This window comes from Panthera onca, chromosome C1 (genome assembly GCF_046562875.1).
Source record: "Panthera onca isolate mPanOnc1 chromosome C1, mPanOnc1 haplotype 2, whole genome shotgun sequence".
Lineage (NCBI taxonomy): Eukaryota > Metazoa > Chordata > Mammalia > Carnivora > Felidae > Panthera > Panthera onca.
The window spans coordinates 168717129-168839024 of record NC_138346.1 but is presented as its reverse complement, the minus strand read 5'-3'; the positions used below and the strand labels follow the sequence as shown (position 1 = coordinate 168839024).

General features: G+C 39.8%; 1 protein-coding gene across 8 annotated transcripts; it reads left to right on the top strand.

The window, feature by feature from the left end:
• Positions 1 to 642: 642 nt before the first annotated feature.
• UBE2U (ubiquitin conjugating enzyme E2 U) lies at positions 643 to 65356 on the top strand. 8 transcript variants are annotated; one of them, XM_060621173.3, is made up of 10 exons: positions 742 to 1500; positions 3228 to 3309; positions 4320 to 4412; positions 8606 to 8703; positions 14003 to 14123; positions 17811 to 17859; positions 27194 to 27282; positions 34760 to 34841; positions 45985 to 46079; positions 65025 to 65356. In XM_060621173.3, the coding sequence occupies exons 1-10, from the start codon at positions 1435 to 1437 to the stop codon at positions 65210 to 65212; spliced, it is 963 nt and encodes a 320-aa protein (XP_060477156.2). In that variant the 5' UTR covers positions 742 to 1434; the 3' UTR covers positions 65213 to 65356. The 8 variants fall into 8 exon arrangements, with proteins under 8 accessions (XP_060477159.1, XP_060477158.1, XP_060477162.1 ...); XM_060621176.3 differs by lacking the exons at positions 45985 to 46079; positions 65025 to 65356 and adding an exon at positions 31049 to 31100 and having other exon boundaries at positions 643 to 1500; positions 27194 to 27287; positions 34760 to 34844; XM_078451822.2 differs by lacking the exon at positions 65025 to 65356 and having other exon boundaries at positions 696 to 1500; positions 27194 to 27287; positions 45985 to 46074.
• The last annotated feature ends 56540 nt before the right edge of the window (positions 65357 to 121896 follow it).

Genomic DNA, 121896 nt, shown 5'->3' with positions numbered 1-121896 from the left:
CTGTCTAGCCAGCACTTACTGCGATCTGAAATTATGATTTTTGTTTTGTATACTTGTTTTGTTTTTGTGTACTTTATTGTATCCTGGAGCCATAAAGCATAAAGGAGACATAAAGGCAGTCACTTCATTTGAATTGTTTTCATGGCACATAAGAAGTCCTTAATGTTTGTGGAATGCATGAACTAATTTAACTGATAGCCAGTTTCTGTAAAATTAGCTAAATAACTAGCTAACCAGAAGGTACTCTGAACAATGATGTCAACTTCTGTAGTCGGCACTGGCAAGCAAGCACCTTTCAGTAGCTCACAGTCTGCGGTAGAAGACGACAGTTGTCGTCTGTTGAGCAGTTGTGATCCAGTGTGATAAATGCTAACGAGGAGGTAAACATAGGGTCCTCTAGGATCACAAAAGAAAGATTCCATGAGGGCGAAGTTAAATCTGAACGACGAGTTAAGGAAAAGTGGTGGGGGAAAAGGGTGAAAGGAATGTGGTAAATGTCTAGATAGAAGGCAAAGTAGTGCAAAACCCTGTGGCACAAGATGGGAACCTGATACATTTGAAATACTTCCTTGTTCCCGGAGCATCCTCCTAAGGCAACTGTCGGGTTTGACGACATAGTAATATTTGTAACGTACTATGAATGATAGCTTGCCATATACGTTATGATTAATAAGCTCAGACTTGTATGTAGTGATTACTTATTACCAGACAGTTTCTGATATTCAAAGAAGAGTGAAAGCATTTCAGAAAAGGACTGCGAGTGAAGGCTTCTGAAAGATCCTGGGACTTTACCCCACCCTCTACACTAATTGGGTACAGTCCACTTTGGTGGACTGAGTTGGCGTGGGGGGCGGGGGTTGTTGTCTTGACAACAGATCTCATTGGCCTGTCAAAGTGAAACTGTTGGACGATTGGCTGCGAAGCTTTCCAGAGGCCTGCCCCGGTCGCTGATTGGATGAGGGGCAGCCAAACTCCCCCCACTCCTTTCCCGCAGGGTTCTGTTGCTCGGCAACCGATTTGCGACCTCCAGCGAAGCGGGCACCCAGTTACACCTGTGAAACGTAAACTACCCGACTAAAGAGGGCCCCACGCTGCCCTGAGCTTACACCTCTCCCGCTCGCCGCCCGCACGGACGACACGGGTTGTGCCAGGTGCTCATCCAAGTTTGCCTTGAGACCAGGCTGTGGGCTGGCACGGCGGTCGCACACCGCAGTTGAGCACGTGCCCGGTTTCCTTCTTGAAGTCAGAGGAGAAAAAAAAGTCACTGTTCTATGTCCAATTTAGAGCCACTTCTGTTGGGAGGACACAGCGTTCTGGGGCTCTAGAAAACAAGATTTATGTCGGAGTGGGAGAGTGACCGGTAATCTCAGACATCTGTCTCAGAGTGCAGCCTAGGAGTGTGGGGACAAGTGCCAGGCCCTTTGCTGCCTTATCATGCACCGTAGGGCTTACTTCTTGCTGGAAAGAGACTTCCAAGAGTTGAAGGAGAACAATTTTAAGGTAAGTACCGGGAACCTGGAGGGATGGGTTTCGTTGGGGTACAAATTTTTAAAAATCATTTTGATCCGTGTTTATTCTAGAAGGCATAATTTAGTTAAACCTAATTTGCCACTGCAGCATTGTTATTTAATGAGTTGATTGCACTGTTACACTATAATAATAACAATTATTATTACTTCATAATAACAGTTCACAATATTGAGCATATTATGCTAAGTAATTTATGCGTATTTAAGCCCTGAATAGCAAGTAGTAATTAGTAGGTGCAGGGCTGTGGCTCATTAATTACAATATCATAAAATAAGTAGTGTTGGGGTGCCTGGGTGGCTCAGTTGGTTAAGTGTCTGAGTCTTGATTTTGGCTCAGGTCATGATCTCACTGTTCCGTGGGTTCGAGCACCATATCTAGCTCTGCTCTGGCGGTGTGGAGCCTGCTTGAGATTCTCTCTCTCTCTTTCTCTCTCTGCCCCGCCCCTTCTAAGATAAATGAGTAAACTTTTTTTTTTTTTTAAGTAGTGTTTTGTTTTACCTACATTAAATAGAAACCTAAGTCTTAGAAAGGTTCAGTAAATATTTGGCCCCAGGATTCTATCATAGGGTTTTCTGATTCCAAACGCCTTGCTCTTAAGTCTTAAGTTCTACTAATCACTGTCTAGTGCACTTTTCACCAACTGCTATCATAATGCACGAGTGCCTTTCCTTTATAATTTTAACACAGAGGAAGGCTTTGCCCTGAGTGCCACCACAGTGAGGTCCATAGGTGCCACAGGCTGATGTATCACTTATGGTATGGAGAATTAAAAATGGAAGGGGGGGGGAGGGGGTACTTAAGAGAAAGAATGGAAAGAAAGCCACCTTAGAGGGAATGCACAGAGGGCTACCAACAGTTGCTCCAGGTGTAGTTAAGTGGTTTTTTTCTGTTTCAACCCCTGCTATAGAAGTGTTGTCTTCGCTTGCAGATGTTAGAACAATTATTGAGTCCAACAACAAACATCCCGGATGCACAAACCTAACATTTGATGTTGTTTCTGCTCTACCTGAACTTTGTAGTTCTCTGGTAAAAGAGAATTTGATGAAGGGAGAAGTGATATGTAAATATAGATAATGGAGAAAATGGAAATATTATAATGTTTATCCAAACTAGCATTTAACATACTTAATAACGATGTGGTTGCTCAGAAATGTTTGTCAACTATATTTAAGTATTCCTCAGCATAAGTGATAAAGTTTTGCATGAAATACATTCTTGTACATCCATTGGGACAGTACCTCAAGTATATGAAAATTTTATTTTTATATACAAGCATAATTTTGGAATTGTGTTTTTCTTAATGAAAATTTTTTACTTCATTCCTTCAATAGAGCATCCATATAGTTTTTTAAAGCTCTGAAGAAATTCCTGCTTTCCAACTCTTTCCTTCTTTTCTATTTGAAATCTTAAATTAGCTATTGATTTATATAAGCCACACATCTCAGTCTTGACTTTGTAGTCCCGCTTGCAATTTCCATGCTTATGATTTATTTTAAATTTACTGTTGTGTGTATTTCTTAGAATCTACCTTAACTTCTGTGTAATAAGACAATATCTAGCATCTCCCCAAATCAACAAATAAATAAATTTATCAGGAAAAGAAAATGTGGAGTTTTTGGAATTCATTGTAATTTGATATCTGATCTTCAAAGCTGTGATATTTAATCTTCCACTTTTCTTTGTTTTTTAAATTAAAGGGTATTACTGCCTTTCCTGTAAGTGAAGATCTGATGGAATGGGGAGCTAGTATTCAAGGTCTACAGAATACAGTTTGGCAAGGTTTGTGTTTTCAAAACTAATTTGCTTTTTAAAAGTCTTTATGCCATTATCAGCCTATTTTCTTTCATGTATATAATAAGGTTATAATATACAAATTCTCTAAAATTTTAAAAGTATTCACGTGTTATTTTTTCATTATGTGCCTTAATTTCTTGCCATTTGTCAACATAGATGGAAATTTTAGATTTGAATTTTTCTTTATGCCAAATGTTAATGTTCTTACACTTTTAAGAAGCAGACACAGTAAAGTATATCAATTGGGAATATCATGTAAGCCTTCCATGAAATCAGAGAATAGCTATCAAAATTCCTACTTGCACAGAAATCCCACAATTATCTCTCACTTCTTTCCTCTGTGATTTTCCCCCCAAATTTTCACAAATCAAATTTTTAAGAAGACTGGGCCACTATAAACGTTAATGACCATGCACTTTTTCTTTGTGGTTTAACAAGATAGATTTGTCGAGTAAAGCAGGGGAGAGAAACATAAGTGGATAATTGTAAAAAAATATAATACCTGATAGTAATGGATTTTGAATGGAATGCTGAGGAGGCAGTGATTAGTTAATTTCACCTTGGAAAGTCAGGAGTGGCTTCCCAGGGAAGTGACACTTGAGTTGAATCCTTAAGAACGGGTAAAAGTTTATCAGGTTTAGAAGGAGAGGAAGGAAATTCAGTCTGAGTGAACAGCATGGCAAAAGCTTATCAACAAGAAATGGTTCTGGAACAGTGAGTTCAGTAAATATGAGCAATACAGTGCAGGAGGCAGGTGTTAAGGGATGGAGTCAGTGGGCAAAAAGGGTTGATGGGAAGCAGGCTGAAAACACAGTGGGATTAGATTGTGCAGAGTGTGTTATACTGTGTAGGGGAGTCTACATACCCTGTGATCCAATTTACTTATAAACAAAAATCCAGGGACCTTGAGGAGGCTAACGTGTAGAGAAACTTCAGGTTTCAGGTAATCAGTGCCACATGACACTTCTGTAAAAATGTTTGTGTCTTTATCATAGGATTATTCTTCCAACTGACAATAAATTTTACATCGGAGTACAATTTGGTCCCTCCAGTTGTGAAATTCTTAACAATTCCTTTTCATCCAAATGGTAAGGACCAAATGAGATTTCTTCATTGGGGCTCTGTCCCTATTGTCCTTGTTCCTCATAAGTGTTTAAGAATGTTTCTTTTTAACAGCTTTGCTATGGTTATATTAGTAAGCATGCTTATTGGGTAAAATATGCAAAGGCACGATAAAATTATCAACTTGAATCCTAACTCACAGAGCTATTGCTCTCAACACTTAAATTTATTTTCTTTTTACTATGTATGTATTTTTTCTACATAGTTGAAATATTACATATGAAGTTTTTAAAATGACATGTTTATTTCTGCATTATTAAACATTCTTCAAAGGTCATTTTTGATGACCAAATGATAACTATTCTCGTTTTGTTCAATATTCTCATTGCGTCTAATTTTTTTATCATAAAAAATGATGCACTGACAAATTAACATTTTAGAAAGAAATTAGTTAGAATGCTGTTCAAGTTATATACAAAGTGAATTCCTGATATATCAAAAATCTAAAAGTTTTACATACTAAAAAGAAGAAAATCTAATAGAAATTTTTATCAGCTTGATGAGGAAGGCCTTTTCAAATATGATAAAACCTAGAATCCATGAAAAAAGCATGGTACATTAAACTATATGAACTTTTTAAAACTTCTCTATGTCCAACAATATTATAAACAGAGACGAAACACATGACTTTTGCAAACCAAGGGAAAATATTTGCAATGAGAACAGAATATCTACAACATATAAAGAGCACTTAAGAATCAATAAGAAAAATTAAAGCAATAGAAAAATGGGCAAAAGTTATAAACAAACACTTTATAGAAGAAACATAACAAGAATAAACACAAAAAGATGTTCAGCCACACTAGTAAGAAAATAAATGCATATTAAAACAAAAATTATGATTCATTGCTTATGTTTACAAAATGTTAAAAATCTACACAATTTTAGTAGGGGTAGGCAAACATGGGCTCTCTGACATAATGATGACCTTAGTGTGACCTATGTGGGAAGCAGTTTGACAGTTTCTAATCAGCAATAAAGGGCAAACAGCCCTAAATCCATGTAATACCATATTTATAAATGATTCCATAGAAATAGTAGCACAAGTGTGGAAGAGTATGTTTAATATTTAAAGATGTTTGTTCCCAATAACAATGTTGGAAACAGTAAAAAGGGAGATAAACACCAGTGTCCATTGATATTGGAATTTTTAAATAAAATATCTTACAGCTATATACATAACAAGGAAGATATATAAAAGCAAGACTTTTTGGTCATTGCTATATTCCAAGAATATTCACTACTTGGCATATATCTGGTGTTCAAATATTTTTAAATAAATATGTCCAGTGACACCTGGGTGGGTCAGTCGGTTAAGCATCCGACTCTTGATTTTGGCTCAAGTTATGATCTTGCACTTGTGAGACTGAACCTCACATCAGGCTCTGTGCTGACGGTGCAGAGCCTGCTTGGAATTCTGTCTCTCTCTGCCCCTCTCCTGCTCTCACCTGCAAGAACTCTCTAAACAAACAAACATCAAAAAATAAATAAATAAATAAATATGTCCAGAAATATGTTGATGATTCACTGTTAAATGGAAAAAAAACACACACACACACACACACACACTTCAAAGAATAACATGTAAGATATAATTCCATTTAATGAAAAAACAAAAACCATACACACACACGCACACATGTGTGTGTATATTTGTATAGCCCAACTAGTAATAATTCTAAAGAGTGGCATTAGTAGGCAAGGGAGTTTTCATATTTTACTTTATATACTTTCATATAATTTTTTTCCAAGTACATTATTACTTTGTAATTTTAAAAAATCCCTATTTTTAAGGGATAAAATTAAATTTATGGTACAAAATTCATTGTGTATGTTTTATATTATTTGCTTAAAATAAACACAAATGAAGTTACTGGTTAAATATGGGGTGGGGGGGGAGGTGGTCTTCTTAACTCATAGTTACAAACCTTCCATTTCCACAAAGTACAAAGAGCTTCTGTCTCAAGGAGAGAAAGTATAGAACATCTGTGATTGCTGGTCTTTCCCTCCGTCACTACTTGAGTGACTTATCTGTTGGGGAAATAGGAGGAAAAATTGAACACGTGTGGCTCAGCACTTTCTCAACACTTTATTTCCAACCAGCCTTCCCAGAGAATGGGTGCTGTCTCACTTTCTCCAGGCAAGAAACGGGCAGGCCTTCAGTTTGGGTGTTAAGTCCAAATCAGGGGGGCTTTTTGTGGAGCTTGATTAAAGCCATTGATCATGCATTCTCCATTTCGATCTAACCTACAGTAAAGTTGATGTTTCACAGTTAGGCCTGTTTCATTATGTATGAACTCGGGAGGAGCAGAGTATTATTTATTAGCCCCCAAACTTTAAAAGATGGCTGTATATAGTTCTAAGTCTTTAGATACATAAAGCCAAGTTGCCTTTCTGGATGCTATTTACACTTCCACCAGTAACTGTATACAAAGTTCTCATTTTATCACTCTCCAATTCTGGGCATGGAAACTTCAGAGACTTTTTTTTTTTTTTTTTTTGCCAATTTTATAAAAATCTCACTTTTTTATTTTAATAAGCACTTCTTTGAATATTTGCGAGTTAAACATTTTTTCATGTCTGTTGATGGTATTTCTTATTTTGCAAATTGTCAGACTTAGCAATGTTTATTACATTGTCTTAGATGTTGCAAATATTTCCCTCTGTCACTAATTTTTAAATTTTGCTTATGCTGGCTCTTTTATATCTGGGATTTAAAAATTTTTATGTAATCATATCTATTAGTCTTGTCCTTTGAGATTTTTGTAATTATCTTTAAACTTAGCTGACCCTTTCCCCAAACACAATCAAATCATCATTTTAATATTCTTTTAGTTGTTCTGTAGTCTTATTTGTCATATTTAACTCTATTCTTTCTTTAAAATACCGATTTAGTTAACTGAGGTGACTGAGTGGCTCAGTTGGTTAAGCATCTGACTTTGGCTCAGGTCATAATCTCATGGTTCACAAGTTTGAGCCCCACATGGGGCTCTGTGCTGACAGCTAGGAGCCTGGAGCCTGCTTTGGACTGTGTCTCCCTGTCTCTCTGCTTCTCCCCCCCCCCCCCCCCCCACCTCTCTCAAAAACAAACATTACAAAAAATTTTGTAATTAAATAAAATAAAATACTGATTTAGTTAATTAACTGTGTCAGGGGATATGCTAAGCTCTACGTATCTTTCCAATCTGTATATAACAGAACAAAGCTGGCAGAGAGGTTTTGCTGTCCTCATCATGCAGTATCATTTCTGGATGTAAGGCATTTACTCTGTGACCAGTGGGAAGGGGGAGAACCACAGAGGGCAAAACAGCTTCCTTCAGGAAATATGATGTAGAAGTTGCACACTTTCCTTCTGCTGATATCCCGTGATTACATTTTAGTTACATGGTCGCATCTCACTGGAGGAAAGGCTGGGGAAAATGCGGGCAACCATGTGTTTATCTAAAATCACAGAGAGAGATGGAGATGGGGGCAGGCATAGAGCTTCTTATCACAGAAGAAATGGAAGAAAGGAAGAGTAGATACCAGAGGACAATGAGTAGCCTGCACACTTGTTGATTATCTTTTCTTTTGCCGCTGACTCATAATTGCACTTTTAACATACAACATTGTAACCCATAGTAGGATTTGTTTCTAAAGGTTATCACATTGTTTAATCTCACATCCCACTCCAGGGTTATAATTATTATAGTTTTACAACACGATGTCAAATCCAACAGCTCTCTTTTCACCTTTTCACAATTTTCTTTTCACTTCTTAGCTTTTTATGGCAAGGTTTTTCTATTAGGGTACAAATGTTTCTCTTATTATTTACAAAAGTTTTTAATATGCTAATAAAACGTACTTTATCTTTTGATTCTTTTCAGTGAAGATAGTTTCTTTCATTGTATCCCCCTTTCACACATTAGGAAAGTGAGACCTAGAGAGGTAAAGTTAAATTGCTCAAGGTCACAGAGCTGACAAAGCAGGGGAGTCAATGTTCAGATCTATGTGTATGCTTTTAACAGCTACACTATATCAACTGCCAGTCACATTCACTGAAAATACTTTTCTGCTTTCTCGTTTGCTTTCTGATTTTGCCTGTGATATTTTGATGTTCATAAACTGTAAATAATAATTTTATTATATGTGTCAATATTAATGTATTATTTCAATACAGTAGACCAAAATACTGGTCGGGCCTGTATAGATTTTTTGGACGACCCTGCTAAGTGGAATACAAGCTATACATTGAGCAGCATTCTATTTACCCTCCAGGTAAGAACAGAGTAATACAGTGTTCTCTTTAAATTTGTTTACAAGTTTATTTATTTATTTTGAGAAGTGGGGAGGGTCAGAGAGAGAGAGAATCCCAAGCAGGCTTCACACTGTCAGCTCAGAGCCCAATGTGGGGCTCGATCTCATGACCATGACCACTCCATCTCATGACCATGACCACTCTCAAAATCAAGAGTCAAGTGCTTAACCAACCGAGCCTCCCAGGCACCCCTAATGCTCTCTTTAATACTTTGAACTCTCCCAGTTATTCAAAATATAAGGAATAAGATGTACAATGCATATGTAAATGTTTGAAGGATTTGAGTAAGCTTATGTAAATCAGTAACATTTTTACACCAAGGTTATAAAGTGGGACTTACAAAGATTATTATTTTAAAGTGAAATTGATAGTTAGGTCCCTTTACAATGAGAGAATGCATATTTTATTTAAAAAAAAGAACTGGATGGTTTCAATTCTAGAAATACAGTCTTAAGTTTTCTTTTGGCTTCTAACTTCACTTCATAATATTGGATGTGATCCTTCTTCATTCATGAATCTTGCTTGCTCAGAGAGGTGGATCAAATGGCTAGAACTTAAAATGTTCAGCTTTATCAGCTTGGCTTCTGACAGTGCTAGCGACTTGCTCTTTTATAACTTTCATATCAAACCCAGGGAACAATTAAACCAGGGATTCCCTGCCCCCTCCCCCCCCAGACTGATGCCTGTTTCTGGAATGCCCCCTTGCCTCTTGGATGCATCGTCCTAAGAAGCATGCCTCAGTGTTGTGTTATTTCTGTCCCTCAATGAGCCTCCTTTCTCCTCTGGTGCTAAAATAAATTATTTCAGTGGCACTTGCTTTGACCACCTATAATCCAGCTCAGCGATGTCTTTTCCATGGACCTACTTATATCATTAATAATATCTGAAGATAAACTATTAAATGTTGATTATCTGGAATACTTAGAGAATAAAGTATTCTGGCTTAATTGAATTCTCTCCATCACACAGAATTATAAGAGAAATTCTGTTTCTTATTTTTGAAAAAAAATGTTCTGTGTAGTCATCTTAGTATATACTGAGAAAAATAATCTTTTTGAAGATTAAATGCTCAAGCTTATTCATTCATTCATTCTACAAATATGTACTGAGCATCTACCTGTGTTAGGCCATGTTTGGGAAGAGATATTTGAGCAAACACTGGAAAGAAGTAAGGGAGTGTGATATGCAGGTCTCTGGGATTGATCTTCTGGATTCCTTCAGGGTGAGTCACATTCCAATCTCTTCTACCCAAATTAGGATCTGCCTGAAGAATAGTAAAACCAAATGTTCCCAAAATGTAATGAGTGAGGGCAATCCAGAATGAAATAATAGAGAATTTGAATTGCAGACTAATTTAATAAAAGGAAGATTTAGGGCTCTGAGTTCAGGGTGCTTCGTCCTGCCACTTCGCACCTTTGTACCACTGGACAAATTTCTTCACTTCTAAATACCTGAAATTCTCCATCAGTAAAATGGGGCTGTTAGTAACTCCCTTGTATAACTTGTGAGGATTAAATAAATTAACACATGAACTTAGAATCGTGAGTGGTCCAAGAAAAGAACTCAATAAAAGCTAGTTAATATTATGATTGTTCTTACCTTTAACAAAGTGACAGCAAAGTACAGCCAAATATATCATGGAAAGCCAGTAGATGACACAGTTGTTTGTCTTTTTATTTTTCAGATAGATTTATAAAACAAACATGCTCATGTTACAGATCTGTAAGATAGTAGAAAGGAAAAGAAAATCACTGATAGTCATAAAGAAAACCCCTAATCCTGCTGTTATTAACATTTCCCTGTAATGTTTTCTCCTCTGTTTTTGTTTTTTTTTGTTTGTTTGTTTGTTTGAAATCTTTCAGTTCCACATTCACTACAGTGTCAAGCTCAGTTCTGTTGCCTGACAAACAACCCCCTTGTCCTCACACCTGGGCTTCATTCTCTCCCTGACGTACCATGCAGCCCCCTCGTATTATATCTTCATGCTTTTCTTCACTCACAGTGCGTGGTTCAGTTCAGGTTAAAAAGCATTTATAGAGCTCTCAATTCTAAAGTTACAAACTCAAGCAAGTCTTGGACCTTGAGAAGTGCCCAGTCTGGTTTCTGCCTGACAACCCAGTCTCTCCTTCCCTCTTGCTCGGTCTGTCTGGCAAGCGGCTGCTCCCATCAGCAGAGTCAGGGCAAATGAGTCCTCCTTTGGGATACCTTTCCTGACTTTCTTTCATAGGTAGAACTGATGGGTTTGATGTTTGAGGAATTTCTTTTGTCCCCCACCCAGTAAGTAGTACTCTAAACAGATTTCTATCAGGGCACTGTAATACTGTAAAGCACATACTGCTTTCTTATCTGTCTTCTCCTGTTGGACTAGAAGCTCCTCGAGGTCAGGGAACAGGTCCAATTCATCTCTGATTCCCCAGTACCTACCCAGGACAATGCTGACGGTAGGTACTAAGTAACACAAATGGAAGAACGAACCTGAATTGTTGCATTGTTTCAATTATGGTTTATATCTATAAATTACTTGACCTGTTTATTTTTCACTTAATATTTTATCTCAAGTAATTTTCATATTGCTGCAATTAATATTTTAATAGCTATTTAATGGTCCTTTTGAGGTCAGCACTGCCCAGTAGAACTTTCTGCACTGACAGAAATGTCCAGTATCTGCACTGTGTAATACGGTGGGCACTAGTCACATGGCTACTGAGAACTTGAAATGTGGCTGGTGTAACTGAGGAGGACTCAGTTTTGCACTTATTTTATTTAATTTAAATTTCAATAGCCACATATGGCTAGTGCCTACTGTAATGGACAGTACATGGATAGGCCATCATTTCTGAACACTTCCCTTTAAATAACAGATGAGACCTACGTATAATTATCACATTGTTTTTCAAGGGAGTAGCATTTGAAATGTGTTTAAAATATTTTAAAGTCTAACTATACTAATCATTTCCTCCTAAAATTTTTATAATCTCATAAAATATTTTAAGAACACTTGTACTTCAATATATAGTGCAAAGGTAAATACCAACACCTATCCATAAAAGGAATTCCAAATTCATGGGCTTTAACTAATTGAAAATTATAAATTGTACCTACAGTTACAGTTGTTTACCAATGCTTCAGGTTTGTTTTGTACTTATCCTCTGGAAATCTGCTTTATGTTCTTTCATACTATCACAGGGCTGATTTAAAAGTTGGACCTTTATTTTTTTTTTACTATTTTAACAAGGTGTCTGATTGATACATTTGAGTATATTCCCGTTCTTAAAAATCATTAAGTACATGTAGTAGCTTGTGTACACATTATACGGAAAGGTCTTGGGCACAGTGTCAACGTGAAGACTGTTGAATAAACTTTACCAGATGTGCCTCTGAGTAAGATTGCCTCTCCAGCCAAAGACCAAAAGCTTGCTCTTGAAGATAAGTTTGATCTGCTTCCTGCCCACTTTGAGAGGTATAGTGCAACCCACACTGAATCCTTATTCAAGCAACTTATAATATTCTTGGAAACATAGCTCAAATGTGTTTTCCAAACAGAAAAACTCAAATAACAGCAGTAAATTCTTAATGCTTTTGAGATATCAGATGTCAGATTATTGCTTTCATTGGTCATGACTGCCATCATTTCCATGACACATAAGCCACAATTATCCACTTGGATCTACATGTAGGTATTCTGGTAGTTATTATTTTGGCTGTATTTTATTATCTAATTTGAATGTTGTAATAGTCACAATACTGAATTATTGAATAAATACTTGCAATTTGGGAAAATAATTAAAAATTTGAGGTGATGGATAGACAAGATTATGGTTTAGCGGAACTATCAAGTTTTGGTTACTACTGGTCACCCTATTTTGTCCAGATGCACATATACTATAGCAGGCAGAATTTTCAAGATATCCTAAGACTCCCATCCTCTGGTTATTCAGTATAATATACATACTGCTGTAAAAGGACTTTGCAGATGGAATTATGGTTACGAATCAACTGACCTTAAAATACAAAGGTAATCCTGAATTATACAGGGGGACCCAAAGTAATTATATGGCCTGTTACCAACAGAAGAGGAGGACAGAATAGTCACTCAGAGAAATACAGTGGAAGAAGGAGAATGGTTGTGGCAGGAGGGGACATCAGAGCAATTCCAAGAATAAGAAGGGTTTTTTTAATACCTTAATTTCTCTGAGATGTAGGGGTCCAAATGTAACCTGCAAGAGACCTCTTGTAGCTAAGGATGGCCCCCAGCTTACAGCCAGCAAAGAAACAGGGACTTCAGTCCTACAAAGTCAAGGGTCTGAATTCAGCTAACAAACAACCGGAATGAGCTTGGAAACAGATTCTTTCAGAACCTCTCATAAGGGCCCAGCCAGCTGACACTTTGATTTTAGTCTTGTTAAATCTGGAAAAGAAAAACCAGCCTAATCACCCCAGACTTCCCACCTACAGAAGTGTGAGATAATAAGTTTGTATTGTTTAAGCTGCTAAAGTTGTGCTAATTTGTTACAGCAGCAGTAGAAAACTACAGATAAAAAAATTAATCATTCAGGGATCTGGAGGAATATTGAGGTATACACAGCCTTAATACATATGTTTGCTTATCCATATCTAAGTATGGTCTTATGTTAAAATGTAAACCTTTGGGGTGCCTGGGTGGCTCAGTCAGTTAAGCATTCAACTCTGGATTTTGGCTCAGGTCGTGATCTTGCAGTACATGAGCTGGAGCCCCACATCAGGCTCTGCACTGGCAGCGTAGAGCCTGCTTGGGATTCTCCCTCACCCTCTCTCTCTGCCCCTGCCCTGTACTCAGTAGTGTTCTCTCTCTCTCTCTCTCTCTCTCTCTCTCCCTCCCTCTCTCTCTCTCTCTCTTTCTCTCTCAAAATAAACAAATAAACATTTAAAAAATAAAATGTAAACTTTTATTTTTTAATGGGAATGTCTCAGTGTTTCCTAATGTTGAGTTTAATTTATACATAAATTGAACTTAAATTCATGTGGTAGAAAGGAATAGGTCATAGGAAGGAACTTATAACTTGCTTTGTTTGGCTCATGAATGTGCAGTATAAAACTAAGGTAGATCAAGAGTTTCTTGAGAGTAGGGACCATGTCTCATTTGTCTTCATATCTGTCTCCAGATGGAGGCATAGTAGACATTTAATAAATGCTGTTATTCTTGTATGTGTTTGCTTGTCTTTTTGCCCTAACAAAAAAGTTTACTTTAAAAACTCTAATTTTTCTGGTTTTTTCCTGTAGGTTATGCTTTCGAATCCAGTGCTAGAAAATCCAGTGAATTTGGAAGCAGCCCAAATGCTGATTAAAGATGAATCTCTGTACAAACAAATAGTTCTAAGATTTTTCAACCAACCATCACAATGTAAGAAGTGCCTACTTACTGTTTTTTGCCAATTATTAATTATACATTTATGCAAATGAATGACCTAGCAAATAACTGTTACATGAGGGAATGTTTTTTGTATCCGTTTTCAGTAATGAAATCATACTAAGATCTCTCCTACTGTACTGCTTTGTCAAGCTACTCAGTCATCAAAAAGCCAGTCAAAAGTTGTTCTTTGAAGGTTATCAGCAATCATAAGCTTAGTATTTTTAAATGTTATGGTCATAAGGATGGATGGTACTGACTGAAAATTATTTACCCATCACAAAGACATGACATCTGATTTTAACTCTTCAATCTATAATGGATATTTCCCAGACTTCATCTGCAATACCCCAGATCTTACTGATCTGGAACTCCTTTCCTCTTGATTAGCAAGCAATATGTTTAGCTTTTTGTTCTGAAGAGTTCTTCCTCAACGTATTCCTTCTAAGAGTCCATGTGGAAATGACACCTGAAGCTCTTGAATCTTTCTGCTCTATTGACCAGTGATGTGTTTTATATATATAATATATATATATTATATATATAATATTTTTATATATTTTTACATATATATACAATTTTTTTTTTTTTTTTGCTCACTCTCATCCTGCCAGTGACCTCTTCATGACTTACCCCCATCGTCTTCACTGTTTCTGTGTTAGCAGAGTAATGCTGTTGGCTTCTTATGACCAGGGAGGTTTGCCACAAATGAGGGTTAGGCCCCTAGGGACAGTTCTTTCCTCTATGTCCTGCCCCTCCCCCTTCTAGCAGCACACGGCAGCCATGTGTCATAGCTGGTATTACCTCCCCAACAGCAAGCCTTGCTGTTCAGACTTGCTCTCTCAAACTGAGCTCTCTGTACTTTTTTGTTCAGATGTCCCCTGCTTCTTTTTACCTTCCCTTTGTAGGGCTTGCCAGTCCATTAGCTAGGTCTGTACAATTGTGACCAAGTTCAAGTGCTCCTCCATACAACTTCTGGGTCTGGTGCAAATCAAGCAGTGATGACAGGCATCTTTTTCAGTATCTTCAAACACGTCATGATAGTCATGGAGTCCCTCAACCAATCCCTGACAGTTTTGAAACAGGTTTGTACACAGAGGAGTCTGATCGCTTCACTCTGGCCACATTTCTGACCCACTGGAATACTATAGCATCCACAACTGTATCCTCTACACTCAGTTACTATTTGTGGAATGAATGAATAAACAATTTATATCACTTAACCGTTCACTGAGCCCTACAGTACCATCATTATAGAGAAAGATTCTATAACAAAGCTATGTCCACAGTCTAGTAAATGGAAATTTAAAAACTGGTTTTAAAGGATTTTCTATAGCAAATGATTCTGTGCAATAGATTTTGGGTTTGCCCTGCAAAAAGGAAGGATGAGAAAAAAAAAAAAACTTTAGAGTCCTTCCTTTTGTCCTCCTGTCTAGTAGATGCCATCCTTCACTCCTTTTGGTTCTCCAGCTGTGCCATAAAGTCAGACAGAAAAGCTGCCCCAGTTGCTAAATCTCCCTGCACAGGAACAACAGAGCAAATAGAACTTTGGCAGGTTTTCACCATATTCTTTAGTTATGTTGGTGAAATATGTGGGAATCCAAGACAGTAAATAGTTATCAGCTTGCTTGCCACCTCAGCCAGACTGTGAGTGGTGGCCTAGGGTTCCATAAAGAGACTGACTTCCTGCAGCTTCCAAGGGCAAGAGTGTCCATGATGCAGGAGAGACAGCTGCTAAGGGGGTGGGAGGCAGGGGAGAAGTAGCAGAAAACTTGTTCTAAATTAGAGGGTATCAAACTATGTGGATTTCTGTGAAAAACTTCATCCAGTGAGAATAAATTACTTGTAACACTTTAGAAAAAAAATTTTTTAATGTTTATTTATTTTTGAGAGAGAGGGAGAGACAGAGCCTGATGTAGGGCTCATACTCATGAGCCATGAGACCATGACCTGAGCCGAAGTCAGACACTCAACGGACTGAGCCACCCAGGTGCCACTACTTGTAACAACTTGAAAAAAATGTCTCACTAGAATGCTTCAAGAGTCATCTTTCATATAGTTTAAAAGATTAATAAAGAGAGCTAGAAAATGCTTAAAAGGAATTACCATAGTTTTAGATAACCCAAAACTAGAACAGATAGTTAATTGTATAAAAGAGAAACTCAAGAAGCAGCAAATTGTATCCTCTCTGGAGGCATTGATTATAGGCTGGAACTACACCCTCAATACCCAGTGTACTGTCTGTTGGTAGGTATTGAATAAAAACTTGTAGAATGAATTAATGAAAAACTGCATGTAAACTTAGATCCTGATTTTACTTCATAGTTTACAAAATGCTTTCACACACATTTATTCATCTGATGCTCAGCCTCTTCCTCAGTGAGGAAGCTGAGGGTCATTGGTGAAGTGGTTGGCCCTAGGCCACAGAGAGCAAGCTGCAGAGGTCAGACCTTCAACCCAGGTGTTCCCCTTCCTTTGTGCCTCCAAATTTAATAGGATGAGCATAAAGTCATTCATTTGGGATCAGAGCATTAAAACTTCCCAGGAAAGAATAAGAGAGAGCTGACTTGGCAGCAGAACTCCCTGAAAAACTTCTTGGGGAATTTATTTGATCACAAACTTAAGGTATAGAAAGTGCTTTTCCACCAGGTACCTGTTGTATGAAAATCCTACCCTACTCTGGTGTGCAGGGCCCTCATCTGGAGTTACCAGCATGCTCAATCTGGAGCATCACATTCCCTGAGCTGAAGAAACTGTGTATGTTTAGCTAATGGAAGAAATGATAAAAGGCAGCTGTAAAAGCTGTATTCAAATATTTGAAGGGCTTTCATAGAGAAAAGGGCAATTTCCTCTCTGTTGTTCCAAAAAACTGAAGTAGCTGCAATCAGTTCTGCCTTCCACAGGCCTACTAGGTTGTAGCCACTATGGTCCAGAATCTGCAGGCTTGGCCCTGCCTCGTGCTGGTACATACCTTAAATACATGGGGACTTCTCCCTCATAATCAGTGGTCTGGAATTAATTTCATTAGCCTAAGCCTAAGCCTAAGCCTAAGCCTGGTATTTGGTATGCAGACATGCAAATGCCTCTCATTCCCCAAACTTTCCATAACGTGATGTTTGTCTAGCCTGAACAGCTAGGTCTCAGGTCTCTGCCTTGGCGTATTGACAAGAACATGCTAAGCTGTGAGCTCAAACCCAGATGATGGAGGTCCCAATGACCTTGCCAAATCCTGCCATCTTCTTTGGGACTGGACCCTGTCTCTCTTACTGGTAACGAGAGTGTTCATGTACACCGGACTGCCTGGGACAGTCCTGCTATAATTATTTCTAACACCCCCCTTTACTCTGTGCTCTGGTTTGCACAACAAATTACATAGTCAGAGGCATCTGGCATCTCCAATTCCTAAATTGTTTCCCAGGTTCTGAAGTATAAATTCACATGCTTTTTATTGGTGTCCCCTCATCATGTCATTTGATTTCAGTTTTTTGGCTAAGACAGTTACCACTTAACATCTTTCACCTTGATGATTTTCTGCCTGTTTTTCTGTTGCTCTCCTTGAGGTTTTATACTTTAGTTTTATTCTTTTATTACTATTTTATTGAGGGTTTGGAAAGAGTGTACATAAAACCATTTATTCCTTCTTCTAAGTCAACCAGATTCCTTTCATATTTTTCTTTACAGTGAGAGATGACAGGCCTGAGTCACTTAAAGATCCAGATAAATTTATCAGGTAAGTTTTTCTTTTAAAAAAAAAATGTTTATTTATTTTGAGAGAGAGAGCACACACGCACGTGTAAGTGGGGGAGGGGCAGAGAGAGAGGGAGAGAGAGAATCCCAAGCAGGCTGTCAGTGCAGAGCCTGATATGGGGCTCAAACTCATGACTCTGAGATCATGACTTGAGCCTAAATTAAGAGTTGGACGCTTAACCAACTGAACCACATATGTGCCCCAGGAAAGTTTTTCTTTATATATTCTATGTCAATTCCTTCCTTTTTTCCTTCCTTCCTTCTTTCATTCTTTCCTCTCTCTTTCTCTTTAATCTCTACACCCGACATGGTGCTCGAACTCATGACCTCAATTTATTTACTAAAAGGACTATTGATTTAAATGGTTTATATTTTTTATCATAATTGAATTTTTACCTTATTTATTTATTTATTTACTTACTTACTTACAGTTTATTTATTTTTGAGAGAGAGAGAAAGAGAGCACAAGCAGGGGAGGGGTAGACAGAGAGGGAGAGAGAATCCCAAGCAGGCTCTGTGCTGTCAGACACAGGACTCCATCTCACAAACCATGAGATCATATCCTGAGCTGAAATCGAGAGTCAGACACTTAACTGGCTGAGTCATCCCGGTGCTCCAAATTTTCGCTTTTTAACCTATAAAAGGAAGTAGATCTCTTTTCCTCTTACAATGCTTTTTTCTTAATGTTGTTTTTGGGAAGAATGTGGAAAAGTGATTGAATTCTTTGTAGACTATTAAATTAAAATTTAATGTAATTATATGAACTTGCCTCTTCCTTTAATTTTCATTTTTTATTGCGGATAAAGAAAAAACATGTTATCAATATAATGAGCACAAACCATTTACACATCATAAAAAGCCAAGCAATTAGGGAAATATAAGGTCCCAGAGGAAAATGGTGAGAGTTAGGGATGAATCCATTGTACCTTTTAGGAGATAACATGAAAATGTGGCAACAGTTTAGCCATGAACACCTGAACAAGGTACAGGACAATGTTCTCATTTATAGTTCTGCAGTATGTAGTTTCTTGAGCATTTCCATCAGCCTTAATTTTGTAGTCAGTCAGATATAGAAGACAGTTAACTAGTGTTGAAATGACTTGCTTCAGCTTATGCTTTCTTGACCGGCCCTATATAAAAGATGAGCAAGTTAGGTAACTCAGGTGGCTTCGGTTGGTGAAAGTCTTGGAAAGTTTCAGGAAGGCAAGTACAATCTAATAAATAGTGCACCCTGTTGGCATTCAGTAAAGGACATCGCTGCCCCTTAAACTTATCAAATGGAAAGAAGCAACTTACCTTCTTGGCACAAAATGGACCTGTGGTAAATAGTTGTTGAATGTGCCAACACTGTTTTATCTCCTCTAAAACATGAATGTCCCTGGAATTTTACAAAGCTCTTTCTATTTGTGGTATAATCATTTGCAGTGCATAAAAGTACGGTGCCAGCATTTACTAATAAGGCAGCGAAATGGAGGCCAGAAGAACTTCTGTGGTTTCAGCGTTGGCTGGTCCTCTGAATGAAACCCAGAATAAATGAAGCCGGAATCAGGTCTTATCTGTGGTGTTCCCATAGTGCTAGCCTGCAATCTCTAGAGAAATCTCTAGGACTCAATTGAAGCAATATAATCTATATTTCAATGATACTCTACACTCCTAGTATATAGGAGGCTGCAATTTATTATATATCTGTGGCTCCAAATGTTTACCCCTGGTACATTTGTTATGGGACAAAGCTCAGTTATGTCTAGCTTTTAATTTTTAAAGTGTTTTAAATGTTTGTTTGTTTGTTTTTGAGAGAGAGAGCATGAGCATGGGAGGGACAGAGAGAGAGGGAGACACAGAACCTGAAGCAGGCTCGAGGCTCTGAGCTATCAGTGCAGAGCTCGATGCGGGGCTCAAACTCGTGAACCACGGGATCATGACCTGAGCCGATGTCGGACGCTCAACTGACTGAGCCACCCAGGTGCCCCTTGTTTTTAGTTTTTATGTAGACTTGTACAATGAGGTCTCACAGAAGTTATTCCAAAAGAGATGCTGCTCTTAGCATTGTCTGTCTAGCACCATATGCTAGGACTTTACTCTACTTTATGAGCTAAAAGTATTAACCTGACTACAGAAATGAATTCCAGAGGCCTAGCCAGACAGTTAAGACCCTGTTTCCAAAAGATAAAGCAAAACATAGGTAAAGTCTAGTCAGTTGAGTAGAATATAGTCAGGGGAATCCAGTTGATGTTCCGTAATTAAAAATGGTTTAGGCTTGTGCTTATCACCTGGGAAGTTTGCACATGGACTGTAGGATGCCACTTAACAAGATATAGGGCGGCTTCTGGGAGAACAGCTACTTACTCATTTATTTAAAATATATTCACTGAGCATTTGCTCTGTAATAGACACTGTGCTCCCATACTGGGGACACACATCTGAATAATATATAATCTTTGGTCTCACATGATTTATAGTCTAGGATTGGAAGCTCTCCTCTGAAGAGAAGATAGTGCGGGGAGTGTGCCTGACTATCCATCCTATAGGACCATATAGGGAGCAACTTCTACCAAAAGATGTAGTTGGAAGGCCACAGGGCTAATACCAGGATTGCGGCTGGGGGGAATGCTAAAGTCAGAGGGAATCATATTTAAAATGAGTCATATTGAGTAGAAAATTCTTCTCCTGTAGCTTTTTTTTAAAGCCCTCCTTTAGAGGCTTATATTTTTTTCACCAAGTCACCTCTCACTGTTAAATGCAATCTAACATTCCATTGGGCCATACCTATTAATTGTTTTATTACATTAATACTTACAATATAGTAAGTCCTATTACAGAGATGAGATCTAGATGTTGGAGGAGCATAGAGGAAGAAATATCTTCCTAAAGCTTGGACTGCCAGAGTGGGAGGAGGGGCATATAAAGACCAGCTTCCAGGAGAAGGTGATGCCTGAGGTGATTTCTAAAGGGAGAATAGGAATTCACCTACAGACAAGAGGAGAAGGACATTCAGGCAGAGGGAATAACGCATTCAGAAGCATGGAAGTGTGAGAGAGCATAATTTCTCCACCACCCGACCCAAGGGAAAGTAATTTGACATCCAGAATAAAAAGTAAAAATGAATCCAGATGCCAGGGGCAACCAAAGTGTATCAGGACCTGAGGTACAAAACTAGAAGTTGTGAGGGAGAAGGGGATTGGTTGCTAGATATCAAGAAAATAGAAGTGTCTTTTTGGACATGATTCTACAGACTTTTACTTACTAACATTAAAAGGATGTGAAGGATGGGTTATGAAATATCACATATGTTAGTATCTGAGCTAAACCTTCTGGAGAACTTGCTGCAGTTTGTACCTCAGCACTTGCAGCTTCACCTTGCTTCTTTATGTTACAGAGACAGCTTCGTTCCTTAAACCCCTGAACCAACCTCTGCCAACTTCAGACTTGTCTTTGGCAGCTTCTTCACCTCTCTCAGCCCTCGCGGAATGAAGAGAGTTAGCGCCGTGCTCTGGACTGGTCTTTGTCTTAAGGGAATGTTGTGGTCGGTGAGATCTTCTATCCAGACCATGCAGATTTTCTCCATATCCACATTAAGGCTGTTTTGCTTTCTATCATTCCTGTGTTCAGTGGAGTAACACTTGTAATTTCCTTCAAGAGCTTTTCCTTTGCCTTTACAACTTGGCTGTTTGGTTCAAGAAGCCTAGTTTTCAGCCTATCTCAGCTTTCGATACGCCTTCTCCCTAAGCTTAGTCATGTCTAGCTTCTGCTTCTCTTCCTTACACTTGAACGCTGAGACCATCGTAGGGTTATTAGTTGGACTAATTCCAATATTGTTCTGTCACAGAATAGGGGGACTGGAGGAGAGGGAGAGAGACAGGGGAACGACCAGTGGGTGGAGCAGCCAGAACACTCACATCTACCGATTAGGTTTGCCATACTGCACACGTGTGGTTCATGGCACCCCAAAATAATTACCATGGTAACATCAAAGATCACTGGCCACAGATCATCATAACTAATATAATAATGGAAAAGTTTGAAATGTTGTGAGAATTACCAAAATGTGACAAAGAGACAGGAAGTGAAAAAAAGCTGTTGGAAAACTGGCACAGATTTGCTTGACACAACGTTAACACAAACCTTCCATTTGCAAAAACTGCAGTATCTGAAAAGCACAATATAACGAGGTATGCCTGTATTTCAAAATTAAAAAAAAAAGTTTTTGAAGAAAAGTATTCAATTTTTTTTTGCTGAATAGAGAAAATGGGTATAGCTCCAAACTTTCAAAGTCTGATTCTAAAATCTGAGATTATTACACGAAAGAAAAATTATAGGCCATAACCTCTCATAAACACAGAAGCATAAAGCCTAATCAAAATATTAGCAAATTGAATCCACTGATACATAAAAAGGGGTAGTACATCATGACTAAGAGGGCTTCATTTCAGGAAAGCCAGGTTGGGTTAAAATTTTTAAATCAGCGTAACTCACGAAGTTAACCAAATAAAGGAAAAAAAACAAAATGATCTCAACGAATCAGGAAAAATTATTTGCTAAAATTTGTCACCCATTCATGATAAAAATTCTCACCAAAGTAGGAATAGAGAAGAAATTCCTTATTCCAATAAAGAAAATCTATAAAAATCCAATGGCAAACCTCATACTCAGATGTGAAATGTTGAATGCTTTCCTCCTGAGTTTAATGAGACAAGTATGTCCATTATCACCACTTCTATTCAGCACTGTGCTAGAAGTCCTAGCCAGTGCAATGAAGCCAGGAAGAAAAGTTATAAAGTTTGGAAAGGAGGAAGTAAACCATCTTTATTCACAGATAATGGGATTATATAATAGTAAAATCCAAATGAATATACAAAGCTCGAAAATTAATAAGTGAATTTAGCTAGGCCCCTGGATAGAAAATGAACATTTAAAAAAGCAACTATATTTTTATATACTAGCAATCAATACATAGAAATGGAAGTGTTAGAAATACCATTACAATAGCATCAAAACATAACAAAAGATGAATAAGACATCTATGCCAATACCCACAAAATGTATCTGGGAGAAATTTTAAAAGACCTAAAGAAATAGATATACAAAGTTTGTGACTTGGGAGAGACTGAATATTATTGCAATGTCAGTTCTTTCCAAATTAATCTATAGATTCAATTCAATCTCAGTCAAAATCTCAGCAGTTTTTTTCCCCTGGAAATTAACAGGATGGTTTTAAAGTACATCTAAAAATGCGAAGGATTTAGGATAACAAGACAATCTTGAAGAAGAACAAAGAGGATTGACACTGCCAGTTATCAGGATTCACTGGAAAGTGAGAATAAATTTCAGTCTGACTGGGTCTTTCTAGGTCGTGTTCCTGTCCCTAAACAGTTCCCATTGTCAGAAAGCCTTAAACCCATGAGGCCCTGACTTAGAGTCAGGGTGGAGGTCAGTCCTGTCAGGCTGAATGGCATGTACGTGAGGGGGAGGAATGGAATAGTTACTGTTGGAGAGGCGGCCACAATGTCCACTGTGACAACCTTCATATACATACTATTTTTATTGGACTGGAACCTTGGTAAGTAAGAGTTGGATAGGCACAGGAGACAAACGAGTCTTTAGATAGGACTGCTTGCACACATACAGAAATGTAATATGTGGCAAACTCAGGATCAGCAGGAAGTTCCATATGATGGAGCCTCTGTACGTGCAGATGATAGTGGAAGAAACGGTTGGAAATAGCCAGATGCTAACACACCTCGAGTTCTATTTGAAAGTGTTTAGACTTTATCCTGTAGAATTAAGTCACCAAACATGGTTTGCAAGCAGATGCATGATAATCTGGAATAGGGAGAGGCTGAGAAAAACAATTCAGAAGCTGTTTAGAGTTTGCAGAAGAGAAATGATGAGGTACTTATTCAGAGCAATGGAGAGAAGCAGCTGTAGCTGACACTGAGGGTTAAGGGATGCTAAACTCCCTGCCTGGCTGTTCCCATGGAAGACTTCACTGAATGCTCACCACAACCACTGGAGAAAGTTCTAAGTTAACTTTATACATGAAGAAACAGGAGTGAAATTATTTTCTGCCTGGAGTCACACAGCTAGCAAGTAGCAGTACCTGAGTGTTTTAACACACGCCAGATGATTCCAGAGCCTGTACTCTTAATCATGATGCTACATAACTAAATATCCAGAGATTTGTAGGGGTTTAGTCAGTAGGCTTGGGTTATGGGTGGGATATTGCTTCCATGAAGTAACACTACCTTGACTCTCTTCTTCCCTTTATGATCCTTTTTGTTTCCTTCACTGGCTCCTCTTAACTCTGAATTGGCTTCTGATCTTTCTTTTCTAAACACTTACTCTTTCTATGTTTGTTTTCCCTAATGGCATCATCTATCAACCTTTATGTTGATTTGACCCTAATCTCTTATTTCCAGTCTCAATTTCTCAGTCACACTCCTAAGGGTCATCACCTAAAACCCATGTTTAAGTTTAAACTCATATTTTACTTCAGACTCTGTAGATGCTTTCTGTTAATAGCAAAACTAAATGGTCTTCCGGGCTTTAGAAGAATATTTGACCCCCAGATTCCTTCACCTTTCACACACCCTATCAGAAAACCAGTCCAGTCATTTCATTTAGTGTGTCAGAGGTTCGTCTCCTCCCTTTCGCAGTCTCTGCTCCCACCCTCTATTGGCTCTGCGTTTCTTGTCTGAATTTCTGCATCTGTTTCCTAGCTTGTCCGCCTGCATTTGGTCTCTTATATGCTCCACCCTGCATACTAAAGCCAGAAAAAACTTACACACTCGTTCCATAATTTATTTGCCTTATTCAAGAACTTCTGATTGCTGTCTATCACCCAATAAATCAGAATACTGAATCAACTCTAACCCATTCTCTGCCTACATCTGAAGACCCTGCATTGCCCACTTTCAACTATTTTGTCGAATTCCATTGCTCTGAAATTGGAACTCTCCACTACGGTCGGTTCTCTTGTCATTATTGTCTCTTCCCTCAGCATGGTCTGTACACATGTGCACGTGCACACACCGTGCTCCTTCCCATCTGAGCTCTTGCTAATACTCGTCTCCTGGCCTAAAATGCTTCTCTTCCAGGTTCATATCCCAGGTGACTCCTTCCCTAAAGCCTCCGAGACAAAGTCACACCTCCCTCTTCTGACTTTTTTAGCTTGCTGCCACTGCCAAAGAACTATCTGTCATTGTCATCTCCAAATGTCTCTGTTAAATGATGTAACACTTTATGTGTTAAACATAGAGCTATTCCATTTGCCAATTTGGGTATATATCTTATTTTCCCAATAGGCTAATAGGCTCTAATGTTCAGTTTCAAATTATATCTCCTGCTTTTTCATATTCATAATGCCAATGATAATACTCAGTAAATTCCTGTCCATGTTTCAAGTTATAAACACGTGTAGTTTGTATAATTCCCTGTAAACTTAGTAGCTTATCTGAATTACCATAAAAATAGTTACTGTTCTCTTATTTTAAGGGGCTGTTTCTTTTACAGAATTGGAAATGCAAATTTTCTCAAATGTTTAAGACATTCTGCTTTGTGTATTCAAACTATACTGAAGTTACACCTTTTTTGAGTAATATTTTAAATTATTCTGGGGAAGAAAAGAAAGCCCCTGAAGGCTAACAGTTTGAAATTGAACAGGACACCACTGGGAAGGGAGAGGGTCATGGGTCATCGTCAAACAGACAAAAAAACAATGGAGACGATTGTGTCTAAAGATGGTGTATTTTTTTTTCACGAGACAGTGTGTTGACAGTTTCCTTCCTCTTGGGTCATTGTTGTCTGCTAAATGATCTGTGACAGCAAATTGATCACCAGCTTCTTCATGCAGGAGATAGAATGCAGCCTTTCATTTTGTTACCTCTCTTGCCAAATGCTGAAACATTTCGTTGGCAAAAGTAATGTTAGTTTAATATGTCATTTACTGGTGTAAAGCTCCGCACGCAGCTCTGGGAGCCATAATAGCGGTGATTAATTTATCTTCACCCAGTTTCAGATTTCTACTTACGTGTGATTGCAAAAGCAATAACGCATTTGAAGAATGTTACTCTTAAAATGATGTGTCTGTAATTATCACTTAAATAAATGAATGCATTAAACAATTTAGCTATTGTACCATCCATTTCAAAATTGAGTCCGATATTTACTTCAAGGTAGCTACAATTCACCTAGGAAAATTAATGCTGGTGTACTTGTTCTAACTGAAAAGTCACTTCTTCCGAAGAGCTAAGAACTTCAAAGAAAACAGACATAAGGTCTTTTATATCTGATGCAGCATCTATGTAAGCCAGTTAATTGGTGATTTCACACATCTGAAAATATCCCAAAGTCATGTTTTGTTTGTAGAGTGTTGAGGATCTCTGCAGTCAAAATGTTGGTATAAAAAAAGGTTGGAAATGTAGTCATTTAAGTGACTGTTTCACAGTTCCTGTTCAGTATTTTCTAACAATCTTTGCTCTACCATTAGGATAAAGTAATGTTAGCACAAGGAAGGAAAAGTGCAGGCAAGATTACTAGAAAAGAGTTGGGTTTTTCCCCCCTCTATGAAAATGGCCAGATTTTGTGTGAAAATTAAACTGATCTCAATTCTGGTGTTTTATTTTTCCTCATTATAAAAGGGAAATAAAGGTGATTTTACTAAAATTTGGCATAGATATTTAAGAAAACCGTTTATTTTTTATTTATTTATTTTTTGTTAAGAAGGAAAGTTTTTTTTTTTTTTTAATTTTTTTGTTTCTTTTTTTTTTTTATTTTTTAATATTTGAAATTTACTGTCAAATTGGTTTCCATACAACACCCAGTGCTCATCCCAAAAGGTGCCCTCCTCAATACCCATCACCCACCCTGCCCTCCCTCCCACCCCCCATCAACCCTCAGTTTGTTCTCAGTTTTTAACAGTCTCTTATGCTTTGGCTCTCTCCCACTCTAACCTCTTTTTTTTTTTTAAGAAAACAGTTTATTGAAGAAAGAGAAAACATGCAAATCTGATGCTTTTCTTAAAATTCTTTTTTTGATGTTAGTCATGAAAGGCAGATATCTTAAACCTATATTTTCCTCTTTATAATATGCACATGGATGCGCATTTTACATTTATCTTTGAAATATGTTTGGCAAGATTTTCTTTTTGTGATTTTTATGTGTTAGTGCAGAAATTAATGTTAGATCACTTTTTAGAAACTGCAAATGAGTTTACTGTCTTACGGCAAGATATTGTTATCTGAAACTGTCCAATCTGATAAAATAATTTTAAAAAGCAAACTTGCAAATACTCATTGCCTGATTTTTATGTATATTTTCAGATCAACTAAGGCAGTCTCATTTAATGATTACTACAAGACATGGTCTGGAATAGCCACATCCAAAGCCACAGAGTATTATAGAAGTCCATGTAAGGTGATCTAGCCTTATCTTATGTCCTTTTGGTATATACTAATCTCTTAATTATTCTCAACTTGTCTTTCTTTCAAAGACTAATTGACATATATTTGTAATCTGAAGGTGATAAACTTCTCTGTTGCCTCTATCTATGAATCATTCAACATCTATTAATTTGGTTCCTCTTTTGTACAGAGCCCTGGACTGCAGTCTTCTTAAAAGCCAGAAGGAAAGATAGACATTTGGAGGAATAAAAGATGAAGTCCTCAGTCTCATGAGGCTTACTTTACTCCCTTCACCCCAAAAAGAAGCCTTCATAGCAAGAGGAGCCTTTTTGATTCTAAACACAATTATCCTCAAAGCCAGAGAGAGTATTAAGTAGAAAGACAACAAGAAAACATAGGAGCCTAGGGCTTTCAGTGATCAACCTAGGGACGAATCACCTGTTGCCATCATACATTAGGAGCCAAAAAGGCAAAAGCGGAGAGCCAGACAGCTTACTGGTCTTATTTAATTGAATCTTTTGTGTGCTGTTTAATTATTTGGATCCAAGTAGGTTATCCAGTCTGTCCTGCTGAAATGATGCATTCTGAAGTTACCCATGACATCCTAACTCCCAGGCTCAGTGATAACTTTCTTTTTTAATTTTAAGTGGGCTCCTCGCCCGGTGTGGTGCTCAAACTCACAACCCTGAGATCAAGAGTCGCACCAACCGAGCCAGCCAGGCGCCCCAACCTTTTAGTCTTTATCTTTACTTGTACTCTCGTTTGCTATGCCTTCCTTGAGTTAGATGACACCATCATCCATGGTTTGTCTCCTCCCCTCCTCAGTGCTCCCCTGCCTCTTTCTTTAGCAAAAACTTTTTTTTATTAGAGAGAGAGAGAGAGACAAAGCACATGCGAGTGGGGGAGGGGCAGAAAGGGAACAAAAGAGAAAGAGAATCCCAAGCAGGCTTTACACTCAGCTTGGTGGAGCCCGACATGGGGCCCAATGCGGGTATGATCTCACGACCATGGGATCATGACCCAATGGGAAGTTAAGAGTCAGACACTCAACTGACTGAGCCACCCAGGCACCTCTAGCAAAATCTTCTTCATTCAGTTCTCTCTGCCCACTCTCTTTTGAGAGACCTCAGCTATCACCATGGTTTTCATTAGCCTACCTGCCAATAATTCTCAAAGCCTCATTTCTAGCCAACGCCTCTTCTGAATTCTGCATGCATATTTATAACTGTGCATTGGACATCCCACCTACATGTGTTACAGGCATCTCCTACTTAAGATATCCCAAAGCGAATTCATTATCTTGCCCCAAAACTTAGCCTCCCTCCTTTATTAGCTCTCTGGGTTAGGGGTAGATCACCATTATTGCATTTACTTGCCTAAACCAGAATCAAAGACATTTCCTAGAACTCTCTGTCTCCCAGATTAAGCCTTGTTTACTTTATCTCCTACAACATTAAGAAAGTTCCTCCTTCAGGGCACCTGGGTGGCTCAGTCGGTTAAATGACCGACTGTTGATTTCCGCTTGGGTCATGATCCCAGGATTGTGGGATCAAACCCCATGTAGGGGTCCTGCTTAAGATACTCTCTCTCTCTCCCTCTACCCCCTTCCCCTGCTCTAAAGAAAAAAAAATGTTTCCCTTTCCACTCCATCCTGATGACCACTGCCTTAATAGTGGTCTCATCAACTTGCATCTCACCATTGTGATAGGCTCATATTTGGTTTCAATAGAACAAAATATCACCAAAAAAAAAAAAAAGTGTGTAGTTTTAAGACACAAATTAGAGAACAAAACAATACTAAGCTTAACAAATATTAAAAAGATAAATTAGATCAATAACTTCTAAGAAATTACATGTTCTTTCAGGATGTTAGTTATTATTTTGTGATCACATATTACCTTCCTCACTTATCATAGATTTGTGGTTAAGAAAAATGATTAAAGGTGCTTTAAGAAACACAATCTTTAGCAACTCTATCACTATAAAGAATTGTATTACTTTTGATACCAGAGTACATGAATATTTCAAAGATGAATATTTCAAAGTACACTTCATTTCAAAGATATGTGTTTGGGTCCTGCTTAGTCAACTTGGCAAACACATCTTGAGTACCTCCTATGTGGAGGCACCGAGGAACTCAGATAGGTTCCAGGAGGCAGGAACCCTTAACAAACAAGGGGTAGAGAGGCAATTGGCACATTCTAGGGAACAACTCAACATCCAACTCCTTCAACCATAAAACAAACGAACTGGTTGAGAATGGTGCTTTATGGAAGAGGCACCTGGGTGGCCCGGTTTGCTGAGCAACTGACTCTTGGTTTCAGCTCAGGTAATGATCCCAGGTTCTTCACTGAATGTGGAACCTGCTTAAGATTCTCTTTCTCTCTGCCCCTTTCCCCCACTCACATGCTCTCTTTTTCTCTAAAAAAAAAAAGGAGGAGGAGGAGAAGAAGAAGAAGAATGGTGCTTTTTGGAATAACATGTAAATATACAGAAACATTTGGAAACTCCAAACTGCTAAGAAAAAAAAAAAAATAGGGGCACCTGGGTGGCTCAGTCGGTTGAGTGTCTGACTCTTGATCTTGGCTCAGGTCATGATCTCACATGATTGTGGGTTTGAGCCCCACCTTGGGTTCTTCACTGGGCATGAAGCCTACTACTACTAATAATAATAATAGCGGCACATGCCAGAACTTAAAGAAATTTGGAAATAATTGTGTTGCGATAAACAACAACTAAAAATGAAAGAAATTAATTAAGCACCACTGACTACAGTTTCTTCTTTAAAAGACTTGCCACCAAAATGTTTAACTTGGTTCTCCTTTCTACATCTATCACTAACTTAGTATGTAATTCAACCCTTTTTGTGAGCTTTAGTGGCTACCTCTAGCTCAGAAGAATTTCAGAGACTTTGATTCTAACCTTTGGAACAAGATTTCACAATCACCCTGCCTATTCTTCCTCTAGGGATTTGTTATAAGAATGTTTCAGGAGGTTTCCTTCAGTAATAATAAGCATTTTATTTTTACAAATTAAACTTAGGGGTGACTGGGTGGCTCAGTCGGTCAAGCATCCAACTCTTGATTTTGGCTCAGGTCATGATCTCATGATTGGTAAGATCGAGCCCGGTGTAAGTATCAAGCTCTGTACTTACAGTGCAGAGCCTGCTTGGGATAGTCTCTCTCCCTCTCTGTTTTCCCCTCCCCCTGCTTGCATGCTTACACACTCTCTCTCAAAATAAATAAACATTGTTTTAAAAATTGAATTTAAATTTAAACCTTACATATGCTGCTGGCCATTTTGTCTTTGGATAATTCAGCTAGATGAGATCCAATACTCTTTTTTAACGGCCTAATTTTGTGTGTAATAAAGATTAAGCTTTCATATAGAATGCTTCTTCAAGCACTGAGAAATCAAAGGGAAACTTCTAATAACTTCAGCTTCTACAGTTACATCCTTATCACTGGAAAGATTATGAAATTCTTGTGCATATTTTTGAAAGCTTTTTTATGAATATTGATGAGTGGTTGTATTTTGATTTGGGGTATTAACTCTTTTCCATATCTTTGTGCAACAAATCTACCCATAGTTATGTGTGCCAAAATAATGGTAAGTGTATACATGCACAATACAGTTTACAAAGTATACTCTCCATTATTTTTTGATCATCCCAATCTTACTCTTTTATTCATTTGTCAACCAATATATGTCATGTATAGTAGTATGTCAACACTATGAACCAGGCATTATTACTGTTATCACTCTGTCTTACAGATGAAAAAACCAAGACCAAGAGCAGCTAAGAAATTTACCTAAGGTCACACAGGTAAGAGGGAATATTATACATTGATAAAGAGTGTAAATTCTGGAACCAAATTGCTGATATTTAATCCTGGTTCTTCCATTTAGTAGCTGTGTAACCTTGGGTAAGTTTCTTATCCTGTCAGTTCCCTCGTCTGTAAAATGAGAATAATTATAGCACATACCTCATAGCACTGAAGTACTTACAACAGTGCCTAGCACATAGTGAGTGCTCAGTAAGTGTGCTTATTATTAGTACAAGTAGGTTCTGACTCTTGACTTGAACCAATTCCTCTGACTCTACATTTATTGCTCTTTTTCACATACTAAAACTGCCTCCATAATATTATATAAAAATGCTATCTCTCTATAGCCTGAGATGTAAATTCAAACTCTGCAGTATATGCAGTACATTTTTCAATAATTATGATTATTAGTTTATAATCATAGGCAATCATATGGGGAAATGCACTGATGATCCTCTGTTCTCTATCCATCAGTATAGAATGGCAAATAAAAGTTTGGCAGAGAACAAACGAATACATATGGTTGTGGGTAACAGCACCTTTAATGACAGAATATGATTCCCATAAGGAAATGTTTATGTTAAAGGAAAAAAATCCCTTCAGACCAGTGTACCCTGTAATACTGAGTGGAGGCTTCCTGGTGTTTGTTTGCTGTCATCAGACAGACCAGACACCCTGAAGCATCATGGGGATGTTTGCTTTCACCCTAGAAGACTTCCATTCTTTGAGTCTTTGAGCCAGCAATCAGGGCAAGTGTCTCCCGAATGCATTTAGATGCAAGAGGCAGCATTATCTAATTCTAATGCAGTGCTTCTCGGTCTTGACTACTCATTAGAACCACCAGAGGAACTTGTAAAAATTCCCATGTAAAAGGCACACCCCAGACTAATTACATCAGGATCTCCGGGAGCAGGACCTGGCAGTAGTAGTTTTTAAAGCTCCCCAGGTGATTACAATGTGCAACCAAGGTTGGAAAGGCTGCAGTGGGAAGAGTATGATGTTGGAAGTTGCCCTGTACTAGTTCTGCCACTTACAGTTAAGTGAATTTAGGTTAGTCACTTAACTCTTTGTACCTCATTTTTAAATTTCTATTCATTGAAAGAAACATTCCAATCTATTTTAAGTTGTTCTATGTAGTATGAGATAATACATGTGAAAACAAAGCATGCTAAGGCAAATTGATGCTACTACATTTCTTTGGATGTGACAGTCCCAGCAGTGGAAAAAAATGTAGATCAACCTATACAGATGTTGCCTAAGAAATGTGTCATGGCAAAAACAAAGTAAAGGTGACGCCCAGTTATCCTTAGAAGGAAGGGAAGAAAGAAGTTTATCATGGAGTCAATAGATGATTTTCTACCAGAGACTACAGAACTGCCACAAAGACAAGATATGGTCATGATGGGGAATTTTAGCTTCAAGAACTGACGAAATTTCACTGGTCCTTTCCTCCTGCTCGCTCTCACAATCCCCCGCCCCTTAATTATCTCCCTCAAGATCATTCATTTATCATCTTCTATGTCTAGATACATACATATTATGATAAGCTTTTTGAGAAGTTTATGATCAGATGGTACAAGAACAGGTGAATGAGAAAATTATGGGGATAAAATAGGAAGCATTAAAATAAAAGTCTGTACAAATACTGTGGCAATTTTCAGCTCTCAGATAGTAGAGAAAGCAATGAAGAAAATGAGTCAGTGATATAAAATTAATGGAAATATTCCAGGAAGGATGACCATGCCATTTGGGGTTTCATAATATATAAGGAAGAGACTGATGTACATATTCAAATAGAAAATGTAGGAAGGGCAATTTCAAAAAAAATAAGGCAACATGAATTATCCTTGAATAGAAACCTCAAATTTAAATTTCATCTAAGTGGTAATGAATAGTCCCAATGAGAAGACATTACTCAAATTTTCTGTTTGTTCATCTGTAAAGTGTATATTGCAATGGTAACCACTACGTACCTTCTTTACAGATGCCCAATGTGCAGTAAGTACTATTAACTCTGTTAATAGTAGTTATTATAATCATCTAAAGGAAATAATGAGACCTTACTAAGAACCTTAAGGAGCTCATATTTGCTTCCTTAATATAAAGGAAGGGAGAAGTATAAATCCAAATAGTAGAAGTAGGAGTATGAAGTATAAAGCCTAGAAGAGCATGTATGTATGCGAGGTGGCTCAGTCGGTTAAGCGTCCGACTTTGGCTCAGGTCACGATCTCGTGGTCCGTGAGTTCGAGCCCCATGTCGGGCTCTGTGCTGACTGCTCAGAGCCTGGAGCCTGTTTCAGATTCTGTGTCTCCCTCTCTCTCTGACCCTCCCCCGTTCGTGCTCTGTCTCTCTCTGTCTCTCTCTGTCTCAAAAATAAATAAACGTTAAAAAAATTAAAAAAAAAAAGCATGTATGTATGTGTACTTGTGTGTGTTTGAAGGAGGAAAAGAAATCAAAGAATAGACAGGAACACTGCTGGCTAAAATAATATTAATAGAAGAAAATGAGTACTATTCAATTTAAATGTTTCTATCAATGACATAATTCACCAAACTAGCAACAGTTAATCAATCATTGTTTAGAAGGAAGCTCCAGATAAGACTGGAGGAGAGCATCTAGTTGGTTAAATAGTTCAAGACTATAAACCCAGGACAATTACAAGAAACAGGGAGATGATAGGTAGATAGATAGATAGATAGATAGATAGATAGATAGATAGATAGATATGTTTGTGTGTATGATCTGACTTTCAGTAAATTTTTTGTTAATTTTATTGAAGGCATAAGGCTTATAATTAAGCACAAACATATGAGGAAATTGTGTACTTTGATTTTCAGAAAATATTAATGCAGATCTGAGCTGAAGTGATAGAAGCATAGCACACAGATCAAGAGAGGTAGTAACCCACTTAAATCTTTGCTATTCAAAAGAAATCAAGATCCGGAGCCAGTTCTGGATGTAAACTTTAATAGGAACGTTAGCAAAGTTCACCACCAGGATGGTGAGGATGATTAGGTCCCTAGAAAACCATTATCTTAAGATAAAGTTGAGGGAACTGAGGCTCTGATAGGTATCTTCAAATTTTAGAAGGACTCTCTCACATGGGGAAGGGATGAACCTGGTCAGTATTACTGCAGAGATCTGAACTAGGACCAGTAAAGACTCAGCACTCAGGTTAAGGAAAGACAATGTGACTTTACTGTCTGACAATGGAAAAGGCAGTTTCCCAACAACAGAGAGGAGAGTTTTCTGTTGTTGGCAAGGGATTCATTCAGAGGCTGGAATGGATGATTATCCATTGTAGATTCTTGCTTTGTGAAAGATCAAGACCTATAATGTCACTTTTATATTTTTACTTCTGGTGCTGAGTTCGAATTTTGTTAAACTGTGGTGTCTGTAGTTTCTATATGAGTTATTTTAACACCTTCTTCATTACTATAAAAGATATATAAACAAATGTCACTATAATGGAAATTTTGAAGAAAAATCTACTTATTTCAAATATCCAATAATACAAAGTTCAAGTAAAAGGAAGAAATTTGGAAAGTGAGCATTGTAATTTGACTTGAACTATATAGTATACATCATTGCCACATATCAACTTAATTAAAAGTGAATTATTTTAAACTTTGAACCTTTTTCAAAACTCTAATTTCAGTGCCTGAAGATCCACATTTTATTAGAGAGTATCATAAATGGAAGAAACTTGAATTAAAACATCCTAGAGAATGGAATCTAAAGTAAGTAATTTGATTATCTTCTTAACTCAAAACATCTATCATTCTGCTTTCTACTGTCTAGCTGAACCATCAAAAGAAGTCTTTGGAAGTAACAACGGATGCCCTTTTCTAAACATAAGAACGAGAATAAGAAGCATCTTTTTCCCTTTCCTATGAACCTAGGTGGGAAATATCTTTGCTACTGTTAACCTTTAAAATTTATTTGACCAGCAAAAATGGGTTTATTCGGGAATAGCAGAGAATTGCAATTTAGGACTTGAAATCCAGGTCAAAACCACAGGGCTAGTCCAACAAACAAAGGAAGAGGAACATGATTTTATAGAGAAGGAATAAGTTGAGAGGAGTTGTTTTGAAAGCACGTGTTCAGGATGATGACAGTTTCTCATTGGCTAAGTTGCTGGTGCAGTCAGTTTCTTATAGGAGAAGCAATGTACATCTTTCCCTGATGGTATCTGTAATTGATGATTCTTTCCTGCTGATGATTCTTCTGTTGGGGTCTATAATGGACAGTTCTTCCTGTAATTGAAATTGGGTAGTAGGGCTCCACCTTCTGGCCCCCCAACTTCACTTTAATGAGGGTTCCCTTTATTAATGTTCACCTATTGGCGGCCAAAAATAAAGTTGGACATGTGCCACAGTGAAGGACTCTCACAACACCCTCCGCATTACTTCTCTTACTCCAATTCCCATTATCCTCATTATCATATGACTTAGAAATCAGAAAAAAAAAACAAAAAAACAAAAAGTACATCCTGTTTCTGTGTCACCAGTTAGCTTTTCATCCTTCTCATAGTTCCAAATATCTTTTCATCATCTATGGACTTTTCATTCAAGAACCAAATATATTTCATCTAATGGGGAAGCATCTAGTAAAATATAAAATTAGTATAGTATCTTCAGAAATCGTTGACTATTAGACCACATTAGAGAAGAGATCTTAATCTCATCTTTGGTCTCTTGACTCCTAAAGGCAGTTTTGCCTTTTCATCATGCTGGAAAAAGATTGCATCTGAGCTCTGTGGTTTGACTAGGCTATCGTAGTTATTTATTCTGGTGTGCTTATTTCAAAGGACTTGGTGAATGTGCTACACAACACTAAGGGAGTTAAACACTAGGGGAGTTTTGTTTTGTTTTGTATTTTTTGCATTTACCTCATTTAGCTCAGTTTTGGCTTGTTATCAATGTGATTGTTTATTTCTAGAAGGATATACAGGATTAATAAAAATAATGTACTGTGTTTTGAATTTCTGTAGAAATTGAAGTTCTTAGGTGCGCCTAGGTGGTTCAGTCAGTTAAGAGTCCAACTTCAGCTCAGGTCATGATCTTGTGGTTCATGATTTTGAGCCTTGCTTCAGGCTCTGTGCTGACAGCTCAGAGACTGGAGCCTGCTTCGAACTCTGTGTCTCCCTCTCTCTCTGTCCTTATTTCTCAATCTCTCTCTCTCTCTGTCTCTCTCTCTCTCTCTCAAAAATAAACATTTAAAACGTTTTTAAAAAGAAATTGAGTTTCTTAAAACATATATATTTTCCTTTTTAACATCGTAGTTCAGATTGGGTTTTTCACCTGGATATTCTTTTTTTCAGTTGACTTCTGTGACAGCTTCCCTTCAAGCCAGAGTGGAGAAAAGCTGTTGCATTTGATACTTTTCTACCTTCAGAATAAATTATAGGACATAGAAAAAGTTTTTTTACAGCAGAAATTGAAGCATACAGGCATGGTTTTTTCATGAAGGCATGTTTCAAGTTTCATTTAGAGTTAAAGAAAGCTACTTAGAACATAAGGTTAATTTTGTTTTGACATGACTTCCTTTTTTATTTCCTGTAACAGAACTGCTTTGTTTTATTTGTTTGATCATTGATTCATTATGATCACAGAACCCAAAATTTAGAAAAAGTAGGACTATGTCATTTTCAACTTATCCATCCACTTCTACATATGGCTGAAATAATTGTGAGCTGTTTGAGTGCTAGAACATTTTTCCAAATACATTATTTTGAAGTTATAGTTGAAATTATCATGTGTGTGGTTGACCCTGTCAGAATAAAACTCTCACACCTTATGCCATCTGGTGGTTGATGAGAATATATTTAGATCAAATGATAATTGCTTCTTTTAAATTTTGGAGTTGATTAGTTTAAAAACAACAAAGTTTTTAGAAGATATTACATTTAGCTGAATAATTTTATTGTGGCATAAATATGCCACAAGAGGTTACAAAAACCTAAAGTATGTTGCACCAACTTCTTTTCAAATAATTATTAGAAGTCTCATGTTTGATCAAAATACAATATAATAAAGTGGTCAATTCATAGAGTCTCAAGTAGCAAATGGTTGAGCATCTTTGCAAGCAAGTAATTGGTCTATACATGCATGTAATATAATGTCATTATGCATTTCTCTGCTTTAATATTGAAAATGCTTTCCTTGGCTTGAAATTTCCTATTTAAAAAAACCCAGAAAATGCAAATTAACAACCTTTCATCTGCATAGTATTAAGGAGAAAGACCTATCTTTCCTGCTTCATATCCCTCCTCCTACTGTCCTCCCAACTCCTCATCAATCAAGACTTGATTCTTAAGCCACACCAAGTTCTTTTTTCTCACTATTATTTCGGGACATAAGACCTCTTCACCACTTTGTGCCTTCTGCCTGGGATATGTTTCCCAGCAGGGTCTTTGCTGGTGGTCTAGAGTTAGGCTCTGGTCTGAGTGAAAAGGTGGAATGTGGAATCCTTAAGCACAGGGACCAGGGAGCCAGACTGTCTGCACTTCAATCTTGGCTCTGCCAATTACCATCTCTTTGACCAACTCAGGGCAAGTTATCTGACTTCTTTGTGCCTCAGTTTCCTTATCTGTTAAATGGCAGTAATAACTATACCTACCCCTCAAGGAGATTGTGAGGATTAATACATTAATGCATGCAAGTCTCTTCAAACAGTATCTGGTATGCAGTAAGTACTCGAAAGATTCACTATGATTCAGGCTTTGTCCACTGTGGCCCTAGTTCCAGTTTCAAATGGAACATCTTTCTTTGGAGGTTGCATGGGGGAAAGCATGGGCTTTAGGGTCACACGGATCTTAGAGAAATTCTTACCCACTCTCAGCTTGTTTCCTTAGCTGTTAAATAGAGATAGCATTAGTTACCTTGCAAAGTAGTTTTGCATTTGATCTCTTGAGTGAGATTGTTTATAAATATAATCATATAGTGTTGACACTCAATAAATATTAGTTCCTGAGGAGAGGGGGAGACAAAAACCCACGCCCCTCCCCAACTTTTCACACAATGAAAATAGTCTCTGTCATAAGCAGGTAAAAATGGTAACATTTTCCCAGGTTAGGAAACAGGCAGCGCCACCTATCGTGACCACATTTATTTTAGTTCCATTATACACATGGTTCTTTTCTCTTTTCCACGCTATAATCATCTCTCCTGCCTGACAAAGTCCATCACGAGGATGGCGTGAAGATCCAGCCCAACATCTATTTGTGAAAGGGTCCCTGACTCAGGCTTCCACATCCTCCTACTCTCTCCTTCCATAGCACTCTTCGGGCTGTTTCAGCAACCGCGGTGTAGACATTCATCTGTTTATGGAGAATGACCAGGGCAAGGCCATTATTGTAGCTTTGTTTTCCCTGACCTTAGTACGGGACCTGGCATCTTGCAGGCACTCAGTCGTGTTTGTTGAATGATGCATACTTACCCTTTTTCCCTACTTAATAGTTGAATTAAATGTGAAGGCAGTTAATTTTTAGAAAAATTAAATGTAGATGCTGACTTCTTTTAAGGCTAATTCTAATAGATAGTGGTTCTGTTTGGGGAATTCTGAGGGCGTGATGGCAGAAGAGTGATTGAAAATTGGAAATATAAATAAACTGTTATGAATATTTTTTGAAAATTCTTAAGTTTTACACATGTTTTTAGTATTACTAGGAACCCATTGTCGTTATAAGCAGCTCATGAATATTCATGAATTGATCATTTGGTTTGGTCATTCCATCATTTCTAAGGCCTTTTTCTCTCCCCCATTGCCTTGCCTGTCTCTTGACTATTCAAGCAAATGCTTTATTTCTACGAAGACATGGTAAAGAATATGAATCTAGAGGCTAATCAGTAGTTTGTGTTTATTTTCTTTGGAGAAATAGTGAAAGATACAAAATCAGAAAGCAGTGCAAGCTGTTCTTTTGAATATTCTTCCTTACAAAACTGTTTATGTCATACTCTATGGCTGGTGATCACTTATGTGGTAGTGGAAATATCTGTGCCAATAATCTAAGCTTTGTCAGACGGCAAGTTATCTAAACAAAAGTTATCCTTTCTGGAGTCTTGCATTCTTTGTAGCTTTCAAAAAGAATATTACTCCTGTCTACACATGGTGGGTACAGAGGTAATGGGAACTAAATGGCAAAGCATCTACTGTGTGCCAGGCATTCTTTCTTCTCCTAATGTGATACTGGCCATGCTGTACAGTTGACAGCTGTACCGCTAAGTGTAACTCCACAGTGGTGCCCATCAGCCTCCTTCAAAGCCATAGCAAATCGGGGGTGCCTGGGTGGCTCAGTGGGTTAAGCATCCAACTTCAGCTCAGGTCATGATCTCACGGTCCGTGGGTTCGAGCCCCGCGTCAGGCTCTGTGCTGACGGCTCAGAGCCTGGAGCCTGCTTCAGATTCTGTGTCTCCCTCTCTCTCTGGCCCTCCCCTGTTCATGCTCTGTCTCTCTGTCTCGAAAATAAATAAACATTAAAAAAAAAAAAAAAAAGCCATAGCAAATCAACTTGCACTCCAGGAGAAGCCACTTCCTTGTTATATGGACACAGCTTCAAGACAAAATTCCTAGCCTCCCTTTTCACCTGGATTGTCACCCCTAAGTTTCTCTACAGAAATTCTGGGAAAGTAGAGGTAGATATTATCTGCAGTTTACTAATCATTGAGAGAAGCATGCCCATTAACCAACTGGCCCTAAGTTACTGATAAACATGTATTGTATTTGAAAACTAAATTATTGGGGCGCCTGGGTGGCGCAGTCGGTTAAGCGTCCGACTTCAGCCAGGTCACGATCTCGCGGTCTGTGAGTTCGAGCCCCGCGTCAGGCTCTGGGCTGATGGCTCGGAGCCTGGAGCCTGTTTCTGATTCTGTGTCTCCCTCTCTCTGCCCCTCCCCCGTTCATGCTCTGTCTTTCTCTGTCCCAAAAATAAATAAAAAAACGCTGAAAAAAAAAAAAAGAAAACTAAATTATTTCTACTTGCCCATTAATATAGGCTTATTAAAAGCTTAAAATGTTCAGGTAATGTGGAAATATTGTCTACCCAATTGCAAGCACAAATCAAGTCTACGTTTTGTGGAGAAAGTTTTTTGGGGTCAATCTCAAATTCTCTTATTAAACAATATGAGCTCCTTTCTCCTTTGTAAAACTTTCTTATATTTATAAAATATACTATGGATCTAGTTGTACTGTATTTTATTTTATTTTTTATTTTTTATTTGTTTATTTTGAGAGAGTGTGTGAGCAAGGGAGGGGCAGAGAGAAAGAGAGAGAGAAAAAGAGAGAGAATCTCAAGCAGGCTCCATACCCAACGCAGAGCCTGATGCAGGGCTCGATGTCACTATTGTGAGATCATCATCTGAGCTGAAATCAAGAGTCAGATGCCCAACTGACTGAGCCACCCAGACATTTCTGTACTGTATTTGAAATTAATGAGTTAATATATATTATTTCTAAGTTCCTGTATCTGAGTCTGTGAGTGTTCTAACTCACAAAAATATGAGATTTTTCTTTAGCATATCATGATTCCCTTTTCTCTAGTTATATAGAAAATATTTATGCAGAATACATTAATTTAATGTATGTTTGTACTATCCTTTCAGGCTTATTGAAGTTAAACATTGTTTTTATAAATTTACATAATTCTATATTTAATGCATTTTTAAGGCAGAATGCTGGCTTTGACTCCTCAAAGATTGAACCTTGAATGCCATCTTGTGGTTAAAGAGAGAATTAGCATTAGAATGGACATTGGAAATGTTCCCTTTAAAATAAAGGCTTGGAAAAAAATATAGACAAAGGGAAAAAAAAAACTTTAAAACATTTTTGCCAAGCAACTACTTAGTCTCTGTTTGGATGGTTTTAGAGACAGGGAGCTCAGTACTTCAAGGAGCATTAAAATAGCTTGAATCTCCCTTATTTCTAGCTTAAATCTAACACCTTATGACATTCAACTATTACAGATTTCTTTCAGTCATTTAACAGATTTTTATTGAATACTTACTATATGTTTTTACATTTGCCTGCAAAACCATTCGGAAATGAGAAATTATCTCCATTTTAAAAGAGGGGTTAGAGAAAAAGTTTTGTTTGTTTGTTTGTTTTTTAAAGTTCCCTAAGGTTATACACTCTGTAAGTGACAGAGCTGAAATTCCAATCTAAGCCTGCCAGATGCTACAACCCGGGCTTTTATCTATGAGACCGAGCAGCAGCTCAGACCCTGAGAACCCAGGGATGGCTTTGGGTTTGGGTGGAAGGCCCGGTCAAGGGATGATGTTGTGGCAGAAATCAAAGTGTCTCCACTTGTCCTTGGAAGCAACACAAATAAGGCCCTTCTTTTTTGTGGAATTATCCTTTGAGTCTCAGAAAATAGCTCTTGTGCCTTTTTCCTACTTCCCCTTAAATATTCTCTTTTTCAGAGTAAACATACCCAGTCCTTTCAACTGTTTTTTTAATGAATTTCACATATTTTTATTGTTCATTTTTTATGCGTTTAATTCATTTAATCAACTTCTCTCTCAGAATGTACCCCAAAACTTTACCATGATTTCTAGTGGTAGCACAGAATCTAGTGGAGCATTCTATGTTATAAATACTATGACTTAAAGCTGCTTCCCCCTTCATCTCTCCAAAAAAGGGGGTTTTGGTATGAGTCAGAAACACATATTAGGCTTTAAAACAAAGAGAGAGAGGGAGAATTGTTCCTTTGGCTCTGCTCCCACGTAGAACAGAGAGGGGTCTCTCTGTGTCCCTCTCCCTCTTTGCCCTCCCCATCAGCATCCTTCCCACCCATCCCCCAACTGTGGCCACAGAAATAAGGTATGTAGATTAGGTTAGGTCTTGGTCTGAGCAGGGGTGAAATTGAGGAGGGCTGTGGTTTCCCAGAGGTATATTAGATTGTGTTCTGTCTGGAAGGAGGAAAAGGAAGGAAGCCAAGAAGTTCCCTTAGAACATGTTACAAAAAATCAGATCCCCAGATGGAAAGATTTATCACTCTTGTCATGTACATAAAGCTACTTTCCAAGAACATGTAGCTGTATTAGTTCCCCCATAAAAGCTGTTCTAGACCCATCAGAAATCTTAAACACAAGCCTTGAATATACAAATTGATTTGTAAGTTACTGAGCTGCATGCTGAAACAACCATATTTAAAGGAATATATAAAATTCATCGCCCAACAAAGTAAATTTTACAACATCCAGAATCCCATACAAAATGACCAGTCAGGAAAATAAGCAGGAAAATATAACCCATAACCAAAATAAAAATCTATCAGTATAAAAGATCCATAAACTATAGAGATGATCGAATTAGTAGGTATGGATTTTAAAGCAGCTGCTATACATCAAGGATCTAAAAAATACCATGATTATAATGAGGAGAAATGGAAGATATACAAAAAGCCAATGGAATATCTACAGATAAAGTAAATTAAAAATGTAAGTATATACTGTTGGGAAAGAACAACAAATTAGATATTGTAGAAGAAATTACCCATGGAGCAACGTAAACTCTTGAAAATAAACAAAGAGAAAAAAAGACTGGGAAAAAAAAAAGCCACCTCAGTGAGCTGTGTGGCAATATCAAGTGGTATAAGTTACACGTAATTGGTGTCCCAGACAAGAACTGACAGAAAAAAATATGTGAAGAAATAATTATGCCTGAAAATTGTCCAAATCTGATGAAAGCTGTAAGCTTAGCGACCAAGAAACTCAGTGAATCCCAAGAAACAGAAATATAAAGAAACCATACCAAGGTACAGTACATCATAATCAAATTGCTGAAGTGATAAAGAGAAAAATCTTCAAAGCAGCAAAGGATAAACACATACACACACACACACACGCACACACACACACACACACACACACACACACACACACACTGCATGCAGAGGAACCAAAGATAAGAACAACCAATAACTTTATGGCAGAAACTTTACCACTAAAAGATAATTGATGACAATTTTAGAGTTCTTGAAAGAAATTATTGACTTAGAATTTTATACACGGTGAAAATATCTCTCTAAAATGAAGGTAAAATACATTTTTAGACCAACAAATCCAACTACATAGATGAAGTGAAAGACAGACTCTCTTAAAAAGAAATGGATAACCTGAATAATTTTGTGTCTAATAAAGAAATTGAACTGATAGTTAAAAGCCTTCATACAAAGACAACTCCAAGCCCAATGGCTTCACTGAAGAATTTTCCAGACGTTAAAAGAAAACCTAGTATCAATGTATACAAAATACAAAATTTTCCTTTTTTAGAAAATATAAAAGAGAACACTTCCCAATACATGTTATAAAGTCAGCATTACCTCTTGACGCAATCCTTATCAAAATACCAGTAGCATTTTTCACAGAACCAGAACAGATAATCCTAAAATTTGTATGGGACCACAAACGACACCAAATAGCCAAAGCAATCTTGAAAAAGAACAAAACTGGAGGTATCTCAATCCCAGATTTCAAGATACACTACTACAAAGCTGTAGTAATCAAAACAGTATGGTATCTGCCCAAAAATTGACATATAGATCAATGGAACAGAATAAATAGCACAGAAATAAACCCATGATTATATGGCCAATTAATTTACAGCAAAAGAGGCAAGAATATGCAATGGGATAAAGTCTCTCCAACAAATGGTGTTGAGAAAGCTGGACAGCTATGTGCCAAAGAATGAAACTGGACCATTTTCTCACACCATACACAAAAATGAGCTCAAAATGGATTAAAGATCTACATGTGAGACCTGAAACCATAAAAATCCTAGAAGAGAGCACAGACAGTAATTTCTCTGACACTGGTCATAGCAGCATTTTTCTAAGTATGTCTTCTGAGGAAAGGTAAATTTTAAAAAATAAACTATTGGGACCACATCAGAAATAAAAACTTCTGCACAGCAAAAGAAACAATCAACAAAACTAAAAGATAACCTACTGAATAGAAGATATTTGCAAATGATAAATCCGATAAAGGGTTAGTATTCAAAATATATAAAAAACTTATACAGCTCAACACCAAAAAAAATATCAATTCAAAAATGGACAGAAAACATGAACAGACATTTCTGCAAAGAAGACATCCAAATGACCAACAGACACATGAAAAGATACTCAACATCACTCATCATCAGGGAAATGCAAATCAAAACCACAATGAGAAATCACCTCACACCTGTCAGAATGGCTAAAATAAAAAACACAAGAAACAGCAAGTGTTGGCAAGGATAGGGAGAAAAAGGAACCCTCATGCACTGTTGGTGGGAATGCAAAGTAGTGCAGCCACTGTGGAAAACAGTATAGAAGTTCTTCAAAAAATTAAAAATAGGGGCGCCTGGGTGACTCAGCCAGTTGAGCATCCAACTTTGGCTCAGGTCACCATCTCCGGTTCTGGCTGCAAGTCTTGCGTCAGGCTCTGTGCTGACAGCTCAGAGCCTGAGGCTGCTTCAGATTCTGTGTCTCCCTCTCTCTCTGCTCCTCCTCTGCTTGTGCTCTGTCTCTTTCTCTCTCAAAAATTACACATTAAAAAAATTAAAAATAGAAATGCCATATGATCCAGTAATTCCACTACTGGGTATTTTACCCAAAGAATAGGAAAATAGTAATTCAAAAAGATATATACATCCCTGTGTTTATAGCAACTTTATTTACAATAGCCAAACTATGAAAACAGCCCAACTGTCCGTCAATTGGTGAATGGACAAAGATGTGGTGTGTATGTATGTATATATGTATATGTGTGTGCATGTGTGTATGTATGTGTGTGTATATATATATATATATATATATATATATATATAGTAGAATATTACTCAGCCATAAAAAAGAGTGAAGCCTTGCCATTTCAAATAACATGGATGGATCCAGAGAGTATAGTGGTAAGCAAAAAATGTCAGAGAAAGACAAATACCATATGATTCTATATGTGGAATTTAAGAAACAAAACAAATAAAATTTTAAAAGGAGACAAACAAACAAACAAACAAACAAAACCAGACTCCTAACTATAGAGAATAACCTGGTGGTTCCCAGAGGGGATGTGGATCAGGGGATGGGTGAAATAGGTGAAGGGGATTAAGAGTACACTTATGATAAGCACTGAATAATGTATAGTATCATTGAATCACTATATTGTATGCCTGAAACTAGTATAACACTATATATTAATTATATTGGAATTTTTGAAAACTTAAGTAAAAAAAACCAAAATAGATAGTGTTTGCATTACTTCAGTAACAAAACCAAAGACACTACCAGGAAGAAAAGAAAAACCCATTACACATAAATACACCTCATGTACATAGATGCAAAAATTTTAGCTAATCAAATCCCATATATATAATTATAATAAATATAACATAAATGTAATAATATAAATAATTATGATAACTATACATTACCACGTGGGGTTTATGTCAGAAATGTAACCTTGGATTAATATTTGAAAAATTTGAACAACGTAAAAGAATAAGAAAGAATCAGATGATCATCTCAGTAGGGGAAGAATATTTCAACATTGATTCCTGATTACAAAAAAAAAAAAAAAAATCAGCCTCCAGAACTATATGAAAATAAATTAGTTATAGAGGCCCTGGGAAACAAATGCACCTTGCCTTACCAGTTGATGCTTTTATTACTTTTACAGTATTAATATTACACCATATTTGTCTGCTTTTCTGCTGTTAGGAAATATACTAGAATAATTTCCGTTCACTAATATAGTAGTGAATGCTCAGAAGGGCACCAGAATCAAACCTCATTGCTCTGCTGGTCTGTCAGATTTGATATGTTAGGCCCTATCTTTCTCAATAGTAACGTACACTACCCAGAATTCATTTGGAAACTTAGATAACTTCTTCTTTTTCTTATTCCAGGTATGCTGCTGCTATGGCTCGGCTTGCCAGAGAAAGCAGAAGGCCTCACAAAGCCAATTATCCAACGGAAAGTGTTCATCTCTGCCCAACTACAAGTAAATTGATTTCAGCCTATTTGTTTTGCTTTGTTTTTAGAGCTAAAATATTAGTCATTAACCCAATACATTTAAATTTTTGTTCAATTCAGATAAGTTTAAATCTGTGAGGCCTAATCTCGTGTTCTCCTTTTAAGGTTATTTAACTCTAAGAAAATAAATTCAGTGAATTACTTACATAAGAATTGGAGCTTTGAAAAAAGCCTGAATTACTTACACTTTTAAGTTTGCCACCCTTTAATAGGTTAATACACTCTTTGAAAATCTAAGGCTAAGTTTCAAGATGTGTAAAAGGACTCGAAACAAGAAAAACACTAAATAAATTGATCTCTGAAGATCATTGTAGATTCAGAGATACATGCAATATGGCTGAAGGGAAAGGAACAATGTTAGTTGAGTTTGGTGATCTTTTTAAAAGTAATGTTTTTTAAAGAAACATTTGGTGTAAGTTGAGGATGGGTCTTGAGCAGGAAGAGAGCTGGTAACTTATAATAGAAATCCACTAGTATGGAGGGGAAAGCAAGACATTCGGGGTCAGAGAACTTGGGTTTAGATACCAGGTCTGTGCAATTATGAGAAAGTCACTTAAACTCTGCATTTCAGTTTCTTCATCCTCAGCCAGTACTGAGTCCATAGAAGGTGTTCAGTAAATACTTGTTTCTAATATTCTGCCCTAACACAGCATTCTTGTGACTAAATGACTCCAGGTATGCCAACATTCTTTGTGAACAGGAAAGTGCTAAAAGTATTAGTTATCGCATTTCCCTGATACCTGTCCTTCAAACATAATGACACAGACATTCCAGGGACAGGCAGCACCCTTCAGCTAGTGGTTTTTCAAGAGCCTTGCTTTCCTATCTCGTGACTTTCTTTTCCCTGGGTTGGATTCTACTTCTCCTCCGTCTTGTATCTGTGCACCACTCAGATTTCCTCGTCTAACTCACCAGCCTCAGTCTTCTCTATCCCACTCTGCCTTCTTCCACATTTCAGGGTACCTGCGAGCATTGGTAAGAAACATTGCCTTTTCTATTTTTACTCTGCTTCCCTCATGAACTCCCTGCTCTCTGCAATCTCTATCCTCCCCACATCCCCACATCTGCACCAGTGGAAGAGATCTTTTGGTTCAGTTGATGATTATAGCCGTTCCTGTCCATGCTTTGTCAGACTTCTTTCCACAGCTCACATCTGCTTATGTTTTTTTGATTCTAAAATATTTTGTTCCCCACTTCATTCAGGATAAAACTTATACTCTTTGGCATGGCAAAGTCCTTACTTAATGTTCTAATATCTGTCTGCCTTTCCAGTGGCATCTCTTCCCACTCTCCCACTCTTACCCTAAACCCCACACTGACCTAGTGGCTCATGACTATTTTCTACCTCATTTCAAAAAAATTTGAGAAGTGTGCTGTGTTTTCTCATATCGCCACTCCAAATACCTTTTCTTCCTTTCTAGTACCTACCCATTCTTTAGATTCAGCTCAGGTATTACCTTCTCTACAAAACTTTCCCTGTGGGCTATCACAGCACTTCTGCCATGCCATATCATTCCCCATAACTTTTCTTTCTTTCTTTCTTTCTTTCTTTCTTTCTTTCTTTCTTTCTTAAATACAAGTTAAAATTGGATTTTAATTAAAGACAATCTAACTTATTACACTAACATATAACATAATAATGGTTCCCGAGTAGAATTTAGTGATTCATCACTTACATATAAAACACTGAGTGCTCATCCCAAGTGTCTTCCTTAATGCCTATCACCCATTTAGCCCATCCGCCCCCCCCCCAATACCCCTTCAGCAATCCTCGGTTTGTTCTCTGTGTTTAAGAGTCTCTTACAGTTGCTTCCCTCTATGTTTTTGTCTTATTTTTCCTTCCCTTCCCCTATGTTCATCAGTTTTGTTTCTTAAATTGCACATATGAGTAAAATCATATATTTGTCTTTCTCCTACTGACTTATTTCACTTAGCATAGTACATTCTAGTTCCATCCACTTTGTTGCAAATGGCAAGATTTCATTCTTTTTGATCACCAAATAGTATTCCATTGTATACATATACCACTTCTTTATCCATTCATCAGTCAATGGACATTTGGGCTCTTTCCATAATATGGCTATTTTTGATAGCACTGCTGTAAACATTAGGTGCATATGCCCCCTTAAAAATCAGCATTTTTGTATCCTTTAGATAAATACCTAGTAGTACAATTGCTAGGTCATAGGGTAGCTCTGTTTTTAATTTTTTGAGGAACCTCCATACTTTTTTCCAGAGTAGCTGCACCAGTTAGCATTTCCACCAGCAGTGCAAAAGCATTCCCCTTTCTCCACATCCTCACCAACATCTGTTGTTGCCTAGTTGTTAATTTTAACAATTCTCACAGGTGTGAAGTGGTATCTCATTGTGATTATGATTTGTATTTCCCTGATGATGAGTGATATTTTGCATCTTTTCATGTGTCTGTTAGCCATCTGAATGTCTTCCTTAGAAAAGTATCTGTTCATGTACTTTGCTCATTTCTTCACCAGATTATTTGTTTTCAGGGTGTTGAGTTTGATAAGTTCTCTATAGATTTTGGATACTAACCCTTTATCAGATATGTCATTTGCAAATATCTTCTTCCATTCCGTTTGTTGCCTCTTAGTTTTGCTGATTGTTTCCTTCACTGTGCAGAAGCTTTTTATCTTGATGAGGTCCCAATAGTTCATTTTTGTTTTTGTTTCCCTTGCCAACAGAGACATGTCTAGTAAGAAGTTTTACCTCTGTGGCTGAGGTCAAAGAGGTTGTTGCTTGTTTTATCCTCTAGGATTTTAATGGTTTTCTGTCTTACATTTAGGTCTTTCATCCATTTTGAGTTTATTTTTGTGTATGGTATAAGAAAGTGGTCCAATTTCATTCTTCTGCATGTCATGGTCTAGTTTTCTCAGCACCATTTGCTGAAAACATTATTTTTTCATTAGATATTCTCTTCTGCTTTGTCAAAGATTTGTTGGCCATGTATTTGTGGGTCCATTTCTGGGTTCTCTATTCTGTTCCATTGATCTGAGTGTCTGTTTTTGTGCCAGTACCATACAGTCTTCATGATTATAGCTTTGTAATATACCTTGAAGTCAGAATTGTGATGTCTCCAGTTTTGATTTTCTTTTTCAACATTATTTTGGCCATTCAGGGTATTTTCTGGGTCTATACAAATTTTTGGATTCTTTGTACTAGCTCTGTGAAAAATGCTGGTGCTATTTTGGTAGGGATTGCATTGAATGTGTAGATTGCTTTGGGTAGTATAGACATTTTAACAATATATGTTCTTCAAATCCATGACCATGGAAGGTTTTTCCATTTCTCTGTCTTCTTCAATTTCTTTCATAAGCTTTCTATAGTTTTAAGCACACAGATCTTTTACCTCTTAGGTTAGCTTTATTCCTAGGTATTTTATGGTTTTCAGTGCAATTGTAAATGGGATTGTTTCCTTGATTTCTCTTTCTGCTGCTTTATTATTGGTGTATAGAAATGCAGTTGATTTCTGTACATTGATTTTATATCCTGCGACTTTGCTGAATTCATGTATCAGTTCTAGCAGTTTTTCGGTGGAGTCTTTTGGATTTTCCACCTAGAGTGTCATGTTGTCCGGTAAGAGTGAAAGTTTGACTTTCTCCGTGTTGATTTGGATGCCTTTTATTTATTTTTTGTTGTCTGATTGCTGAGGCTAGGACTTCCAACAGTATGTTTGTCAAACAACAGCATTAAGAGTGGACATCCCTGTCTTTTTCCTTGCCTTAGGGGGAAAGCTCTCAGTTTTTCCCCATTGAGGATGATATTCCCTGTGAGTCTTTCATAATGGCCTTTACGATGTTGAGGTATGTTTCTTCTATCCCTACTTTCTTAAGTGTTTTTATCAAGAAAAGATGCTGTATTCAAATTCTTTTTCTGCATCTATTGAGAAGATCATGTGGTTCTTATCCTTTCTTTTATTAATGTGATGTGTCATGTTGATTGATGTGTGGAATTTGAACCAACCCTGCATCCCAAAAATAAATCCCTCTTGATTGTGGTGAATGTATTGTTTTGATCAATGTATTGATCGTGGTGAATGTATTTTTAATGTATTGTTGGATTCGATTTGGTACTATCTTGTTGAGAATTTTTGCATCCATGTTCCTCAGGGAAATTGGTCTATAATTCTCCTTTTTTTAAAAAAAAATTTTAATGTTAATTTATTTTTGAGAGAGATAGAGACAGAGTGTGAGTGGGGAAAGGGCAGAGAGAGAGGGAGACAGAAACTGAAGCAGGCTCCAGGCTCTGAGCTGTCAGCACAGAGCCCAACACAGGACTTGAACTCACAAACTGTGAGATCATGACCTGAGCTGAGTTGGACACTTAACCAACTGAGCCACCCAGGCTCCCCTGTAATTCTCCTTTTTAGTGGAGTCTTTGTCTGGTTTTGGAATCAGTGTAATGTTGGCCTCGTAGAATGAATTTGGAAGTTTTCCTTCCATTTATATTTTTTTGGAACAGCTTCAAAAGAATAAGTATTAACTCTTATTTAAATGTTTAGTAAAATTTCCCTGGGAACCCATCCAGCCCTGGACTCTTGTTTGTTGGGAGATTTTTTATTACTGATTCAATTTTTACTGGTGATGATTTGTTCAAATTTTCTACTTCTTGCTGTTTCAGTTTTGGTAGTTTATATGTTTCTAGGAATTTATCCATTTCCTCTAGATTGCCCAATTTGCTGGCAAATAATTGCTCATAGTATTCTCTTATTGTCGTTTGTATTTCTGGGGTGTTGGTTGTGATCTCTCCTCTTTCATTCATGATTTTATTTATTTGAGTCCTTTACTTTGAGTCCTTTCCTTTTTCTTTTTGATCAGTCTGGCTAGGGGATTATCAATTTTGTTAATTCTTTTAAAGAACCAGAGCTTAGTTTCATTGATGTGTTCTACTGTTTCATTTTTTTAATTTCAATATCATTGATTTCTGCTCTAATCTTTATTGTTGCCCTTCCTTGGCTGATATGGGACTTTATTTGCTGTTCTTTTCCTGGCTCCTTTAGGTGTAGGGTTAGGTTTTGTATTTGAGATATTTCTTCCTTCTTTAAGAAGGCCCGTATTGCTATATACTTCCCTCTTATGACTACCTTTGCTGCATCCCAAAAGTTTTGGATTGTTGTGTTTTTATTTTCATTGACTTCCATGTATTTTTTAATTTCCTCTTTAATTTCTTGATTAACCCATTAGTAGGTTGTTCTTTAATCTCCAAATATTTATTGTCTTTCCACATTTTTTCCTGTGGTTGATTTTGAGTTTTATAACATTATGGTCTGAAAATATGCATGGTATGATATCGATCTTTTTGAACTTGTTGAAGGCTGATTTATGTCCCAGTATGTGATCTATTCTGGAGAATGTTCTATGTATATTTGAGAAGAATGTGTATTCTCCTGTTTTAGGATGAAATGTTCTGAATATATCTGCTAAGTCCATCCGGTCCAGTGTGTCATTCAAAAACATTATTTCCTTACTGATTTTCTGCTTAGGTGATCTGTCCATTGCTGTAAGTAGGGTGTTAAAGTCCCCTACTATTATGGTATTATAATCACTGAATTTCTTTATGTTTGTGATTAATTGATTATATATTTGGGTGTTTCAAGTTGGGGGCATAAATATTTACAATTATTAGATCTTGGTAGATAGATCCCTTAATTATGATATAATGCCCTTCTTCATCTCTTGTTACAGTCTTTGTTTTAAAATCTAGTTTGTCTAATATAAGTATGGCTACTCTGTCTTTCTTGATGTCCATTAGCATGATAGATGGTTCTCCATCCCCTTACTTTCAATCTGCAGGTGTCTTTAGGTCTAAAATGGGTCTCTTGTAGACAGCACATAGATAGGTCTTTTTTTTTTTTTTCCCCATTCCAATGCCCTGTGTCTTTTGATTGGAGCATTTAGTCCATTTACGTTCAGAGTGATTAATGAAAGATACGAATTTAGTGCCATTGTGCTACCTGTAAAGTTGGTGTTTCTGGTGATGTTCTCTGATCCTTTCTAGTCTTTGTTGCTTTTGGTCTTTTTAGTTTTGTTTTGTCTTTTTTCTCCACTTAGTGGTCACAAACTCCTTTAGTTTTTGTTTGTCTGGGAAACTCTTATCTCTCCTTCTATTCTGAATGACAGCCTAGGTGGATAAAGAATTCTTGGCTGCCTATTTTTCCAATTCAGCACATTGAATATATCCTGCCACTCCTTTCTGGCCTGCCAAGTTTCTGTGGACAAATCTGCTGCAAACCTGATTTGTCATCCCATGTAGGTTAAGGACTATTTTTCCTTTCCTGCTTTCATGATTCTTTCCTTGTCTGTGTGTTTTGAGAATTTGACTATGATATGCCTCGGTGATGGTCGGTTTTTGTTGAATCTAATGGGAGTTCTCTGTGCTTCTTGGATTTTGATGTCTATGTCCTTTCCCAGATTAGGACACTTTACAGCTATTATTTGCTCACATAAACCTTCTGCCCCTTTTTCTCTCTCTTCATCTTGTGGGACAGCTATGATATGAATGCTATTCCTCTTTAATAAGTTGCTGAGTTCTCTAAGTCCTGTATTGTGATCTTTTGCCTTTGTTTCCCTCTTTTTTTTCTGCTTCATTATTTTCCATAACTTTACCTTTTATTTCATTGATTTACTGCTCTGCTTTGTCCATCCTTGCTGTCACAGCATCCATTCAAGATTGCATCTCAGTTATAGCATATTTAATTTCAGCATAACTAGATTTTAGTTCTTTATTCTCAGCAGAAAGGGATTCTCTGGTGTCTTCTATGCTTTTTTCAACTTCAGCTAGTATTCTTATAATTGTGGCTTTAAATTCTAGTTAGATATCTTATTTATATCTGTGTTGATTAAATCCCTGGATGTCATTTCTTCCTGTTCTTTATTTTGTGGTGAATTCCTCTGTCTTGTCATTTTGGAGGAAGAGAAAAAATTAATAAAATAAAAATTAAAATAAAAATTAAAAACACAACAATAAATACTGAATAAAGGAAGATAGATCCTAGGTGTGTTTCAGTCTGCTTGTTGAGAGAAGCTTGATAGAAAAGAGAAAAAGAAAAAGGAAGAAAAAAAAGTTTAAAATTTTTAAAAATTAAAAAAATTAAATAATAAAATAGAATAAAATAAAATAGAGTAATTTTTTAATTTCCTCTTTCTGTATCTGAGAAAGAGAAAGAAAAAAAGAAAACAACATAAGCAAAAGCAGAAGAAAAGAAAATGAACAAACAAGCAAACAGAATGAAACCCAAATGAAGTTACATCCAATTTCCCCTAGAACTGAAACTTTGCAATGCACTATAGTCTACAGACTAAACAGGTGGAAGAGACTGCCTTCTGGAATATGTCTCTGGAAGGCGCAGGTGGGCAGACTTGGTGTAACAGCTCTGTTCTCTTGGTGGTGGTGCTTAGCTCACTGGGGTCAATCTGTGTATGTGTCCTACAGGTGAAAATGGCTTCACCCAGCTCTCTAGTCTCTGGCTCAGGAATTTTGTGCCCTCACAGACCTATGATCAAGCATCCCTCCTTTGTCTCAGGCTTCTGTCCACTCCCCACCCTTACCCTGCCTGTGTCCAAGTTGTCTGCCTGCCAAGTGGTACCTCCCTCTAGAGTTTTATCTCAGATGGGGCTGTGTTTCAAAACCCCACACTTCAGAGAGCCCCATGGCTTGGACCCACGCTGATTCTCTAGGGGACGGTCTCTCCAAGTAATGCCCTGGATCTGGCTTGTCCTAGAAAATGTTTGCACAATCACACAGTGGCAGAGGCTTAGAGTTTATGGTAAATTATAACACACAGCTGGCACCAGGTTTTGCTGCATTCTGGTGTCTTTGTTCTAGTATCAGTAAACATGGCAGTTCTCCAGGTCCACCAGGACTTTGGGCTCTGGGGAAGCCATATGGCCTCTACCAAATGCACTCCAAGCAGAAGAACCACTTCTCCCTTTGTAGCCCTTGGACCCCTCTGACCACGCTGTCTGCTCCTGGGAATTCGTCCTGCTTCCTCATTGGAGCACCACCAAGCACTGAGCTTTAAAACTTCAGACTTTGCACTCCACTGTTTATAGAATCCTTGTGGTATTGAAACCCTTTCCTTTCTCCCCATCAATGGTTTTGGGGAACAGATTTCTCATCCAGTCCCCTGCATTTTCACTCTTTCTTTCTCTCTTTCTCTAGCTACTTGTGGGGGGAGTGCTTTTCTTGCATGATCCAAATGCACTGCACTATCCCCCTTTCTCTTTTTTTCTTTGTCCTCTCTTCATGACTCTCCCTACTCTTTGCAGTTTCGCAGCCTTTAACTTCCCCAATTCACCTCTCCATACCATGTACCTGCCACATTATCTGGCTTAAATTATGCATATTGTTGCATTCATCCTCAGATCAATTTTCTGGGTGTTCCAAATGATTTGATGCTGATGTAGCTGCATTTCAGGGATGAGACAAGCTTAGGGTCTACTCCGCATCTTAACTCCCCCTTCCTATTACTTTTTTTTTTTTTTTTTTTTTTTTATTTTTTAATATATGAAATTTACTGTCAAATTGGTTTCCATACCACACCCAGTGCTCATCCCAAAAGGTGCCCTCCTCAATACCCATCACCCACCCTGCCCTCCCTCCCACCCTGCCCTCCCTCCCACCCCCCATCAACCCTCAGTTTGTTCTCAGTTTTTAACAGTCTCTAATGCTTTGGCTCTCTCCCACTCTAACCTCTTTTTTTTTTTTTTTTTCCTTCCCCTCCCCCATGGGTTTCTGTTATGTTTCTCAGGATCCACATAAGAGTGAAACCATATGGTATCTGTCTTTCTCTGTATGGCTTATTTCACTTAGCATCACACTCTCCAGTTCCATCCATGTTGCTACAAAAGGCCATATTTCATTTTTTCTCATTGCCACGTAGTATTCCATTGTGTATATAAACCACAATTTCTTTATCCATTCATCAGTTGATGGACATTTAGGCTCTTTCCATAATTTGGCTATTGTTGAGAGTGCCGCTATAAACATTGGGGTACAGGTGCCCCTATGCATCAGTACTCCTGTATCCCTTGGATAAATTCCTAGCAGTGCTATTGCTGGGTCATAGGGTAGGTCTATTTTTAATTTTCTGAGGAACCTCCACACTGCTTTCCAGAGCGGCTGCACCAATTTGCATTCCCACCAACAGTGCAAGAGGGTTCCTGTTTCTCCACATCCTCTCCAGCATCTATAGTCTCCTGATTTCTTCATTTTGGCCACTCTGACTGGCGTGAGGTGGTATCTGAGTGTGGTTTTGATTTGTATTTCCCTGATAAGGAGCGACGTTGAACATCTTTTCATGTGCCTGTTGGCCATCCGGATGTCTTCTTTAGAGAAGTGTCTATTCATGTTTTCTGCCCATTTCTTCACTGGGTTATTTGCTTTTCGGGTGTGGAGTTTGATGAGCTCTTTATAGATTTTGGATACTAGCCCTTTGTCCGATGTGTCATTTGCAAATATCTTTTCCCATTCCGTTGGTTGCCTTTTAGTTTTGTTGGTTGTTTCCTTTGCTGTGCAGAAGCTTTTTATCTTCATAAGGTCCCAGTAATTCACTTTTGCTTTTAATTCCCTTGCCTTTGGGGATGTGCCGAGTAAGAGATTGCTACGGCTGAGGTCAGAGAGGTCTTTTCCTGCTTTCTCCTCTAAGGTTTTGATGGTTTCCTGTCTCACATTCAGGTCCTTTATCCATTTTGAGTTTATTTTTGTGAATGGTGTGAGAAAGTGGTCTAGTTTCAACCTTCTGCATGTTGCTGTCCAGTTCTCCCAGCACCATTTGTTAAAGAGACTGTCTTTTTTCCATTGGATGTTCTTTCCTGCTTTGTCAAAGATGAGTTGGCCATACGTTTGTGGGTCTAGTTCTGGGGTTTCTATTCTATTCCATTGGTCTATGTGTCTGTTTTTATGCCAATACCATGCTGTCTTGATGATGACAGCTTTGTAGTAGAGGCTAAAGTCTGGGATTGTGATGCCTCCTGCTTTGGTCTTCTTCTTCAAAATTACTTTGGCTATTCGGGGCCTTTTGTGGTTCCATATGAATTTTAGGATTGCTTGTTCTAGTTTCGAGAAGAATGCTGGTGCAATTTTGATAGGGATTGCATTGAATGTGTAGATAGCTTTGGGTAGTATTGACATTTTGACAATATTTATTCTTCCAATCCATGAGCAGGGAATGTCTTTCCATTTCTTTATATCTTCTTCAATTACCTGCATAAGCTTTCTGTAGTTTTCAGCATACAGATCTTTTACATCTTTGGTTAGATTTATTCCTAGGTATTTTATGCTTCTTGGTGCAATTGTGAATGGGATCAGTTTCTTCATTTGTCTTTCTGTTGCTTCATTGTTAGTGTATAAGAATGCAACTGATTTCTGCACATTGATTTTGTATCCTGCAACTTTGCTGAATTCATGTATCAGTTCTAGCAGACTTTTGGTGGAGTCTATCGGATTTTCCATGTATAATATCATGTCATCTGCAAAAAGCGAAAGCTTGACTTCATCTTTGCCAATTTTGATGCCTTTGGTTTCCTTTTGTTGTCTGATTGCTGATGCTAGAACTTCCAGCACTATATTAAACAGCAGCGGTGACAGTGGGCATCCCTGTCATGTTCCTGATCTCAGGGAAAAAGCTCTCAGTTTTTCCCCGTTGAGGATGATGTTAGCTGTGGGCTTTTCATAAATGGCCTTTATGATCTTTAAGTATGTTCCTTCTATCCCGACTTTCTCAAGGGTTTTTATTAAGAAAGGGTGCTGGATTTTGTCAAAGGCCTTTTCTGTATCGATTGACAGGATCATATGGTTCTTCTCTTTTTTTTTGTTAATGTGATGTATCACGTTGATCGATTTGCGAATGTTGAACCAGCCCTGCATCCCAGGAATGAATCCCACTTGATCATGGTGAATAATTCTTTTTATATGCTGTTGAATTCGATTTGCTAGTATCTTATTGAGAATTTTTGCATCCATATTCATCAGGGATATTGGCCTGTAGTTCTCTGTTTTTACTGGGTCTCTGTCTGGTTTAGGAATCAAAGTAATACTGGCTTCATAGAATGAGTCTGGAAGTTTTCCTTCCCTTTCTATTTCTTGGAATAGCTTGAGAAGGATAGGTATTATCTCTGCTTTAAACGTCTGGTAGAACTCCCCTGGGAAGCCATCTGGTCCTGGACTCTTATTTGTTGGGAGATTTTTGATAACCGATTCAATTTCTTCGCTGGTTATGGGTCTGTTCAAGCTTTCTATTTCCTCCTGATTGAGTTTTGGAAGAGTGTGGGTGTTTAGAAATTTGTCCATTTCTTCCAGGTTGTCCAATTTGCTGGCATATAATTTTTCATAGTATTCCCTGATAATTGTTTGTATCTCTGAGGGATTGGTTGTAGTCATTCCATTTTCATTCATGATTTTATCTATTTGGGTCATCTCCCTTTTCTTTTTGAGAAGCCTGGCTAGAGGTTTGTCAATTTTGTTTATTTTTTCAAAAAACCAACTCTTGGTTTCGTTGATGTGCTCTACAGTTTTTTTAGATTCTATATTGTTTATTTCTGCTCTGATCTTTATGATTTCTCTTCTTCTGCTGGGTTTAGGCTGCCTTTGCTGTTCTGCTTCTATTTCCTTTAGGTGTGCTGTTAGATTTTGTATTTGGGATTTTTCTTGTTTCTTGAGATAGGCCTGGATTGCAATGTATTTTCCTCTCAGGACTGCCTTCGCTGCATCCCAGAGCGTTTGGATTGTTGTATTTTCATTTTCGTTTGTTTCCATATATGTTTTAATTTCTTCTCTAATTGCCTGGTTGACCCACTCATTCGTTAGTAGGGTGTTCTTTAACCTCCATGCTTTTGGAGGTTTTCCAGACTTTTTCCTGTGGTTGATTTCAAGCTTCATAGCATTGTGGTCTGAAAGTATGCATGGTATAATTTCAATTCTTGTAAACTTATGAAGGGCTGTTTTGTGACCCAGTATATGATCTATCTTGGAGAATGTTCCATGTGCACTCGAGAAGAAAGTATATTCTGTTGCTTTGGGATGCAGAGTTCTAAATATATCTGTCAAGTCCATCTGATCCAATGTATCATTCAGGGCCCTTGTTTCTTTATTGACTGTGTGTCTAGATGATCTATCCATTTCTGTAAGTGGGGTGTTAAAGTCCCCTGCAATGACCACATTCTTATCAATAAGGTTGCTTATGTTTATGAGTAATTGTTTTATATATCTGGGGGCTCGGGTATTTGGCGCATAGACATTTATAATAGTTAGCTCTTCCTGGTGGATAGACCCTGTGATTATTATATAATGCCCTTCTTCATCTCTTGTTACAGCCTTTAATTTAAAGTCTAGTTTGTCTGATATAAGTATGGCTACTCCAGCTTTCTTTTGGCTTCCAGGAGCATGATAAATAGTTCTCCATCCCCTCACTCTCAATCTAAAGGTGTCCTCAGATCTAAAATGAGTCTCTTGTAGACAGCAAATAGATGGGTCTTGTTTTTTTATCCATTCTGATACCCTATGTCTTTTAGTTGGCGCATTTAATCCATTTACATTCAGTGTTATTATAGAAAGATATGGGTTTAGAGTCATTGTGATGTCTGTATGTTTTATGCTTGTAGTGATGTCTCTGGTACTTTGTCTCACAGGATCCCCCTTAGGATCTCTTGTAGGGCTGGTTTCGTGGTGACAAATTCCTTCAGTTTTTGTTTGTTTGGGAAGACCTTTATCTCTCCTTCTATTCTAAATGACAGACTTGCTGGATAAAGGATTCTCGGCTGCATATTTTTTCTGTTTAGCACACTGTAGATATCGTGCCAAGCCTTTCTGGCCTGCCAAGTTTCAAAGGAGAGATCAGTCACGAGTCTTATAGGTCTCCCTTTATATGTGAGGGCACGTTTATCCCTTGCTGCTTTCAGAATTTTCTCTTTATCCTTGTATTTTGCCAGTTTCACTATGATATGTCGTGCAGAAGATCGATTCAAGTTACGTCTGAAGGGAGTTCTCTGTGCCTCTTGGATTTCAATGCCTTTTTCCTTCCCCAGTTCAGGGAAGTTCTCAGCTATAATTTGTTCAAGTACCCCTTCAGCACCCTTCCCTCTCTCTTCCTCCTCTGGGATACCTATTATGCGTATATTATTTTTTTTTAGTGTATCACTTAGTTCTCTAATTTTCCCCTCATACTCCTGGATTTTTTTATCCCTCTTTCTTTCAGCTTCCTCTTTCTCCATAACTTTATCTTCTAGTTCACCTATTCTCTCCTCTGCCTCTTCAAGCCGAGCCATCGTGGATTCCATTTTGTTTTGCAATTCGTTTAAAGCATTTTTCAACTCCTCGTGACTGTTCCTTAGTCCCTCGATCTTTGTGGCCAGAGATTCTCTGCTGTCCTGTATACTGTTTTCAAGCCCAGCGATTAATTTTATGACTATTATTCTAAATTCACTTTCTGTTATATTATTTAAATCCTTTTTGATCAGTTCATTAGCTGTTGTTATTTCCTGGAGATTCTTCTGAGGGGAATTCTTCCGTTTGGTCATTTTGGAGAGTCCCTGGCGTGGTGAGGACCTGCAGTGCACTTCCCCTGTGCTGTGGTGTATAACTGGAGTTAGTGGGCGGGGCCGCAGTCCGACCCGATGTCTGCCCCCAGCCCACTGCTGGGGCCACAGTCAGACTGGTGTGTGCCTTCTCTTCCCCTCTCCTAGGGGCGGGATTCACTGTGGGGTGGCGTGTCCCGTCTGGGCTACTTGCACACTGCCAGGCTTGTGGTGCTGGGGATCTGGCGTATTAGCTGGGGTGGGTAGGCAAGGTGCACGGGGGCGGGAGGGGAAGGCTTAGCTCGCTTCTCCTTAGGTGATCCACTTCAGGAGGAGCCCTGTGGCAGCGGGAGGGAGTCAGACCTGCTGCCAGAGGGTTGGCTCCGCAGAAGCACAGAGTTGGGTGTTTGTGCGGAGCGAGCAAGTTCCCTGGCAGGAACTGGTTCCCTTTGGGATTTTGGCTGGGGGATGGGCGAGATGGCGCTGGCGAGTGCCTTTGTTCCCTGCCAAACAGAGCTCTGTCGTCTGGGGGCTCAGCAACTCTCCCTCCCTTTGTCCTCCAGCCTTCTTTCTTTCTCAGCAGAGCTGTTAACTTATGACCTCCCAGATGCTAAGTCCCCGCTTGCTGTCGGAACACACTCAGTCTGGCCCCTCCACTTTTGCCAGCCAGACTCGGGGGCTCTGCTTGGCCGGCGAGCCGCCCCTCCGCCCCGGCTCCCTCCCGCCAGTCCGTGGAGCGCGCACCGCCTCGCCGCCCTTCCTACCCTCTTCCGTGGGCCTCTCGTCTGCGCTTGACTCCGGAGACTCCGTTCTGCTAATCCTCTGGCGGTTTTCTGGGTTCTTTAGGCAGGTGTAGGTGGAATCTAAGTGATCGGCAGGGCGCGCTGTGAGGCCCGCGTCCTCCTACGCCGCCATCTTCCGGCACTCCTCTTCCTATTACTTTTTTATTGCTAGGCAACAAATCACCACACACTTAATGGCTTAAAATAGCACATATCTATTGTTTCACAGTTTATGTGTGTCCAGAGTCCAGGCATGGTATAGCTGGATCCTCTGCTTGGAATCTCATAGCTGTGATCAAGGTGTGAGCTGGACTGCAGAGTCATCTGGAGGCTTGCATGGGGAAGGGCTACTTGCAAGCAAACTAAGATTGTTAATAGAATGCACTTCCTTCTATCCTTATGACTAAGGCCCCAGCTTCTTTCTGGCTGTGTGCTAAAGACCACTTCCAACTCCTAGAGCCTGCCTGCAGTTTATTGCCATGTGGTCTTTTCCAACCTAGCTTACTACCTCACCTCACTAGCCAGCAAGGAGAGTCTTTAGACCAAGTCTGATAGCAAAATGGAGTCTTATGTAATGTAACATAATCAGAGGAGTGAGATTCCATCACTTTGTCATATTTTTTTGGTTAGAAGTAATACGGCCCACCCATACTTAAAATTTATGAGTTGACATAAAAATGTGAACACTGGAATGCGGGGATCATGATAAGACACCTTACAGTTTGTCCTCCACACATGCTATGTCATATAAGTCTCTTTACTCCCAGTATCCTTAGAAAATAACCCCCTTTGGAAAGGGGCTGCTTACCTGTCAATCTGCCACAGCACAGCACCTCATCTAGTAGCCATTCAGTGCTCATAAATGAATGAGTGAATGAATACTGCAATGAAGTAGAGTGGTTATGCTTGTAGCAGCTCTGATCCTGGAAGAAAGTAAATAAACCCATGATGCGTGAGAATAGTAAGAAAGGTAAGCTGGAAGAAAGAACACTTTAAGGAATATCTAGAAACTAACTAGATCTCCAGTGCTGGACCTGTCCTCTTTGGAAATGAGGTAGACTGTCTTTTGTGTCTAATCTTACTGCTAAGAGGAGACACTGTATATAAAAGGTTATGGTCAATTAGATTATTGTTCAGAAATACTCACTAACCTATTCTACCTCCATGGACAAAGTGTACTCCCTTGACCCTTGACTTTAAATTTTGCCATGTGACTTGTTTTGATCACTGGAATATTGGTGGGTGTGGTATGGCCAGTGTTTGGAAAGTGTTTGTGCTATTTGGCTCGCTCTTTTTCACTTCTGCCACCATCACAAGAACATGTCTGACTAGCCTTCTGATTACAGAGAAAGATGAAAACCATAGAGCCAAGCTTCCCCAGCCAACCTTCCCAGCTGTCCCCAGCCCAGATAAGCCAGTCTCCAGCTGACCTGCAGATGTGTGATCTAAACAAATGCTTGCTGTTATAGGTCACTGAGATTTTATGGTTGTTTACTATGTAGCAACAGTGAACTTATACAGCATATGAAAGGGAAGCATGACTTGGTTGAAAAAAATAATGAACTCTATGATCCTCTTTTGTAGAGGGGGTTAGCATATCATAGTTGGCTAATGAAAAAAATTCATCAGAGATTTAGGAGGTGGGAGGAAAGAAGAGGCCATTTTTCCTAAGAAATCGTCAGTTTCCTCAGACAGCAATTTCATGCAACTTTTTACAAACTCTCACGTTACAAATATGATGGCTTCACAAATATCTCTGTGAACTCACAATTTTTGTTCCACTTTGGGTGGCTAGATTCATGAAGTCCCTTGTACTTCCCCATGAACTCCTGGTTTTCCCACATCAGGCTAAGGTAGATAGTGACTGTTTTCCCAGTTCTCCAGCTGTTGCCTTCCAGACCTTCCTTCCCACTATGTCTCCCCACACCTGTGTAATCCCTAGTTTCTACATGAAACTCCTCATTCTTGTATTATCTATAGTGCCTCTGTGTTCCTAACTGAAGCCTAACACCGAAGTAAATGGAAATAAACCGTTTGGCAATAATCAGAGCTTTCCAATCAGAACAAATTTTAATATCTTTACCAACTAAATTATTTTCAGATGTAAAAAATTTATATAAGAAGCAGAGTTTCCAGGATCCATCCCCAGAAAGGCATACAAACTATATGGCAATTAGCATTTGTGCTTTAAAAAAATTTTTTTTAATCCTTACTTATTTTTGAGAGAGATACAGAGACAGCATGAGCAGGGGAGGGGCAGAGAGACAGGAAGACACAGAATCTGAAGCAGCTCCAGACTCTGAGCTGTCAAGTCAGAATCCGACATGGGGCTCAAACTCATGGACCGCGAACTCACAGACCACAAGACATGACCTGAGCCAAAGTTGGATGCTTAACCAACTGAGCCACCCAGGCATACCTAGTGTTTGTGCCTTCTTAAGTTATTTTGTTAACATAGTAACAGAGTTTCTACCTTTGTTATTAATTCCAACCAGTAAGTCCAAGTTTTCTTGAAGGGATTTATAATACTTAAGATTTTTGGGAGGAAGGAAGTTGAAAATAATATTTTTTTTCTGTCTCATAAGGAAATATTTTTTATATTTGTTTTACATTATGCTCTGCTATTCTAGCCAGGATTTCTTTTTATGCTTCCTAGTAGGTTTTGCTTTTGTTTGTTTGTTTGTTTGTTTGGCTGGTTTGTTTGTTTTTGTTTTTGTTTTTGGTGGAGGGTTGGTTGTTAGCTTTTGTTTTTAACATGGCAGGAACTAGGAGGCAAATGGTCAAAGTGATTGGCTCTCAACATTCATTCCTGGCCAACAACTGGTGTCAGTCAATCATGGTAATCCCATTTCCCTTACCAGGGACTAGCTTAGGAGCAGCGTGTGACACAATTCTGCCTGAGAGGATGTATACTGAGGGTTTCAAGAGATGGTTTTCCTACTCTTGAAACTGAGACTCTGGAGAGAAAGACCTCCTTTTATCTCCAAATGTTGCCATGTCTGATGTGAGTACTAGAATGGCTATAGCTCTCTTGCTGTGACTCTGAAGATGAAAACAACACCAAAGATGGGAAAGCAGAGCAGTGGAAAGAACTGGTCCTTAATGATATTGTTGAGTCCCTGGATCATTGAACCCTGCCTGACGTCTGACTTTCTTCTTCTGTGAGATAAGACATTTGCCTATCATTTAAACTGGTTTGAACGGGGCTCTGAATTTTTTGTACCCAAAAACATGCAAATTCAGAATAGCCCAAATATAGGTTAGGAAGAACTAGAGTTAGTCCATCAATAATGTGTTCTTAGAAAATAAAGTAGAAAGTTTTCTCAAGGGAAAGACAAAATTTACATTTAAGTTAATGAAAGCTAGAGATTAATATTAAAACACAAAACTAAAAACTCAATCATTGGAGACCTCAGGACTCTCCCAGAGTAATGGCAGTCGTCTAAATTCATAGCTCCCTACAAATCTTTCTATAAAGCAAAAGACCAAGAGAACAATTTGCTTATAACCTTTGTCCATAGCATAACTAGAATACAATGAATATTACGAGGTTTATTTGATATGTTATTAGGGAAATGAACAGGAGACCAACAGAATTTGTCCTAGATCCCTTACTAGGCAATGAATTTGGTGGCGGCTATGCAGATGGGAGGGAAATGCAATGAGGTTGTAGAGGTAAGCAAAACATAAATAGCACCAACTAGGATTAAACATTCCTAGAAAACAAGTTCCCCATGCTGAGTGGAAATACTGAGAAATATTGATACTATGTCTATATTCTTCCTTTAAAGTGTAATCAGTTTATTTCCCTGTTTACAAGACCTTTACAAAAAAGATGAATCTTCTTTGCTTGATGACATGGGAGGCTTTCCTGGTCTGGCCTCAGCCTAACTTGCCAGCTCCACTGAACTCTCCATGGACTGTAACACAGGAATTTGGGATCTGACAGACCTGGGATCAATTCTCATTAGCTGGGTGTCCTTGAACAAGCTTACTATAGGTCACTCAGTCTCAGTTTCTTCATCTGTGAAATAAGGATAGTAATACCTACCTGTCATGAGGGTTGTATCTAAATTAAATAATATTAGACATACAGACTTCTTAGCACAGCAGCTGGCACGGTATGAATGCTTATGTGTCGATTCTGATTACTTCCAAACCTGTCAAGTCCTCCTATACTTCTGTGCCTTAGTATGTGCTGTGTCCTCAGTCTAGAGTATTCATACCTTCCTTCTCTGACCTTCTTTGTTCAGCAAATTGCCTCTCCTCTGTCAAAATCCAAAACTGTTTTCACTTAGCCACAGATTTCACTTCAGGCTGCTGACGCAGTCATGGACACTGTTTCCCCTATATGTCTACTGGCACTTAGCAGGACTCAGTAAATACATGTTAAATGAATGAACTAACAGAACATTAAAAGACTGACAAGAATGGAAAGAATGATTTATGACAAATTAATTGAAAAATGTGAAATTTAGAGAGTTTTAAAAGGTTGCTAACATTCACTCACATGATCTTAGGCGCTATGCTACAAATGCAGGAACGCATTTCTTTTTATTGTGTTCCCTGCCATGTCTCTTAATTTTTTTATATTTCCTCTTATAGTTCAAAATTTTCCTGATGCAGAACCTGAAATTGATATCATCATGAAGACCAATAGAACAAAGGAGAGGGGGAAGAGTGTAATTTTACCAGATGATGTTAACACGAATGAGTCATGGGAAGAAGAAGTGGAAGACCTGGTCACCTGGACCAACACTCTTGATATAAATGTTTTAGATGATTCAGCCTGAAGCTCCAGGATTTAAAAAATGAACAGCCTCAACCACAGATCAACTTCATGAAGCAACTTTGGAACATGGATTCCATTTTTTTTCAAGTTGAACTCATGCTCTCACTTCAAGTACAAATTAGAAATATAACTACAAATCAGTGAATATGTTGCTTTGAATTTTTTGAGCTCTACTTCATTGTTTGAACCTATGTTAACCAAATTAGGGATGTTCATTGTGACATTTCAATCAATGGTATAATGCCCTCAATTGTTAGGCTACTGGATGCAAGTTTTTGCAGGCAAGGTATGAATCAGGAAGAGGCTGGGTTAGGAGGAGAGCACTCAGGAGCTTCAGAAGCGGGATATTAACCAAATAGAGGGATCTTTACAGTTGTCCACATCTGCCTGGTTTAGTGTCTTGTTTCCTCCATATTCAAAGTATGAGATGTCATCCATCCACCAATGTTCCTCTTATGTTTTCTCCCAGAAAACATGCTTTGTTTCCTCTTTGACCTTAATCAATCATCCCCTCATATTCTCATATCTTTTTTTTCTCCTTATCTTTTTGCTGCATTGCCTCAACTTGCAAATGTGCTCAGATCTCTCCTGTTTTTTTGTTTACCTTCGACCCTGTGTTTCTACTTCCCTCGACACTATTTTATTCAGGGATACCTGACTGGCTCAGTTGGTGGAGCATGCAACTCTTGACCCTGGAGCTGTAAGTCTGAGCCTCACACTGGGTGTAGAGATTAAAAATAAAATCTTTAAAAAGAAAACAAAAGCAAACATTGTATTATTCATATTTTCTCAGGTTTATTGATTATAGCCTATCATTTGCCATCTTTATTGCTTTGGTTCACTTCATATTTGCATCCCACTGCACAATAAAATCTACTTCTGCTACATTACTTGATGAAAATTCACTAGGATCACCAAAGACTTCCATATTTCTAAAATTCAATAGCTACTGTATCTTACTGGACCTCTAGGCTATATTCTATATTATTGATCACTTCTGTCTCTCTCTTTTTTTAATGTTTATTGCCTCACCTTTGAAGAGGCTTGTTTTGAGGCCCATCCACCTACACACACATCTCTTCCCATAAACACCATAACTCAGTATACATATAAATGTATATATCTATATCTATATATAGATATAGATAGGTAGATAGATAGATAGATGCCTGACCTTGGATCTAGTTGTTAATAGGTCTCTCCTTCATTTCTAAAGAAACTGATTTTACTTCCTGTGAAAAAATTAAAATGCTGTTATATATACTCTAGTGCCTGGGCACATCCCTGGCTAGCTAGATGTTTTCAAGTCTGCCTGTGATGGTTCAGACTATAAGATCCCAAGTGATTGTAGTGCCTAACACTTTTATTATCCTCCCCAACAGGAACCACAAAATTCTAGCAGCTATCCCAGATTTTCCCCTCCTTTTGTCAACGCCAAAGTATACCCAAGAGCCAATTTAATGATTCCCACCCAACTTGATAACAATTAGAGTTATTTTTACACCCAATGAAAAGTGCCATTGTAGATGGACCATCCTATACCTCAGTGAAATTATAGAATGTAGTTGAAAGATGCATGCTGCTGATGGTCACAATGATGGAGGCTGGGCCTCTGACTCTTCTCTGGTGGTTTTCTAGGAGGACAAACATGTAGATTGTCAACAGGTATACAGTAATCATCAAGAAATTAAACTCAAAAGAACCATGGTAGTCAACCAAAAATATTTCCTTGATATCAGCTGTCATATATTGTATTTTATATTTTCTATTTAATCTCTTTCTTTCAGGACAAAGAAGTTACACTTGCTTGTTGCTTTCTTTTCCTGCTACCAGAAAACGTGGGGGTAAAAGTGGGTGATAGGGAAAGGAAGGGTAGGGAACACATCTTTGGAACAGAGACATTCGTTAGTAGAACAGGATAGTTTTTTTTTTTTAAGTTTATTTATTTATTTTGAGAGAGAAAGTGCAAGTATGCATGAGCAGGGGAAGTGGCACAGAGAGAGAGAATCCCACACAGGCCCCACACCATCAGTGCAGAGCCTAACACAGGGCTCGATCCCATGAACTGTGAGATCATGATCTGTGCCAAAACCAAGGGTCAGATGCTCAACTGACTGAGCCACCCAGGCACCCCCAGGATAGTATATTTAATTACCTTCACTATATGTCTGGCCATTCTTTCTGACTCTTCAGTAGGAATCTCCTTTGCATCTCTGGCCGTTGGTAAAAGGTTCCTTTGGGTTCCAGCCCAATGATCTCCTCTATGCATTTTTCTTGGAAAATGTTGCCACTGTCAAGAGTTTTACCTCCCATGCACATTGTCATTCTCTGAACTTTTTTCTTCCTGCTTAAAAGACATCTTCACTTCAACATCCCCCATGCATCGGAACCTCAACATGCCCAATTTTTTTTTTTAACATTTATTTATTTTTGAGACAGAGAGAGACAGAGCATGAATGGGGGAGGGTCAGAGAGAGGGAGACACAGAATCCGAAACAGGCTGCAGGCTCTGAGCTGTCAGCCCAGAGCCCGACGCGGGGCTCGAACTCACGGACCGCGAGATCATGACCTGAGCTGAGGTCGGCCGCTTAACCGACTGAGCCACCCAGGCGCCCCTCAACATGCCCAATTTAAACTCATTTCTCCCCCTCCACCAGACCTCTTTCTGCCTCTTGTGTTTCTTTTTCTGTTAATGGAACAATCAAAAGATAAAAACTTGGGGATCACTACAGACTTCTTTCACTATGGCAGATTGATCACCAGGACTTGGAATATTATCTTTTAGATGTCTCAGATCCATTTTCTCATCCCTGTTCTTACCATCACTTTATATTATGAATCCCTTTTAAAAAAAGTTTTTTTAAGTTTATTTATTTTTGAGAGAGAGACAGAGCATGAACAGGGGAGGGGCAGAAAGAGAGGGAGATACAGAATCCAAAGCAGGCTCCAGGCTCCGAGTTGTCAGCACAGAGCCCAACGCAGGGCTCAAACTCACCAACCGTGAGATCATCACCCTAGCAGAAGTCACTCAACCAACTGAGCCACCCAGGTGCCCCGAACTCAAAATACTTCTAATTTCCTTTTAGATTCTTCTTTGACCGTATGTTATTTACTTTGTTTTTAAATTGTTATTTACTTTAAAAGAAGGTACCTTTCTACCATTGATTTCTACTGTAATTCACGTGGAAAGAATATGCTGTGTATGATTTGAATTTTTTTAAACTTATCGATACTTGTTTAACGGTTCATAGTATAATCTCTCTAAGCACATATTCCATATACATTTGAAAAACATGTATATTCTGCTACTGTTGAATGGATTGTTCTATAAATGTCCATTAGTTGGTTGATTGCGTTGTTCAAGTTTTCTCTACCTTCACTGATTTTCTGTCTGCTTGTTCTATCAGTAATTGAGACAGATGTGTTGACGTCTCTGAAACTGTGGGTTAGCCTATTTCTCCCATCAGTTCTACCACTTTTTGTTTCATGTTTTTTGAATCTTTGTTGTTAGGTTTGAAAACATATAAGATTATTTTGTCTTCTTGATGAATGGGTCCATTTATCATGAAATTACCTTCTTTGCTTTGAAATCTACTTTGTCTGATAATCATATAGCCAGTCCAGTTTTTCTTTTAATTAATATTAACATGGTATGTCTTTTTCTATTCTTTTTTTTAATCTGTTACAGTTTTACCTATCTCTAGAGTTTTCCAAAAAATTAAATAAGATGTATTATTTAGAGCATAGAACATAGTGAATATTTAGTGTCTGTTAGTTACTGTGACTATTGACTATTTCTCTTTATTCAAGGCAGTGAGAACATTTCCTAACATATCAGACTGTGCTCATTGCCCAGCTATAGTTATATTGATATCTTCTATTTTGGGATGTAAATAGAAAAAATATACTGAAAGTACATGAAAGGCAAAATAGAAGTATTTTCTTAAAAAAAAAAAAAAACACGACTGGGGCACCTGGATGGCTCAGTCGGTTAAGCGTCCGACTTCAGCTCAGGTCATGATCTCGCAGTTTGTGAGTTTGGGCCCCGCGTCAAGCTCTGTGCTGACAGCTTGCTCAGAGCCTGGAGCCTGCTTCAGATTCTGTCTCCCTTTCTCTCTGCCCCTCACCCGCTCACACTCTGTCTCTCTGTCAAAAATAAATAAGCATTAAAAAAAATTTTTTTAACAATGCTTGAACCTGTTATATGCATACTAGCCATGTGACTTTGGGCAAGTTCCTGCATCTTGGTTTCTTAATCAGTCAAGGATGAATAATAATGGCACCAAGTTTTCTATAGTTGTTGAGAAGACCTAATACATCAGTACATTAATATTTGTGAAGTGCTCAGGACGGTACCTAATCCATAATAAGTGCCATGTATGTGTTTGATAAAATAAAAAACACATCTTACTTTACATTACTTTCTAATGGTGTATGAAAGAAATTCATATTCAGAAAGCCTAATAAATCTGCAGTTTTATGAAATACCCCAGGTAGTTTTGATGGAAATTATCAGTGGGTGACACTTTGGGATACAACATAATTCTAAGATTTATTTCAAATATGGTTAACATGGCACAAGAGGTGCCATTAGGTAATGAGGAGAGTGTCCCTTTATAATGAAGCCGCATGACTGAGTGCATAGCCTAATTTGGAGAGAGAAATCAAGTCTAAATTTGAGGTCCTATGTGAACATGAATCCAAACCTCATTGTGATAGCCCAGATGCATACAGAGAAGAGAGGGTAAAAGGAGCAGGAAATTATATTTTTTGAAAATTTCCAATAATGTTTGGGCTTATGTCCTTAGAACCTTAGAGTTAGGTTTTTAAATTTGCTTTATTGTTTAGACTCCTCTTCCCCTCCAGATGGCGCCAGTTGGCTGCTATTTTCTGTGCAGTAGTCAAGGTGCCTAGAAACGTCAGGCACTGTCTTGTTAGGCTTTTAAAGATTTGCATGGCACATGAACATTTTATAAGAACAGGAATATTTTGCTGTCTCTTCCCAAGAAGATGGTTACTCAGTGCTCAGCAAGGCTTACTAAGAGAATAACCCAGAGCTTACAAATTATGCACATTTGATAAAATCATAGAACCAACCTCCTGGAGAAATCAGTCAGTCCTCACCACTGCCTTCAGGCAGGACCACACAGACACCACCCTCTTGTATATGAGAATGAGTACAAAGAGAGAACAGAAAATCTCAGGTTTTTGTTTAATGACTTCCAGACATCGGTGCATCCACTGAGAGCTGCTTTGCCTCCTACCTGAGGGAGGGAGGAAGTTCTCTAGAGGCTGGCAGAAAGCCAGAAGGCTGCAGGGCCTGTCCTCCCTCTAGACAGCCCTTTGCCTTCTGGCTTCTCACCTACAGGCCATAGTTGTCCCTAAAGAGTAGACGCCAAGCATTATTGAGTGAGGTGGGGGAACCATAGGAGACCTATCCTGTGTATCTCTGTTTGTCAACAAAGGGTATAAGGAAGGCCAGAATTTGATTATGTTTTTGTTTTGTTTTGTTTTTGGAGTCCCAGAATTCAATTTAAGCCACTATCTCCAGAGGCTGAGATCTAAGTCTTTTCCAAATATTCAATCCCAGGAAGAATAGTCAATATTCACCTTCCAAGAGGGAGTTCTTTTTGGCTAATCTGATTCCCAGATGCAAAAGCATAAACCCACTTGACTTGAGGTTTTCATCATAAAAGATGGCGAACAGCTGGCTTTCATTTTCTCAACAGTATCCCTTAATAGATCTGAAAGCTAATTTTAAGTATTCCATACTCTCCTACTATTTGTACTAACCAAGCGCAGCCTTTTTTGCTTTATGTCATGATTTGAATGTCCAAACCCTCTTTCTGACTCTTCACCTCACTTTTAAGTTCTAGAGACCAGACTAGAATTCAAATGAAAAGTGATCACTCTAATGACCAAGGATAATTATATTTGCAAGTTGAATTCTGTTTCAACAATACAGTTGTGATATCCAATCTGATCTCCTGAGGCTTTTTATGTGTCTCAACAACTCGCTCATGTTAACGATGCTCTACTGATAGAGACAAGTGTTTTCTCTAGAGAAAAAGTCATAGATACCAGATGTGTCCACAAGCTGCTATCCATTTGAAGTCAAACTACATAATTAAGATACTGCTCTGGTTAAGTGTATATATAATAACTAATTTATCATAAGTCTTAAACCTCAGTCTATGTCACCAATAAAGGCTATTAGTAAGCTATTACTTTGACGTTCAAAAATGTTCAGATTATAACTCTGAGTTCTCATATTGTGTGACCACTAGAAGTACACTTTTTTCCACATTCAGCTATGAATAACAGAAAACCTATGGAGGATTAAAGAAATAGAGATTTATTTTTCCTCACAGAACAAGGAGCCCTGAATGGGAAGTTACTGGCATTGGTCCAGGTAGTTATGCAATGATGCTATCAAAGACCAAGCTTTTTGTGTATTTCCACTCTGACATTCTTATTAGAGTATTGACTTTTGCCCTCAGACCTTTTGCTTCATGATTACAATGTAGCTGCTAAAGCTCCAGACTTCACCCCTGTGTTTCACCTCTGTGTGGAAGAAGGAGAGAAAAGGAAAAAGGAGTGATACTGGCTGCTAGTCTTCTGTTCCAGAGCAAATGGTTACCTCAGAGAGATTCAATGTCTTCAGTTCTAGAAACCAAAACTGCTAGCAAATGTAAAGTCAGTTCTGCTAATAATAGAATTTATCCTTACATTCATTGTTTTCATTCATTGCTGATTCAGTTGGTAGTTTTCAGTATCTTTTGCCACATTTTAAAATGCATTTAATAATTGATAGGGGAGAGAATAGATATATATAATTATATAAATACATACATATATGTGTATATATATATATATCAATTTGTATTTTATATTTTTATACTTGCAAAAATGTCCAGCTCACTTTGAAGCAGTGGGGGCTCCTGGGTGGCCCAGTCAGTTGGGCATCCGACTTTGGCTCAGGTCACGATCTCGCCATTCTGGAGTTCAGGCCCTGCATCTGGCTCTTTGCTGACAGCTCAAAGCCTGGAGCCTGTTTCAGATTCTGTGTCTCCTTTGCTCTCTCTGCCCCTCCCCCACTCATGCTCTGTCTCTTTTTCTCAAAAATAAACATTAAAAAAAATTAAAAAAAAGAAATCTGATTTGTACAAAGAGAGAACCAGAAAATCTCAAGAATTCTTTTTTACCTTTAATTATGTTAATTTTGCCAAAAAAGTTAAAAGAGAACCTTTTCTTTCTTTTTTTAAGAATTTTTTTTACATTTATTTTTGAGAGACAGAGACAGCGTGAGCAGGGGAGGGGCAGAGAGAGAGAGAGAGGGAGACACAGAATCAGAAGCAGGCTCCAGGCTCCGAGCTGTCAGCACAGAGCCCGATGCAGGGCTTGAACCCACGAACCGTGAGATCATGACCTGAGCTGAAGTCGGACGCTCAACCAACTGAGCCACCCAGATACCCCAAAAGAGAACCTTTTCAAAAAATATGTAAAGAATGTTCAGACTCTTAAGATAGCCACGTGGAAGTGAATGTTTATTTACCTTACAAAGAAGCAAAACCCTGGAACATGCTATCTTGTTTTGGTCAGAGCATCTAAAAGATACCCTATCTCACTTTGCCAAAAATAGTAAACACACGATTCCTACTAAGGTGAAAGATTTGGAAATGGGGAAAAAAAGTCTGAATTTCACCAAACAGCTTGGGAAATTCAGATCCAAATAGATACAATCTTCCAAATTCACTTTGTCTTCTAATTTAGAAAGAATTATGTGAACCTTAAGAAAAATATGAATCTCTGCACTTTAAAACATCAGCTGATGATTTTACCAAAATCTGTTAGTTCAGTTTGTTCTAAAGTCAAGTCATACATACAATGTTTCTATGGACTAGGGTTATCTATTTTTGCATACAAATGGTATCCCTATTGTGTGTATCTTAACATCGATAAGATTGTGGTAGTTAATTTGTTGCTCACAAAAGGAAGGGATCAAATAATGTATCAGTTAGCTTTTGCTGTGTAACAAACTACCTAAAAACTCTGGGTCTCAAACCAACAGCTATTTATTTAGTTCACAATTCTTCATATCAGCAATTGGTGTGGGGCTTAGTTTCTCAGTTCTGGTAGCAGTGGGTATAGCCACCTGTATCTGTAGTCAGTATCCAGCTTAGTTGAGATGTATCTGATCTAGAGAGCCCCAACTATGACAGCTTGTTTTTGTTCATTTGGGTCTTTGATCTTTTAGCTTATTTACATGGCAGCTGGACAGGGTTCCAGTGAGTGTGCGAAAGTGTTCAAGGTCTCTTGAGGCTTGGGTTTGGAATTGGCATACCATTACTTCTGCTGAATCCTATCAGCCAAAACAGGTCAAAAGTTCAGCCCAGATTTGAGGGGAGAGAAAATTGATTCCATCTCTTAATGGGAAGGGCTGAAAAGCCATATAACAGAGGGTGGGAATACAAGGTGGGGTGAAATATTATGGTCATTTTCACAATATATCACAGAAAGGTAGATGAATAAATACAAACCTCTCTAGTATTACTGCAAAAAAGAAGTCTCCATTTGTTTATTCATATGCCAGGCATTGTGACTGATAATAGGGATAGTGTAGGAGCTACTCTAATAATTATACTCTGCTACGTAAAGTAGGCCTGTGCTAGATGAGTGGAAGCAACTTGCCCCAAGTTTTTATGCCAGAAGCATGTTCTTTGTTTATTTGGTAAGAGGTAAGCACTTCCATGTTAATACAAGGAGATTAATTTTTGAAAAATCAATCAGAATAACCAGGTCACGAGAGTTACCTTACCCTTATGTTCCATAAAGACATGGATTTTGTCTAGTTTCTTCATTGTTTTATCGCCTGTGCCTTGAACAGTGTCTGACATACAATAGACATTCAATAAATATTGAAATGTTGATTTAAAACCCCTTGGTAATTTAGCTATGTGGTCAGAAGGCCAAGAAGAAGGCAGGTAACAATGGAGCTTTTGTCATGGGGACATGGTGCACATAGCTCCATTCTTTTTGTTACCTATTTAACCATTTCTATCGTTATTTAATAAGAAGTGTAGCAGAGTGGATGTTGCCCAGCTGGTACAGTGAACGCCATTCCCAGCTGTGTTTGGAAGTCGGGGGGGCGGGCGGGAGGAGGGGAACTGAGCTAAGAGTAGAGTGTTGGCTTCATCCTTTTTTGGAATTTGAATCCATGTGTTTGCAAATGAAAGAGAATATGACAGCCATAGCAGAGAGCAATCAGAAGGGCAGACTAAAGGCTATCCTTCAGAGACTAAAAGTGTAGATCTTTCTTTTCCCACTGCTGACCAATGGCAGTGACTTTGGAGTGGGAGGAAGAGAAACTTGCATATAGTTGACTGGGAACCAGGAGAGAAGAGTGGGAGCATTGACTCATTCTTTTGTTTATTCGTTCATTCACATATTTGTGTATTTTGGTGGTTAATTTTATGTGTCAACTTGACTAGGTCACAGGGTGCCCAGATATTTGGTCAGACATTCTGGGTGTTTCTGTGAGAGTACTTTTGTTTTTGGTTTTTGGGGTTTTTTTTTTTGTTTTTTTTACATTTTTTAAATTTATTTTTGAGAGACAGAGAACAAGTTGGGGAGGGGCAGAGAGAGAATGAGACACAGAGTCTGAAGCAGGCTCCAGGCTCTGAGCTGTCAGGACAGAGCCTGATGCAGGCCTCGAACTCACAAACTATGAGATCATGACCTGAGCTGAAGTCGGACACTTACCAACTGAGCCACCCAGGTGCCCCTCTGTGAGAGTACTTTTGGATCAGACTAATAGGTTTTTATATTTTTTAGTTTTTTGAGATTAATCTTTAAATTGGTAGACCAAATAAAGCAAATTTCCCCCCATGTGGGTGGGCCATATCCTATTAGTTGAAGGCCTAAATAAATTTAAAACACTGATTCTCCCCTCAGAAAGACTATTATTCCTGCTTTGGGACTTTAATTGAAATATCAGTTGTTCCTGGGTTTTGAGCCTGCTGGCCTTCAAACTGGAACTACACCATCAGCTCTCCTGGGTCTCCAGCTTGCTGACTCATCCTGCAGATCTTAGACGAGCCAGCCCCCTTAATCACATGAACCATTTCTGTGTAATAAGCTTCTTTCTGTGTATACACATTCTATTGGTTCTGTTTCTTTAGAGAACCCTAATTCGTGTACATATTCATTTAGCAAATATATATTGAGTTAATTTCTGGAGATAGTGATAAACCCTGCCCTCATGAGCTTATATTTTATTTTATTTTTTAACATTAACTTATTATTGAGAGAGAGAGAGCAGGGGAGGAGCAGAAAGAGGGAGACAGAAGATCTGAAGCAGGCTCCGTGCTGTCAGCACAGAGCCCAGTGCAGGGCTCAAACTCATGAACCATGAGATCATGACCCAAGTCAAAATCAAGAGTTGGTGCTTAACAGACTGAGATACCCAGGTGCCTCATGAGCTTATATTTTAAAAGATAGTGTAAATGAATAAATGGGAATGGCATGATGGGTGAAGTTCAAGCTGGACTGGATATTGCAGGGATCCAAGCCTTGGGGGCTCAGGAAAGGTTTCCTGGAGGAAGTAGCATTTAATCTGAGCCCTGCAGAATAAGTAGAGTTAGCCAGGCAATCAGATTTATGCAAGAGTGAGTGGGCGGAGGGAAAAGTATGTCCAATGACCTGCGCGGGACAGGTGACAGGACACAACTCCTGAGAAAATCTTGAAATAGTTCACTATAACTGTATAGAGTTGATGGTCAAGAGTTGAGAAAAACGAGGCAAGAGGCAGGGACTCAAGTGAGAAGAGATACTGAGCTGACAAGGGCAGAGCAGAAAGAAGGCAAAGAAGTGGACTTGACAGTTATATAGGAGGTGGGATTGACAAGACTGGGTCATGAATAGGATTTGGGGAGAAGCATGGGGACTCTGGGGGCCCTGGGGATGGTGGGGCCACTTATTGAGACAAGGAATTAAGAATGTGGACGGGATAAAATGGAATGTTGCCAGTAACCCCCACAGGCTCTCTGCCTTTTTTTTTTTTTTCCTTCCAGGGTCAAACTTAATACCCATTTTATTCTGATTTCGAATGGTTACAGCTGGTTTCTGGAGTGAGCAGGACTCAGTTCAAACCTGAGTTCCACCACCTGCAGGCTATGAGATGTGACCTCAGGCAGATCACATAACCTCTCCGAGCCTCAGCTCCCTGATCAGCAAGTGGAGAAAATAATAGCGCATATTTACAGGGTTGTTGTTGGGGTTAAACAGTAACATGTATATAAAGGGCTTTGCACAGTGTTGAGTTCAGTAAAGGCTAACTATAATTATGGTGTCCAAAAATGATAGAAAGAGAAGGCAAGAGAATTAGACCCAAAGTCTGTTAAAAAAAAAAAAAAAAAAAAAAAAAAAAAAACAACTCGGGAGGAGTCAGAACTAGGCAGAGAGCTCAGGGAAAGTGGGGAAAATGCAGCATGTGAGGAATTGTAGTGGTCTCAGGCTCCAAGACTTCTGTCTTAATTTCTGCTGGGACACTTCATCCCCAGGAGAGGCTGACCATGAGATGTACCTGCTCCCCACCCCAGAAAAACAGTCAGAGCTGCTTCTCCCTGTCTCTTAGGACTCCTTGGTAACCATCTTCCATCTGTTTCCCAAATTCCTAGCACATAAGATGCTAATGTTCTGAAACGTATATATTCAAAAACATATTCCTTCAACAAGAAAAAGCAAAACTCCCTTCCTTAAAGGGTCCCGTAAAGGTAGCACTGCACTTGGGTGCCGGGCTCTGAAGCCCAACCTCCTGCACTCACGTCTGACCCCCACCAAACCTCTCTGCCCTGGTTTCCTAATCTGTGAGGTGAAGATAAGAGTAGCAACCAGCGCCGAGGGTGTTTGTGAGGATTAAATGAATTAATATTTTAAAAGTGAATGGACTGATTGCTGATCCAAGTAAACCTTCAGTAAATGTTAGCCATTGTTATAGGGTTAGAAGAGAAGCTGGGCAGCCAAGCCAGGGCGACCTCGGGCCCGTGGGCCCTGGACTGAAGCAGTGTCCAAACACGGTGGGTAACTAGAGAGGGTCAGTCGTCCTGGGCCCCCCGTGCTGGGGTGGGGGGAAAACAACAATAGCAAAATTTATCCATTATTGGGCATTATTTCACGTAAGTTCACAATTCATGGCGTGGACGTTTTTCTCATTGTACGGATGGTGTAACTGAGGCTCAGAAGTTAAGGAACTCTGTTGAGATTAGAACCCAAGATCCCATAAAGGTCTTAACATTTCATTCTGCTGGGAAAAAGCTACAAGTAGATCAGATTTAAGTTGAAATGTAGTTTGGGAGCCCACGAATGTCCAGAATCTACAAATGGTGGCGCCTGGAAAACTTGAGCATGAAAGCCAGAAGACCAAAATTCTGGCGTCCTAGGTGGCATCACAGGGAGGCTTTTTTGTATGCAAGGCAGCCCTGTCTCCAGGCCCCTGCAGTGCCCCAGCCTGGCCTGAGTCAGGCCTGGAAGATTATATCTGCAGGTCTCCTTCCCTTCTCGCCCAGCTGATTTGGCAGGCTGCCAGCCTAACAGCCAGGGCATTTGCAGAGGCCTGATTTTAATAAATTTCTATTTCCTGTAGAAAACCGGTTTTCTCAGTGGCTTTGTAACCCAACCATTCTTGGTCACATCAGGACTAAACCTGGCAGCCCGCTTGGCAGCTTGTGTGCAAATTGTATACAATGGCAGATTGTGTGGCCTTTATTGCAACCCAAAGCAACTTAAGGAAAAGGGAGGGGAAAGACAAGAAAGAAAAGAAATAAATCCAAACCTCATATATAATTACATAACACAGTGGATTCCCAATTCTCTTTAATGAAAATACAGAATTAATGAGTCAGTCTCTCTCCCTCTCCTGCTTTCTCTCTCTCTCTCTCTCTCTCTCTCTCTCTCACACACACACACACACACACACACACAAATACAACTATAGAATAGACAAATGCATTCTTTGTTGAAGTCTCTTTTCCCTGTTTTCCTCTTCTTTACCAACACATCTCACATTCGAGGAGAAGTGGAGGAGTGAAAATCAAGGCCTGAGGGAAAGTAGCATGTTTAAAGGATCTTAGAGACAGGAAGAGAAACAAAAGTGAGAGAGGGGACAATTGAGAGGATGGAAACACTAAACAAGTAACAAATATCAGCCTGTTAAAATTATCATATTGAGGAAGAATATGAGATTAGAAATTACATGAATTGACTAATCAGAGTATCCTGATTCATTCCTGTGTTCTCAAAGCATTACGTGATGAGTTCCCAGCTTCATCAAACAGCTTCTGCCCTTGTCTACACTTGTCTTGTGTCACAAATACATGGATCTCAGAGAGCCTTAGTAGAGTCCCTTAGCCCTCAGTGCTGGACCAACCAGCCGTTCTTCTTTCCTATGAAAGCTGACTCAACCCATGTTCTACTGTCATGGTCTTCTTCTGAGTTAACTAGACAAACTAGTAAGTGTTTACAGATATTAACACGCATTGTTCCAATGGTAAGAAAATGTGTAGTTGTCATACTAAGCACCTGGGCAGGTCTGTTGGGGAGATGTTTTCTGGGTGAGTGGGCCTCGTGGGTCCAATCTGTCACATTGCAGGGAGACCCATGATTCATTTGTAGTAGAATTGGTCTCATGGACATATATCATTGCCAAGGGCAAGGGAAGAGGTCCATTGGCAGTCAGCGCATGCCTCAAATGTGATGCAGGGCTTATGTCAATGGCCTGAATAAATCAGAATGTACTGATTGAAGTGATGTGGGGTCCCAATGAAGATAGACTTTGGAGTAACTTAACATGGATTCCAGTAAGAAGATAGCTAAGTGAGCAAATGAAAAGACACAGTAAATTAAACCAAAAGTAGGTTTGGATACGTGGTAGAGTCAAAAACTAGTTAGGTGGGAGATGGAATATGGCTCAGGAGTGGAATAGAACTTTTAACTCAACTGAATAATTTCTCATTGAAGACCATTATGTCCTTGGCATTGTGTTGGATTCAAAACTATAGGAAGAGATGCTTACCACCAATACTTTAGTCTCTTTTCTGGTTGGGGTGGGTGTTGCAGATCACAGTGCATATACATGAAGCAATAGAAATGGTTTGTTTGTTTATTTTTAAGAGAGAGAGAGAGAGAGAGAGAGATTGCACACCCATGCACACTCAGGCAGTGTAAGGACAGAGAGAGAAAGAGGGAGAATCTTAAGCAGGTTTTGCCCTCAGCGCAGAGCCCGACATGGAGCTCTATATCACGACCCTGAGATTGTGACCCTGAGGGGAAATCAAGAGCCAGACGCTTAACCTACTAAGCCACCCAGGCACCCCAGAAATGGGTTCTTAACTGAGGCAGGGATAGGAAAAGGAAACATAAGAATCACCTAAGAAACTTTTCCAAACGTATCCTAGATTTCATGAGTCAGAATCACTGAAACAGGGGGAGGTGGAAATGGCGTTGCTTGCTTTGAAAAGCTTCCCAGGAGAGCCAGGTGTATACCCTGGTTACCAGCCATTGAATTAGACCAGTATTTCCCAGCCTTCCCTGGCAATAACAATCACCTGAGGAGCTTGTTAAATGGTATGTTTCCTGGCCACGCCCACCATCAGAGTTGCTGATTTAGCAGGGCCAGCGTAGGGCAGGGAAATATATTTTTCACACTTGCTCCAAGTGATTCGTATAAATAGGTCTGCAGAGTAGTTTGGAGAATAGTAAGTTAGAGAATACTTATTTATTCAAGAAATATTCATTGAGCAACTTCTATCATGCTGCATGCTTTCAAAACGCAGGGATTAGATCCTTCTGGCCTGCCGAAGCCCGCTGAGAACACAAAGGCACGCACGGTAGGTGCAGTCAAGGGCTGAGTGAGATTTGCTGACAAGAAATGGTGGAGGTTTTAACGGGTCCTGCAGTAACGGAAGAGTTGTTGAAAAGGGTGGGACCGAGCAGGGAAGGATTTGACTCTGTGGAAGGGAAGGAAGCGGAGGTCGTATGGGCAGGAGGCAGGGATCAGCGTGGCGTGTTCTGAAGCGCCAGCGTGAGCTGGCGTGAAGTCCGAATGGACGCCTCTCTGTGCAGCGGCAGCGCTGCACAGTGGTAAAAGCAGGAGCTGTAGGGCCCTACGCCCTGTGTTGGACTTCCCGCTCCCCAATGGGCTGCTGTGTAACCGGGATGCATTTATTAAGCCCCATGCGCCTCAGTTCTGTTATCGCCGACATGAAAATCCTGATAGGCTTTCTAGGTGCTGTGAGATCTGAGTAAGTATACTACCTGGCATTTCACACAAGTATTCAATCAATATTTGTGCTGTCATCCTATTTTACAGTGCTTTTTACTTACAGAGCGCTTTCACAAGCACTAATTCATTTGATCCCCACAACAATTTTGAGAGGTATGTGTTATTATTAAGAAAACTGAAGCTAATAGAGGTCAAGGAATCCAAACGAGCTAATTAGCCTTAACTCGAACCCAAGTCTCTTCACAACACGTAATCTATTCTTTCTTTTATGGCACAATGAGGGAATCAGATTACAGAGGAGCCCTTGAGGACCAATTTAAGAAAGGCTTAATTCTGAGCATATATGGAAGCATTTAAGCAGAGGATGGACATGTTGGAAATAGTGTAATGGAAACTAGAATGTTCTCGTCGAGATGGAAAATGGACACCAGTGAGGGCTGGAAGAGAGAGAGCACTAACTACTGTATTTTGTGGGTAAACAGAACCTTAGCTGAGTAAGGTTGGTGTGTGAAGGAGGAACAGAGGTACCAAAACTGAAACGAAAAGGAAATGCGCCCTAACAAGCAGTGACAATTGACATAGAAAATACTTGCAAGGGGACAGTCCAACATTCAAATTTGTAGCCACTGTTTTCACTTCTAATTGCTAGGATCAAAAGCTGGGAGCATTGCATTCTGTTTCTCTTGTTCATTCCGCATGCTTGAGCATGCTTTCTACGACTTTGCACAGAACATTGTATTTGCCAAGAGCTGCAGTCGTTATTATTTACTGTTTCTCACATCAAGGGTCCAAGGTCTCAGCACTTAACTCTAGAAAGTGGTATTGGAATGCCCTACGGACCTGACTATGAGGAAAGCTTTTCAGCATCCTAAACATAAATATCTTCCAAGTAAAAGCATTGATTGGGAAGCCTGGATGGATAAAATTAACTGCTGCAATCTTAAAGACGTCTGGTTCACATCCTGGGTAAAAAGAGGGAAAAGCTTTATGGAGGCCATTAATGTCAATATTAAATGACATGAAACAACGTTATGCTAACCTCTTCCCCAAATCCCATCTATTCCATTATCTACTGCTCCTTAGTGTGGTTCTTTGTCCAAGAAGGTCCCCTATCATACAGCCAGGTGGGAGTCATAGGCTGCCTGCTTCTTTGTCAAGTAATGGATTTGATTTCTGAAAAGATTAAACTGATTGCTGAAGGTCACATAGCTAGTAAATGGCAGAGCCAATGTGCAAACAAGTCTTCATATCTGTCTTCATTGCTCCTTTAGGCTTTCTGAGAAATGTGGCATTTAAAAATAATTTTTAAAAAAATGTTTAATGTTTATTTATTTCTTTTTTTTTTTTTTTTTTTAATTTTTTTTTTTTTTTTTTAACGTTTATTTTTGAGACAGAGAGAGACAGAGCATGAACGGGGGAGGGGCAGAGAGAGAGGGAGACACAGAATTGGAAGCAGGCTCCAGGCTCTGAGCTGTCAGCACAGAGCCCGACGCGGGGCTCGAACTCACGGACTGCGAGATCATGACCTGAGCCGAAGTCGGACACCCAACCGACTGAGCCACCCAGGCGCCCCAATGTTTATTTATTTCTGAGAGAGAGCATGAGTGGGGGAGGGGCAGAGAGAGGGAGACAGAATCTGAGGCAGGCACCAGACTCTGGGCTATCAGCACAGAGCCCGACTCAGGGTTTGAACTCATGAACCCTGAAATTGTGACCCGAGCTGAGGTCAGATGCTTAACCGACTGAGCCACCCAGGTGCCTCTAAAAAAAAAAAAATTTTTTTTATATAAAATAGCACAGTAGTACGTAAATAAGCAAAGTCACCTTCCTACTCCCCTCAGAGATAATCACTGCTCCAGTCTGATAACATCCTGCTGGGTACCTGCTAGTGCATATAAGCATGTGTACATGTAAATCTGTATCATGTCTTCTTTGAGAAAGTAAGCAGGCTCATTCAATGCATACAATTCTGTAACCTACTTTTTTCCCCCTGAAAATACCTCCCAGGCAGCTTTAACATATGGGTCTTCTTTGTTTGCATTCAAAGCTGTCTTCCAAGGCACCAAAACCTATTTAATTAATTCCCTATTGATGGCCATTAAGGTTGTTTTGATTTATTTTATTAAAAAAATATTTTGGGGGGAGCATGAACGAGGGAAGGGCAGAGGGAGAGGGAGAGACAATCTTAAGTAGGCTCCACACCCAGCACAGAGCCCCATGTGGGCTCGATCTCTCAACTGTGAGATCGTGACCTGGGCTGAAATCAAGAGTTTGATGCTCAACTGACTAAGCCACCCAGGTGCACCTAAAAAAATACTTAAGCTATTTTTGGCCATGTATCTTTGTGAAGTAATACTGTTATGGGGAAATTCCTAGCAATCGAGTTGCTGGAGCAAAAGGAATATGTATTTTTTATTTTCATTGATATTTCCAAGTACCAAATAGGCATTTGGAAATGATTGTCTCAATTTATTCCTCCCACTCGGCAAACAGAATATGATGCTATTGCTCCATATCCTCACCACCACTAAATATTATTAGTCTTTCCGGTTTTCCCAGGGTGGTTCTTTCATCCATTCATTCCTCCAATCAAGACATATGTACTGAGTGCCTACTCTGTGCTAGATACCATTCTAGTTCCTGGAGGTATCTCAGTGTAAGACATGAGGTCTCTGTCCACACAAAAATTAACTCTGTTTTAGAGGTAAAAGAGGTAACACGTGTAATAACAAACGTATACGATGTATAGAATAGGTCAGGTAGTAATAAGTGTAGAGAAAAACACGGCTGGGTAAGGGTGATAGAGCATGCAGGAGAGAGGGTTAGAATTTAGTAGAGTGTGCACCGAGAAGGGTTCTCTTATCAGAGAGGAAACCCGAATGAAATGCTTGGTAACAAGCCAAGCATTTGTCTAAGGAAAGAGCCTCCCTGGCTCAGAGCAGAGCAAATGCTACCAAAGGGGTAGGAACCTACTTGGTATGTTTGAGAACAGAGCAGGCCCATATGGCTGGCGCAGAGCAGAAGATGAGGAGTGGCCGGAGATAATGGGGGACCAGTCATGTAAAAGCCCCATAAACTCTTTGGTTTTAACTCTGAAAGAAATGAAAACCTTTGGAGCATTTTAAGCCTATGTGGGGATGTTTTAAAGAATCCCCCTGCCCCAGCTGCTGGGTGGTGAATAGACTATTGAGGCAAAAGGGGAAGCTGGGAGATGAGTCTGGGAGACCAGCACAAAACTCTAAGGGAAGCATGGGGTTGCATAGAGCAAGATGGGTAACAGGGAAGGAGAGGCCAACTGACAGGTAACTTTGAATATAGAGTTTCCAGGATTTGCTGATGGTTTGGATGTAGGGTGTGGGAAAACTAGGGAAGTCAAGTCATGCCCACAAGTTTTTCAGCCTGTACAACTAAAAACATAGAACTGCCATTCACTGAACTAGGGGTGATTGTGAGAAGAGCAGGTCTGGGTTTGGGGGAGAATTTATGAGATTAGTTTTGGTCATGGTATGTTTGTGAAGAGACAAGACAGTCTGCCAGATGACCACAGAGGTTCTTTCTGGGTTGCCAGGAGATGAGCTGACCAGGAGGGTCAGGGTTCCCAGTGCTAGTGCAACACCCCTTTTCTCAATGAGGCGAGAAACAATAAAAGGAAAAGAAAGTGTTAACTGGCCATCTAGAAGAGTGGGAAAGTAACTGGAGTGAGAGATGGGGTAGGAGGATTGCTTTCTTACCTTATTTTCATTAGTAGTGAAGTTCAGCTTTGTGTGTGTGTGATGAGTACACATTAGCACTGGCCTACACAACCCTCTGGGTTCCATCTACCTCTAATGATCTACTTCTAAGAATAAAGCATCTTTGAGTCAAACTTTTTATAATATTTCTGCTTTCATTTAATGAAAGTATAAGTCAATTATTTCAACATTTTAAACTATATTGTCAACTCTTTACTAAGAAAATTTTACTGCATTTTGCCTTTATTTATTTATTTAGTATAATTTATTGTCAAATTGGCTTCCATACAACACCCAGTGCTCATCCCAACAGGTGCCTTCCTCAATGCCCATCACCCACTTTTCCCTCTCCCCCACCCCCCATCAACCCTCAGTTTGTTCTCTGTATTTAAGAGTCTCTCATGGTTTGCCTGCCTCCCTCCCTCTCTGTTAGTAACTATTTTTTCCCCTTCCCTCCCACCATGGTCTTCTGTTAAGTTTCTCAAGATCCACATGTGAGTGAAAATATATGGTATCTGTCTTTCTCTGACTTATTTCACTTAGCATAATATCCTCCAGTTCCATCCACGTTGCTGCAAATGGCAAGATTTCCTTCTTCCTCATTGCCAAGTAGTGTTCCATTGTATATATAAACCACATCTTCTTTATCCATTCATCAGTTGATGGACATTTAGGCTCTTTCCATAATTTGGCTATTGTTGAAAGCACTGCTCTAAACATCGGGGTACATGTGCCCCTATGCATCAGCACTCCTATATCCCTTGGGTAGATTCCTAGCAGTGCTATTGCTGGGTCATAGGGTAGGTCTATTTTTAGTTTTTTGAGGAACCTCCACACTGTTTTCCAGAGCAGCTGCACCACTCTGAGAGCTGTGAATGTTTGCCTTCCCACCAACAGTCCAAGAGGATTCCCGTTTCTCTACATCCTCTCCAGCATCTATAGTCTCCTGATTTGTTCATTTTAGCCACTCTGACCAGTGTGAGGTGGTATCTCAGTGTGGCTTTGATTTGTATTTCCCTGATGATGAGTGACGTTGAGCATTGTTTAATGTGTCTGTTAGCCATCTGGATGCCTTCTTTGAAAAAGTGTCTATTCATGTCTTCTGCCCATTTATTCACCAGATTATTTGTTTTTTGGGTGTTGAGTTTGATGACTTCTTTATAGATTTTGGATACTAGCCCTTTATCCAACATATCATTTTCAAATATGTTTTCCCATTCCGTCAGTTGTCTTTTAGTTTTGTTGATTATTTCCTGTGCAGTGCAGAAGCTTTTTATCTTGATGAGGTCACAATAGTTCATTTTTGCTTTTAATTCCCTTGCTTTAAGAGATGTGTCGAGGTGGCTGCGTCTGAGGTCAAAGAACTTGTTGTTGTCTGCTTTCTCCTCTAGGGTTTTGATGGTTTCCTGTCTCACATTCAGGTCTTTCATCCATTTGGAGTTTATTTTTGTGTGTGGTGTATGCATTTTGCCCTTAGCACAGCCTCTGGTCAAGGCTAAGAAGCACTGTGGACAGGGCAGCGGTGACAAGGGAACAGGTTCTCTAATGGCATCCTATAGAAGTGAGAGAAGGCACCTACAGTAGCCTGCCACTGTAGCCCTTGGTGGTTTGTATTGAGCCTCACTGCAGGGACAATTATGTATTAAACAAAGTGAGTCATTCACAGTTCTCATTTATTGAGCACTTTCTGTGTATCAGGCACCAGAAAAGATTATGACCTAGTTCCTGCACTTACTTGGCTCACACTTCAATAGAGGAAAAAGATTCATGAACATAACAACAATAAAATGAGGAACATGCAACTAAGGATATTATAGGAACACAGAGAATAAAAACCTAACTGATATTGATAGAGTTTGGAAAACTTCCAATGGGAAGCAGAATAGCCAAGACTTAAAGGTTATAGGAGGTTGTCAGGTTAAATGGGAAGAAACTCTATTCTAGGTAGAGGAGACCACTTGGACAGAGGTGAAAAAACCACATGAGTGCATGGGAAATTAATTACAGGTGCCACTGTGTTGCTGGAGTTCAAAGCCAAGAATGGTAAGCAATGAGGCTAACGACCCAAACAGCAGCCACCAGTGATGAAGGGCCTCTTATACCAGGTCCAGGAGCTTAGACTTCAACTGGCTTGGGAAGCCAGTGAAGGATTTGGATATGACATGGATAGGCCAGCATTTCTTGACAGTTATTGGCCTTAACATTATTTAAAGGGAACACGCTGGAGTGCCTGGGTGGCTCAGTCAGTTAAGCATCTGACTCTTGATTTCAGCTCAGGTCATGACCTCACAGTTGTGAGATCAAGCCTGTTGTTGGGCTTCACACTGGACATGGAGCCTGCTTGGAACTTGCTTAAGGTTCTCTCTCTCCCTCTGCCCCTCCCGCGCTGGCTTGCTGTCTCTCTCTTTCTCTCTCTCTCTCTCTCTCTCAAAAAAAAGAGAACCCACTAGTGCCCCACCTCTTCATATAATATATGAAAAGCAGAATAATACTGCCAATCAAGCAAAGAACTTAGAGCCTGACTCCTTTTCCTGTTTGCCATATGAATTTGGGCTAGTCAACTACTCTGAAGCATAATTCCCTCATCTGTAAAACTGAGATAATAATCTTCATACATTTTATGGAATTTTTGTGGGATCCAAATTAATAATAATGTACATGAAAGCCTTTTGTAAGCCACAAAAGTACAATTCAAATGAAAGTTACTATATTTCCTTAATATATAATACTATATAATAGTAACTTTCATATAATCCCCTATATCCATGCTATGTGTATATACCTTGGTCTTTGTTATACCATGAGAGCCTAGAAACATTTATTCAACTTTATGTACTCATAATATGTCTCATTTTGTTTGTATTAAGCACCTGTATAGGTGCTTAAATGATGTTGATTGAATTGATGTTGGTGGTCACTTATCTTCTGTGTTGACAAATGTAAGTGCATTATGAAAAACACCTAGTGTATCAAAGGGTGAATCTAAGAAGTAGCATATGCAACAGTTCTCGGACATTTTCAGGGGAAACAAGTCCTATGCATTTGTTTGTTTGGCTTTCTGTTTGGAAATAGTCCTCTCCCTCCCTATTTTCAAAAAACACATGAAGCGTCTTGCACAACTGAGCAAAATGTTAAAGGACAATGAACATCGAAACAAAATTAATCCCATTAAAATGAACAAAGTGGGGAGCCTGGGTGGCTCAGTCAGTTGAGTGAACGGCTCTTGATTTCGGCTTAGGTCATGATTCCAGGGCTGTGGAATCGAGTTCTACCTCGGGTTTCTGCACTGAGCATGGAGCCTGCTTAATATTCCTTCTTCCCCTCCCTCTTTCTCCCCCTCCCTCTCTCTCCCTCTCCCCCCAGTCACGCATGCTCGCTCTCTCTCTCTCTCTCTCTCTCTCCAAAATTAAAAAAGCAAAATGAGCAGAGGAATTCAAAGAGCAGACAAATATTATCCAGCACCTGAAATGGGTTAGTTACGGCACTTAAGACAATTAGTGCTGAAAGCTTCAACAGGACTCTTTTCTTTATTTCTTCCTTAGTAGACAGTAGTTCTCAGGGAAGAACATTGTTTCATTTTACATGCCAGCATCCCATAGTTTTGTTCTAAGCACTCATCATTCAATCTCTATCTTCCACGACTGTGTGGAAAGTGTTTTGGGGCACTTACCATCACTTGCCCTGGAAGTGTCACCTCCTTTGGTATTGACTGGACTCTTTCTTGAGGCAATTATGCCTTAGAATCATGGTACACTAATCGTTACAGCAGAATTCCTTCAGAAAAGCATATTACAGCCTCATTAAAACCACATTAGTTTATCGTGATTTACAGTGAGGTCTAGGAAATGAATTATTGAGTAACTTCTTATTAACACAAAAGAAGTCTGTCACACTAAATTACATACTGTAGTTTAAGGCATCAATTACCAGTTTCAGAAGCAGAGTAGACAAAGATGCTCTTCAATCCAAATGCCCCCACTGCCCAAGAATGGTCATTGGCTTCCTGCAGAAAGATGTGCTTCCTAGTTAGGCTCTTCACAAATTATTTATACATGAATGGGACTTAACTACATAAAGTTGGTATAAGAGAGAAACAATGTGTGTAGGGCTTGGTACATTTTATGGGAGGGAAACAATGAGGTTCCAGTCTGCTTAATATTTCCAAGTATCAAGTTCCTATTGACATGACTGAAAAACCCATGGAAAGGAAAAGATCAACAGCTACTGGGTACCTACTAGCTGTCCGCACAGTACATACATCTAACTCATTCTTCACAACTACTTGCTTAGCTACCCATTTTGAGAGATGAAGGAACTGAAGCTCAGAAGGATTAAAGAATTTGCCCAAGCTATTGAGGGAAAGTTGAGATTAAATATGATCTGTCTGACTCCAAAGAACATCCTTTGTCCACTTCACCATTCAGCTTTTATACAGCAATACCTCATGTATCCATCGTGTTTGGGAGCAGAGGTACACAAGATAACTAATGTTTTCACTTCAGGTGTAGAGAATTTAAAATGGAAATGTTTCTAAAATATGTTGTTTTGCTACCTTAAAAAAAAACAACAGGATATTCTGAACACAGCTTCACCCTTTTTGGAAATACAAGACCATTATATAATAATTCCCTTATTATGCTATAGATGTAGGTTGGAATTTACATAATCTCTTCCCAGTGGCTGTAATGCGGCCCTCATGGTGAGCCATATTGTCATATGCAGACAGGATCAACATCTAGGGAAGGTAAAGTGATAAGACCGAAAGCTCCTGAACTCTTGAAGGCCTCACAGTGCAGAGCCATCAGAACTGCTCATATATACACACACACACACACACACACACACACATATATACATATATATATGTATATATATGTATACATGTACATATGTACATATATGTATATGTACATATGTACATATATATGTATATACATATATATGTATATATACATATATACATATATGTATATGTACATATGTACATATATATATGTATATACATATATATGTATATATGTACATATATATATACATATATATATGTGTGTGTGTGTGTGTGTGTGTATGTATATATACATACAAAAGAGAAATTTTGATAGCAGAGGTTGGCAAGTTTTTCTCTGTAAAGAATCAGATGGTAAATATTTTAGACTTTGCAAGCCATATGATCCATCATGTTATAACTACTAACTCTGCTGTTGTAGCTCAAAAGCAGCCATAGACAATTCATAAATGCATGGGTATGTCTATGTTCCAATAAAACTTTATTTGCAAAAATAGGCAACAGGCCAGATTTGACCCCAAGTCCATATTTTGAGGACTCCTGATCTATATAATTAAAAGCAGGTTATTTTAAGTCTGTCAGAACAGCTGGATCTATATTCTAAGTTATTTAAGTGCTAACCTGAAACCTGTTAAACCGATTTTCTTTTTTTTTTTTTCAATATATGAAATTTATTGTCAAATTGGTTTCCATACAACACCCAGTGCTCATCCCAAAAGGTGCCCTCCTCAATACCCATCACCCACCCTCCCCTCCCTCCCACCCCCCATCAACCCTCAGTTTGTTCTCAATTTTAAGAGTCTCTTATGCTTTGGCTCTCTCCCACTCTAACCTCTTTCTTTTTTTTTTCCTTCCCCTCCTCCATGGGTTTCTGTTAAGTTTCTCAGGATACACATAAGAGTGAAAAGATACGGTATCTGTCTTTCTCTGTATGGCTTATTTCACTTAGCACCACACTCTCCAGTTCCATCCACATTGCTACAAAGGGCCATATTTCGTTCTTTCTCATTGCCACGTAGTACTCCATTGTGTATATAAACCACAATTTCTTTATCCATTCATCAGTTGATGGACATTTAGGCTCTTTCCATAATTTGGCTATTGTTGAGAGTGCTGCTATAAACATTGGGGTACAAGTGCCCCTATGCATCAGTACTCCTGTATCCCTTGGGTAAATTCCTAGCAGTGCTATTGCTGGGTCATAGGGTAGGTCTATTTTTAATTTTCTGAGGAACCTCCACACTGCTTTCCAGAGTGGCTGCACCAATTTGCATTCCCACCAACAGTGCAAGAGGGTTCCCGTTTCTCCACATCCTCGCCAGCATCTATAGTCTCCTGATTTGTTCATTTTGGCCACTCTGACTGGTGTGAGGTGATATCTGAGTGTGGTTTTGATTTGTATTTCCCTGATAAGGAGCGACGTTGAACATCTTTTCATGTGCCTGTTGGCCATCCGGATGTCTTCTTTAGAGAAGTGTCTATTCATGTTTTCTGCCCATTTCTTCACTGTGTTATTTGTTTTTCGGGTGTGGAGTTTGGTGAGCTCTTTATAGATTTTGGATACTGGCCCTTTGTCCGATATGTCATTTGCAAATATCTTTTCCCATTCCGTTGGTTGCCTTTTAGTTTTGTTGGTTGTTTCCTTTGCTGTGCAGAAGCTTTTTATCTTCATAAGGTCCCAGTAATTCATTTTTGCTTTTAATTCCCTTGCCTTTGGGGATGTGTTGAGTAAGAGATTGCTACGGCTGAGGTCAGAGAGGTCGTTTCCTGCTTTCTCCTCTAGGGTTTTGATGGTTTCCTGTCTCACATTCAGGTCCTTTATCCATTTTGAGTTTATTTTTGTGAATGGTGTGAGAAAGTGGTCTAGTTTCAACCTTCTGCATGTTGCTGTCCAGTTCTCCCAGCACCATTTGTTAAAGAGACTGTCTTTTTTCCATTGGATGTTCTTTCCTGCTTTGTCAAAGATGAGTTGGCCATATGTTTGTGGGTCTAGTTCTGGGGTTTCTATTCTATTCCATTGGTCTATGTGTCTGTTTTTGTGCCAATACCATGCTGTCTTGATGATTACAGCTTTGTAGTAGAGGCTAAAGTCTGGGATTGTGATGCCTCCTGCTTTGCTCTTCTTCTTTGGCTATTCGGGGCCTTTTGTGGTTCCATATGAATTTTAGAATTGCTTGTTCTAGTTTCGAGAAGAATGCTGGTGCAATTTTGATTGGGATTGCATTGAATATGTAGATAGCTTTGGGTAGTATTGACATTTTGACAATATTTATTCTTCCAATCCATGAGCAGGGAATGTCTTTCCATTTCTTTATATCTTCTTCAATTACCTTCATAAGCTTTCTATAGTTTTCAGCATACAGATCTTTTACATCTTTGGTTAGATTTATTCCTAGGTATTTTATGCTTCTTGGTGCAATTGTGAATGGGATCAGTTTCTTTATTTGTCTTTCTGTTGCTTCATTGTTAGTGTATAAGAATGCAACTGATTTCTGTACATTGATTTTGTATCCTGCAACTTTGCTGAATTCATGTATCAGTTCTAGCAGACTTTTGGTGGAGTCTCTCGGATTTTCCATGTATAATATCACGTCATCTGCAAAAAGCGAAAGCTTGACTTCCTCTTTGCCAACTTGGATGCCTTTGATTTCCTTTTGTTGTCTGATTGCTGATGCTGGAACTTCCAGCACTATACAGTGGTGAGAGTGGGCATCCCTGTCGTGTTCCTGATCTCAGGGAAAAAGCTCTCAGTTTTTCCCTGTTGAGGATGATGTTAGCTGTGGGCTTTTCATAAATGGCTTTTATGATGTTTAAGTATGTTCCTTCTATCCCGACTTTCTCAAGGGTTTTTATTAAGAAAGGATGCTGGATTTTGTCAAAGGCCTTTTCTGCATCGATTGACAGGATCATATGGTTCTTCTCTTTTTTTTTTGTTAATGTGATGTATCACGTTGATCGATTTGCGAATGTTGAACCAGCCCTGCATCCCAGGAATGAATCCCACTTGATCATGGTGAATAATTCTTTTTATATGCTGTTGAATTCGATTTGCTAGTATCTTATTGAGAATTTTTGCATCCATATTCATCAGGGATATTGGCCTGTAGTTCTCTTTTTTTACTGGGTCTCTGTCTGGTTTAGGAACCAAAGTAATACTGGCTTCATAGAATGAGTCTGGAAGTTTTCCTTCCCTTTCTATTTCTTGGAATAGCTTGAGAAGGATAGGTGTTATCTCTGCTTTAAACGTCTGGTAGAACTCCCCTGGGAAGCCATCTGGTCCTGGACTCTTATTTGTTGGGAGATTTTTGATAACCGATTCAATTTCTTCGCTGGTTATGGGTCTGTTCAAGCTTTCTATTTCCTCCTGATTGAGTTTTGGAAGAGTGTGGGTGTTTAGGAATTTGTCCATTTCTTCCAGGTTGTCCAATTTGTTGGCATATAATTTTTCATAGTATTCCCTGATAATTGTTTGTATCTCTGAGGGATTGGTTGTAATAATTCCATTTTCATTCATGATTTTATCTATTTGGGTCATCTCCCTTTTCTTTTTGAGAAGCCTGGCTAAAGGTTTGTCAATTTTGTTTATTTTTTCAAAAAACCAACTCTTGGTTTCGTTGATCTGCTCTACAGTTTTTTTAGATTCTATATTGTTTATTTCTGCTCTGAGATTTATTATTTCTCTTCTTCTGCTGGGTTTAGGCTGCCTTTGCTGTTCTGCTTCTGTTTCCTTTAGGTGTGCTGTTAGATTTTGTATTTGGGATTTTTCTTGTTTCTTGAGATAGGCCTGGATTGCAATGTATTTTCCTCTCAGGACTGCCTTTGCTGCGTCCCAAAGCATTTGGATTGTTGTATTTTCATTTTCGTTTGTTTCCATATATTTTTTAATTTCTTCTCTAATTGCCTGGTTGACCCACTCATTCTTTAGTAGGGTGTTCTTTAACCTCCATGCTTTTGGAGGTTTTCCAGACTTTTTCCTGTGGTTGATTTCAAGCTTCATAGCATTGTGGTCTGAAAGTATGCATGGTATAATTTCAATTCTTGTAAACTTATGAAGGGCTGTTTTGTGACCCAGTATATGATCTATCTTGGAGAATGTTCCATGTGCACTCGAGAAGAAAGTATATTCTGTTGCTTTGGGATGCAGAGTTCTAAATATATCTGTCAAGTCCATCTGATCCAATGTGTCATTCAGGGCCCTTGTTTCTTTATTGACCACGTGTCTAGATGATCTATCCATTTCTGTAAGTGGAGTGTTAAAGTCCCCTGCAATTACCACATTCTTATCAATAAGGTTGCTTATGTTTATGAGTAATTGTTTTATATATTTGGGGGCTCCCGTATTCAGCGCATAGACATTTATAATTGTTAGCTCTTCCTGGTGGATAGACCCTGTAATTATTATATAATGCCCTTCTTCATCTCTTGTTACAGCCTTTAATTTAAAGTCTAGTTTGTCTGATATAAGTATGGCTACTCCAGCTTTCTTTTGGCTTCCAGTAGCATGATAAATAGTTCTCCATCCCTTCACTCTCAATCTAAAGGTGTCCTCAGATTTAAAATGAGTCTCTTGTAGACAGCAAATAGATGGGTCTTGTTTTTTTCTCCATTCTGATACCCTATGTCTTTTGGTTGGCGCATTTAATCCATTTACATTCAGTATTATTATAGAAAGATACGAGTTTAGAGTCATTGTGATGTCTGTATGTTTTATGCTTGTAGTGATGTCTCTGGTACTTTGTCTCACAGGATCCCCCTTAGGATCTCTTGTAGGGCTTGTTTAGTGGTGACAAATTCCTTCAGTTTTTGTTTGTTTGGGAAGACCTTTATCTCTCCTTCTATTCCAAATGACAGATTTGCTGGGTAAAGGATTCTTGGCTGCATATTTTTTCTGTTCATCACATTGAAGATTTCCTGCCATTCCTTTTTGGCCTGCCAAGTTTCAGTAGAGAGATCCGTCACGAGTCTTATCATTCTCCCTTTATATGTTAGAGCACGTTTATCCCTAGCTGCTTTCAGAATTTTCTCTTTATCCTTGTATTTTGCCAGTTTCACTATGATATGTCATGCAGAAGATCGATTCAAGTTACGTCTGAAGGGAGTTCTCTGTGCCTCTTGGATTTCAATGCCTTTTTCCTTCCCCAGTTCAGGGAAGTTCTCAGCTATAATTTCTTCAAGTACCCCTTCAGCACCTTTCCCTCTCTCTTCCTCCTCTGGGATACCAATTATGCGTATATTATTTCTTTTTAGTGTATCACTTAGTTCTCTAATTTTCCCCTCATACTCCTGGATTTTTTTATCTCTCTTTCTCTCAGCTTCCTCTTTTTCCATAACTTTATCTTCTAGTTCACCTATTTTCTCCTCTGCCTCTTCAATCTGAGCCGTCATCATTTCCATTTTGTTTTGCATTTCGTTTAAAGTGTTTTTCAGCTCCTCCTGACTGTTCCTTAGTCCCTTGATCTCTGTGGCAAGAGATTCTCTGCTGTCCTCTATACTGTTTTCAAGCCCAGCGATTAATTTTATGACTATTATTCTAAATTCACTTTCTGTTATATTATTTAAATCCTTTTTGATCAGTTCATTAGCTGTTGTTATTTCCTGGAGATTCTTCTGAGGGGAATTCTTCCGTTTGGTCATTTTGGATAGTCCCTGGAGTGGTGAGGACCTGCAGGGCACTTCCCCTGTGCTGTGGTGTATAACTGGAGTTGGTGGGCGGAGCCGCAGTCAGGCCTGATGTCTGCCCCCAGCCCACCGCTGGGGCCACAGTCAGACTGGTGTGTGCCTTCTCTTCCCCTCTTCTAGGGGCGGGATTCACTGTGGAGTGGCGTGGCCCATCTGGGCTACTTGCACACTGCCAGGCTTGTGGTGCTGGGGATCTGGTGTATTAGCTGGGGTGGGTAGGCAAGGTGCACAGGGGCGGAGGGGCAGGCTTAGCTCGCTTCTCCTTAGGTGATCCACTTCAGGAGGGGCCCTGTGGCAGCGGGAGGGAGTCAGACCCGCTGCCAGAGGGTTGGCTCCGCAGAAGCACAGCGTTGGGTGTTTGCGCGGAGCAAGAAAGTTCCCTGGCAGGAACTGGTTCCCTTTGGGATTTTGGCTGGGGGATGGGCGAGTTGGCGCTGGCGAGTGCCTTTGTTCCCCGCCAAACAGAGCTCTGTCGTCTGGGGGCTCAGCAACTCTCCCTCCCTTTGTCCTCCAGCCTTCCTGCTTTCTCAGCAGAGCTGTTAACTTATGACCTCCCAGATGCTAAGTCCCCGCTTGCTGTCAGAACACACTCAGTCTGGCCCCTCCACTTTTGCAAGCCAGACTCGGGGGCTCTGCTTGGCCGGTGGGCTGCCCCTCCGCCCCGGCTCCCTCCTGCCAGTCCGTGGAGCGCGCACCGCCTCGCCGCCCTTCCTACCCTCTTCCGTGGGCCTCTCGTCTGCGCTTGGCTCCGGAGACTCCTTTCTGCTAATCCTCTGGCAGTTTTCTGGGTTATTTAGGCAGGTGTAGGTAGAATCTAAGTGATCAGCAGGACGCGCAGTGAGGCCAGTGTCCTCCTGCGCCGCCATCTTCCCTCTTCCCATCTATATCTTAAACCGATTTTCTTACCATCTGGTTGCTATCTTCCCATTTTTCTTTTTTCAAGTGAAAGAAGAGAGAAAATATTTCAGTTGCATGACCTCCTGAGTAGAGTAATATGACCATCTTTCTGTAAAATTATTCACTGCATGAAAGATCAAAGTAGCTGTCTCTTCACTCAAAAGAACCATCATCTTCACAGTCTTTATTAATTTCTTGTTTTATTTTTGTAGAACTCAAGCATTATGTTTTTTCAGTAAAAGAATCCCCTTTATAACCTTGTCAGCTTCAACCCATTTTCTTTTATTTATTTTATAAATATTTTCGTATTTATCAAGTGTCTCAGGCACACCCATCTCAGAGCTCATTTTCTTTACTTATTGCTCTGTAAAGTGGGAAGTTTAATTTACATGGGTAAAAATTTACATCTTAGGGAATTTTTAAAAGATTATAATAAAGTCATAGAGCCATTTTTGGAGCTATAGCACTGATAGATTTCCCATTGTGCTTTCCATTTATAAGCCTAGTTCTTCAAGCATCTTTGGTTACATCAAAGTTCATTGTAGTAACCTTAGAATCTATGATTTTTATATGTATAACAGACTTTATTATAAAACAGAACTAACATATGACCTTATGAGGAAAGGTATCAGTTCTGTATGTGAGGTCACTTATAATTAACTGCAGCTATGTTGGAGTAACTTGCAGCAGAACAACAGAGTAAGTAGAAAAGCTAGATAAAATACAACAACCATAACAAAATAAGCAACAAAAATCTGCAGGAAGCCACAGAGACACGGAGGCAACCAGGATGTGAGAAATCAAGATTTTAGAATGAAATGTTACTGATTTAAGCCTGACAAATGGATAATGACTTTCTCCTCTGGAGCGTTTGTCAAATATTACAGGGTGAGATGGGAGGCTGAGAAGATGGGTGAAAGACAGCTGATAATAGAGAAGACAACAGAGCTGTCAGCAACCTCATGAGACAGGGGAGGCAAAAGTTAGGTTTGGATGTGTTATAGAAGCCATGAATTGAGGGACTAAACTCCAAAGAGAAAAGAGGTACAAAGAAATGAGACAATGCTCTACTCCAGTTTTACTTCAAGGAATTTGTTGTTTCATAGGCCTGATGAAATGAGAGACTAAAAAAATGAGAAGAACATGGCTAGAAATCCAACAACAAATTTGGAAAGTTTTGTGATGCTGGGGAGATAAAATTAGAATTTAAGATATGCCAAGGGAAGGCGCCCTGGTAAGTACTCCAGTCTCTTGGGTGAGATTCTACCTTAGAGCTTGGGGCAAATCAGAGGGAGAGCAAATCATGCAAATTCTGCAACTGAGTCTTACAAAGCCTGCCCCCAACTTTAAGTGAGCTCAATCCCTGATTAGATTAAGACATTTTGCCTCCATCCTAGCTGCCTGCCAGAGGATAAGGTAAATTTTCTCTAGAGAAATATAACATCATCAGAGTGTCACAGTTTTTCTTACACATTTTATAGCATTCAAAATTAACAGGCACACCAAGAAATAGAACAAAGAGGAAAAGCAGAGGATAAAAACGGACTCATAGGCAATATAAACATAAGCATTATCAGGCACAGAGTTTTAAATTGGTAATTATTATGGTCCAAGAAATTGATGACAATATGGAGAATTTCATTTTTATTTATTTTACTGTTTTAAGTTGGTTCTATGGCCAATGTGGGGCTTGAACTCACAACCCTGAGATCAAGAGTCAGATGCTTTATGAACTGAGCCACCCAGACATCACGAGAATTTCGTTTTTTAAATGTGTCCCATTAAAAAAAATCAAATGCATGTAGATGTAAACTGAAAAAAAGATGATTTCATCATACTAATAGCAGGAGACATAGAGACTTTTAGTCAAGAAGACTTACCACAGAAAAGGAAGATATTTCACAAGGATAAAGTCAATCTTCCAGGATGATATAACAATTCTAAACTTGCATAGATTATCAGAGCTTCAAAATTTAAGAAGCAAAAATTGTCAGATCAACAAGAAATAGGCCAACCCATAATCATAGGATGGGTGGTTAAGTATGTTGGGGAATGGTATTGCTTTAAGATACCACTCTCAGGAACTGATTAAACAGCATACAAAAAAAAAATCAATAAAGACATAGAAGATCTGAACAACACAGTAAACCAACTTCAGCTAATTGATATATATGAAACACTGCAACAAGGACAATATATATTTTTTCAAATGCATATAAAACATTACCCAAATTGGCCATGCAGGGCCATGAAATAAATTTCAATGATTTCCAAAAAATGTGATTTAGTCATTGTAATGTCTTTTGACTACAGTAGAATTAAGCTAGAAAACATTTGAATTATCCAAATGTTGGGAAATTAGGCAATACATTTCTAAGTAAACTGTGAGTGAAAGAATATACTCAATTAAATCAAGATATATTTTCAACTGAGTGATAATGAAAATGTGACCTATCAACATTTGTTGGATGCAGCCATAGAAGATACATTATTAGAGCCTTAAATGCATGTATTAGAAATAAAGGCTGAAAAGAAATCCATGATCTTAAGTGTCAATTTCAAGAATATGAAAATATCACAAAATAAACCCAAAGAAAACAGAAGACAATAATGTCATAAGAGAATGAACAAATGAAATAGAGAAATAAATGCAAAATAGAGAAAACCAGGAAAACCAAATGTTCCTCTTAGAAAACCTTTAGTGATATAATAAAGAAAAGAAAAAGACAAATCACCAAAATCTGAAATAAAAAGGGGATCATTACAGGTCCAACAGACATTAAAAAGGTAATAAGATATTATGAGTAACTTGATACCGACAAATATGAAACTTTAAAGTGGCCAGTCTTTGAAAAACCTAACTTAGTAAACTGACACAAGAGGAAATAAAAAGTCTGAATTGTCCTATTCCTAACAACGAAAAAATTAATTTTCTAACAGAAAAAAACTATTGTGTTTCAATATAATAGGAAAACAACTTTTTAAAGGAATTCATTTTCTAATTAGAAATCTTCCCATAAGAAAATCTCTAAGCCCAGATGATTTAACTGGTGAATTCTCCAATCTTTTAAGAAAGGAATTATATCAATCTTGTACAAACTCTCCCATTTATTTACTTAAAAAAAAGAAGAAGAAGAACATGGTAGCATTGTCTTGAGATTAAAAACTGATAAGAAGAAGGGTGCCTGGGTGGCTCAGCCAGTTAAGCATCCAACTTCAGATTTCGGCTGAGGTCACAATCTCCCACTTAATGGGAGAGCCCCATGTCAGGCTCTGACATGTTCAGTGCCTTCTTGGAATTCCCTGTCTCCCTCTCTCAGCCTCTCTCTCTCTCTCTCTCTCTCTTAAACTTAAATAAACTTAAAAAAAAAAAAACCTATCCTTAAAAAAAAAAAACTGACAAAAAACATTACATTGTAAGAAAGGAAAATTCAGACCAATCGCTCTGAAAAGTTTAATATAAAATATCCAGCAAATACATTAAAAGGATAATACATTATTACCAAATTGGATTTATTCCAGGATGGCAAGGGTAGTTTAATATTACTTAATTAATCTCATACAACTTAAAAAAACAACAACAAGAAACAACCCCCCCCAAAACTACCTCCTGCAATCTGTAAACTTTACCCTGAGATTAGCATGAGACAATGATGTCTGCAATTCCTACTTCTAGTCAACATTATCATGTCAGAAGCAAAAGGTTAGAAGAAAAAGTAGGTAGCAAAATCTCTAGAATCATAAGTGACATAATCATTTCATACATTTTCTCCTTTTTTTTTTTTAACAATTAAGGCAGTTATATATACCTCAGTAAGTCAAAACATTGACACTTGGATTTGTATTTCAGCCTTCTATGAGTTTGATTAATATAAATAAATTCCCGAGACAGAAAATGTAACCCTGATACTTGGCAGCCAGACAGCCAGGGCCTTCTGGTGTCAAAAATTGGAAATGTAAGTAAACTGTTCCTTCAACTATATAAAAATTTGGATGTCTGTAAGCAAGGGCTAAAAGAAAACTATAATAATGATAATGGTATTAATAGCTACCATTAATTGAGAACATACTCTGTGCCAAGCATCACACGAAGACCTTTAAACATATTTTCTAATTTCCAAACGACACTAAGCTGGAATTGTCACCTTATAGGTAAGGAAAATGAGGCTTGGAAAGGTGGTGGTATTGGCCCATGATCATAGATAGAGCTAGCAAGTGGCAGAGCTGGGATTCAAACCCGTGCCTGTCCAAAAGTTACTGGTGATCTCAACCAATAACTACTTCTGACAGGAAAATAACAGGTTAGAATGAAGGAGCTGTAAGAATTTATTTGCTCTTTAGAAAGACTAAAAATTTCTTAATTAAATTGCTTAATTTCATACATACAAATACAAAATACAAATACAAATACAAAATACAAAACGTATTTTCAAGTTTGAAATTCAAAAGGAAAGAAATATATTTTTTTTTAAATTTTTTTTTTTTTTCAACGTTTATTTATTTTTGGGACAGAGAGAGACAGAGCATGAACGGGGGAGGGGCAGAGAGAGAGGGAGACACAGAATCGGAAACAGGCTCCAGGCTCCGAGCCATCAGCCCAGAGCCTGACGCGGGGCTCGAACTCACGGACCGTGAGATCGTGACCTGGATGAAGTCGGACGCCTACCCGACTGCGCCACCCAGGCGCCCCAGGAAAGAAATATATTTTAATGTGCTCCTGGTAAAACTGTAAATTCAGGAATTGTAATAGGCTACTTACCACATCCCTGGTATTTTGTTACTTGTTAGTGTCAGAAGCCGGATGGGGCCTCTAAGGCTCTGGAGCCCAGTGAGGTGGCCACTGAACTTAGGGGTGAAGAAAGAGGCCCAGAGCAGGGGACCATGTCTTGGATGCCTGCTTCTTCCAGGAGACTTCTGCACAAATGAGAGACAGACATGGGGAAGGAAAGATTAGGTAGCACTAAAATCAAATTGTGGCCTTCAGGAGTGTGACTCAGTCTTGCTTCTCTCCAGGCCATCCCCATTCCTCAGGGAATAACATGGTGCCAAAGTGGCCACAGCCCAGTAGCATCTGCCCAGAGAAGGAGGCTTCCAGAGGGTCAGAGCAAAAAGAAAAATCCTTGAGGTCTGTCCATCCCTGCAGCTGGGGTCTCTGGCCTTAGGACATTTTTTTCTTTCATTCTTCCAGAGATTAATTATGTTATGAAAATTTTCAAAACATACAGCAAAGTGAAATAATTTTACAGTGAACACCCACACACCTACCACCTGGATTCTATCATTTACATTTCACCACACTTGCTTGTTACCTATCTGTTCATCCTTCTATTCACCCCTGATTGAGCCTTGAATCTGGAAGTTCAGGCTGGAGCAGAAGAGGGGCATCCTCAGAAATGAAGCAGCCTTCCATGGGGCCATCTTGTGATGGAATCTTCCCGATTACTTGCTTATCCCTTCCTCAGGTCCCTAGCTCTGGCTATTCTCTTTGTTTCTTCTCTCACCATTGACACCAGTTCTCAGTGTCTTCATTCATAAGATGTTGGCTCCATAAAAACTTAAGTAGGGAAAGGGATTTCAAAGGCCAGTGAGGTCCAACTCCTATGGAGTAAATAAACCTCTCCCTTGGGCATTTACATCCTCAGAGGGGTAAGTTCTGTGTAATAATAGCAGCTTTCATTTGCATGATGGCTTGGAGTTACAAAAAGGCTTTCTTGTAGGGGCATCTGGGTGGCTCCATAGGTTAAGTGCCCCACTCTTGGTTTCAGCTCAGGTCATGATCTCGCAGTTTCATGAGTTCAAGCCCTGCGTCGGGCTCTGTGCTGACAGTGTGGAGCCTGCTTGGGATTCTGTGTCTTCCGCTCTCTCTGCCCCACCCCCCCAACTCACTGTCTCTCAAAAAAAAAAAAAAAACTTTAAAATTTTTTTTTAAAAAAGGCTTTCTTGTACAACCTGGTCACAGAGAAGAATGATGACTTCTGTGAAGCACATTGGGGTAAACCAAGACAACAGGTCCATGAGTTTGGAACCCCCAAACCTCCTTGCTTCTCCTGACTTGAGGGAGCTGGTGCCATGACCTGTTCCAGGCATGGTTGGAAAGTTCCCTTGTCCCAGGAGTTAACAACATGAGCCACTTCCTAATCAAGGAAGTTGCCCAGCATCCCTCCATCACAATTTTCAGTCCTGAAAAATTAGTTTATTGATATTATCTACTTCAAAGAATTGTGAAAAATAGAATCAGATAATTCACTGAGCCCTTTGCTGTCTACCTTATTTCCCTCATTTCATTTATTCCCCTCACTAAACTGCTTGTGGTAGGTACTGTTACTTTTCCCATTGTAAGGATGAGAAAACCAAGGGCCAAAAATATTGAAAATAACTTTATTAAGGTGACACAGTAAAGTTAGAGTCAGTGCCAGGACTTGGTCTGGTTGCAGTGCTCACCCTTTCAACCTCTATGCTTGTGGTTCTCAATCAGGGGTGATTTTAATCTCCCTCCCCAGGAATATCTAGCAATATCTAGAGATATTTCTGGTTGTTACAACTGAGGGGGATGCTACCAGCTTCTAGTGGGTAGAGACCAGGGATGTTTCTAAATATTCTACAATGCACATGACAGTCCTTTAAGGCAAAGTATTATCCAGCCCAAATGTCAATAGTGCCCAAGTTGAAAAACCACGTCCTGTATTTAATGCCTCTAGCTAGAGGAAAAACAAAAATCTAAAGATGAAGCTTATATTTATAAGCATTGATTGCTTGTTTTAGGATAAACCCCAGAGGAGGGGGGCAGGCTCCCATCAGGATGAACATTCCAGTGGAGAAGCCAGTGGCAGGCCCACCCATCACCTGACATCATCCCTGTGAATCAGGCACCATCCTGTTGCCTGAGAAGCCACAAGTCTCATTTGGCAAGAGTCTATGGATCCACAGCCGCATTCAACTTTTCTATAGTGTCTCTTGTGCCAAAGATCCAAAGCTTCCTTGACAAATTGTTTGAAGTGTGGCATCCTCTCAGCCACAACCTTGCTCTGAAGCTCTGGGTACTGGATAATTAGAGACAAACCAAGAATTTCTTAAAGAAGGAATGAGACAAGCCAGCCAACAAGCCAAGAGAAATTTCTGTTGTCGCTTTCTTTCAGTGTGATTTCCCCAGCAGCTGCTCTTTCCACAGCCTCAGCAGGAAGGTTGTGGCTGAGCAGAGAGCACAGCGGCCTCTGGGCGGGGGGCAGCAGCCATGGTGTCCAGCCCTGAGTCTGCGGAGGCTTTTGTTCAATTATTGATGTCTGGGGAAGGAAGCCTGGGCTGATTGGGCTGAGATGGCTGCCGAGACCCAAATGAAGCAGGGAAAGCTCCAGGAAGGGAGAAGAGGGGGCCTAGTGAGGTCAGTCCATGTTTATCGACGTGAAAACATGTCCAGGAGAGGTGAGTACATGAAAACGCTGTTTACAGAATGGCTTAAAGGTTGAGATCATTATATTCTGGCATGGGTATGTAAGAGATGTGATAGATGTTCACCAAAAAAAGTGAGTGGTGATTACTTCTGAGTGATAGGATTTTGAATTATTCCTATTTTCTTTAGGCTTTCTGGATTTCTTTACTAATAAGTAATTATTGTTTTTCAAACCTGAAACACCAGTTCTGTTTGTGGCAGGATGGGGACAGAAAGGAGGCGTAGATGAGGGTGTATGGAGTAGCAGAAGCCAGTCAGTAGCTTTCAGACACAGCCTGAGTTTTAATTGTTCAGGGGCTAGGTGCCTGGAGCCTTCACCAGAGAGAGGCTCGTTAACATGCCTAAGGAGCTGGCTGGCCCATCTGGGCAGGTGAGGGGAAGAAACATTGTTTACCAAGAGAGAAAGGTCCTAGTTCCTGCCTCCACCTTCACAGTGCAGGGGCTTAGGAAGCCAGCTGTCTCGTCTCATCTCCTGCTAAAGCGAATGTTCCCTGAGGCGGCTGATACAACTGTGTGTTCTAAACCAGGAATGCCTCCTCACAGAAACAAAGTCCTGACAGAAACACATCTAGGCCCCAAAACAGAGTCACAGAATCACAAATTGCAGGGCAGAAGGGACCCTGAAAGTCATCGTCCGGCCTAACTCCTGCCCTCCCTGAAGCTTGAATTCACTCTGTCATGTGGTGGGTTATTCTGGGCTTGTGCTACCCAAGTGCCAGCCCCACTTTAGGGTTCAAACTGCTTTGATTTCAGGCAGTGCTAATGTTGGGAAGCTCTTCATTCTTCTGAGCTCAAATTAGTCACCCTTGAATTTCCACACTTCAGTACACATGGGACGATTCTACTCCCCCTTCCTTTTTGCTGTGTTTAAGTTGTTGGGAGGGTTTCCATCACCTTCAAATAAGCTTAAACTCTTCTTTCCTGGGTGTATAAAATCCCTCAGACCTTGGGTTATAAGTACCACAGGTCAGTGGGCTCTAACAGAAGCAGGACACAGTAGAAGCGGGGTAACCTTGTGAGGAGGAGCAGGAGTGAAGGGAGCTCCTGGGACTGAGAACAGAGGGCAGCTCAAGGACCCACCATTCATCTTGTCTGCTCTCACTTGCATCTAGAATTCCTTTTCCTCAGTCTCTCAAGGCCACATGGTAGGCAGGACTTGGCCCCCACACCTCTTGAGTTTGCTTCTTCCAATTACAACAGTCAAGTGCAGACCAATATGAAATCTCTCAGTCCTATTTCCAAACTCTTGAAAGATTATTATTGACCCAAGTTGGATCAAGTTCAACCAACAGAGGTCAGAGGAAAGGGGTAAAATGAGTCTATACATAGTTCCTGAGAGTGTCTGGTTGGAAGAAACATTTGAAAAGGATACATGACCTGTACAGACACCCCCAAAGTACCTACTTTGTCACACAAGATTTGTTATGATCTAGGCCCGGAGACCTCTGTTACATCATCCCTTAGCTCCTTTCCTCTTTTGACCTCTCCTCCATCTCTCACTCCTTCCTCTACCACTTCCCTTTCTTCTTAGAAAGTTAGTAAAATATAGCGGTTAGGTCACAAGCTCTACAGCCAGACTGGCTGGTTGTAAGCCCAGTCTTGTCATTGGTGGCTGCATGTCCTTGGGCAAGTTTTTACCTTCTCTGTATCTCCTATTTATCTTTTATAAATGAGTACAATAAAAATGCCTCTCTCATAGGATTGCTATGATAATTAAGTGAATTAATAGAAGTAAAGCACTTAGAACAGTGCCTGAAATATAACAGTCACTTGATCAGTGTTACGTATGATATACGATGATGATTCCCGATACCCATCCCATAATTCCAGGAATACTAGCTGTATTTAGTCAGGGTTCTCCAGAGAAACAGAACCAATAGTAGACATATAGATATAGACAGATATCTTTTGAATGTGTTATTTATAAAGAGATCTATTGTCAGGAGTTGACTCACACAATTATGAAGGTTGAGAAGTCCCAAAATCTACAGTTGGTGTGCTTGAGACCTAGGAGAGCCAGTAGTGAAGTTCTAGTCCCAATCTGAAGGCCCAAGAACCAGGAAAGCCAAGAGTATACATTCTAGTTGAGGCAGAAGAAGACCAATGTCCCTACTCAAGCAATCAGACAGAATCCCTCTTACCCAACTTTATTTTTCTATGTAAGTCTTCAGTAGATTGGATGAAGTCCACTCACATGATGGAAGTCAACCAACTTTACTCAGTATACCAATTATACCAATTCAGATGTTAATCTCATCAGATATATGGTCACAGACATACCCAGAATGATGTTTGACAGACTATCTGAGCATTCTGTGGCCTAGTCAAGTTGACACCTAAAAATATCCATCACACTGGACAACAAGCAGTCCCCTGAGATGAATGAAATAATCCCACAAAAAAATGCATACTTTATGTTATACATTTTGAGAATGGCCACATATTTTAGAATTCTTATCATCAATTCTATTTATCCACTGGTTGAATCTGGGTTTGGCCACATGACTTGCTTTGGTCACTTGACAATTAACAAGTGAAATGCAAACAGATAACGGAAAAAGGCTTGCTCTCCATCACTGCTTTTAGAACCCAGCCTTCATATGAAGAAGCCTGGGCTAGCATGCTAGCTGCTAGAGAAGAGTGACCCAGGTGTCCTGTTGTTCCAGCTCAACATCAGATAATGTGCCCGGGTCATCAGTGATCTTCCAGCTCTAGTCTAGCCAGCCCAGATTAGAAAAACCCACTCAGCCAAACCACAGAATCTTAGGAAATAAAAAGTAAAAAAAAAAAAAAGGCATTTTTAAGCCAGTAAGTTTTCTGGGTGGTTTGCTGTGCAACATAATTAACTGATGCATAAAATGGTACCAGAAGTAGGGTTTCTGTACCCAAAACTTAGAAGAACGAAGTTAGGCGTTGGCCATAGGACTGGCCTTAGTGGAGACTAGGATGGCAGACTGGAAGAATGATGACCCATGTTATCAGTACCAAAACAATTGACAAGGCATTGTCTACAGCAACCAAAAGGATGGAAATAACTAGTAAACTCCTGGGCCTGGCTAAAGAGATTTCCAAACACACGTTGGAAAAGTACATTGGGTACTTACAGCTGCTGCAGAGAGATGAGCTGAAGAAAGAACTATTGTATTTGCAAGCAGAATTTAAAAGAAATTTAGAGGCTCTGGGACTTGTTAGATTGCAAAATAGAAAGGTTTCACATTTTGGTCTCTCCAGAGAGCCAAAGAGACTTAAAGTAAGAAATAGTCCAGGGGCCCCTGGATGGCTCGGTTAAGCGTCCGACTCTTGGTTTTGACTCAGGTCATGGTCTCATGGTTTGTGAGTTCGAGCTCCATGTCAGGCTCTCTGCTGACAGTGTGGAGACTGCTTGGGATTCTCTCCCTCCCTCTCTCTGCTCCTCCCCCACATGCATGTATGCGCTCTCTCAAAAAAATAAATATTAAAAAAAAAAAAAGAAATAGCTCAGAGCAAAGGACAAATCAAAGATATGGCTGTATGACCCTTTGTTAAGACTTTTGAAATGTTTAAGGTGGTACTAGTGTGAAGTAATAGAAAACATACATATATTGGCATCTACCCCTCAGTCTTGGCACTGAGCTCCTACACCTCTTGTTATTTCCTAAGTGATAAGAGTACTAGGAGCTTCTTTTGTTCTAATATTTGCCCTTTGACCCCAGTTCCTGACATGGAGTTTCTAAGTCCCTTGGAATTTCCTGGGTGATAGCAGGGTCTTTTGTTCTAATGAGGTGACTTTTGCTGGGCTCCTGGATGTAGGCTGGTCACCAGAAAGACCACACCAGGATTAGAAGCTTGGAATTCTCAACCCTACCTCTCATCCTCCCAAGAGGGGAGAGGGGCTGGAAATGAAGTTAATGTTCAATCATGGCTACATAATGAAGTCTCCATAAAAATCCCCAAAGTAGGGAGATCAGAGAGCTTCCAGGTTTGTGAGCACATAATGGGAAGTCCAAGTACCCCAATTCCACGGAGACAAAAGCTCCTCTGCTTAGGACCCTCCCAGACCTTGCCCTATGTGTCTCTTCCCCTGGCAGTTCATCTGTGTCCTTACATTCTTTAATAAACTGGTAACCCTAAGTAGGTGCTTCCCTGAGTTCTGTAAGCTGTTGTTGCAATACTTGAATCTGAGGGGAGGAGGTCATGAGAACCTGCGATTTGTGGCCAGGTCAGACAGAAGTCGTGGGTAACCTAGGGACCTACTAGTGATTGGCATGTAAAGTATGTGTGTTGGAGGGTGGGGGTTATAGTCTTGTGGGACTGAGCCCTTAACCTGTGGGATCTGATGCTGTCTTCAGGTAGACAATGTCAGAACTGACTTAAATTGTAGGACACCCAGCTGCTGTCACAGAATTGCTTGATGTGGGAAACCCCCACCTATCTGGTGTCAGAAGTGCTGGAGTGTAGTCAATCATGTGAGAGGAAGGGAGCAATGCAGGAGGAATATTGAGGTTGTCTTTAAACCTAGTAAACCTGCCCAGCTAGACAAAAGAACTTTTATAGATCTGCAGGTTGTCATCTCACAAAAACCTAATCTGTAAGTCAGAAAAGAGAGACCTGTCTGGAAAAGAAGGATGGGGTGTAGCTTTTGTGGAATGGAGTGGACCAGTACAAAGACTTTAAGGGAGTTGGATGAGCATGAGCTAAACCAGACTGAGACAATTTAAAATGAAAAGAAGTCTCTTTGTTCTTGAATGTCTAGAAGTAGGAAACAGGCTGAGAAAGCTGCCCAGCCAAAAATGTGGCTATTTCTTAAAGAAAAGCAAAGAAAAAATGCCTCAGAGGCCTCCCTTATAAACACAGGGCCAGCATCTGAAAGTGAGTCCCCCTTTAAATTGTGCACTCCAGGTTTCTTGCCCTAGTCCTGGCCCTCGGTCCTAGTACCACCTCTGCCACTAATCACAGTGCGTCCCTAGGCATGTGACTGAATACCTGGGACTCTCCTTTGTTCTTGGTAAAATGAGGAACTTGGGCTAGAGAACCTTAAAGTTCTTTGAGAAATTTTTTAAATAATGAGGTCCTCTTTGCCACAGTCTGACTCAAGAGCTCTGATGGTGGAAAATTAGACATACACAAAGAATAAAGCATGTGGCCCAAAAGGCAGAAGAAAATGGCTCAAGAGTCTCTTCTAAGCAAGAGTGGAGAGAGACCCTTATAGTTACTGATGTTGGCTGTGAGTAGAAAACAAATAATTGTTCTGATAGCAGAGTTGAGATAGTGTCAGTCAAAATGTCCCCAAATCTCAGGGTGCCTGGCTGGCTCAGTCGGTTAAGCATCCAACTCTTGATTTCGGCTCAGGTCACGATCTCACAGTTCCTGGATTCAAGCCCAGTGTTGGGCTCTGTGCTGATAGCAGGGAGCCTGCTTCAAATCCTCTGTCTTGCATTCTCTCTGCCCCTCTCCTGCTTGCACTCTTTCACTCTCTCTCAAAAATAAATGTTTAAAAAAAAAGTCCCAATCTTGCTGTACAGGTAAATGAAGTCACAGACCAAGCATCAGAATATTATGATGTGAATCTCCATTTGAAGCAAGGCCTGGTTCAGACAAAAGACTGAGAGAGAAAGTAAAGGAGGCTAGGATGTAGTGCCCTCCACTTGTGCCTGCCTCGTGTTGGCCAGAACTCAGTCATATGGTCTCACAGAAGTGCAAGGAGAGCTAGGAAAGGGGATCTAGCTGAATGCCTAGGAGGAAGGGGTTGTTATAAAAAGATAATTGGAGAAAGGTGAATGACAACAGAGTTCAATGTATTCCAAAGTTATTATGATTCTTATTATGTGTTTAGTATTGGAGATGTATTACTTGGAACCCAAATGTATACAGCATATAAAAGCAGAGTGCCCTTTTTGAAGTGCAGGCTTTGGAACAGGGTAAAATTGTGTTCATCTCTAGCTTTAGCCACTTGGTGTCCAACCAAGGCTTAGGAGACCCCAAGCCCAGTGATTAAAAGTATGCAATGGCGCCTGGGTGGTTCCATCAGTTAAGTGTTCAACTCTTGGTTTTGGCTTAGGTCATGATCTCATGCTTAATGCGTTTGAGACCTGCAGTGGGTTCTGCTCTGATAGCCCAGAGCCTGCTTGGGATTCTCTTTCTCTCCCTCTCTCTCTCTCTTTGCCCCCTCCCCCACTCACGTTTTCTCTCTATCTCTCTCCCTCTCTCTCTAAACAAACAAACAAACAAACAAACAAGGAGCGTGCACTTTGCAGCCAACCAGATGTAGGTTATATGCCAGTTCTGCCTTTTATTAGCTATGGGATATTACTTTACTTTTCTGAGCCTCAGTAACACTATCTATAAAAAGGTAAGATTATATTACCTATCTCACAGGGTTTGGGGAGAATTACATGAGTAGTGTTATGTATATTATTTGCTTCCTGCCTGACACATTGTAGGGTGATCAGTCAATGATAATATGTTTATCATTGCTCTTAGAAGGAGGTACCTCTACAAGAGGTCGGTTCTCAAGGGAATGTCCCCCAGGGATGAAAACGGAAAGCCTAGATTGGGCTTTCCACAAACAATAATACTAGCAAGTCAACCAAGAGCATGGCCCATGCCAGTAAAAGAAAGAAAAGACATTCCTGACATTTCAACTACAGAGGACGGTTCATGCAGGTGCCTGAGGCAGCCAGTGACTAGAGGTGTCCTGGAAAGCTCAACCACATCTCCAGACCCCTTCCCAGGTGGCCTCAAGAGCTGAGCCTGGTGCTTCTCATTAAAGACACAGCCAGGAGGCACTTTACAAGCCTTCCTCTTTTCATTGTGAACTTCATAGTTCCTCTCTACTCTCCCTGCTTCCAAATAAAATGCTTTTTTGACAGATAAGATGAGACCCTATGTGTTGTGGCTTTTTAAAAGTGCAGTATCTTACTTGCCATATCACAATTCAAAGCTAAAATTGGGAAGGAGATGGAAATAATTACCAAGAAGCACAAGGATGTGGGAGTTTTTGAAAATACAATGATATTAATATTCTTGGACTGGTTAATATTAGGACCAGAAGGATCCTTAGCAACCATCCTGTTAGGTGCTGGTATTTCAGCCAGAATAATTAAATTTGAATCCTGATTCCACCATGTAACAGCAGTGTGACCTTGGGATAGCCTCATTTTCCTCAATTATAAAATGGAGGGAATAATACTACTGTTGTTGTGAGGGTCAGATGAGATCATGTGTGGGAAAACTATGTTGTGAGTTGTAAAGATCCATGTGGACATTAGCTATTGTTTTTATTCTGTGTCCTCTCAGTTCCACAAATATTGTGAATCTTTGAGAAACTTCTGTTGGTTAAGGGGATGCAAAGAAGGATGAGGAACTCACAGATTGGTGTGGGAGACAGGTAACTCATTTGACCCAATGCCAGGAAAGGATGAAGACCAGAATAGATTTCCTATCCTACCCTTACCTAAGGAGAGGAGCTGGCCTCCACTGTAGGATCGTTACTGCTAAGAAGACCAAAGAACATCCCCTGACCACAGCTGGTCAGATTTCCTTCCCAAGATTTTGGAATTAGCCATAAATTGAGTTACTGGGCTATAGGGGCTGTGCCTGTGAAGTCCTGTAAACTCGGGAGCCAAGGCAGACATTTTGGTGGAGGCTGCACACTTTGAGGCTTTGTGCACTAAAGAGTAAGCAGAGAACTTGTTTGCAAAGAGAAATAAGAGAAGGGAGTAGTTGTGTAGCAAGAAAAAGACAAACAAGCAGATGAGACAGAAAGAGAGAGAACCCCTTTGGTCTTTACCATCATGAGGTCTGAATGCCTTCTTACTCTTGGTCAAAGTGAGGCATTCCTAGAGTCTTACATCCCTCCCCTACTTTCCCATCTCCCCTCTCAATGGATTTTGATTGGGTTTCTGTTAAAATCAACAAGCCAGGGTGCCTGGGTGGCTCAGTCGGTTGAGCGTCTGACTTTGGCTCAGGTCATGATCTGGCAGTAGGTGAGTTCAAGCTCCGTGTCAGGCTCTGTGCTGACAGCTCAGAGCCTGAAGCCTGCTTCAGCTTCTGTGTCTCCTTCTCTCTCTACCCCTCCCCTGCTCGCACTCTGTCTCTCTCCCTCAAAAATAAATAAACATTTTTTAAAAACTTACAAAAAAATCAACCATCCAAACTAAAACAAGATAACTGTACAAAATGTCCTGGACACATGAGAACAGACCACCGCATTCTTGTAGGACAAATTGGTGTTGAGAGTGGCCTTATGGAGCCTCACTGCCTTGTTTCATACAACTAGAGACTAAGATGCAAATTAAGGTGAAGTGATGTCCCTAAGCTTACACAGCTGCTAAGTGCAGAGCCAGGACTTCAACCTAAGACTGAAGTAATTCCAGAGAAAAACCTGAGTGTCAACCATGAGGATAAAGGCAGATAAGAAGCTTCCCTTCTCCTATCATCTCGTCAAGTCTCAGTTAAGCCTAATTGAAGCCTCCCTGAATCTCTGCTAGTCCAGTACGTCCTTTCTTTTCTTCTGATTTGGCCACTTAGCACCTGCTTCCTTTCATTGGTCTCTCATGTTTCATTTATCTCCCTGACCTTCCTGTTAGGAAATAACCGAGTCTTGAGCTTTTTTTACTCAGCTGGAAGGCAGAGTTCTAGAGTGGAAAGGGCAAAGGGCATTTTAGTCTTATCCAGGGTCAAATCTTGACTCTGCCTTTTACCAATTGTATGACCTTGGGACTAATGCTACTTAATGATGGTGATAATTATTTACTGAGTACTCACTATGTGCCCGATAGTGTGCTGTGTGCTTTATATGTTACCTATAGAGTATTCACAGAAATTCCTGGAATAGGGTGGTTATTCTGTGTTTACAGAAGAAACTGAGGTTGGCAGAAATGATGAAGATAACTCTAGTACATGGTCAACAAGAGGCAGGGCTGTAGTTAACAGTAGCAGTGCCACAGTTTCTATTCAGGATGAGGGGTTGTAGCCAGTTTGTGAAAGGGTGCTTATAAACTTGATTCACATAAATCTTTGCAGAACGAGCACATTACTCTAAGTTAGAATGTGTTACATATTAATAGAAATAGCAAAAAACAAATTCTACAAGTGCTTTCATTCATCTTTATAGATAAAGAAAAAAATCAGGTGCCCATAATCAAAAGCTAAGGGCACCCAAAGTGGTAGCTTTAGGGGTGCTGATGACCAAGGAATGTCCCTCTTAGGAGCGCGGCCATGAATTCCTGCTCTCCTAGAGGCAGCACAGTGCTTCTCCAACCCTGCCTGAGCTGTGCATGATGTAGCTGCTGTCCTCAAAGAAAAGGATAGGAACAGAGAAATCTATGAAGGTCTGAGCATGCCTCCTGCAGAATTAGTAAAGGGAAAAATCATAAAATCAGTTAAAGAGTTCATCTGTGATTAATTTCTAGGTAAAAAAAAAAAAAAAAAATCTCAAGATAATTAGACTAAGTTAATGGGTACAGCAAAGCCCACAGTCTCTGCTCTTCATCTGTTTGTTATAAATGGAGCCACACAGCCCTCAGGGGCTGGAGCTAGGGCAAAAGAAAAACACAGTGTGTACATTTTCTGTTTTAATATTTGGCAGGAAAAACGTATCTAAATCCATGGTCATCATTTATAGGCTTTATAGACTCTTAACACTTGTTTGTATTTCCTATCCTCTGTTTAAACAGAACTATTGGGAAAAGATTGTTAACAAGATGGTGTGTGTGGCAACTCTGAGCCCAGCATCCCACTCACTCCTCATCCCCCAGAGGGTCCTTCCTCTCTGGTCCTTGATCCTGGTCTCTTGCACCCAAGACTTTCCTATGGCCTTCTGGATCCTCTCCTGAATTCAAGTCCCCCACTCTTCTTTCTCTTCCTCATCCTGTGTCCCTTTTTAACTGGGTTTGTCATATAAGATCACATGTGTTGAGGTATTTTGTGAAGAGTTGTGCATCATATTAGATATAAATAGTTCCCACTTTGTAAGCATCTACTGAGTTCCCAGCCTAGTGTTGAGTATTTCATGTGTCTAACTGCATTTAACTTTCACAACAAGACTATGAGGGAGAGTCTATTATCCCCACCCTACAGATGAGCAACTAAGAAGTTAGGAGGTTAAATGATTTCCTAAAGGTCACAGACCAGATATTCACATGGGTTTTATTTATTTTATTTTATTTTTTTTGAGAGAGAGAGAGAACATGCATGTGTATGTATATGAGTTGGGGAGGGGCAGAGGGAGAGGCAGAGAGAGAATCTTAAGCACATGCTTAAGACACAGGGCTCAATCTTATGACCCTGGGATCATGTCGTGAACCAAAATCAAAAGTCAGATGCTTAACCAACTGAGCCATCCAGGCGCCCCCACAGAGGTTTTTAGAATTTTGAAACCCATAACCATAATGACTCTGCTGTTACTGTCATTATGAATAATAATTACTGCTACTAGTTAATGCCTTCAGAGTTAAGACTAATAATTCTTTTTTAGACTTCACCTATCTCTCTCTTGAGTCATTAGCCCTCCAGAGAACACTGCATAATAATAAACAAATGCCATTGCCCCTGAAGATCTGCCATGATCATCTGAAACAATGACACCTATGCCAGAAAATGACTTTTGATGTCCAGTATGCCCCTCACCCTTCTAAGCCCCACTTTGTACTACAGAAGTTGAAAACATAGAATTCACATTTCCTAGAGCCCCCTGTCAGCAGGGGTTTGGCTAGACTCTTCCAATGAGAGATTTGGAAGACAGATGAGAAGGACAGACATTGTTTTCTGGAGTAGCTGTGAATTTCCCAGGGACCACTTGTGTTGCGGGCAGCTGAGATCCTGGTAGTAGCTTCACTGGAATTCCTACACACAGAGAGTCCTTGACAGTGAGTAGCTGCCTTCCCCACCCTTGCCTCCAGCCCTTCCAGTGGTTGTGTAGGCCTCCATCTCCCAATATCAAATCTAATTTCAACCTGAAGTACCTAGAGTGGCTTCTGTTTTTGTGCCAGAACCCTGGCTGATACACCTTCCAAGATAATGAAACCTTAATGTTTATTTTTGAGAGAGAGCACAGGCAGGGGAGGGGCAGAAAGAGAGAGGGAGACATAGAATCTGAAGCAGGCTCCAGGTTCTGAGCTGTCAGCACAGAGCCTGATGTGGGGCTTGAACCCACGAACCACCAGATCATGACCTGAGCTGAAGTCGGACACTTAACTGACTGAACCACCCAGGTGCCCCAATAATAAATCTTTAATAGTAAAATTAAAGCTATAGATAAACTAATATATATTGATTATGCACTAAGTTCAAGACACTGTTTTTGATGTTGGAATAATAATGTAAGTCAGAAATAATCCTTTCCCTTGAAGAATGTATGCTATTATATTTTGTGAATATTCATTGAAAAAGAAATACAAATAATAAGAAAAAGACAGAAATTTAGGAACGATAGGATAGATAGAACAATAAAATGAGTTTGAATTTGAGGGCAAGATGTATCTGGGTTCTGCAATCCACTTACTGTTCAACCAAGGACTGTCACTGAAGAGCCTCTTAACACATTTTCCCAACTTGAGTTTCACCCTGTGGAAGCAACATGGGTTTGGATTTGGGTGGACCAAGATTGCTATTGACCTAAGGTAATACTTTCCATCTGTAAAATGGGCTTTTTAGGTACCAAAGCTAGCACATAAAGGCAAGATTCAAAATTGTCTTGGCTCAGTTCCTGCCTGCGACACAGAACATTTAATGAATGTGGCCCAGAGTGGAATGTTTTATCTTTTCTTCATGTTCCCCTCAAACAGAAAAGGATGTGTGTGGTAGCTGGGCCTCCATGATAGCCCCCAGTGATTTTCCACTTTTCACACCCTTGCTTAGGCCCTTCCCACACAAAATAGGGTCAACCTGTGTAACTAATGAGATACTGCTGAAATGACTGTGTGTGGGACACATTGCAATGTCCACTCTTTCCCTCTTGGATCACTCACCCTGGGGGAAGCCAGTTACCATGTCATGAGGACACTCAGTGGAGAGGTCATGTAGTGAGGAACTGAGACCTCCTGCCACAGCTCTATGAATGTGCCTGCCATCATGTAAGTGGCTCTTCTGGGCCTAGTCATGCCTTTAGATGACCACAGTTCAGCTAATACCTTGACTGACACCTCATGATGGACTCAGCCAGAACCACTCTACTAAGCCATTCCCAAATTCCTGACCCACTGAAATTGTGTGAGATAAATGATTATGGTCATTTTAGGCCACTAAATTTGGAGTTAGTTCATTGAGTTACACAGCAATAGATAACTAATACAGAGCCCCAAAATTCAAGATTCAAACATTCAAAATTCACTGAAATGCAGTAAATCTCTTGCCCTCTCCTCTCTTCCAACATTCAAACCTCCTGGACTCTCTTACCTTTCTCCTTTAATAGAAACTTCTCAACAGCTTTCCCTGTCCCATCAGGTTAAACCCATATCCCCTTTCTTTTCACCACAGCACACCCCCCCCCCCATGACATGTTCTTGACATATCATGTCTTTGCACAGAGGACAGGCCTTCAGGGATTATACTTCTTCTGTTCTCATTGTTTTTCTCCTGAAAATGTCTCTGCCATTTTTATCTTTTCTGTCTTCAGAGATAAGGAGAAAAGGAAGGAGAAGAGAAATGCTAAGTGGAAAAAGAGAAAGGATGGCTGTAAATAAGTTTATTCCATTATAGAACATATGGAGTTAATGCTAGAATTAAATAAGGTGGTGCATGTGCAATGCCCCGTTCAGCAGATGGCAAACAGTCTGAGCTCCCTCCTTTCTCTTCCATGCCCACTTCACCTCTCTTCCAGCCACACAGCCCTTCGCATCTATTTACATTCACATTTTCTGTTCCCTCTGACAGGAATACTATGTCTCTTCTTGACTATTTGATGACCTCTTATTCAACCTACAAAATCAACTCAAGTTTTAACAGTTCTGGAAAGCTTTCTGTGTCCTCCCCAGGTCAACAACACTGTCCATGTTCTTCCTCTGGGTTTGTACCTCTGTATTATTAGCCCATTGTTATCATTATTGTTCTTGTTTATCACTCCCTGACCTCCTTGAAGGGCCTCAAGGTCAGGAAATATGTCTTCATGGTTTTAGCCTTTGCCCTGGCACAGAATTTGCTATAGAACATAAAATAAAAGAAAGTGAGAAGGAGAAAGGAAAGAAGGGAAGGAGGTACTGAACACTGGTTGGTTGCTTCTCAGCATCTATTTGCCACTTTTCTGACTTCCTGTGAGGGAACCACCGTTCCCAGTGCTCAGTCTTGGTATTGGGGTATGAATGACCCCCACTCCAAACAGTGGGCCTAATTGGCCCAAAAATATCATGGAATTCCAATTTCCTGCTACACATTGGTTCAGAGATGGTGTATAACCGAGTCAGAGACATTTCCTGAGTCTTCAGAGGAAGACAAGCCTCCTTCCTCTATAAAAGATACCAAAGATACTCTTGTCTTCCTGACTGACAGAGGGAAACATGCAGCCCTGGAATCTTCTGGCACCCTCTTTTACTTCAATGGGAAAATCTGTCTGAGAATGAAGCAAACATTTAGGAGAGAGAGGCCAGAAATGGAGAGAGGAAAACAAAAAACAACGACAAAAAAAGCACATCCTGACTGCATTGTCTGAGCCCTGGATCAAGCCACAGCTGAGAGTGTGAACCCCTGGTTTTCAGATAAGAAAATCTTGTTATCAAAGTCAATTTCAATTCTGCTACTAGCAACATAAAGAGTAATAACTACTAGAAGAAAAAAGGAAAGGGAGAAGTTAAATTTTCTCATCTAAAATGTTTAAGATAATTACAATTTGGTATTCAAAGGAATTGTTCCATTTATCTAGAAAATTTATCTGGAACTTTCTTTACTCCCCCGGTGATGTCAGGTGAGAAAGACGTTGCTGTACCTATCTGCCTGACTAGATGACAAGCTCATTAAAGGCAGAAACTATCTCTTCATTTGTTTAGTCATTCATTTGACAAATATTGAGCATCTTCCAAAAGTCAGGCACTGTGCTAACACAAGGAGAAGATAAGGTCCTTGTCAAGTGGAGGAGACAGACACAACTGTTCATCCTCTGTGGTACCTAGCATGGAACTCTGCACGTCAAGGGTGGGCAATAAAAATCGATGAATTATTTCATGACTTCTTGTGTACAGCTGCACAGCAGCTGAGAGCTGGTTACCAAGGATAAGAAGAGAATAGGAAATTGGAGCCTGGAAGGAATGCTAATTTGGTCCAGGCTGAAGGAACTGTAAAGGGGGTTAGAAAAGAGAATGCCTTTTGGGAGACCAGCTCAATCAGAAAAGACTTGAGTTCAGGGACCAGGGACCAGCTGATGGACAAGCTGACCAGTTACAGGCTGGCTGGCAAACTGGGAGGAGCCTGGGAGAAAGCATGTGGGTTGCCTGGGCCCAGAGTGGAGTACACACTGTGAGCCAGCCCAGGAAGGAGAGAGGTGGGAGTATCAATCCCTCACCATCCTGATCAGCCAAGTCCAGTAGGGTGTGTCTGCACTCTCTCCCCCCAGCTCTCATCAAAGTGCCCTCCTGGCCCCTGACTGCCAGCCAGCTCTCTGCAGAGCCCTTCCTAAAAGCCTCCTGTGCCTGCCCCTGCCTACAGAATAAAGTCCTCAACCTAGCGTAAAAGTGCTTGCCCGCACCAGTCAGCAACCAATTTCTAGGCTCCTGTCTTACCTTTAATCCATGTAGAACTTGGACACTTACATTATTATACTTTGTTTACATTTCTCTCTTGCCCCTGTCTTCTGGGCACAGACTGTAGTGTATTTATCCCTGAGGTCCCAGGACCCAGCTCAGTCCCTGGCTTCTAAGCTCTTGCTGCAGGGTAATGAACGAGGCATTGTGGTCAAATGACCAAGCAGTCGAGCAAGGCCTGTGTGAGGTGCCTGGTTTCTGCACTTACTCACTGTGCAATTTGGGGTAAGTTATCTGATTCCTCTGCACTCGAAACTCCTCATCCCAACACAGCAATTGTAGTCGCAGGTACTTCCGGTCGTTAAGAGGGTGACATGAAATAACACATGAAAACCAGAGAGACCAGTACCTGGCACAAAGGGCTTAATTTAAAGCTAAGTATTCTCACTGGGGAAATTCAAGGTTAAACCCTGACAACTTCTGAAATCACAGCCCAAAGTGAAGAGTCGGATTCTAAGAAATCAATCATAGCAGCTAATGATACACATTTGTATGTAGAGCACTTTGTGGTTAACAAGGCACGCTTTATCCTTTTTTTTACCATCTCGAGCCCAACACCAGCAAGTGGGGAGTAGGCTTAATAAATGCCCACACAAGAGGTTGCAGGAAGCCGCTGGCCTTTTCTCAGTGTAGGTGCATACCAGGTATTAGTCTCCTAGGGCTGCTGTAACAAATTACTGCCAGTGAGGTGACTTAAAACAACAGAAATTTTTCTCTCACAATTCTGAGGACCAGAAGTCATAAATCAAGCTGTCGACAGGGACACCACCTCTCAGGAGGCTCTGGAAAAGAATCCTCCCCGCCTCTTCCACCCTCTGGTGGTGGCTGGCCACCTCCTCTGCATGTCCACTTGACATTGGATTTCGGGTCCACTCGGGTAATCCAGGATGATTTCATCTCAAAATCCTTAAATTAAGTACAGCTACAAATGCGCTTTTGCCAAATAAGATCCCACATGGACATATATGTTGGGGGGGCCACACTCCACCCACTACACCAGGCATGACTTCAGAGTAGACCGCACCTGCTCTGTGAAGAGCCACTGGGGCCTCTTAGATATGCCCAAGGCGAGCATTTCCTTGCTGTAGGGAAACATGGAGCAAGGCCATCCCTCCCTGACAGATTTTGCCTGCTGGGTTGAGGGGAAAAAGACTGCTATGAACCCAAACCTGTATCCCTGCAAGTGAAAGTTAGAGAACTCTAAGGCCAGCAGGCAGGACAACACAGCAAGGCTTCTCACCAGGAGGGCAGGGGGTATCTGGGTTCAACATGAGGGCTCTATTTTCCTTGGCCCCTGTGTGGTCTGGACTTGAAGCTGCAAGACTGTGGACCCAGCCTTCCAGCAAGGGGGTTCTGATATGAGAAGCTTTGTGAGTGTGAACTAAGAGCGTGCAGCTATGGAGCCAAGCCAAGGGGTGCTGCTGGAGTATTGGCAAGGGCATCACTGGCGTGCACAAGCATCAGAATGATGGTGCAGGACCAGGCACCATCTGGTGAGAGTGAGAAGCAAGAGCAAGGAACACCTAGTCAGAGTGTCTTGTTCATTCTCTGTGTTGAGCATCTGGAAAGCAAGCTGGCCTGAGGAAATTCTGAGCTCGCTGGGCAACTTGACTGAAGGTTGGGTGGAAGCATGCGTTAGGAAGGCCTCTTGAGGGAGATAACAGACTCCTGCAAATGAGGGCATGTGAGAATTCAAGTTGGAAAAAACTTACCCTCTAAGCTAATAGTCATAACAGCTGGCATTTAATTGAGCATTTCATGTTAGGCACTGTCCTGAACATATCATGTGGATTAATTCTCCATGCCTTCAGTCATAATCTTGTGAGGTAATAATATCATCCCCATTTTATTTTATTTTATTTTTAAATTTTTTTTTAATGTTTATTTATTTTTGAGACAGAGAGAGACAGAGCATGAATGGGGGAGGGGCAGAGAGAGAGGGAGACACAGAATCGGAAGCAGGCTCCAGGCTCTGAGCCATCAGCCCAGAGCCTGACGCGGGGCTCGAACTCACGAACCGTGAGATCGTGACCTGAGCTGAAGTCGGACGCTCAACCGACTGAGCCACCCAGGCGCCCCTCATCCCCATTTTAAAGATGAGGAAAGTGAGACAAGAAAGACTAAGTTATGCCCCAGGTCACACGGCTGGTAGGTAATCATTTGAGCTATATTTGAACCCAGGCAGTGCGACTCCAGAGTCCAGACTTGTCTCTCCCAAGCACTGACTGCCAGTGCGACTCCAGAGTCCAGACTTGTCTCTCCCAAGCACTGACTGCCAGTCATGCTGGTTATGTTGGAGAGAATGAAAGAATCTCATCTAATCTTGAGACCTTTCCTGTAAAGTAGGCAAGGCAGGGATTCTGGTTCATTTTTCTGATTAGAAAACTGATCTCCAGAGAAAGTGAGTGGCTTGGTTAATTTCAACCAGCTAGACTATAACAGAGCCATTGTTTGCACTTAGATCGTCTGGGCCCAGCCCAGTGCCATTTCCACTTCTCCATGCTTACTTCAGCTGGAGGGCTTTTGCATCCTAAGTGACCACATGAGCAAATATTCTTGGGACATGGGGCATGCCCAGTAAAAAGAAAAAGAGTAGGCTGGGTCTGAAACATTGCTGTATTTAGTGCTGCAAGCCTTGCATATTCTTAGGGATATGAGAAGTTACTGATTCAGTTTAACCAAGATTTCCTGAGCTCCTGCTCTATGCCAGGTATGTGGAGGAATGGGGAGCTTCATCGTTGGAGATGTCCTGGTCACTAGATCTCCTTCCCACCACAGAATCAGCACCCTCTCAAAATCTTGCTAATGTTCAGTCCCAGCTATGGCCTTATCATCAATGGAGAATTACACCTGCATGAACAAGAAAGCCCAGGGACACTGAGCTGCAGCCCTGACCTAATAAGCAGTGTAATCTTTCTGGGCCTCAATGTCTTTCCCTGTAAAATGACAAAATTAGCCTGAACATTCCTTAGATGTCACCATACACTAACTTTCTAGGAGCCTATGATCTCCTAAATTAGCATCCATGCCTTCCTCTGTGATGGAAATTGATCTGTTATGATAATCACACCTGTGTGGCTATGATGTATTATCTCATGTGTCCTCACAGTCACCCTGTAATATAGATATGACTCTCCCCATTTTTCAGGGAGAGAACTAGCACCTGGAAGGATAAGTTCTGGCTCTGGAACCCAACAGCTAGCAAGATTTGAACTCAGGTCTGATTGATGCCACAGCCCTTACCTGGGCTCAGAATAATCTGTCATTCTGTCTGCCCACCCCTGGAGACCCACAGCGGCCTTATTGGGCTCAGACCACCTTCTCACTGAGCTAGGAAAACAAGACAGCTCTGTGGTCACTTGTCAGGACTGTGGCATATCAGGTTGCTGAGAGAGAACTTACTATGTTAAAGTGAGAGCTTCCAGTCCTGACTTTTTGCTGGGCTAGAGGCCCACACCAGACCCAGCCTAATGGCTTTCTGGCTGCCAGATCCTTGGCAGCTGCCAGTTCCAGGGGGTAACCAACCACCAGGTTTTTGAGGTTTGCTCAGCTTACAAGTCTGGCCACATTCAAACCCTAGCTAGGCCTTGGGCCAGCCTCAGGAAATGCCTCTGGCAGTTGCAGCTGCTTCCAAATAAAAAACAACTCCATGATGACCAGCAAAGGCCTATTCTGTATAGCTAGGATCCAGCCATAAAGGGGGATCTAGACCCTTTAGATACCCAGCAGCCCAAGGTGCAGCTCATCAGTGAGAATGCTGACAGCCACGCTCACACTGGTCTAAGGAAAACTCAGACCCAGCTGGAATCATGCATGTTCACAGAACTACAACCACATACTGCCCCAGGATCCCCTTCTTCACCATTTACTGTGAGTTCCAGCCAGTTTACTTGTCCCTCATCACCATCCCTATAACCTGCTGAGTGTGTCCACCTGAGGGAGGAAGCCACATAGAGAAGTAGTTAGCTCCCCATGGCACCACCACTGACTGCCTGCAAGGTACCATTCACTCTATTTATTCATGCCTGTCCTGCCACCTATTAGTTGTATGGTCTTCAGGAACTCATTTGACCTCTCTTTGCCTCTGTTTCTTATCTATAAAATGAGGATAATAGTTGTACCTCACAGGGTTGTTATAGGATTAAATGAACGAATGT

What these genes read in the sequence shown, in the direction of transcription:
- UBE2U (XM_060621173.3), top strand. Translation starts at nt 1,435, where the DNA reads ATGCACCGTAGGGCTTACTTCTTGCTGGAAAGAGACTTCCAAGAGTTG. An exon ending in TGAAGGAGAACAATTTTAAG is followed by an intron (nt 1,501 to 3,227) that starts GTAAGTACCGGG and finishes TTTAAATTAAAG; the next exon opens with GGTATTACTGCCTTTCCTGT. An exon ending in TCATCTCTGCCCAACTACAA is followed by an intron (nt 46,080 to 65,024) that starts GTAAATTGATTT and finishes TTCCTCTTATAG; the next exon opens with TTCAAAATTTTCCTGATGCA.